Raw genomic sequence first — 117,396 nt, 5'->3', positions numbered from 1 at the left:
TGTTTTATTTATTTATTCATCCTTAAAAATCAAGTCAAAATTTAAAAATAAAAAAATAGATATTTTTAAACGTAGTAAAATAAACTAAAATATTTACGATATACAATAAAATTTTGAATTATATCAATAGAATTCTATTATTATGTGATAGAAACATATCAATGTCTATCATTGATAGAATCTGAAATTTTATTATAATTTATCAAATTTGTCATTTTATACAATTGTCTTAAAAAAATATTAAAAATATAACATTTGACAAAATATTTACACTTTATAAAAAAATCAGGTGTAATGAATTTCGTCTTTTAGTGATATTGTTTTATGAGATGTAAATAATTTATCAATTTCTTTTTTTAAAAAAACTTATTATTCAAATGCTTTACTTAAGAATATTCACATGAGGAGAACAAATTAAGATGTTGAAATTTAAATGAACATTTTTGTAAAAACATTACAAACTTTTAGACTCCACCGACTAAACAAAGACATTGATATACTTCAATCGATAAAATCATAAATTTTATTTTATTTTATTTTATAAATATTTTAAACAGTTTTATCATTTACAATAATTTCTAAATTTAATTTTAAACAATATTATATAATTTCGCACATCTTGAAAAGAAATATTTAAATAATTTAAGTACAAAGTAAAATACTAGAAGGTTTGAAAAAGATTCTACTAGGGATTTGTTGTTTTGCCTTTGCCATTTTTCCTTTGAAATAAAATTGAAAATTATTTACATTTTCTTTTTGTTGATATTCAAAATTCATTTACATTTGGAGGAAGAAAGAAAACATACATATTTTCAATTTCAATGTGCATTATTATTTAGAGAAAAAAAAAATTCAACTTGATCAAATAAAATAAATGAGAAAATTTGCTTAGTTGAGGATGCCAAACAACCAATAAGATTCAACCATGTGGGTATCAAATTTTTTTCAAAAATAAAATATATATCAAAGTTGCATTTATTTATTATCTAAAAAAAGAAAAGAAAAGAAAAAAAAGAACCTATCACCTCCCCCACTACTACTATATTTCATGTTACACCCTTCCATTTAATTAATTTATCACATTTGACATTATTTTGATATTATTGGAAAAAAAATGTATATATATATATATATATATATATATATATATATATATATATTAATATTAAAATTGTGATAATAGCTTAATTAAAATCTTAGTAATATGTTTAGATATACTTAGCAAAGAAAAGGAGTCATACTTTTAGAAGTTTCTAGCTAAATTACAAAATTTTCAACCAAAGTTAGGCAGACATTTTTATTAATTTTGTTTTAAAAAAGTGAAAGTTGGATTTATACAGAAGAAATCAAACCCAAATTATCTAATAAAGAACCAAACTAATGTATTGGTTTTGATTGTTTTCTTGCAATATTTCATATTGGAGAGAGTAAAAGTTTATTAGATTGTGATTAAAATTAATTACTCTTTTTTTTAGGAAAAAAAATTGAAACTTGATATAGCATGAATCAATAAAGTGGGTTGTGTCACTTTGGATTGTACCTAAGAAAAAACAAAAAATTCATCATATTTATGATCCCAACACTAAATTTTACTATAAAATATTAGATATTCGAATCATCATCTTATGGGATCTCTCAAGAGATGAAGAGAAGGAAGAGGAAGAAGAGGAAGAAGAAAGAAAAATATTGGACGAAACCGAAGCAAAAAAATCATTAAATATTTATCACTGACGAACGCCATATGAACGCTTTCCTCATCTTTTTCTTTGGTGGGTAAAAAGAAAAATGGCGGTATCTCTAACAACATAGAGACAGAGACAAACAATTCCTACCCAACAATCCGTTTTTTTTTTCTGCTCTTTTTCATACCAACATTGAAGAACAATCAGCGACAAGACAACCCCTTTTTTCCTCGTACAATCTTGAGCTTTGGTTCTTTTTCCACCATTTTCAGAGGTAAATTTCATTATTGCCTCTGTTTTCTTCTTCCCCAAGCTTTGATTTGACCACACGGCAGACGCCATTGAAGTTCAGTGTTCTCCTATTCTTCTTCTTCTTCTTCTTCTTCTTCTTCTTCTTCCATGGATTTCAATCTTCAGGTCCATTGGGAATTTGGGTTGGATTTACTTTATGCTATAACTTCTTTTCTTTAACTCTATGGATATGTGAAGTAAATTGATGTTGGGGTTTTTTTGCTGCTGTTGTAATATGATATTTTCCATTGAGTGGTCTTGTTTTTGTGCTGTGTTCTTCTTGTTTGATTGATTTCCTCAACTGGGTTGGTGTTTGATTCTGGAAATCTTGTGATGGGCGCTTCAAATTTTGGCGGTTTTATCTGTTTATTGGCTTGGTTGTTGTTTCTATTCTTTTTGATTCAATGTGAAGTATGCTTTGCAAGTATTCGGAGTTTTGGGGAAATCTCTCCAGGCTTTCAAGGCTCTCAAATGAACTGGATTGATAACAATGGGTTGTTTCTTATGTCAAATAATTCTAAATTTGGATTTGGGTTTGTGACTACTCAAGACGTTACAATGTTTTTATTGGCTGTCATCCACACAAGCAGCTTAAGAGTAGTTTGGTCTGCAAATAGAGCATTTCCTGTTGCTAATTCTGATATGTTTACATTTGATGAGAAGGGAAATGCAATGTTGAAGAAAGGTTCTGTTGTGGTTTGGTCTACAAATTCTAGTGATAAAGGGGTTTCCTCCTTGGAGTTGCAAAACTCGGGAAATTTGGTTTTACGAGCGAACAATAGCGACAATGAAATAGTTTGGGAGAGTTTTAGCCATCCAACTGATACTCTTTTATCAGGGCAGGATTTTGTTGAAGGAATGAGACTTGTGAGTGATCTTAGCAATAATAATATGAGTTATTTCCTTGAAATGAAGTCTGGTGATATGACTCTCTCAGCAGGTTTCCAATCACCACAGACTTACTGGTCTATGGCTAAGGAGAATCGTAAAACCGTTAATAAAAATGGCAGGGCAGTCTACTCGGCGACTCTTGATACGAACTCTTGGAAGTTCTATGATCGGAGCAAAGTCCTGCTCTGGCAATTCATCTTCTCGAATGTAGCCAGTGAAAATGCTACTTGGACAGCAGTTTTAGGAGATGATGGTTTTGTGTCTTTTTATAATCTTCAAGATTCTGGTGCGGCTTCAACTACTAGGATACCTGAAGACTCTTGTAGCACACCGGAGCCGTGTGGTTCGTATTTTATATGTTATAGTGGGAACAAATGCCAGTGCCCTTCAGTTCTTAGCACAAATCCGAGTTGCCAACCTGGGATTGTCTCTCCTTGTGATCAATCGAATGGAAGTATAAAGCTTGCATATGCAGGGACTGGGGTCAAATATTTTGCACTCGAATTCCTACCATCCACTTCAACGACCGATTTAAATGGTTGCAAAAACTCTTGCATGAGTAACTGTTCTTGCCGTGCATTGTTCTTTGAAAGTGGAACAGGGAACTGTTTCTTGTTGGACGACGTAGGTAGCTTTCAAAACTCCAATGAGGAGTCTGACTTTGTCTCGTACATCAAGGTCTTGAACGACGGAGGTATTGGTGACAACAACGGTGGGAGTAGAAATGTTGGGATGAACTCTCATATTGTTGCGGTCATCATTGTTTGCACCGTGTTCATTATTTTTGGGCTAGTTTATTTGGCGTTTTGTTATTACAGGAGAAAGAAAAAACTGCCAGGAACTCCTCACGAGACTTCCGAGGATGATAACTTCTTGGATGGTTTAACGGGAGCACCCATTCGTTATAGCTACGACGATCTTCAAACTGCAACCAATAATTTCTCTATGAAACTTGGTCAAGGAGGATTTGGCTCAGTATATCAAGGACTTCTACCTGATGGAACTCGGGTTGCCGTGAAGAAATTGGAAGCAGTCGGTCAGGGAAAGAAGGAGTTTCGAGCTGAAGTGAGCATAATTGGTAGTATCCATCATGTTCACTTGGTCAGGCTCAAGGGCTATTGTGCTGAAGGATCACACAAGCTTCTTGCTTATGAATACATGGGAAATGGGTCTTTAGACAAATGGATATTTAGGAAGAATAAAGAAGATTTTTTGTTAGATTGGAATACAAGATTCAATATTGCATTAGGAACAGCTAAAGGACTAGCTTATCTCCATGAAGATTGTGATGTAAAGATAATTCATTGTGACATCAAACCTGAAAATGTGCTTCTTGACGACAAATTTCTTGCAAAAGTTTCAGATTTTGGCCTTGCAAAGCTAATGACACGTGAGCAGAGTCATGTTTTTACGACACTAAGAGGAACTCGAGGGTATCTTGCTCCAGAGTGGATCACAAACTACGCCATTTCAGAGAAGAGTGATGTGTATAGCTACGGTATGGTGTTGCTCGAGATAATTGGTGGAAGAAAAAACTTCGACTCAACAGAAACTTCAGAAAAATGCCACTTCCCATCTTATGCTTTTAAAATGATGGAAGAAGGAAAACTTGAAAACATCCTTGACTCAAATCTGGTCATAAAAAATGGTGATGAGAGAGTTTTTACAGCCATTAAAGTTGCACTGTGGTGCATACAAGAAGATATGCACCTCAGGCCACCAATGACTAGAGTAGTCCAAATGCTTGAAGGCCTTTGTGACGTTCCTCCGCCTCCAACTTCCTCCCCACTCGGTTCTCGCCTATTTTCTAGTTTCTTCAAATCAATCAGTGAGGGAGGAACCTCTTCAGGGCCATCGGACTGCAACAGTGATGCATATCTTTCGGCCATGAAGCTCTCCGGGCCAAGATGATAGTTAATGTCTCTCGAAAAGATTTTGGCATATGATTCCATTCCATTCCACAGATGAGTTCTCATATACTTCTACTTAGCATCGTATTCTTGTACATTAGTTTGTCCTCGAACACTTTTGAAAACATTAGAAAATAGAATACTTTTGTTCGTTGTTATGTATAGTTAGGTCCCATATAGTAACCATTTTGTTTTTGTTTCCCATCGTTTAAAAAACAATGTTGAAAACTAAAAAGTAACTTTTAAAAACTTGTTTTTATTTTTGAATTTTGGTAAAGAATTCAACCATTGTACTTAAAAGAATTACACAAATCATAATATGAAATGAAATGAAAGAAACTAGGCTTACTTTTTAAAAATCAAATGGTTACCAAACACGACCTTATATTGTTTCTTTCTTATCTTAATAAAAAACAACGATGAAACGTAAATTTCTTCAAAACTACAAGACTCTAAGAGTAACTGCATCTTTGTGATCTTCCTTTATCATTCGTATTGTCGATGTCTTTGTCGTCATCGTCTTTCACATCATGGATGAAATTTGGGTAGAAAATGAAGGGATAGATTGATTGAAACATGAATGTGTGGAGTGAAAAATGCAAAAATATAGAGAAAGAAGGCATTTGGAATAAAGGGTTTTGAACAATGATGTGTGTCCAAAAATGTAAGCTTCATGGGTCAGTCAGTCCTTGAAATCCCCACCTTTTTTTTTTTTTTTTTTTTTTTTTAATCTTTTGATATTTCTTTTTCCTTTTATATCCTCTTTCCTATGTCCTTTTTATCCATTGTAATTCCAATTATCTTATCTCCCACTCCCATTTTTCATTCACAAAAAACATGAAGATTTGTACTATAATATTTCCTTTTTCCTTTTTACTGTTGATTCTTTCCAATCACAATAGTATTTTAACCTGGATTTTTGTTCGCATTGTTTTAGTCGATTTTGATTATTCAAAAATGGGAATAAACAATGATAGACTGAAAATCAAAATCGACCAAATCGAAGGTTCAGAGATAAGGACAAGTTTGACAACGTTTTAAAAAAAATTCAGGTCAATCGATCAACAGCCGGTTTGTATTTCTTCATGATCGAGGTCAATTTCAACGCTACTAAACCAATTGTAACCGGTGTGGTAGTCGTTTTGATGATTCATAAATTTTCGTCTAATTTTGAGTTTTTTTTTAATATTCTATATATATATATATATAGTTAATTATCACTATTGATACCAATTTAGTCTTTGAATTTTAGTTGGTAACACTTTTGTTCTTATACTCTCAAATTTGTAACGGCTTAGTTTAGTCCTAAACTTTAACCGATGATTAGTAATGATTCAAGTTGTACTTTATGCAAATTGGTAACCATTTAGTTTTTATTACAAAAAATTATTATTAAAATTAAATTAAAAAAAAATACCGTTATAGTCCTTGTTAATGCTACAATCTTTGATATCTATTTCCTCGATTTTAACTTGGCCAACCATAATTTCAATACATCATCCACATTAGGATGATAATTAATTAGTAAAACAACACATACTCGACAGTACACTACTCATGAGTTTTTCGAGTTTCCGAGTTTCTAAGCACTTGAACTAAAACGTCGTTTTTAAATAGATAGAGACGATTAAAGATGGGACGAAGACATAAGAAGTGGTAGGGGTCCAACGTGGCAAATAGTTGGACGTGGAAGAAAATGATTGGGCGTAGGGGGATGGGATCAAAAGAAGAAGAAGAAGAAATGGAAAATTGGTTGGAATGTCTTTGAGAGATAGAAGAGTAGAGTGTAAGAAGAGGAAGAGAGAACATGCAATGGTCGGAAATACACGTGCCAGTGGCGCGTGCTGCCACCTAGTACCTAAGGGTTAAGAGCTAAGAGCTAAGACCCCCTCACGTGTTTCTTTCCTCCTCGTCACGTGCCTTGCCGGGTATTATTTGGACATGGAGTTATACTACCCTTATCCTTTTTCTGGATAGGTATAACATTCTCCCGTTTCCCAAACATCATATTCCCCATTTCGGTTCCCTTCCCCCAATATATCAAAATCCTCACTCTTCTTTTAAATTAATTATAGTAATAATAATAACAAATCACTTTTTTAAATCCCTAATTGGAAGACTTCGAGGATTTATTTTATTAAGCTCATGATTTTTTATAAATAATATACTTGAGTTTTTTTTTTAATTATTATTTTTATCTTTCTAGAGTGTTTTTAAAATATATTTTTAAGTGTTTAATTAAAAAAAGTCATCTTGAAAGAATTTGGAGTGTTTAAAAAAAAAACCCAAATTTTTAACATCTTTACTTTTATTTATTTTTAAATTAGTTTATTTGATTTTTTTTTTCTAAAAAGTACATGTGAGTATTATTAAAAGGATACTATTGTACATCAATAAAATAATGAGAATTATAGACATTGATAGACGTTTATGAATATCTGTGATATTAATAGAATCTGAAATTTTGTTATATTTTATAAATATTTTGATTTATTTATTTGTATTTAAAAATGTTCTTTATTAAAATGTGAAATTGTATTTCTACACTGTTTTTTATATGAATATTTTATTTATTATTTAAATGAATTTTGAAAGGTTAAATCTATTGAAATTTATTAAAAATATAAGGATTAAATTTAGTCGATTGAAAATTTAAAAAGTGAATGGAATGAAACTTAAAATACATGAAGAAAAATAATGTTTGATAATTGTTTTGTTTTTTAATTTCTACTTTTTGTAAATTAATTAGGATTTTTTCCTCACAATTTCCATAAAGTTTTCGCATTTCTTAAAACTAGGTTTGAATTCCAATTAAATGAAAATTTAGAAAATAAAAATTATAATTTTCCAATGTTAAAATTTGACTTGTTTTTTTACATTTCTTTGAAGTTGGTGATTGGTCGTAGTTGTCAAAGGGTCTGCAAACTAATCGAGAGGTTTTAGAATTTGTTGTTAGGGATTCAATTCAAAGAGATGGATAGGGTTTGGATATATTATCTTTTGATCGAAGACGAGAGGAGAGAATAAACATTCTCCTTCAATCAAAGTATGAACACTCCACATACAAGTTGATCGATCTTATCTAAATGTTCAAGCATACGATCATAAATCAAGAATTTGTTTAGATGATGATGGTGAATCTTTGTTATCAACACAGGTAAATAATGACATTCTCAATATTCAAAATTTAAAACTATTTTAATACAACTTAATGGTCAGGCTTTAAATAGTCTCCCAATTAAAACCTAATCACATCATTAATTACATCGAAAGGACAAAAATATTCCTATAATATGTCATAGAAATATTAAAATTGAAAAAGTATTAGAATTACATCACATATATTAAATAAAATATAAATAATAATTTGATGTCTTGGGCGGTTCATATCAAGAGGTAGCCATCAATGATGAATATAAAAAATATCCCATTGGTGGTCGTAGTGGCTAGAGTTGGCCACGGTGGTAGTCTTTGTGGTTGATTGTTGATATAGAGGTCATTTGAGACGATTGCCAAAAGTTTTATCGATATAGGTTGTCGAGGACAGTCACCAAAAGTGGTTGCTTGAGGGTGTTGATAGTTACAAAAGCACGGTGAAAGTGAGGTAGATGACTATTGACAACATTTTGGTAATCTTTATAAGATTATACAAATTAAGGAGAGTTTAACTATCAAACACTCAAAAAATCATTTTTATAAAACTTGATTTAAAGTGTTCCTTCTCAACCATCTTATTTCACAAACTCATTTTTTTCGAAAATCGTTTTGAGTGGTTGTCAAATACTCCACTTTTTTTTGTCCGTAGAAAAGAACGATTCTTTTTTTCAAAATCCAACACTTTAAAATGTTATTTAAATTATAACACTTGAAAGGTCGAACCAAACTACAATTTTTAGACTATTCCAATAGAATCATACATTCCTTACTCATTATTGCGGGAAAACTCACATAGTTTATGAGTAAGTTTGCAGATTCTCTTAAACGTTATTAAATGTTTTCGTATGGGAAGATGGTTCCCTTTTAAAATTTTGTAACTTTATCATATTATAACATAACATAAGTCATCCCAATGTCTACCAGTTGGTCAGTCAAAATCGTCTTAGAAGTCAAAATTGTTGTCGATTGACTTAAATCACGTTCTTGTTTCTTGGGATGGACATAACCCCAAATGAAGGTAGAATATAATTTTATTGAAGTCATCAAGTTCTTGAATCGTTGAGATTTTAGACTTTACATTTTTCTCCTTTTGTAAAAATTTATCGCTTTTGTAAAATTATTAGAGATGAGATTGAAGTTACCTATAATCTAGTAGCTTGACTTTTTCACTTGGAATTTCATCATGTTAGGTTGTTTTCTGGTTTCTTTATTAATATCAACGTCAAATTAAAAAAGAAAAATGATATATTATAATTTACATATATTGGTGTTTTACTAAGTTTAGAAGCTTTTAAATTACACGTTATTGTTTTTGTTATTTGATTAAAACCTACAAAATAACAAAACATTTATGTTATCGATAAAGAGTTAGAAAAGCTCGATCCACCAAATAGGTTAAGAGTTTATTTGTACTCCAAACATGAATAATAAATAATAAGTATTTTAATTGATAACACATTTGTTTTAACTAGTTGAGTTACGTAGTTTTTTTTTTTTTTTTTTTTGCCTTTTAATATCTAACTTAATTAAATTAATTGGGTTTCTCAAAAAACGAGAGATTATCGTAAACGATCGTAAAATATTTAAAAATGTTTACAAAATATAGCAAAATTTTAGATTTTATTACTAATAAATACTGATAGACTTTCTATCAATATCTATCTATCACTTATAGACACAAACAGACTTCTATCAATGCACCGATAGAAACCGACATAAGTGTCTATTAGTGTTATCATTTGATAGAATATATAATTTTGATATATTTTTATAAATATTTTGATTAATTAGGATATATTTAAAATTAACCTTAAAAAAAATTAGATCATAAGGGCAAAATTAGAATGGAAGAAAATATAAAAGGTGTTGGAATAAAATTAGAAAAAGTTACATAAGCATTAGGAAGATAAGTTGGCTTAAAAGCATTGAGGAGTTTCTTTCAAAGTAGGTAATTAGTCTTTAATTACATTCTAATCCAATTAATTTAGTCTATTTTAATCATCCTTTATTTCCACTACAACTCCACACAAATTACTTGCAAAAATAAATTAAATCAGAATCGATCGTTTTCGTAATAATTAACTACTTCGCTTTCATATTCTAAAACGAAAAATAATTTAGTCTCTGTGTGAAAAATCTTTTCCTGTTTAACTTTTATAGTTTATAAAAATAATTATGTAAAAATAAAAAATTATTTTTGAATTTATGGAACTACATGTGTATTAAAATTTTAGAATATAGTTTTAAGGACCAAGTTGTTAAATATGGTATAGATTAAATCATTATCAACAAAAAGTATTGTACTATAAACTCTTTCGAATAAAGTTTAAACAATGTAAACTTCTTGGTCAAAAGCATATATATTTTAACGAGTCTGTTGAGCTATCTTTAAAGGTGGCCGAGATCGAGGTGAATTAATTTTGTTTTTAGTATAAAAACATTAAAAAATTTAGTTTTAGAAACTAAAATAAATTTTAAATTAAAAACAATTAGACCTCCTATATGTGTGTTTTTTTTTTTTTTAAATAAGTTTATAGATACAATATTTTATGTTTTCACTATCCTCTTTTTTTATTAATCTTAAAATCAATTCAATAAAAACAAAAACTAAAACAACCATTTAAAAAAAATAAAAAATAGCAAAATTTCAAATTCCACCGGATTAATGGTAGTTTTGGCATTTTCAATAATTTCTCTAAAATTTTGCTATGTTTTTGTAAATATTATAACCTTAAATTTTCTCATTCACAACAATTTCTTTAGAATTTAACGATAGTTGTAAATATAACAATTAAATTTAAAGTATTAGCTCGTATAATAAAATCCGTCAAAGTTTATTAATAATATAAGCTTAATATATTTTTTTTATATTTTCAATTTTTTAAAAAAATTATTATATACTTAATTATTATTCCAAAAATTACTACATAGTATAATTTTCGAGTATTTTTTAAGAAAATTATATAAAAAATAAAATGCTACTAAACACCACCACGAAATTATACGTACTTAGATAAAAATAAAAAATTAAAAAAGAGAGAGAAAAAACAATGGAGGTTTAGGTTTATATTAATTTGATTTTGAATCATTAATATTAATATATTTTGTCTTATATCATAATAATAATAATTAAAGTGTCTTACATCTCTGCTTTGGAAATACTTAGTCCATTAAAATTGAATTTGCATTGACCAATGATTCTGGTGGAATAAAATAATAAGATTTAGAACATAGAACAAAATTATTGAATTAAGAAATAGAAATTAAGGAAATTCAAATTCAAATTCAAAACGGAAAAAAAAATAATAATAATACAAAAATCCAAATTTCCACCGCTCCCTAAACTCCGTAGCTTTTATTTATTATTTATTGTGGAGGTGAACCAAAGTTTTTTTTACCAAATTGACCTCGGTTTACGACCATTGCGGTGGGGGTATTTACGGAAAACATCAAAATGGAGCGTTTTTTTTTTAGTGTTAGCGTTAGTGTTACCGTCACCGTCACCGTCAGGTGCTGCTCCCAATAAATACCGCCCTTCTCTTATTTCCTTATTTTTTATTTTTACATAATTACTTTAAATCATAAAACTATTTTTTTTAAAAGAAAAAATTTTTCATTTTAGTTTCCAGATTTTTGTTATGTAGTTTTCGTAAATTTTGGTATTTTTTTCTTATAACTTTTTAAAGTTAATTATAGGGGTGGAAATTGATTATTTAGTGAAAAAAATATAAATTTGAAACAAAACTCTTTTTTCTGTTTTTTCAATTTCAATAGTTGACTTTCTTCTTTATTTTTTTTTTAGGTTCAAGGGTAATAAAAAGAACCAAATGTGTAATTTAAATTTTATTTCTTTTAATAATTATACAAAAATAATTCTATCTATTATTAATCTATATTATTCAAATGTTTAGTGAACATAGTTTTGCTAGTGAAATTTTTTATTAAATTTCTTTGTCCTAAGAAAAGAAATTCATGTAATTGTTTATACTTTGGGAGTGATAATGTGGGAATGGCATTTTTTATTTTTCATATTTATATGAAAAATAATCTATTTTTCTATTATGTTAAAGAAAAAAGTATGAGATTAATTTGTTATACGGCTTGTCCTCGTCAAATTATTTTTAAGAGTAAGTGTGATTGAATTGATTATACAATTTAATATCGTTATATCACGTTGAAAAAGCGAGGAAATACATGCAATTACGACAAAAACAAAGCTCGCTATGACTTGTCATCTTCAAATTACTTTCGAAAGTTGGTGAACGTACCGATTATACAAATTAAATATAGTTACATCAAAATATCTAAACTGGTTTTTATGGTGTTTTTTTTTTTATTTTGTATTTTCTACAAATTTAAGAAATATATAGTTTTCAAAGAATAGTAGGTTCTTCTTCTCATGGTTTTTCAAGTGGTTTGAAATGAATGGAAAATCAATTTGTCATTAAATGGTTTTGGATGGATATGCACTATAATTTACCACACATAATTAATGTTGTCTTTTTTTTTTTCTTCTTCCTTTTCATTTTGTGATAAATCAAGGGAAAAATTATTTGCTTTTTTAGGGTAAAATAATATTTTGATTATTTAATTTTGTTTTTTTTTTTTAACTTTTAGTTATATAATTTTGTTTTCCTGCCCTACGATATAATAGGTGAACAATGTTTTTAAACATGAAACATTTTAAGGTATAATAAAGTAAATTAAAATGTTTACAAAATATAGTAATATTTCAGATTTTATCAATGATCGATACAATATATATTGATGGATTTCTATCAGTTGTTATCAATGTTACGATAGACATCGACAGAAATCTATCACTATCTATTATATTGATAGAATATGAAATTTTTTCTATATTTTGTAAATATTTTTAATAGTTTTGTCATTTATAATAATTTTTCTTTTGAATATTAGAATCAAAATGCTAATAAATAATTTAAAAAATCAACAATGAATAAATTAATATTGACAAAATTTAATGTTTCTTAAACGTTTTAAAATTGGAAGTTCATACATTTAACTAAAATAGAACATATTTCAAATAATGTAAAATTCTACTTAGCTTATAATTTATTTATTTATTATTAACAAACTACTGAAATATTTATGGCTCAAGTAACGAAACTCATGTTAGTCATTTTATAAATATTTCAGGTTTGTCATTCTATCTTTCTTTCCCTTCTCGCTCCTATTTCTTTCTATGTATTTCTTCTTTTCTTATTATTTTTCCACTAAATATATTACGCTTGTTGTTGACAGCGTGGTTGATGAGACATTTTTTGAATTTCTTATTGTGGGCCTGTAGAATTTTTCCGTTTTCAGAATTGTTGTATACAACGTAAATATTTTGTCGTTATATTTTTGAAAAAAAATCCTTATTATTCTTCTTATTATTATTTAGGGATAATTACTCTTATTCTTTTAAAAAATACCTAAAATACATTTTTAAAAATAACAAAATATTAAAACTATTTACAAAATAGAGTAAAATTCTTCCAATTCTGTATAATTATTTTGTAAATAATTTTGTTTATTTATTTATTTATGTTGCCATTTCATAACGATTTGGGAATTTGTTAAAAACCTATTTGCCTACTAAACTTTATCTTGAAATGTAGCCAATAATTTGTGAACTTTCACTTAATAATTATTTGTTGTTGACTTTACATTTATCATATTAATACTTTTCAAAACCATTCTCAATAAATTGGCTTTAAATTATTATAAATATATAGAAGATTCAAACTTACGACAAAAAAATCATTACACATAATTCAAAAAAAAAAAGAAGAAGAAGAAGAAGAAGAAGAAATCATTTTAATATATTTACATATCATTCCCATAATTTGCACAAATTTAAGAATAAATTGCTAAATTAATATGTTTTAAAAATTGGTCAACTTATTATTATTTTTTATTTATTTTTGGAAAAATATTTTACTCCATGAAAAATTCAAATTCAAATGATGATGTGATATAAATAGGGATTCAAAGAACATTATTGTATTAGATCAATCATTGTTTTGCAGTTGGAAAATTATTGTGTAAACAACCAACAAACAGGAAAGATAAAAGTCTTAGACAATAACATAATTAATTAGTTGTTGTTCACTTTTTTTCTTTTCTTTAAGTGGTTTTTTTGGTATCAAACATTTCTTCTTTGGAATATGTCTATTTCTAATTAATTGCAATAAATTTCAATAATGCGTTTTCTCCCAACGGGTCGGGTGGGTGGAGGGATTCAAACCATAAATTTTCTAGTAATAACGTTCTTGTATATCATTTGAGTTATGCTCGTTTTAGTATTTAAAATTTTTGCATCTAAAACTTGTGTTTGTGTTTAATATCGATCATTAACCTTTAAAATGTAACAATAAGCTAAGTTTGATCGCACCTTTTGATTACGTGGCTAATTTAATAATATTTTCATTGAAATTGAATTTTGTGTGTAATATGTTTATAAATTTTTTATTTGTGTCGAATTAGCGTATGAATAATTATATGGAAAATGCCGTCTATGTTAATGACATATTAGACACAAAAATAAAAATAAATCAAATGGTTTATTAGAAATAAAATGTAACGTCTAAGGAATTATTAGAAGTTCATTGACGTATTTGGTACTTTATAAAGTTTAAAGACCTAATAAGCACAAAATTAAAGTTTATTCAACGTTCTATAAGTCTTTTTATAACAAAGGTATAGGAGAATCGAACTAGCCCTTTTGATCATTGACACATTTATGTCAGGTGAGTTATATTCGTTTTTATACTATTAGGTATAAGCAAAAGAAGATAACGATGACTTTGAATGTCCGACTGATAAAAATTTCATTTACCTTCACCTATAAATTTTATTTTTTGTTAGCTTAATAGTAACTAACGTGCTTTACGTTGAAATCAATTCAAAATTGTGTTTTATATTTTTATATTTTTTAAAAACTAACCAATGACATATAAAAAAATATAATTTTTTTTTATATTTTTTCTTTTGTTATTTATACTTTAAATTATATTTTGTTGGAGATCATCAAACACGTGGTCATATTTTTGTAAAACTACTTTATATATATATATATATATATATATATATATATAATAACAACAATAATAAATAATTGTGTTTTTAACTTTTAAGATTTCAAATATAATTATAATATTCATGCAATGTCTACTTCTCATTTATGTATTCGTACTCTAAAGAATATTCTATTTTCGTCCTACACTTTTAAATTGTTTGTTTTAATACATCATTTTTAACTTCATTTCCTTTTTAGTTAACAAATTTCTATATGACCATTTTAGTCTATACATTTTACCATGAGTTTGATTTATGTACGATAAGTCTTACTTATACATGTAAAAATTATTGAATGTCTACAAGAAATTGGAGCTATCCTGACGTACCAAAACACATTGGAAAAGATTGAAGTTGGGAAACAATACTTATTCCAACATTGTGAAGCATGTGTCGAGATTGGTCCTCTATCTCGACGTGTTTTTGAAGATGTCGACACAATTTAAGGCTTCCCCGATGCCATGCACGTGAACGTCGATGTAACCTTTAATTAAAATAATAATTTTAATTTACTCCAATGATGTGAAACACGTCGACAATTTTTGGGACATCCTCGATGTTACTTTCATGGCGTCGGGAACAATTGAAATTATTACTTTAATTAAAGGTTTCCTCGATGTTACTTTTGTGGCGTCAGGGAAAATTAAAATTATTATTTTAATTAAAGGTTTCCTTGACGTCTACTTGCATGGTGTCGGGATAGTGTCGGCCTATATTGACGTCGGAGTTGACCGCGTTGAAAAAGACTGAAATTTTAAATAATTATTTCAACTTTTTCGCAACGTTGTCAGGGAGACGTCGAGATTGGTTTGTCTTTGACCGACATAAAGTTGACCACGTCGAGAGAACCGTAATGTTTTACTTTTTTTTTTTGAAATTTTTCCCAACACCATAAGGGAAACGTCAGGATTGATCCTAGAAAATCTCGCGTCTTCACTTACGACGTCGAGATTAGAGGGTTCTCGCGACGTTTTCGGGCTGCGTCACAAGATTCACTCTTAATAAGTTCTATGTTCACACACATAAAACAGAACACACAAAGAGAAAAAGAAAAGAGAGAGAGAGAGAGAGAGAGAAGGAGAGAGACGTTGTTGTCGTGATGTCTGCCACTTCCTTGCCCGCCACCGTCGTCATTTGCTGCCCACTGTCCTCCTTTCGTCGTTGTCCTACGCCACCGTCTCTACATTTCGGTAAGCATACATTTTTGTTTTTATTTTTATTTTCTAAATAAATGTATGATCTATATTTAATTTGTTGCATAAATAGAATGCATATTGTTATTGATTATTGTATGTATAGATTGATATTGAATTTGTATAGATTGATATTGAACTTGGTTGGGGCCAAAGTCCCAAAAGATTGTTGTCAATTCTTCATCTTCATCATAAGCAAGAGATGCACGTCAGGGAGGTTACCAAGCTAAAAGCTCGCATTGACAAAGGGACGGAGTTGCATGAGCAAGCAACAATTGAAGAAAGTAAACCGAAAACACGAAGAAAGTGTCCGATATATGGAAGAAATGAGGAAGATGATTGAAGAACTGACTCAGGTACAGAGAGGACGTTGATTCCATTACGATGCGTTTTTTTTTTTTTACTTTTTAAGCTCTTTAATTTTTTGTCGCTGATATATATCTAAATTTAATTTCTTGTCATTGTAGGTTAGGAGACATGGGAAAACTTGCTTTCGCGGCCGTTAGTAGATTTAGTTTTTAGTTTTTAGTTATTCTATAACTCTTGAACCTACTGTACCTTTTAACATTTGAATTAATTTTAATATAAATTCGATTTGACATTTTAATTATTTTTTAATAATTGTACGTTAATCGTTTTCAGAATTTGATCGTATTTAAAATAAATCAGAATCCAATAGAAAAATATTAAATAATAATAAATAAAAATATTTTAAAAAGGTTTTTCCGACGCACAAATGACATCGGTTTTGGACGCCTCTACCGACACGATGTCGGTCCAAGTTCCTTCGACATTGCAGCGGGTTTAATGTTTTTCCCAATGTGTCATGCCAGTCGACGAAGACGGCATCAATTTTTTATTTAAAGACGTGATACGTTGAATCCACCATTTTTTATTTTATATTGTTGTGCAATCTAATAAAAATTGGTAAGTTACACTATCCTACAAGGTTAACCTAACAAATTTATGTTGTTTCGCAATCTCATAAAAAAAAAAGTATACTATATTTTTATTTTGACTTCAAAATTGGATAACCAACGCGACAATTCAATCTATATATTAAACATTTAGCCAATAAAAGCTTGGCTCAACCATCCGAATGTACTAAAAATTACGAGGTTTGTGGTTTGGATTTTTCTATCGTCAATATTGTACTAAAAAAACCTATTAAAACATTATCTACAAAGTTTACAAATCATATTAAAGATCTTAAACCTTATTATTTATTAAGGTTAAACTAAAACACCAAATTTTAAACTTAAAATGTTGTTTATTGGGAAAGTCGAAAGAAGATTAAACTTTCTCAATTTTATTTCTAATAGAAAAATGTATTACACAGATCAACTAAAGTTTTTATTGACTTATCAACCTTTTAAGATTATTGTTAGTAATTTTTTTGACATAGAACAAATTTACGAAGATAATTGTTGTCGTCTTATCCATTAGCCATGTTCAATTTTCTTTTTAAAAGTTAAAAAACTACTATTGTCTCTACTTTCTCGATTCTTCGTGTATTTTCTTGTTATTATGCTTTTAAAATGTTCATTAATTCGGTCTCTCAACTTTAAACTTCCGTTATCAACTATCGAAATTTAGTTTAATGTTTTGCTTTCAACTTTTAAAAAGAAAAGTCCTAAAATTATAAGTTTCTAAAAAGAACGTTTTAAAAACAAACCAAAAATACTACATAAAGCTTTTAAATTAAAAATATTATGTAAAATATATGATATAATATACTATATTCATCTATTACAAATGAATTTTGATATTTTGCTATAACTTGTAAATATTTTAATTACCATTGTTGAACAGGAAATTTTGACCAATTAAATCACGCCACATCATCACAGCAAAATTGAGATAATTATAATTTGATTGGATTTAGGTAGTCAAGTTTTCTCATACCCAACCTAGTTCAAGGTCCTAAAAAAAATTGGGCCAAAGAAATAATGGACCCGAGCTTGCGCAAATAAGTGGGTCGAGTTCGAGCCCACCAAGCAAATGGATCCAAGCCCAAACCGATCGAGCAAATTGGTCCGAGCCTAAGCCTGTCAAGAAAACAGGTCCAAGTTCAAGCCCAACAAGCAGATGGGTCCAAGCCCAAACCCAACAAGCAGATGGGCCCAGGCTTAAGCCCGCCCAACAAGCAAATGGGCCCAGGCCTAAGCCCGCCCAACAAGCAAATGGGCCCAAGCCCACCTAAAGCCCATCGAGATTCTCTATAAATAGAGACCTTCTCATTCATCTTGAGGGGACCTTGGATGGAAGAGAAGAATCGAAGCTCTGAAGAATTGAAGACAAAAACTTCTGAAGACTCTCAAGACGTGCAAGTTATCATCAACCTCAAAATCAACCTTCTGAAAGATCGAAGACTTGGAAGATCAAACTTTCCTTGAATTCCAGAAGATTGAAGCTTGAATTGACTTGTAGTTACAACTTCTTGAAGATTGAAGATCACGAAGTTTTAAATTTTACTTTTTGTATCCGAGAGAAAGAATCAAAGGAGTAAATATTAGAGATTGTATCCGCAATACATAAATCAATACAAAGTTCGATTCCACGAATTAAATTTCTCCTGAAATCTCGTGTGAACAATTTGGCACGCCCGGTGGGACCATCTCTACCTTTCATCTCTTTCTCTTTTTGAAGAACATCCAAAGAAAATCATGACATCTGAAGGCGACACTTCCAAAGCTCCCAGTGACATCGGCAAACGGCCAAACACCCGTAGCCGCTCAAGGGAGATTCAGTCATCTGAAGATATGCCTCCTTTTGAAGTTGCAAAGAATATTTGGGAGCAAATCTCTAAGCCACCAAAAGGTGGAATTGTAATCAAAGAGAATCCTGCGGTTGATGAACACAACTCGTTGTCTGAGTGCTCAAACGAGGAGGTTCCACAGCCAAATATAATGTCAGTTATGGTAACTAACGTGGATACAAGTGAAAATAGAATGGCAGAGCTTGAAAAGAAGGTGAACATGCTCATGAAGGTGGTGGAAGAAAGGGATTATGAGATTGCATTTCTAAAGAATCACATTGAAAGTTGTGATGCTGCTGAATCAAGTCATAAACATACTGTCAAGAATACTGACAAAGGGAAGGCAGTTATGCAAGAAAGTCAACCACAAAATTCGACCTCAATCGCATCGTTGTCTGTCCAACAGCTGCAAGAGATGATTGCAAGCTCCATCAAAACGCAATATGGTGGACCTGCTCAAACTTTCTCCTTGTACTCCAAACCATATACGAAGAGGATCGACAATCTCAGAATGCCGAATGGATACCAACCTCCCAAGTTCCAACAGTTTGATGGAAAAGGCAACCCAAAACAACATGTTGCTCACTTCATCGAAACATGTGAAACTGCTGGTACGCGAGGAGATTTATTGGTCAAACAGTTCGCTCGAACTCTCAAAGGAAATGCCTTCGACTGGTACATCGATCTGGAGCCCGAATCCATCGATAATTGGGAGCAACTTGAGAGGGACTTTCTCAATCGTTTATATAGCACCCGACGTATCGTCAGCATGATGGAGTTGACAAACACAAGACAACAAAAGGGAGAACTAGTCATCGACTACATCAACCGATGGAGAGCTCTGAGTCTTGACTGTAAGGATCGACTCACCGAACTGTCTGCAGTGGAGATGTGCACCCAAGGCATGCATTGGGGACTTCTTTATATTTTACAGGGAATAAAACCTCGCACGTTCGAAGAGTTGGCGACTCGTGCCCATGATATGGAATTGAGTATCGCCAATAGAGGAGCAAAAGATTTCTTGATTCCAAAATCGAGGAGTGACAAGAATGAACTTGATGACACTAAAAAGATTGCAAATAGTGTCATAAAAGAGTCAATGGTTGTTCATGCAACTCCTTTGAAATCTTTCTCTAAAAGAAAAGAAACAAAAATTGAAAGAAAGCATGATGGCGATGAAAAGCGACAGTCAACTCTTAAAGAAAGACAGGAAAAAGTTTATCCATTTCCTGACTCTGATGTTGCAGACATGTTAGAGCAGTTGCTAGAGAACCAACTTATTCAACTGCCAGAATGCAAACGACCAGAACAAGCAGGAAAAGTAGATGATCCTAACTACTGCAAGTATCATCGGGTCATTAGTCACCCTGTTGAAAAGTGTTTCGTGTTGAAAGAGCTAATTCTAAAGTTGGCTCGTGAAAAGAAGATCGAGCTAGATATTGATGAAGTAGCTCAGACGAATCATGTTGCGATCGAGATGACTTCAAATGTTCCGCCATTAACACAACTTGATGATCAAAGAAAAAGCTTGATTTAATTTGGGACTTCTGCACCTATACTTGTTCTATTCCAACAAAGGATCGTGGCGATAAACTCCCAAAATAAAGAAGCGCATGGTAAAGATGATGGCGAAGGATGGATAACAGTCATTCGTCAAAAAAGGAGACAACCAAATTCCATTCAAAAGGAGTCGCGATTCCATCAAAAGTATGCAAAAGGAAGCATCTCCTATAAAAAGAAAGGAAGAAGGAACAAGAAGATGTGGAATCCTAAGCCCATAAAAGGAAAAGATGAGGACTTCCTCCAACTTCGACGATCGATAACTTTGGCAGAATTCCTCCCAAGAAGTTTCCTTGAGGATCATCCAGAAGAAATACTTGAAGTCACTGCATGTCATGCTGCCAGCATAGTAGAAGTCGACAACAATTATGGATCTTCTAAAGAAGTCAACAATTCAAATGAAATTAATCAAAGGACCTCTGTCTTTGATCGTATCAAGCCTTCAACTACTCGATCTTCAGTCTTTCAAAGATTAAGTATGGCCACGAAAGAAGAGGAAAACCAATGTCCAACATTTATTTACACTCGAACTTCAACTTTCAAAAGGCTGAGTATCTCCACATCGAAGAAAGATCGACCTTCAACATCTGCTTTTGATCGTCTAAAGATGACAAATGATCAACAACAAAGAGAGATGAAATCTTCGAAGGCAAAACCATTTCGTAAAGAAAATGATGACGATAAGATTCACAGTTGTGTCCCGTCACGCATGAAGAGGAAGTTGTCTGTTGACATAAATACAGAAGGTTCCTTGACTGTGAAACCAAGATTTATTATCTTCACCAATCCTACAAACGAAGGAGATGAACAAATTCTTGTTGAAAATAAAAGTTGTTAAATATGCACAGCTCCTTATCGCAAGAGCTTAAACTGCATGGTGCTTCTAGCCCACAAGAGCTTAAAAGGTGAATGGCGGAGAAAAAAAAATTGAACTACGTTATGACTTGATCTCTATGTTATAAAAAGGGTACGTAGGCAGCTTAAAATTCACTTTAAGTTCAGTCGCACGTAAAAAAAAAATATTATTCTTCATTGTGATGATGTAAGCGCATAGTAAATGATGCGTAAACAGTATAAAATGAAATTTAGGAGCAGTCACACCAGAATAAGAACATTCTCATCACCATTCAACAAATTCTTGTATTTACAAGAATACAACTAAAGAAAAAAAAAAGAATGGGGGCAAAGGGGGCAAAGTTAAAGCCTCCACTTGAAGTTCTTAAATTCTTCGCGTGTAGCGTTCAGGCTCTTTTGAACCGTAGCTAGCGCCTCTGTGGCCTCTTTTGTGACAACAGAGATATTTAATTGTTTACCTTCGTAAGGTGCGGTTTCGCCTCTTCTCCAAAATGTTGACCAGCGAACTCTACTCCTCTTTGATATGTTGCAAACAAGGATCTTTCCATGTGTTGTGCCCAAGAGGATCTTCATCTTCATCTTCTCCCATGTGTTGCAGCCGAGAGGATCTTCATCTTCATCATCTCAAATATGTTGCAGCCAAAAAGATTTTTGTCTCAAGTATATTGTAGCCGAGAAAGTAGTCATCTCAAATATGTTGCCGTCGAGGAGGTCGTCCCCTCAAATATGTTGCAGCTGAGAAGATTGTCGCTCTTAAATATGTTGCAGCTGAGAAGATCGTCGTCTCAAATATGTTGCAGTCAAAAAGATTTTTGTCTCAAGTATATTGTAGCCGAGAAAGTCGTCGTCTCATATATATTGCAGCCGAGGAGGTCGTCCCCTCAAATATGATGCAGCTGAGAAGATTGTCGTTCTTAAATATGTTGCAGCTGAGAAGATCGTCATCTCAAATATGTTACAATCGAGAAGATCGTCGTCTCAAATATGTTGCAGCCAAAAAGATTTTTGTCTCAAGTATATTGTAGCCGAGAAAGTCGTCGTCTTATATATATTGTAGCCGAGGATGTCGTCGTCTCAAATATGTTGCCGTCGAGAAGGTCGTCCCCTCAAATATGTTGCAGCTGAGAAGATTGTTGTTCTTAAATATGTTGCAGCAGAGAAGATCATCGTCTCAAATATGTTACAACCGAGAAGATCGTCGTCTCAAATATGTTGCAGCCAAAAAGATTTTTATCTCAAGTATATTGTAGCTGAGAATGTCGTTGTCTCGTGTAACCCAGAAAGTCCTCGTCTCATATATATTGCAGCCGAGGATGTCGTTGTCTCAAATATGTTGTCGCCGAGGAGGTTGTCCCCTCAAATATGTTGCAGCTGAGAAGATTGTCGTTCTTAAATATGTTGCAGCTGAGAAGATCGTCGTCTCAAATATGTTACAACCAAGAAGATCATCGTCTCAAATATGTTGCAGCTGAGAAGATTATCGTTCTTAAATATGTTGTAGCAGAGAAGATCATCGTCTCAAATATATTACAACCGAGAAGATCGTCGTCTCAAATACGTTGCAGCCAAAAAGGTCGTCGTCTCATATATGTTGCAGCCGAGGATGTCGTCGTCTCAAATATATTATCGTCGAGAAGGTCGTCCCCTAAAATATGTTGCAGCTCAGAAGATTGCCGTTCTTAAATATGTTGAAGCAGAGAAGATCATCGTCTCAAATATGTTACAACCGAGAAGATCGTCGTCTCAAATATGTTGCAGCCAAAAAGATTTTTGTCTCAAGTATATTGTAGCCGAGAAAGTCGTCGTCTCATATATATTGCAGCCGAGGATGTCGTCGTCTCAAATATGTTGCTGTCGAGAAGGTCGTCCCTTCAAATATGTTGCAGCTGGGAGGATCTTCACCATCATCATCATCTTCAATGTGTTGCAACAGAGAGGATCATCATCTTCATCTTCAATGTGTTGTAGCGGAGGAAATCATCAACTTCATCTTCTCACAAATGTTGCAGCCGAGAAAATCATCATCTTCATCTTCTCACATATGTTGCAGCCGAGAGGATCATCATCTTCATCTTCTCATATATGTTGCAGCCGAGAGGATCATCATCATCATTTTCATCTTCTCACATATGTTGCAGTCGAGAGGATCATTATCTCATTTTCATCTTCTCACATATGTTGTAGCCGAGAGGATCTTCACCATCATTTTCATCTTCTCACATATGTTGCAACTGAGAGGATCTTCATCAGCATGTTCATCTTCTCACATATGTTGCAGCTGAGAGGATCTTCATCATCATCTTCATCTCACATATATTGCAGTCGAGAGGATCTTCATCATCATCTTCATCTCACATATGTTGCAGCCGAGAGGATCTTCATCATCATCTTCATCTCACATATGTTGCAGCCGAGAGGATCTTCATCATCATCTTCATCTCACATATGTTGCAGCCGAGAGGATCTTCATCATCATCTTCATCTCACATATGTTGCAGCCGAGAGGATTTTCATCATCATCTTCATCTCACATATGTTGCAGCCGAGAGGATCTTCATCATCATCTTCATCTCACATATGTTGCAGTCGAGAGAATCTTCATCATCATCTTCATCTCACAAATGTTGCAGTCGAGAGGATCTTCATCATCATCTTCATCTCACAAATGTTGCAGCCGAGAGGATCTTCATCATCATCTTCATCTCACAAATGTTGCAGCCGAGAGGATCTTCATCATCATCTTCATCTCACAAATGTTGCAGCCGAGAGGATCTTCATCATCATCTTCATATCACAAATGTTGCAGCCGAGAGGATCTTCATCATCATCTTCATCTCACATATGTTGCAGCCGAGAGGATCTTCATCATCATCTTCATCTCACATATGTTGCCGAGAGGATCTTCATCATCATCTTCATCTTCAAAGCAGTGCAGCGAAACCATCATCATCTTCATCTTCAAGGCAGCGCAGCGAAATCATCATCAACTCCATCTTCAATGCGGCACACTCGATAAATCATCATCGTCTATAGAACAATCATCGTCGTCTCCATGCGGTGTAGTCGATAGAACAATCGTCGTCGTCTCCATGCGGTGTAGTCGATAGAACAATCGTCGTCGTCTCCATGCGGTGTAGTCGATAGAACAATCGTCGTCGTCTCCATGCGGTGTAGTCGATAGAACAATCGTCGTCGTCTCCATGCGGTGTAGTCGATAGAACAATCGTCGTCGTCTCCATGCGGTGTAGTCGATAGAACAATCGTCGTCGTCTCCATGCGGTGTAGTCGATAGAACAATCGTCGTCGTCTCCATGCGGTGTAGTCGATAGAACAATCGTCGTCGTCTCCATGCGGTGTAGTCGATAGAACAATCCTCGTCGTCTCCATGCGGTGTAGTCGATAGAACAATCATCGTCGTCTCCATGCGGTGTAGTCGATAGAAAAATCATCGTCGTCTCCATGCAGTGTAGTCGATAGAAAAATCATCGTCGTCTCCATGCAGTGTAGTCGATAGAACAATCATCATCGTCTCCATGCGGTGTAGTCGATAGAACAATCATCCTCAAATTTGTTCAAGCGGCAATCCATCCTCAAATTTGTTCAAGCGGCATCTCGATCCTCAAATTTGTTCAAGCACATCATCTACACACTTCACTCGTATGAAAAAAGAATTTGTGGAAAAAAAAAGGTTTAGCTTCACTCCTATGAAAAAGAAGGGTAAGTAAGTAAAAAAAAAAATTGTTAAAAAACATTGGGGTAAAAAAAAAATTGCAAAAGAAAAAGTTTGGAAAAATGGGGACAAAATGGTTGACTTTTCTTTTTAACAAAATTGTAGAAAAAAAAAAAGAAAGAAAGAAAAAGATAATAAAAAAAAATTGAAAAAATTGAAAAAAAAATGAAAAAAAAAGAACAAGAAAAAGATAATAAAAAAAAAAGGGAAAGAAAAATGGAAAAAGATAAACGGTAATAAAAGAAAAGGAAAACGATAAAAAAAGAAAAAAAAAAAAAAGAACTACATCTGCCGCATAAAAAAAAAAAGAGAGAGAAAAAAAAAAACAAGAAAAGAAAAAAAAAGTTTTAAAAAGAAAGTAACTAAAAAAAACTTGAAAAAAAAATGTTAGAACAAAACGATTTAAAAAAAAAGAGAAAAGAAAACTTTTTCTAAAAAAAAACAAAAACAAAAAAAAAACAAAAAAAAGTTAAAAAAAAAAAGGACAGGAAGAAAAAAAAATGAATATGAAATAAAAGTAAACAAAGAAAAACAAAACTAAACTAAAAGGAGTAAAAATGTAAAAAAAAAAAAAAACATATATGTATATTGAAAAAAAAAAAAAGATGAAAACGTGAAAAAAAAAAAGGGGAAAAAGTAATTGAAAAAAAAAAGAAGTAAGAAAAAAAAAACAAAAAATGAAAAAGAAAAAAAAATATATATATATATATAGAAAAGGAAAGAAAAGAAATAGAAGGAAAAAAAAAGAAATAAGAAAAGAAAAAAAAAAGAAAAGGAAAAGAAAAGAAATCTCTCCAAAATTAAAAAAAAAAAGGGTGTTTTTTCTCTCTTCTCTGTCTCCTTTTTCTTCTTCATCTGTGCTCTTTCTTACCAATTGAATGAAAAAAAAAATCTGTTTTTTTTTTCATCTATCACCTCTTCTTCCAAATCATGAAAAAAAAAAAAAGAAGCACATCGGATTTTTTTTTCTCTCCCAAATAAAGAAAAAGAATTGGAGGATCAAACACATATGCGATGAAAAAAGTTAGAGAAGATGAATTGGTGTGAATTTTGTTTGCAAGCTTCTTCCCTATTTATAAAGGATGGAAGGTAGCAAATCAAATCTTTTCTCAGCAAACTAAATAAAAATCTTCTTAACAAATAGTTAGATTAGGTGAGATTATAGGAGAGAATTCCTAACCTCCTCTATTCTTTTCCTTTATTAAATAAAAAAAAAAAAAAAAACTCCTCTATTGTTTTTTTTAAAGATTAATTAAGAAAAAAAAATGACATTATGTTTTTTTTAAAAGCGTTAAAAAAATTAAAAAAATTTCAAGTCTTATCCCTCCCATATCCTCTTCATAATTAAACCTTAAAAAAAAAAAAAAAAAAAAAACCTCAAATCTTGGAAAAAAAAAATCCCCCGATTTTCTTTTCTCATCTATTAAAAAAAAATGTTTAAATTTTATCCCAAATCATAAATGGATTTGAAATGAAGTAAAAAAAAATGGCAAACTTTTCAAATTTTATCCCAATTCGCTAAAAATTCAAATTAAGAGAATATGCAAAAAAAAAAAAAAAAAAAAAAAAAACTTTGACTTAAATTCATATTTTGATGAATTGGCAATATTCCAATTTTATAAATGTTAAGTCTCAATTCTTCCATTAAATTCATTGGTAAAAAAGAAAAAGTTCAATTTCATTCAAGTTTTGGCTATATTCCAAAATAAATAAATAAATTGTGAATTAAAATCAAAATTCACTACAAACTTGATATTGGGCTGTATCAAAACTTCATTTTTAATCAAACTTATGTCCAAACGCATAGTTTGATTAATTCGACATATTAACTGGAGCAAAAGTCAAGAACAAGATCACTTGTATTTTTTGTTTCAGCTTATCATTTTCGAGATTCATCCACCCATACACGTGTACAAATCTCGAAAAGGGGGCATTTGTTGAACAGGAAATTTTGACCAATTAAATCACGCCACATCATCACAGCAAAATTGAGATAATTATAATTTGATTGGATTTAGGTAGTCAAGTTTTCTCATACCCAACCTAGTTCAAGGTCCTAAAAAAAATTGGGCCAAAGAAATAATGGACCCGAGCTTGCGCAAATAAGTGGGTCGAGTTCGAGCCCACCAAGCAAATGGATCCAAGCCCAAACCGATCGAGCAAATTGGTCCGAGCCTAAGCCTGTCAAGAAAACAGGTCCAAGTTCAAGCCCAACAAGCAGATGGGTCCAAGCCCAAACCCAACAAGCAGATGGGCCCAGGCTTAAGCCCGCCCAACAAGCAAATGGGCCCAGGCCTAAGCCCGCCCAACAAGCAAATGGGCCCAAGCCCACCTAAAGCCCATCGAGATTCTCTATAAATAGAGACCTTCTCATTCATCTTGAGGGGACCTTGGATGGAAGAGAAGAATCGAAGCTCTGAAGAATTGAAGACAAAAACTTCTGAAGACTCTCAAGACGTGCAAGTTATCATCAACCTCAAAATCAACCTTCTGAAAGATCGAAGACTTGGAAGATCAAACTTTCCTTGAATTCCAGAAGATTGAAGCTTGAATTGACTTGTAGTTACAACTTCTTGAAGATTGAAGATCACGAAGTTTTAAATTTTACTTTTTGTATCCGAGAGAAAGAATCAAAGGAGTAAATATTAGAGATTGTATCCGCAATACATAAATCAATACAAAGTTCGATTCCACGAATTAAATTTCTCCTGAAATCTCGTGTGAACAACCATGTTTGAAAATAAAATTATCGAAAAAGTCAACTACTAAACTTTGAAAAATTTAACATCTTAGTTTAGAAATAAATTATCCAAAAAAAAAAAAGAAAGAAAGAAAGAGAGAGAGAGAGAGAGAGAGAGAGAGACATAAATTCAGTTTTGGGATGATTGGATGAGGGAGAAGGAGTGGGCTGGGCCCGTCAGTTAATTAACCGTGTCAACATTTTTTTTTTACCTCCCCGGTAAAATCGTCCAACCGTAAATATCTTCTTTCCTCTTCTTTTAACCGTAAATATATATATATATATATATATATATAAATATAATATAATAAATTAAGAAATAAGAAAAATAAAATAAATAAATTTTGTGTTTTTATATTTTTTCCATTAAAATTCTGTGTCTTCTTCATCTTCTCTTTTCTCTTTCTTCTTTGATAGAAAGCGGACTTGACCTGGAAATGGATTTGAATGCTACTGTTCTCTCCACTCCCCGCTTCTAAGATTTCCATTTCCCTCTCATTTTTCTCTTTCAATTCCTTCTCCAATTCCTTCTCCCATTCTTCAAATCTCTAGATCTTGTTTCGGATCCTTGGATCTCTCTTCCCCCATTATCTCCTTTCTCTTTTCCTCCAGATCTCTTCTATCTCACCAACTCCATTCCAACCCTACGCGCTTCTGTCTTTCATGAGGTTCTGATCGTTTTGCGCGGTTCTCGAGGTCAGTGAATGAAGTGTGTGTTGGTGTTATCGGTGTTTTTTTCTTCTTCTTCTTCTTCTTCTTCTTCTTTGTTTTATAGCTTGTTGTGGTGGAGGAAGAGTAGGAAGAGATGAAATGGGTGATGTTAGTGATGAATCTAATCGTTTTTCTGTTATTGTGTTTGTGAGAGGAAAGATAAGTGTATGTTTCTTCTGGTTTTGTTTCTTTTTACTTCAGTTGAGTGGAAAGGTAGATGTCTTTTTGTGTGTATGTGCGTGTGGGTTTAGTTTGAGAGACGCATGCTTATTGTGCGAATAGATCGAGTTGGAATAATGTTTTTTTCGTTTGATATATGTGTTTGAATCTGGATAATGAAAATGAGAATGGTGGAATTTTGATTTTGGTAATTTTTGCTGCCTCAATCTGCAAATCGGAGGTGTGTGTGGTAATGATATATGATATGATGCTTGGATTTCTTGATTTCGGTTGGTTGTTTGGTGATGGAATTTCTGTAATGTGATTGATTGATGAGTGAGTGTGGCTAATTAATATATGTATTTATATTTATTTATATATTTTCGGTTTATGGTTGAATGACGGAGTCGTCGGGAGGTTGTTTAAATCATTGCCTTGCCTATGCCTTTGTTCTCGGTTTCTTTGGGAAGAAATGGTTGACGGTTTTCAAACCATCCTCTACCACGTGTCCTAGTTCTAGAAATGTGGTTTTCTTTAAATTATTTTGGAACTAACTTGCTGTTTAAAATCTTTTTATTCGGACTTGCTTTTCGGTTGTCTATGAATCGTGAAGGTCTGTGAAATGGATGAATGATTCTCTCTGTTCGTCTTTCAATTGATAATATCTGTAAGTTTAATGTAAATGTATGGCATCGACCTGAGGACTGGTAAAAATTTTGCTATTAAGAATTCTCGTATGTGTCGTAAGACTGTTAATTACGACGTAATGCTAATTTATTGTATGTTGAATGTATTAGAAAAATGATTTCCTGGGTCGTAATAGTTTTGGTTGAAATCTTTTGCAATTCTACTTGATTAAATTTGATGTCTTGTAATGCTTGTTTCTTTTTTGATTTGTTGTAGTTTACACCAAATGATGGAATCGGAAATCCTTGTACCTGCTGATGGGCTCAAACTGACCCTTCAAAATGGGTTTCATGAGCATGTTTCTGCCGCAGAGGAAATTGTTCCTAAAGCGATTGTGAGTGAGGACATAGACAAAGACACAGGGTCTCCAATGCAGCAAGAAAATATCGAAGATGATATCAGTGGCAGTACAACTAATGAATCGACCACAAGGGAACTCACAGAGGGATTGAATTTTCCAGAAGAAAGCGATATATCAATCCTTCCTAAGGCATGTTACCTTGTTTAATCTGTTTCTTTAGAGGAAGTAGTTTATCTTTTTTTACTCTAACAGGTACAATTTCTTCTTCGATTGCATTCTTTTCAGGAAGGAGAGGAAAAGAGTGTCGATCCTCCCAAGAAAGTGAAACCAGAGAAGGCCCAAATCAAGAGCAAGAATGAAAAGTCATCAAGCCTTAAACACGTTTCTTCGACTGGGGTGAAGAAGAATAAAGATGGAAAAGAGGCAGAACATCTTTTAAATGGTTCAGGTACAGGTGTATCGCATTCACACCCAAAACAGCCTAGTAAGAGTAGATCATTCAATGAGAGGCAAGCTCAAGTGCCAAAGGTAATGGTTTCTGGACATTGCCATTTGTATACAACTTCTTCATGACCTCAAATCGTTGACTCGTCTATGGCTTCGAATTCTCACCCATGCAGTTTACTATTTCTTATTCTGTTTGATGATCCCCTTCTCATATTCTTTTTATCTGTTTCAAGCAGCAAACTGAGAAGTCTGATGGGGAAGGCTCCAAGTATGTTCTCCCTGCTTTTATGATTTAATCGACTCTTCTTGGTTGATTTAAATGTTTATTTAGTTTTATATCTAATTTAATATCTATTTTTGCGTAAACAATGAATGGAGAGAACTTTAACTTTCCACCAAGCCATTGAAAGTGTAAAGATCAATTAATGCTCCATGGATCACTAAGTTGTGACTCATTTTTTGCAGGGAGAATACGAGCCTGAAACCTTTGAAGAAAGGTCAACCTAGTAAATCAGAAGGAGAGTCGGAATCTTCTATGTATCCTACGTTTCTTACCCTACCCTACTATAACATTGATTTTCCTGAAAATAAATTAAAAAATATAGCGCTATTTATACATTGCTTCACGTTATTTTGTTTCTTGTTGTTTGTTGGATACAAGAGTTTATCCTTGAACTGTTAATAGAAGTCCCAGAGCAGGAGATGAAAAACCAAATAGGGTTGGGAGACTTCCTAACTATGGTTTTAGTTTTAGATGCAATGAGCGTGCTGAGAAAAGAAAAGAGGTTTGTTTTTTGATACATTTGCGTGCACTTTCTTTTGTAATTTTTTAGTGCTACTCTTCTTCAACGATTTCTGTGTTAAATTTTTATCATCATCATTAATTCTATGTATAATGTGGGGCAGTTCTATTCGAAACTTGAGGAAAAGATACAAGCTAAGGAAGTAGAAAAGAACACTTTACAGGCAAAGTCCAAGGTATCACGGTCTCTATTTTCACTTTAATTTGTTCAACATTTGATTCATATTATGAGAAAGTCGCTTTGTTACAGGAAACTCAAGAGGCTGAGATTAAAATGCTTAGAAAGAGTTTGAACTTTAAAGCTACTCCCATGCCGAGCTTTTATCAGGAACCACCACCTCCCAAAGTAGAATTGAAAAAGGTAACAACATTTGAAAAGGAGATTTAAGTTTGGAATTCATTAATAATCGGTTTCAAAATTTGATTGGTTCTCTCACGAACTTGTGGAGACAATTTCTTGTATTTTTGCTGCTCAGTCTGGATTATAATTATGATGGCTCAAGAAGACACTCTGGGTAAATTTACCGCTGTCCTTTTATAAAATATCCACTATGATGTGTGGACCCTGTTCGTCTTTTGCATTCTAGCTGTCAATCATCTGCATATCATGTGAATAGGGCTCTTAGCTTGACAGTTTTTCTTTAATATATATATACACATGTGAGGGTTCAAACCAGCTTCCGTACTCTTTGATTTATCTTACGTGACAACTCTTCTGACCCTACAACATTTAGGTGTTAAAAAAAAACCGTAGGTAGGTAGGTAGGTGGCTACTATATATTAAACTCATGACCTCATAATCTTTTATCAAGGTTATGTCTTCCTATTTACCACTAGACCATGTTGGTTTAGATTGAAAGTTTTAGATTACGTCATTTTAGTTAGTTTTGTCGCATGCGAGGATTTTGATCCAAAGTAGATCTAAAGTTGGCTAATGGAAACAACTAATTGTTGATGTAGATACCACCTACAAGAGCCAAGTCTCCCAAGCTTGGCCGAAAGAAGAGCTCAACCCCAGCAGACTCTTCAAGTAATGATGGCGGTGATGTGCGATCAGCTCGCTTAAGTCTCGACGAGAATGTGGCTCTGAATAACAATTCTAAGGGGGTTTATCCTGTCCGTTCAGACAAGCCAAAACGAAGGTCTCTTCCTAATCTGCCTTCTGAGAAAATTACAATACCTGGGGTCATAACAAACGCGGGTGGGAAAACTTCAGCAACCAAGGTGAAAAATGTGGAGAAGGAGAAGGAGAAGGAAAAGCCTACTTCAGCAGCATCAACCACTACAAATGGAAAGAAAGAAGAAAAACGAACATCATCTGAGGCGGCGGCAGCAACAACAACATCAACAAAGAAGTCTGCCAGTTTAAGATCGACAAACGAAGAGAAAACTGCTCCATCGATCGCATCAAACGAAGTCGTGAATATCAGCCGGGAAGAGGAGAATGGAGTTGAACCTAGCAAAACAGAGAACCAGAACCATACAGACGACGAACTGGAGAACGAAGAACAAGATCAGCAACAGAACTCAGAGGAAGAAGGCACAGTCCAATCATCCAACATCATCATCGTTTGAAGCACTGTCGTGCGAGATTGGATGATGCCATTTTGGGAAAAAGAAAAACAGAAGAAAATGGTATGAAATGATGAGATATGATATGATGATGAGACGTGAGTTATTTTGACATTTTAAGAAGTGAAGTGAAGTGAAGTGAAGTGGAGTGATGAAGTGAAGAGATGATGATATATTTTGTGATTGTTATGTATTATTATTATCATTAAAATTAATATTATTATGTGTTTTTGTGTTCATAAAGCATCAAATTTGATTAGTTATTTGTGACTCTGACTTTGTGTGCCTTCCAACTTTCACAGTTGCTGGTTGTGCGTCACTGAAGAAGGGATTTGCCATTTTGTTGTATGTATAACTCTCTCGTCACTCTTTCCTCCTTCCTTTTCTTTTTTGATGATCATCTAATTTATGTTCCCTCCCCCTTTTTCCTTTATAATATTACTTCCCATTTCTCAGAGCTCTTTTACCAAATATATATATATATATATATATATATATATATCTGTGATATCCTCCTTTTTCTTTACAACTTTGTACTTCCTTCTAATGGGAATTTCTCTACATGGGCTTTCCTATTTCTCTCAACCTTTTTTATTCTCATGTTTGCATGATGGAATTCTAGTCATTCCAATAAATTAATTTTTGCTTATATTTCAATTTACTTCATAATTCCTTTTTTTTTTCTTTGGAGTTATGTAACTTCTTTGGTCACTATAATATAGGGGTTGTTATGAAATGGATCTTTTTTAATGTAAAGATTACAAGAAAAGAATTTAAATCAAACATCTTTTTTTTTTTTTTTTTTTTCTTCAGAGAACAATTTTAATGAAAGAAATAGCTAATCTAAAAATTATTTAAAAATTCAAATAAAAACAAAAAGAACTGAAGATGATTTCAAAGATGACTTTTAAAGTACGTAATATGTTGACCCGAAAATTCTTAATACATAACCGACACAAACTTATGCGCATGGCTATGGTTCTTCAATTCAGATAGGGGCAAACAGTATGTTTCCTTCTAGTCAACTTAAAAGGTCAGTTTTTCAAAATTTGTAGCAAAATAGTACCCCTGTGCTCAAATGGCATAGTTTGTCGTAAATTAAAAAAGTTCAAAGAATTCAGTGTTATTGAGAGAGTTTTTGGTTCATCTTCAAGTTTCTTAAGATATTATTGTAAAAATAATTGTAGATGATCTCATCGTACGGTGTGAGATGTAGGATTCTAAGGAATACGATATTGTTGCGTTTGGATGATTGTCATATCATGAGGTGTGAGAAGTCATTGAAAGATGTTATAAGTATGTAGACAAAATGAAAGGGCAAAATGGAAAAGTGGAAAAGCATTTAATATAGTAGAGATAAAATTATTTCTCTTGTAAATTGGTTCAAGTTTGGTTTATTCCCATACAAAGTATGTAATTTCCAATTCAGTTATAATCTTACTCTCTTCGATCACGATCATTTCTTTTTCAAATGAAATGAAAAGCTCAAATATTTAAGTACATGGTGCGGATGATTCTTAAATTCTTATCTCCACCTTCTTATAATACTCATCTATACTTCCATTTCCATTTCCCTTCTGAATCTCCATATCCATCATCGGACCAATTCTCCACAACCCCCTTTCTTCTCCATCACTAATTTTTCGGATCAAATTCAGGCGATGATCGATGAATACAATACAATTTCTTCCATATTCGGTAGAATCATAACTGCGGTTGACGACAAGTCATTGAAGAAAGAAGAAAATGTTCATCTCTGTGGTTAGTGAGTGAGGTTTTGGGTTAAATGTTGTGTGTGTTTACGATCGGTTTTGTGCTTTTTGGTTGAGAGGATTAAACAGGTGATAGATACTATTCAATAGGATGCTCACTTGTGTGGTTGTTTTAGTTGGCTTTATACTATTAAGTATTAAGATCAACCCAATCTTATTATTATATACAAAATTTTAATTTTGCGTTAATCATTCACTTTCAAATTTGTGATCAATATTCGACACAACAATTATAACTAGAGAGTTTATTAAGAGGAGAATAAACACAAAGAAGGTTTGTAGCCTAGTTTAGTGTAAGACCTCTATATCTGGGGGTAGGACACTGATAAGTAATTACAATACAGCACTTGTCTGTAATGATAAATACGATTATAGTAACTCTCGAACAACTTTATCACTCAACCAATCAACTAGGCTTCTCTCAAGATTATAATATTTATATGTAATGCTCGATGGAAACACAAAGTGCAATCCTATTTTCATATAGCAATCATCTACTGAATAAGGAAGGATATCGATAGACTAAGACAGTAAAGGAAATTAAAAACATAAAGGGTATGTTTGGGGTGGGGTTTTAGGGGGAAAAGGATTAGGAAATTAGACCAAACACGTATGATAAATGGGGATTAGGATAAACCCTAATCCCTAAATAACCCTATCTTATCCTCTCTTAGCTACATTACTCTATCCAAATAACATAATCCAAATTGGATTATTATTTTTTAAATTACTACAATCATAACCCTTCCCCCAAACACATATTGTTATAAGATTACTATCATAATCCCTCCCCCAAACACATACTATCATAAGATTACCTTTCATATTCTTTCTCTCAAACACATATTACCATAATACTACCAATAATAACTTTTTCTCCAAACACATGTTATCATAACGCTAGGATTATCATAATTTTAATTGATTATAATTTTATCTTTAAAGGTGTTATATTCGTGTCTAAAATATTGTTTAATTTTTCAAAATGGTTCAAAATTGTTAGATAATATTATGTATTATAGTATTTTTCTATATATTCTGTTATTTAGACGTTTGTAAAAATAGCATAAAACAATTATGATAGTAAAGCCTATATCACTACATTTTCTAAATTGCAAAAGTAGCAAATTTAAAAGTAGATAACCCCTTAATAGTCTTTTGATAACCGTCTAATATATCTAACTAGTTATCATATTTACAATATGCTAAAAAGAACTGTTGTGGACTATTTTTATTTTTTTTTGTTATATGACATAATTTCTCTTAATTTTTTCTATTATCGAGTTTGATATTATTAAAAAAATACAAATTTATTGCCTATAAATGTTAGTACAACAAAACTCAACTTTGTTTGAAGTTAGAAGATCTATAATTTAACAAATGAAAGTAAAAATTGAACCAACTTTTTAGTGATTACCAAAGTACTATTTTAGCCTATTTTTATTCTTTTAAATTTGTAGTTAGTAGTTAGGACTTAGGCTTTATTTTTTAAAAAATGTTGGAAATATGTTTTCAATTAAATATTTCTTGATTTCTTTCTTCTTTTAGATAAAATATCTACTACTTGATTTGCCTTTTTATTGATATTTTCTGCAAATTTCTCTAACAACCATTACAACTATAACAAAGTATTTACATCAACTAAAAATATTGCAATTTTTAGGATATTTCAATTTAGCAATATCCTATTAATTTTTAGGATATTGCTAACAGAATTTATATATATATTTAAGTGTCTGAACAAGCTTATGCTTATGCACACCTCGACTAATCTCAAAGGATAACATGTCCGATCCTACAATATTTGGATATTAATGGTAGAAGTTTATCATTAATAGGATATCTTACATTTTTCGAACGATGATAGGAAAATTTGAACTAAAAAATTGAGTCACACCAAGTAATAAAGGTTGGGCTTAGCAGATTTCTCCATGTGTATAAACCAAAATAAAAAACAATGGACGCCTTCACTTGAACTTTGTTACATTTGCACTTCTTTAAAAATATTATTATACACTTAGTTATTATCGTTAAAATTACTACAATTAAATTGAATACCATTACTCCAAAAAGTTGTATCATTCATCTGAAGATTAAGTTTGAGAAAGACCCTTTTACTTTATGTATTAAAATCTCCAAAAAGAAGTAGATTAAATTAAGAGAAAGGCCCAATTATTGGGTCAAATCCAATGTTGGGTCCTTTGCAATAAAGGAGGTAGATGTTATGTCAATTAATTAATCTTTTCTTTTTTAAAAAAATAATAAATCACAATCTCAATTATTAATAAATAAGAAAATGGGGTTTGTCCCACCTCTATGTTAAGCTTTCAATAATTGAAAATAGGAAAATGTAGATAGACACAAACCCATTATTCAAAGTCCCATTAATGTAAAACCAACTTATAACTTCATATTATGTTTTTGTTGACAAAATCAAACACCTAATCTTTAAAATTAGCAAATCTAATATTTTATTCCCTTTAAAATCGTGTGTTGTTTCTTTGTTTGTTTACTAAGACAATGTTTACTAATCATCATTTAAACCAGTTTTCATAAACTTACATTTCTTTTTACTACCCATGGGTTTAAAACAAACTTACATTTCTTTTTGCTTTTTATTTATTTTCTGCAACTTTAATTATTATGAACACAAAAAGAAGGATGAAAAGATACAACAAAAGGGGGAAAGAGGAAGGGCAGGGTGTGAAAGTTATTATTACATGTAAAATGAGGAGGTTGCATGTACAGTTCTCCAAAGAAGGAAAAAAAAAGAAGCACCTCAAAACACTAGGGCTTGACAATAACATCAAAAACAAAAAAAATCAACCCAAAAGGGTTGTGATGGCCAAAGCCCATGTAAACCACAAGGCACCATAGTTCTTGAACTGTCCAAAGCAACCACAACAGTTACCCATTCACATTTTAAGCCGTACCCACCCCTAATAAACCAAAATCCTACACACCCCAAACCATGACAACATTCAACATTACTATTTTCTAGAACTTGACTCCTATAAAGAAACCAAAGAAGCAAACTGGAAAAAAGCTTGGACCTACAATAACGTGGCATCTTTTGGGGGTGGGGCGAATCCAGGCATCGATGCCCAGCCATGTAGATTCTGGTACTGTTGTTCTTGGGGAAAATTGGCCATCGAAAGAGGTACATCCCTCTACTATGCAACAGATCGCTATGATCTGCAAAAAAATGAGAGGGAGATGGCCATATACCCTAAAAAAAAGTACCATAATGCTGCATGGACTGGGATGATCCTTTGTAAATATATATATATATATATATATATATATATATATATATATATATATACCCCCAGAAGTTTATGAAGTGGCCCCTGCTCGGAACAGCTGGCTGAAGCTATGAACATTCGCGGTCAACTAGCTTTGGTATGGTATGTTATCCGTTTATGAAAGAATGTCACATCTCCAGAGCTGCTCCACAAGCAGATCAACAGTGCTACTGCTGATAGCATTACAATGCTGGATGTTGAGACCCACAAGAGTCTCACCCAATTTTATCAAGTCTGCCAAGCTTTTGTCCGACACAAATGAGCAACCAGAAATCGAAAAGATCTGCAGATTCGGTTGCTTGGCACAAGCTAGAGTTGCAATTCCTGAATCCGTGATCGAGCATTTCGAGACATCGAGATCACTGAGTAACGGGCAGTTGTTTGCGATGGAAGTCATGCTAGCATCAGTGATCTTCTTACAACTGTCGAGATTAAGCATTTTAAGGGTCCAACCATGGTGCTCCATTATGGATGAAATGACCTCGTCGGTCAGGTTGACACAACCATTAAGATTGATCTTCACTAAACCCGACTGACAGTTTTGGAGCCAAGCTAGAAATCCACAATCATCAATTCCAACAAGTCCACTAAAATCAACATTTTGCAACTGGGGGCATAGCTTGCCCAGTAAAGCAAGGTTTCTGTTGCCAAAACCATGGCAGTTGCGAATGGTCAACGACCGCAAGGATCCACTAGAGGCTGGGATAGGCAATTCAGAGTTAATGTCCTTAATTCCCAAGCAGCTTATGAGAGAAAGAGCCTTCAAACTTGCACTGCAGTTCAAAACGACACCAAAGAATCCAAACTGAGTGATCCTGTGGCACTCTTCCAATTGCAAGCATTCTAGCGACCTTGCAGCTTTTGCAAAAGAGACCAGGCCATTATCAGATAAAAACGAACACTTCCTAAGACAGAAATGCTTTAAATTTGGACTACCCTTTCCAACAGATTCAAGGCCCATGTCTGTCACTCCATTGCAGGAGGAAATTGTGAATGACTTCAATTTTTGTAGTCCATGACCATTACCCATGACCCAGAACCCTTTTTCACTAACATTTTTAAGATCGGTAAGGACAAGGTCCGTCACTGCCTTGCCATAGTGCCCAATAACAGCAAGGGACACATCGGAAACATTCAGCGCCTGAAGCTTTACCTTATTCAAGGCACAAGTGTTCAAAGACAACAAACTAGCAATTCCCTGATCTCCAACGAGTGGGCAATCTTTAATCACAATAGACTTCAGCTTGGTGCAGAACTGCCCAATAGCCCGCAGACTTTCATTTCCAATTTGCGCACAAGATTCAATTGTAATATCAGTCAACTTCGGGCAGTTCCTTGCTATTTCAACCACAGCCTTGTCAGATACAGCAGGACATCGACAGAGATCAAGCTTCTCCAACTGGTGAGACGCCTTGGCAATCTCACAAAGACCTCCATCTCTAATAGAAGAAAGATTCCACAAAGAAAGAGCCCTCAGCGATTGACACCCACGAGCAATTGCCTTAAGTCCGAGGTCTGTAACCTTACTGACATGATTATTTCCACGAATCACAAGCTTGCCTAAACCCCCTCGACTTGCAGTTCCAACTGAAATGGCAGCAAGTCTGAGATCTGTCGCCTTCTTGCCTTCCAAACTCCTAGACAGATATCCATCACTCTCAATTTCAATGTCTTCAACCTCCTTTGAAGCCACCACATCCTCAGATTTCAACTCGTGGGAAGATATATTGCTCAAAAGCATTAGCCATCGTTTAGAAACGGTTGCGCAGGCACTCCTTTCTTTGCCACCAGACAACCGTCTGAAAATCTCAAACAGGCACTCATCCGGAAGAATCTCGATAGAAACATTTGCTTTTGATTCAACTTCTTCTCCACCAAACACAAATGGAGCAGTGATGCGAGACCTCTTTCGAGGAGGAAAATAGACATCAACGTGGTGAGGAAGGGACAAGAATAAACTGGAGTCCTTGGGATTTGGGTATATTGACCCTCCAGTGCAAAAATCTTCACTACCTGAAATTTCAACAACAAGAACTACAAGTTAGATACATCATCCAACATCACAAATAAATCCTCAGACCAAAATACCCCTCAACTTCTAGATCAAAAGATCGAAAATTTATCAACAGAGAAAAACAAGAAGCAATCTCTGCAAAACTATATTTGACCCTTTAATATTTACTATTGATGTGCTCTCTTATTCTAAACCTCAAATCTAAATCTGTACGGGAACGACAGATCAACAACACATACACATCACTTAAAAGGTAAACCCATCTTCAAACTACGATATCTCTTTTCAAGAAACTTACATCTGGCATGGACTGTTCAAGACAATAAAATAGCCAATCAATCAACACAATAAAACAATCCTAATAGAAAGAAACCCAAATCCATATTCCCTCACAATTCATACCAAGCCATGATCCGCCACCTGGCGAATCAAGAAACCCCCAAAAACTAAAACCAATAATTCCAAATCTTTTCCTACGATCCAAATAACAATCCAAACACCCATACAAAACACGACGCTTAACCCTACCAGCTACCCAATCTAAGTCAAATCCAAAGAAAGGCAAAACGAACAAAAAAAAAAAGAAAGAAAGAAAATCAGTAAAAACCCATAAACTTACCGGAAAAGGCGAAGAGCTTCGACATGAGTATAGGTGAAAAAACCACGGGAGGTGGTGGAATCTGGACGGAAATGAACCGAAAAACCCTCGAAAGAGAGCAAAAAATAAGGAGGAAATGAAGATGAAGAAGATCAAGAGGAATTCAGAATGAGATTGTGAATGACAATGCATGAGAGAATGGAAGAAGAAGAAGGTGGATGGAAACCCTATGAGATAGGGAAAAAAAGGGGGGGGGGGGGGAAACGGAGGAAGAGAGAGAAGGGAAAAAAAGTGAAGAAAAATTGGGAAGTCGAAGCGGTCTAGAAGAAGGATTTATGGTGAGTTCAAGAAAGGTTTGGGTAGATGCATGTACACTTGATTACAACCCAAATGCAATGTATTTGTTCACAAAGTGGGGTTTCATTGTAATATTCTCCCACCAAATTAATCAATTAAATTTTTCTTTCTTTTTTTTTATTTCATTTATTAATAAAATCCCACAAACCCAATACCAAACCTTTTCTCTTTTTTCTTTTTTTTCTTCTTTTTCTTTTTTTTTTCTTTCTTATTGATTGTCAAATAGTGTTCCATTAAATGCATCAATTTCTGTATTTTTATATATTTGTGTTTTTATTTCTAAAATACCCTATTTTATAATTCTATCACTAAATAAAATACCTTCAACTTCCTTTTACTTTTCTTTCTCCTCTTTTTCTAAATTATTTGATTGATTATCTAAAATAAAATAATGTGATGATTCAAATTTAAAATTTTTGTATGAGGATTTATTCGAATTTTATGTATATGAAAACTCCTATTTTGTTTAATTTATTTTAAGAATGTGCGAATATTTTATACAATATTGAAACCTTTTTGGAATGGTTGTATTTACAAGTAATTTTTTAGTGAATAAAGTGTAATTCTAAAAGTTTTATATTGAAATAAATGAAGTTGTAACTTAAACGTATAAATTAAATTTAGTTTTTTGATATTAACTAAAATAAATAAATATTAGAAAGGATAAAGATCAAGATGAACGTTTTGAAAGTAAAATAACACAACGAACAAAAAGTTAATAATATTTACTACCGCTTAAATTAAATAACTAAGTCACTCCCTAATTTATTAATACTATGTTTGGCTTTATATTTTGTGTCAAATAAATCATTAAATTTTCAAATGTTTCGATCTTTTTTTTTTTCTTTTTTCTTGTTTAAAAGGTTTTTTATTCAATTTTTGTGTAACAAATTTTTTTGGATTTACTTGTGAAAAAATAATATATTAAACATTTTAATTTTTTCTAAAAAAGGATTTGTTTTTAATTTCAAAATTTGAAAATATATTCCAAATATACTTCTGGTCTCTAATTTAATTAAAAAATTCTATTTTGAATCAGTGTTTAAATTGAAATTTATAATAATTTAAAATAAAAAATTTTAATTATCTTTAAAGTATAAAAGAAGTCCTATATCAATCGATATTATATTAAATAAAACTATGAGGCGTTTACAAAAATAGCAAAAAAAATTTACAATAATAAGTCTCTGTGTCACTATATTTTTTAAATTGTAAAAATATAAATTTAAAATAGATAATTTTCTGATAGTCCTTTAATAATCATCTGACATATTTAATTACTTGTCATATTTGTAATATAAAAAAAAAATGTGTTATGAGCGGATTTGTTTTAACAAAAATTTTGTCATAATTTTTCTAAAACTAATTTATGTATTTCTATATATATATATATCTATATATTTATTTATTTATTACAATGCAATTTAAATTGAAGCATGAGTTGGAAATTAAATAAATTTTAACAGCATACTTCCATTAGAGAATACACTTAAAAGTACTAATTACCAATAAAACAATACTTAGGTCTAATCTTAGACTGAATCCTTTATTTTTTGTTTATTTTAATTTTTGGTGACATAATATTTTTATTTTAAAATTGTAAATTTTTTTTGTTTCATTTTAAATTTATTTACTTATTATAAAAACAATTAAATTAAATTAAATATTGTGATTAATAATACATTAAACTCTTATTCAAAAAAATTATAAAAAAAAGGTTATAAAATATTATAATGTATTTTAAAATTTTAATAAATTAGAAGATGGAATAAGCATTAACTAACTTTTATAGTAATAATAATTAATTTATCTTATTGTTCTAATTTAGTTACCATTTCTTCTACAATATTCCTAAATAGGAATTGACCTTTGGAATCAATTTGGGTCCATTCAACTTATGAAGATGAGGATGAAACTATTCAATGAACATACTTTATTGTATGAATGATATATGTTTCTAATGTATTCGTTATTAATTTTACTTCTAAGTATAATAAATTTAAAAATTAAAATACATATATATATATATATATTTTTTTTAAGTCGAACTCAATTATATATATATATATATATATATATATATATATATATATATATATATATATATATATATATATATTAGTTCTTTATAATGTGTCGCATTTAACTCAATTTCTGTTTGTTTTCTATGTCATCTTCCATTCTAAAGTTTTTGGTCGGTTCAATACAACACTTTATATCTCCTTTTAACGTTTATATTCTACTTTTGTTCATTCATTGTATGCTTTGCATAGTACAAACACATTTTTCATCCATGTTTTCGTATATTTACGTGAAGTGGATCGATATTTTTGATATATGTAAATTAATTTGATTAACTAGTTAATTCAAAGTCATTTTTAGTTTTTAGTTTTTTTTTTTTCGATATTTTGTGTTTAGATCTTATTTGTTTTGGGCTTTGTTGGGGATGTCTGGTGGCGTTATGTCACTATAATCTAGTCTTGAAATGCTCTTACATGATTTGTGTAAGAGGTTCTCGCACTATTGTTGTGTCGAACTCATATTACATTGAATTGATGCTTAAGTTAGTACGAGAAGTGGGTAATTCAGGTAAACATAAACACGAGTAAGGTCAAGTATATTGTGATGTCTTTACCCAAAACGTGTCCCTTCTTCCCTTCGCCCAAAATGCCCCATGCTTAAATTTAGCTTTTACTGAAACTTAAATATCATTTAAAGAGCAGGCCAAAACACCTATTCCTAAGAACTTAAAGCTTATAAGAAATTTGTTTCGCAGAACACAACATTTAACAACTTTATTCATTCCTTGACAAACTTATTAGAATTACAAGGTAAAATACTTAAAAAACTAAAGTTTTTAAACTTAAACTCCAATGCCTTGCCCATCTCCTAATGTCTGACACAACGCGGCGTCTCGTGTTCTCTACACGGCCTCCTCACTTCACTTACCTAGGGAAGGGGAAACTTAAAACGTAAGCCTAACCCTTAGTGAGTGACATTATTTTAGGAAAACTTTTAGGAAATACAAATACATGTAAAAGTTCATTTTGTAAGAATAAATTTACAACGCCTCATCCTGCGCTAAAAACATTAAACACTACGTTAGCCTCTCTACTTATTCCTTTCATCAAGACATTAAACCATCCTCACACAGGGACTACTGTGAAGACTCATTTCATCAACAACATCCCTAGAGATTTAGATGTTCAATTCCAGTTGCTTAGGCAGACAGGTCGAATGTAGACTGGTTTTCTCGCATATAAACAATTCATTCAAGCAACATAAAATGAAATACCTTAACTTGAAAACATTTCAACTTGGAAAGATACTTTCAAAAATTGTCATGCTTCTCTTATAAAACATAAACAAGTTTGTACATGCATTATACATATCATAACATGACTTGAAAGAAAAGCTTTAGAAATCTTGGTTCTTTTCGACTTTTCTTCATAATGGTTAGTCACAAAAACTATATGTTTTCTCCTAACCCGTTTCTTAACACCATTTGTGCTTCTCCTCGATGTTTTTTTAGCAGAGCTTCAACACTTGTAACTCCATAATAACTTCCTTTGAACTCTCAAGGCCTGTTTATACTAATCATAGATTGAATTAGTCATCATTAAACTCATCTTAATTAGCATCTCAGCTTAACTTTAACTCACCACATATAAACAGATGTTAACATTCTCTCGATGGAAAATACATTTTAAACCTTGATTGCAAGTTATATATTCTTCAAGTTCTTTTAGTACAACAAATAGAGTACACGTTTAATATCATTTAACTTTTACGTATTTTCAGTAACACGTTAAAGAGATATTTAATTGGTGGTTTTTTTCTTTTTAATCTTTTGAGCTACATACAGATCAATCAATGTGTCTCATAGATTCTTTAACTTTTTTATATAAAAAAAAATTCTAACAAATTTATAAACTTTCAATTTTGTATTTAATATATTCATGTTATATTCAACCTATCTTTCGTACCAAAAGAAAACTATCGAGACATAAAATCGAACTTTCACTATCACAATAGTCTCTAGTAACCTCATAAATTCTAAGAAAAAAATATCAAACATATACTATTAAAAGTTGAAAATTTTATTAACTTATAAATTAATCTGCAATTAGTAAAACAAAACTTAATTAGTTGGAAAAGTTTAATTAAAGATGAGATGGAAATCACATGAAATCTGTTGTTAAAAGAAAAGATTATAACACACACACACACACACATATATATATATTAATTATTCCATGCATGAAGGCATGGGAAAATCTTGCAAGTTGATTATGAATTAAACCTTTACAGCTAATGAAGCTTAGAAGCCAGCACAGTACTTCTTCAATATTATTATTATTATTATTATTGTATATATTTGATCTTCCAAATCAATTTAAATCCATTATTCCAAATCTACAAAAAAAAAAAAAAAAAGGATTATAAAATTAATTTTTCTTTTCATTGTATTTTTGTATTGTTTATTAATTGATAATCAAATCCAAACAGGTCCCAAGTTGAGATTACTGTATTTGAAGGTTTTGAAAGATTTAAAATAACAAGAAGCACTTGTGTGTGCATGTGTGTGTGGGATCCAAGCAACCCACAGCCTCAATTTGTTGGAATTTTCACTGTGTGCTTTGTTCTTCCATCCCCAAAAATCTTTCAACAAATTTAAAAGTGCTTTTGTCTTCTTTCATTCATTGTGTTTCCATTCCTTTTTCTTGGATGGTGGTAAATAATAATAATAATAATAATAATCAAATATCACGTTGGTTTATGTACTCTTTAAAATCAATCTCGACAACATAACAAAAACTCATTCCATAAAGTTGATAAATAATCTATTTATTCAAACTTAGTTGAGAGTTAATTAATTAATCACCCGATTGATTAAAGTACACGCTACATGACAATGTGAACAACTTAATTAAGTGACTAAAATTAACTAGCATTATTCATAAGTATCGGTTAATGTAGAAAATTATGATAAAATAGTATTTAAATTAGTAAATAAACAATTTTATGATTTTTAAACAAATTAAGAATAACAATATTATTGATATTTTATCAATTGCTTTTACGTTTTTGTAGATATTTTCCTACAATATAATGAACGTTCTTTTTGTCTTTTTTTATGTTGATACTCTATGAAAATATAGAAATATTAATATAAATATCGAGATAATGTGACCATCGAAATATGATTTATACATTTAAAGTATTTATGTCCCTTTTCATAATTTGATCCGTAATAAATATTGTTGGCAAGTTGAGGTGGAAATTTAAACGTAAAGCTTGTCGATTAGAATGAAATAAAATGTATGAGTTGTTTTATTCCATTTTTATACCATATAGGGCGATGTGCTCACCAAGTTGGCAATGGTACATTGTACGTAACTATGAAAGAAATATCAAATACTCAACTTGACGTATTTTTCAATCCTTTTATGTTTTTCTTTTCCCTTTTTTGCTTTTCTTATTTATTATTTTTTCTTTATTTATATTTTTATAAGAAAAAATCTTTTTTTTTTTTACATTCATTCGTCAAAATTCAATTTTTTCATTCGATCGGTTTGGAAAATGTTTAAACCGATCCTAATTATGAAGAACTTACAAATCAACCATCGATCGGTCAATTTAAGTATTTGAAATTTTTAAAAAGTGTTGTTTAGTCTGATTTTTTTTAAATCGATGTCGATCATGTATTTGATTTTCTTAAAAAAAAAATGATTAACTATTTTCTTTTATAAAGTAATGATTTAGGTATATATATATATATCCATTAAACCCACTCAATAAAGAACATGTCAAGTTAAAAGCTACCATCTTTCTCCACTAACCTTTGTTTCTTCTCATTATTAGAGATATTTTCCCCATACCATATGGTATATATTTATGCTTCAAATTAAATCTCCATTTTTGCTACCTATTTTTTTTCTTCTAAAATATCATTTTCAACCAAATAATTTTAGTTTATTAAATGTAAAATAAAAAATTTGAAAGTTCAATTCCATACTTATAAAACTGTTAGCTATTCTTTTTCTAAAAGATCTTTTAAATACGACTTTAATGGAGAAAAAAATGAACTCAAGACCTCGTAATGTTAGTTAGGCTAAAATTCATGTTGGCTTATCTTAACTATTATTAAACCTATATTTTAATTAAAACGATTATTAAGACATTAAGTTTAAAATGATTATAGATTAGTCTTGTATTTTATTATATATTTTTACACTAAATATTTAAAAATAGAATATATTTTAATTTAGTTATACGTGAATATTTTGGTTCAAATTTTAAACCATATTTTAAATTTAAATAATAAAATTGGATAAAGTCGAACCTTCAAATTTACAAAATTGTATAAATTGTAACATTTGTATAAGACCAATAGTTCAATTTTAGCATACGTGGGTCTAATTAATTTATATTATTATTATAAGTTTGATGAACAAATTTAAACATTTGTACAATTTTAAAGGTCTAATTTTTACAATAAAAAATTGGATAGATAATTAGACTAACAACATATTTCAAAATTGATTTTTGCAAACTCGTCGAAGCATAATCATTTATATTTAGATACGACTACAATAACAATTCACTAGACATATATAATCGTTTTCAAACATAGAAAAACAAATAAAAAAAAATATTTACAAATATAAAAGAAGAAAAAAATCACAAATTTTTTAGTTACATTTTTAAAGTAATTTATGGGATTGGGTATTGTTTTATTATTAAGAAATAGAAGAAAGAAAGAAGAAGAAGAAGAATGGTTAAATTAAAATGTAGCCCTAGTTTTTCGTTAATTGTGATTTGACCCCAAACGCGGGATTCAGATTCATTCATCTGCCCCTCCCCCCCGGTTTTTCAAAAACACCGAATCAAAGAAACGGCCCCCCGTTCGTTCGTTCGTTCTTCGGTTTTTCCTCCCAACGGCTTGGAAATTTCTTGTTTGCATTTTATAATATATAATATACATAAACTTTTTTAATTAATAAATATAACTAAAGGAAATTATATACGATACATCCGATAATTCTGAGTATCCGATGTAAGTATATAATTTTGTTGTTTTCACATATCAATATATTTATAAATATAATAAAATATCATCTATTACTGATAGATTAGAATACTATTATCTAAAACTCAAGAAAATGTTTGGAGCAAATCGTGAGTTATTATAATTTGATTAAAATAGTTTGTGTTTAAAATATAGATTATTTTAGTTTAGGTTATAAATAGTATGAGTTTGGTGTATAGACTGTTTTAATTTGATAAGTAAATAGTAAACACAACTAATAAAATAACGATGAATATCACGTAATAAAAATTATAGCAAATTGAAAGTTTTAAAATAGTGTTGAACGTAGCTAATTGGAGATTTTTTTAATTACTATTTACAGTAGCAATAGGTGGTTATTATAATCCTAAATAATATTTGTCACAAATAGCTCCCAAGTGTTTATTACCGATAGACTGTAACTAGAGATAGGTATATGATTGATCGAAAAATTGAAATCGTCTGGTTTTCGTGTGTGTATTGAAAATTCTAAACCGAAAATTTTCAAAAATATTTTTAAGAAGTTAAACTAACTGATCGATTTTTATTGCTTGATGATCAGAATCGATTTGACATATTTACTAAACCAACTGTAATTGGTGTAAAAGTATATAAATAACCAAATTGTGATAGGAAGCTTCTAATTACCATTATCATTATATATATATATATATATATATATATATATATATATATATATAATTGGTTTGGTCATGAATTTACTTTAATACCCTTTAACCACTACATCCATATATGTTAACAACAACTAGTTAGGTTTGAAATTCATAATTTGGCAACCAAAGGCATTGATTGGAGGTTTGAAATATAATTAAGAAAAAAATAAAATAGTAATTTCTAGATTTTTTTCATGATAATAAAATTCCAGCCTTTAATTAAATATCATCTTATGTTTATTTTACTTATAATTCTAATACTTTTTTTTTTTATGCCCATTTCAACTTTTAAAAATTAAAAATTAAAAAAAAAAAAAAAAAAAAAAAAACTTGATGTGTTTCCCAAACTTTATTTAAATACTTATCATATCCTTTTAATCTAAGTTTTCTCCAACTTGAAAATTAATTTGTTTCGTAACCTACTTATTGCAGATCTCACCAAATGAATAAATAAATACATAAAAAGATTGCATAATAATTTGAATGTTAAGAGGAAAACTTCAAACTTTATTGTAAATATATCTCAATTGATATTTATATCTGTACTATTAATCTCGTTTCAAAAGATTTGATTATCTCTCACGCATTGTAAATAAAAATAATAAATAAACAAACAATAGAATTTACGAATAAAAACAATGATAAATTGCAAAAGTCACTTCGAAGTATACCTAAAATATAATAGTAGTTGTAGTTACACCTTTAAAATCGTCAATGGTAAAAATTGGACCCTCAAACACATAATTATAATGGATATTGAATCTATTATTATAAAATTTAACCTTTAATTTATACAAAATATCATAATTTATACAATTATATAAGTTTGAAAGTCTAATTTGACCAAATTTAAACACTCACTTACATGAACTTCGATGACTCAATTTTTAAAATTAGAAATTTAAGGATATGATAGCAACTACCACACTACTTTTAAAGATAAATAGTTTAATCTTTTTCTATTTATAATTATTAACCTTTATAATAATTAAATTAAAAAAAAAAAGTAGGTTTTGACTCTAACCTTTTTTTTTTTTAATTCTCGAATGTTTACTTTTTAAATTCATGATTTACTAAATACAAAATAAAAAATTTATTGTTCAAACATAAATCATTATATCTATTAAATCAATTAACCTTTTAAAAAATTTCAAAATTTTCACAAATTCATTAATTCATTAGTCATAAAATAAAAAAAAATTAAAAACATTACGCTACGTCACAAACTCAAAGTTTAATAAATTAAAATTAATTTTAACGTATTTTTAAAAGTAATAAAATATTAAAATTATTTATAAAATATAACAGAAATTCATCGAACTCTTTTTAGACTAATCAAGTTTTTTTTTTAATTATCTATATAAATTCTTCATAAATATACCTAATTTGAATAAAAAATACGGAAATATTTTTTTAAAAAAAAGAATTATTATCTTATCAAACCGAGCTCATCTAAAAAATAATTAACATGTCATTTCGTGAATTTCAACCATCGATCTATCTAACCTTTTTAGATTCCGCCTCCCACGTTTTGTTTCTTTTTTTTCTTTATCATTATAACTATTATTATTCAATAGACATATTTTCCCACGTTTTGATTTTTTTTTTTGTTATTTTCTATTTTTTTTAAAGCACGTGCATTTAAACTATCTCCCACGTTTTTTATTGTACCATCCACTAAGTAAAGTATATGATTCTAATTAAAAATTCATATCATATCATATTCATAATTTCTTTATTTCATTTACTTTATAAATTTTATATATTCATCTTATCTTTTTTTAAAAAAAAAAATCATACCCATAATTTGTTATTAAATTCTTTATCCATGTCAATTGAGTCAAGTTCAAGTAAGTCAACCCTATAAAGAGTTCAATGAATAAAACATCGATTACTGTTTCAAAAGTTGATGTTTTATTAGTCAATTGATCAGTTAAAATGTATGTAATTATTACATCTTAATTATATGTGAGATATATAAGGATGGAGCTTAGGTTTATTTTGCAAGCGATTACTACATCACGACAAATATTTAAACGTTACCAAGTCATTTTTCTTTTCGTAATAATGATTTAGGATAATATTGATTAAAATATTATCTTAATCTCTGTATTTTTCACTATATGCTACGATTTTAGTGTATATTATATCATTCAACTAATTTCGATAAAATTTAATCTTTCGAGAGATTAAATTGAATATTCGTCGAAACAATATAAGTAAAATGAAATAGACTTCAAGCTATAATTAGGATCAAAATAATATTTTACTTAATTTTTTCTAAAAAAACATATATTTAAAAATATTAACTATCGTCGGTTTGAAAATCTATAATTTAATCGACTAAGTTATGGTTCGATATCTTACGTTGTAACGAATAATGAATTAAAATAAATAAATAGTTAAAGCAGTAGCCACCCCAAAATTTTCATATTTCTTCTAACCTTATGATATCCCATCGTGAATAGTCATAATATTAAATTCTTATCTATATGTTCAATTTTTTTTCAAATCAAATGGTCTCTTTAGAGTTTGGCTTAAAATTTATTCATTTAACCAAAATGTGATGAATAGATCAACAGAAGGGTTGGTATCAAACTATATTACTGAAGTTGTTTCGATTAAAATCCCGAACTAACTTTTGTAAGTATATTAATTTACTTCCTTTTGTAAAATTCATAATCTAATCAATTTAGACCCTTTAGTACGAGCGTACCATTGAAAATATTCCTTGCATTAACTCTCGAGTATGTGTAGACTTTTTCAAATGTTAGTTTTTAAAAAATGAACTATTAGAGTAAATACATAGACAATTTTTGGTGAAATTATGACTAAAAGACTAAACTGATATATTATGCAAGTTTTTAGGATTTGATCGATACAATTGTGAGTTTCAAACGAGGTTTTGGATCAATGTCATAAATGATGTAAAATTAATACACTTACAAAAATTTAATGTTTAAATTGAAATATTTTTAAATTTTGGTCTATCTAAAAAAATATAGCAAAATATCACATTCTATCTTATTCTATCGCTGTCTATTACAAATAGATTATGATATTTTGCAATATATTTGTAAATGTCTTTCGAAATTATTTTCATCATTTAAAATAAAATTTTTTAAAGCTTATTATATAAACTAGTATTTTTTTTCTTAAAATAATAAATATCAAGATAAGATATATATTAAAAAAAAGAAGAAGAAGAAAAAACCCCTAATCGAGTGGGTCCCATGTAATTTTTTGAAATAATGACAAATATAGTGATTAGATTTAAAATATTAGCATATACAGTAACATTGAAAAAAAAACTACAAGTATAGCAAAATCTATCAAAGTCTATGACTGATATATCATGTTAATAGTTTAAACCTTAAATCTAATAGACCATAAGAATTTATCAACAACATTAATCTATACATTTTATTATATTTATAAACTTTAAAAAATGTTATTATATATTTACTTATTACTCATAAAATTGCTACAAATCCTCCCACATATTTTGTTTATATATTTTCATCCTCTAGTTACTATTAGAGATAGGTAAATGGGAGTTGAATGTGTGGGCTAATATGAGTCTGGTTAACAATGGGCCTTGTTGGGCTGGACCAAAAGATTATGATTCTTTATAAAAAGCCCACTTTCTATACATTTGTTTGTGAATCTTAGAAACTCAATTCCAACTAAAGTGGACATCAATGACAAAACCAATGACTTGATTTTTAACATTTTTCTTTCAATTTTTCACTTTTATACTTCAAATTTTGTTTTGAATGATTCTTTTTTTTTTTCTTCTTTCAAACTAAAATTGGTCCTAAATCCCACCGTATTTCTTTTGCATTACGTCATTTAAGATTTTGAGGTATAAATCTTTATACCTTCATTTGAAAGTCGATGAACATAATTCAACCGACATAAACGTGTAACATCATTTTATCCTGGACATGTCTCCAACCCCATATAGTGGTCTAAAAATAAAATAATCCAATCTAGGTTCTACCTTGGCCAACCAAAAGTCCATCAATGATACGACGGTTTACTTTCAAATTTTGTTATATAATTTTATCAATTTTTATCATAAACTTTCAATCTCATCAAACTAAATCCGTAGGTATGTCAATGTAAAAATGTTTGACAAAGTCAACCATTTAACAATATTGGATTTTGTACAAATTATAAGTTTAATCAACGAACAATACAGATGAGAATGTTCTTTTAAATAAACTTTCAAACGAAAACATTAATAAATACCAAAATATGAAAAACACTAATAGATAGACTGCTATCATATATCATTAATAAATACCGATAGACAATGGAATATTATTATACTTATAAATATTTTTTTTATCAAGAATTTTTATTTAAAATAAAAAAAAATAAACCGAAAATAGTATTTGAAAAGAAAAGAAATAATATTTAGAATAAGAGGAAAATGAATAATGAAATTTTGTTTGATAATGAGTAATTAGCGAAACAGGATGTTATTCAATTCAAACACTCCATCTTCCTCACTACAATCATAAATGGCGATTTATGATCTAAACCTCCAAATTTCTTCTTCCCTTTTTCCCCATTCACACAAACCTCTCTTTTCTATTATTTAATCAGATTTTTTACTTTTTGGGTAGCACCCAAATTTGAAGTTCCTTTCCATTTCAATCCGCCATTACTTACACTGAGAAGAAGAAGAAGAAGAAGAAGAAATTAAATACTTGCAGAATGGAGAGAGAAATTGTAATTTGGAGAACTGTCATTTAATTTTGGTTGTTAAGAAGCTGTGTCTTTGTGTTGATCTTTCATGGTTGAGCAGGTGAAAGTTTTTAATGGCCAACCCCATTAAAAAAGTACTCTTCTTCTTCTTCTTCTTCTTCTACTAATACTCCTCCTCCTTATTCTTCTTACTCTTCAGTGACTTTCCAATTTCCCACCGACAATTCTATATAAATGGTTGAAATTATTACTCTTTGTACGTTTTTCCTACTCTCTCACCTGTTTTTTTTCCTCTATTTCTCTCTCTCTCTCTCTTGTTGAAGGTTCTGAATCTCTCTCTAGAGTTATGGTTTATTCAAGGAAGTTCAGAGGAGTCAGGCAGCGGCAGTGGGGCTCTTGGGTGTCAGAAATTCGCCATCCATTGCTGTAAAATTCCCTCTTTTATTATCTTCTTTGTTCTTCTGCTATAAATATAAGTGCCATTGGTTGCAAATTGGTTTGTTACTCTCATTTTCTGTCTCCTGCCCATAACGTGTTTGTTGATTTGCCTGAAAGAAACTTGGCGACTGTGGCGGCGGATATTTTTGCAGATTTGTACGACCCAATTGTTGTATGTATGTGGGTTGTTTGGCTTGTGTTTGTTGGTTCAAATATGCTCTGAAACCCCATATTTTGCCTGAAAGGAGTTGTAGATTTGTGAACTGAATTATTTGTTGTTTATTTCTCTGCTGTAAACGTATGCTTGCTTGTTTTTGTTTGTTTAAATGAAGTTATGAAAAATTGAATTTTCCCATTTTCTTTCTTATGTCTTCAACGACGCTTGATGGCCATTGGACATCTTATTTCTGCTCTACATTGCACATTGAACCCGTATTCTTATATTTTTCATGTGATTATTTCTTTGTAGGAAGAGAAGAGTGTGGCTAGGGACATTCGACTCAGCCGAGGATGCAGCACGAGCGTACGATCAAGCAGCCATTTTAATGAATGGCCAAAACGCCAAGACCAATTTCCCTGCATCAAAAGACCAATCTGAAGAAGCCAGCCATGGCCATGGTTCTTCTCCAATGTCTCCAAAAGCACTTTCGGAGCTACTCAGCACAAAGCTCAGAAAGTGCTGCAAGAACCCATCTCCTTCCTTGACATGCCTACGGCTCGACAGTGACACCGCTCACATCGGTGTATGGCAGAAGCGTGCAGGCACTCGAGCCACTTCCAATTGGGTCATGAGGATTGAGCTAGGGAAGAAAGAGGTACCTTCGTCTGAATCCACAAGCTGCCAAGAAGCCGATGGCGATGACCACCAAAATGAAATTGATGAAGAAGATAGAATTGCAATGCAAATGATTGAAGAGTTACTCAATTGGAACTGCCCTCTTCCTTCAACTTCCAGCTAAGTACAAGATCTCAACACAAAACTCTACTCCAAAAATTTAAAAATAAAAAAATAACACCCATTAGATTAAAACAAAGAGGCTTAATTAATCTGTGTTTGACTGTCTATCTGCGTGTGTATATACATATATATATATATAAATATATACATATATGTCTTTATTCCTATTTTCTGTTACCCTCAACTTATATAAAGCTGTTTATGGGACTTGGGAAGCTCAAATCTGTATAGAGGCGGAGCTTTTGCATACAGATAAGATTGCTGTTTTATGTCATCTTCTGTAATTTATATATATATATATATATTTGAAAAAATTATATATATTTATATATTATGTGGGATTTTTTTACCAACTTTTTTCTGATTTCTTTTAATACAAAATGGTATTTTTTTTTTTTTTTTTATCATTGATATTATTATTTTTTATTCCAATCAAGTCAATGTCGCCTAAGGACGAGGATAATCGTTCTTTTATCTATAGCTCGTATTTTATAAGTTATTTTTGGTAGATACATATATAATATACACACACCGTGTACATGATGGAGTTTAAACTACAAACTTCTTAATCGTTAATACGTTTATACGTAAGTTGATTTGACAAATACATTCACTTATGTGAAACTATAAAAATGATTTTTTTTCTTTTTTTGGAATAAAATGCAACCTAATTTGGTGAACATTCACAATCATATTATTTCAAGCATAATTGAAGTTTATAAGCTTACTCCAAAAATAGATACAATGAGAACGACTTTATGGTTCTAATGAGTATAAACGTTGATCCCACAAAAAGAGTCTTAATTGACTCAAATATCCTAAACAAAGATTGTCTTTATGATGAGCTAACTTTGATAACGATCGAGTCGAAGAATTGTATTGCAACGCCAATAATTTAGACCACGTTTAGTAAAAATTTGATTTTTGAAAATTTTTAAACATATATATACTGCCCCCATCTCTAAACTTCTTTATTTGCTATCAATCTTTTTTACCCATCATTTAAAATGTCAAACTCAAATTTGAAAACTAAAAAGAAAAAGCTTTTAAATTCTTTTTTAATATGACTAAAAATTCATTTAATTTTATCCAACAGTGTTGAATTGAACATTTTTATATTTATTATTTTAATTAATAATATATAATATTATTATGTAGGCAAATAATTGGAAAATGGAAACCTTTGCAATTTAGTTGGGAATTTTTTTTAAATGATTTGTCTCTTATAATTTATGCTTGTCACATGACATGCAATCAATTCTTGCCAAAGCTATTGGCTAAATATCAATTTCAACTGTTTTTTTTTTCAGAAAATAAATAACAACATTTATAATAACACGTTTTTCTTATAAATATAATAATTAGATTCAAAATATTATCGAATATAATAAAATTTTAAAAAATTATAAATATAACCAATTATAAAATTATAAAAGTTTATTATGTTTAAAATTTATTACATTTATAACTTTTTAAACATGCTGTTATATAATTTAATTACTTTTTTTAAATTTCTACCAACTATTATTACCAAAAAGAAAAAATCGTAAAAATATTTGATAAAATATGATTTTAACTTTAAATTTATGTCCAACATATCAATTTAGATTATTAATTAATTTCAATAAAATAAAGTTGAACCCATGCACCCAATTATTAACCATGGAATAATATAACTAAACTTTATAAATTCAATTAAAAATTGAGCTCTACCCCCACTTTTATCTAAGATTTATCAATCTTATATCCTATATATCTTCGGGGGCAGATTTATTAAAGGATTAGCGAGGGCACGTGTCCCTTTGTATTTTAATACTAATTTTAAAATTTCAAATTACAATAACAACCAAAAGGGTGATGGATTCTTGAAAAGATTCTCATACACTCGTAAGTTGGGCCAAACCAAATCTACAACTATTCTATTGGGATTTTGGTCGAGTCTAGTAAGATTGCAACCATTCCTATAGATTGATGCATGCCGAAGTTGGTCCAAATTATCCTATAACATAGAGTAATAATTTATATAATCAACGATCTAAAACATAAATAAACATATATTCTAGATTAAAAAGATAGAAATATTTGAATCTCCAAATTAAAAATGGAGTTGAACTTAAAAAAAAAAAACTTTTTGATGCTCAAAATGCAATTAGAACCACATAATTGGATGAGAAAATGGATGGCTGAAGTTAGTTTCTTTGGAGTTGGGGTTTGACCGGAGCACTTTATTGATACGATCTATGATTATCAGTGATAGAATATAATATTTTGCTATATTTAAAAATATTCTTTGAAAAATTCGCTTGACAATTTTATATTGGGTGCAACGTCTAGGCACAAGACAAGTCCGACACATTTGCACTAAATTATTTTTCAATAACAAATATGTATGATTGAAATGATTATAGCGATATCTTTCTATGAATTAATTGAGAATAGTAATATTTGATAGTCATAATAATTGTTTTGTATCTTTCACCGAACAATTTCTAAGTTATTTATTTTCCTAAAACATAATTATAAATACTTAAAGATAAAATGAAACTTTTAAAAGTTTAGAAGCATAATTGAAGTTTTGATTCAAAATTTTGTAGGTATCTTGTAAAGTTGATCGTTTTTAAAATTGTCTAATAAATTTCTATAACCAATTCAATATATCTTTTTATTTTTATAGAGTATACATACTTCTATTGAATATAGCATTGATTTTTGTATCTAGGTTCTTGACCATAGTTTTTTTTGGTTAATAGTGATCTTTAATTTATAATAATAATAGTAATTTTGTTCTTTAAACATAAGGTTGGTATGTAGACAACATGTATTTTTTTCTTCTCTTTGACAATATTGTGGTCGGAAGAATTGAACTCTTGTGTTTAACTAAGTTGATAGTACAAGTTTTATTATCAGTTGAATTGTTTTCATTAACAAATTAAAACAAATTACTTATTCAACGTGAGACTTCCTTTTAATTTACTTACGTATAATACGTACTATATATATATGTGTGTGTGTGAAATTTATAGTTTTAAAGGAATACATATACAAAAAAGAAAAAAAGATGGTTTAGAAATAATATTAATTGATAAAATAGATTTTCTTCTTCACTTCGATTTAAATAGTTGTAACTAGTCGAAGAGAAAGATAAAACAAAAGTTTTGAGGACAAATGATGCAATGTTCCATTCAAGAAATACGGCTTCATCGTGTAACTACTTTAACTAAAATTTTGTAATAACAAAATGAAAATGTAAGAACAAAAACGCAATGACATGCACTCCTAATAATTGGTGGTACTTGGGTACACATTAGGGAAATATTGTCGTTTTATTTTTCTCATATATCCAACAAAGATATACCACTCGTATATACTATGATCATCGTCCATACACGATGAATTTTAGAGGAGAAAGTGTTGCTTTTACATTCAATCTTGAAAAAACCATCGTGGTTAACTTGCACTTTTTTAATCAGTAATCTATTCTTAAATCATTATTTGAAAAAGAAAAAAAGACACCATATCTCAAATAGTTAAGATACATACTATCGATCAATACATCGAAGATTCAAATCCACACTCTCGGATTTGAACCAAATATAAATATGAAAATTTTATAAAATTGTCATCGAAATCTTAAAAAAAGAAAAAGAAGAGCGAAACTATAAGTCGGCAGAATTATGGAATAAGTGGTTGAGATGTGGTCAATGTACCTTATAGAACTAAGTAGAGTTGACAAAATAATAACATCTTTGTTTTGTGTGGGGTTGGAAAATTGATTGTAGTTCATCATATTTCAATGATAACGTTGATATCATATTATAATACACTCCATATGGAGTTTCTAGACATGTACTTATGTTCCTTTCTACCAATTAATTTTGCTATCCCAATTTCCCTTATAAAGTCTTTGCTACTCTTTCAATATATAAATATATCACTTTCAAAGATAATATAATATATGTTACTAATTAAAGAGAGAGACCTTGCGTTCAAGTGAACTTAGTTCAATGGTAATTGACATAATTTTTTATTTCATGAATCCCTAATTAGGATATGTCCGAAAGTGATTTTGAAATAGTTATAGACATACGAATATGTCGTTGAAAGTGATTTTAAAAATGACAAAAAGTAAGGTAAATATTTTACGTTACAAAGATGGAGTAGTTGTTGTGAAATGTTTTAATGATCAAGTAGTTGACGAAAAGCCATTAATACAAAGAATGAATAGTTTGGGAAGACCTTAAAAACGGAGGGTTCATGGAAAAAAGAAATACTTTTTTCAAAAAATTATAATATTATTAACTTTTATTCTTTTTTAGACATAACGATATTGTTGGAATGTATTAATTTTAATTTTGAGTTGGATTTGGTCTAAATTTTATGTTTTTTTTTTGTTGATTATAGTTATGTTTTTTAAATTTAGGGTTGACAAAACTCAGACATGAATTCCTAATATATATTCTTACCATGTTTGTAATAACTACGTTAAAGGTTGATATTTAATATTTAAGTTTTATGAAATTTTAGTTATTAATATAAGTCGTAAATAAATTTAATTATTGTAAATTAATAAAAAATATATTTAGGAAAAAGATAAATAAGTCATAGACAACCGTTGGGTTGGTAAAAAAAAATCTTTAGAGTGCATTTGGAGGAGGAAAAAAGTTACGGGTAAAATGATGTTTGGGGGAAATGTTATGATAATATGTGTTTGGGAGAAGAAATATAAAAGATAGTGTTATGATAGTATGTATTTGGGGATGGATTATGATAGTAGGATTATAATAATATGCGTTTGAGGGAAGAATTATAATGATAGTAATTTAAAAAACAATAACAGTATTTGAATTGAGTTACTTAGACAAATTAACGTACGATTGCACAGTTTGACCCAATTTTCTAAATGAAACTCCACGCCAAATATATCCTTCTAATCGAAACCAATCCAACTCAAGTCATACACAAAATTTATATTGACTCGATGATATACGTATTTCTCAAATATGGTTTACGTTATCTCTGTTTCCAAACAATCCCTAATCGGTGCCTTAGAAGGAAAAAGAGAGTACAAAAAGAAAATGTAAGGTTCAATTCGAAGCTTCGAATTTCACATCCGAAATTCCGATCGGAGAGTTGAAATCTGACTGCGAAAGATCAGGCATGTTGCTCGCTGTGCTCATCGCCAACTCCGTCGGCAACATTCTCGTTGAACGGTACCAATTTCTTTTCCCTGTTTGGCTGGAACGGTGCTTTTCATCTTTCTGATCTGCGTTAGCGATAAAATGGTTTTTTTTTTTTTTTTGTTATTGATCGCTTTGTTGTAGTTTTCTGTGGTAATTGCTTTGAATGATTGTGTGAAATGTGCGACTGGTTTCAGATGTACTCTGATTAGAATTTAAATTAGATTGAGAAGAGGCGTTTAGGAGTGAAATAATGATGGATAAGGAGGATAAGGAGTACGAAAGTGTCTTGCGTACTTTAATTTTTTGCAATCGAACGGTTGATCATGATTTTTGTTTATTTATTAGGTTTCATGGAGTTCCTGCAGAGGAGCGATTGCATTGGCGATCATTTTTAGTGAAGCTGGGAGCTGATAATCTCAAAGGTGCGAAAAATGAAGAGCTATATGTTGCTTCACACAAGTGAGTGAATCTTCTAATTAGTTCTTTTGAAGCAATTGTAAGTTATTCACAGTGATGCATTATACTTGAAAACTAATTTTTGCTACATTTGAGTAGAGTTTTAAACACTTAGGAAATCAATCCAAACACACTCTTAATCTTCTCCAGCCTCAGTGTGAAAAGAGAGCCAAAATGAAATCAAGTTGGAAATCAAAGGAGTGTTGGGAAATGTGAGTAATTGAAGACGGAACAAACAAGATCACGAAGTATGAAAACAATGAAAAAGAGGTTTAGATTGGAATTGTCAAATTGGAATAAGTTTTAGATTACAAATCGAGCCTAGGATGTTCAACCCAAACATGAGTTTGTTATTACATTACAATACAACTGCATCTCGTTACAATCTACCAAATACTACTACCAAACACTCCCTTAGTGTTTTGATTCCATCTAAAATATTTGCCATTAACATTTTCATATGCTCAAGGGAAATAGATGAGGTTTTATTTGCGTGATTATGTCATCGTGTGTTACTATTGTGCTTCTGAAGTTCATTGTATGCAATTATATATAAAATTTAATGTTTCAAAGAAACCAACCAAAAATCACACTGAGAAACTGTTTCCCAGAACCAAAATTTCCTTATATTTTAAACAGTTGAGAGACCGCAAGAAACTGTAAGGGAGTACAAGCTGATACAATTAAGTCTTTGGTATTCAAGTGGCAATACTTATATAAATCAAATGTACTATGGATTTGGCGTTGAAAATGATATGGTGCCCTTGATTGTGCATAATATAATTAATTGAGACAATCAACGTGGGTTGACCTATTGGTAAATAAAAGGTTTGGGTTTGATAAAGGACTAAGAGAGAATGAGTTTAATCTTCGATGACCATCTACTTAGAATTTTAATATCCCCGAGTTTGTGTAAGCTGAGGATCACTCACAAACATAAAACATCAATCAATTGGCACATGAGCCAACTTCCTTGCTCTAATGTATAAAATCAATGGTGTCAACCATTGGTGGGCTTTTAATTTCATTTATCAATGAAATCTCTGATTTTCTATCTGAAAAAAAGTGTATCCTCCCTGCCAACCAATGGCTTCTCAAATAACTGACTGTTTGCGGTATGTTTTATTTCTAAAGCCTCTTGGTTTACGCAGGAATTGCCTCCACTCCAACCTACAAAGTGAGGTCTTGAAAATAAACTAAAACCTTTGAAAATGGATTGGAAAAAATTTAATAACCAACAACCCCGCACCACCACCCGGGCCTGTAGGGGCTTCTTGAACTACCATTAGAATGCTTGGAATGAAATTATGCCACAATGAATTTTTAAAATAATAGCAATAATTATAGTATTTTATGTATACATTTGATAACCCAAGTTTTCATTGTGAAGAATGAATTGATGACAATGAATTAGCTTCTTCTGCTATGACTAGTACAAAAGGAACGAGGGTTGTGTTCTTAGCTCAAACCTCGCAATGTTCTGAAATAAACTGTTCTCCTGCTAAATAAAATACTTCCCTATTCAAGTATGGACATTCACTTCGATAGCCCCTTTCTACTTTGTAGCACTGCTCGTGTGTGTTTGTTCTTGTTTTTTGTTTTTCCCTTTTGTAAACTGTAGCTGGTTTTACCTGTCAAATCTATCTAAGCTAACTTTCTGTAACAGGTCTGTATATATTGTTTACACTGTGCTTGGCGATGTAGCAGTTTATGTTGTCGGGAAGGACGAATATGATGAATTGGCTTGTAAGTAAATGCTAATTCTTCCATTTTCTTTGCTACTATTATTTATTTATTATTCTTTTTTGCTATGTATCCTCTGCATTAATTTCATTCTCACCTCTTCAAGTGGCAGAAGTGATCTTTGTAATAACATCAGCGATAAAGGATGCCTGTGGGAAAGCTCCAACTGAGCGCTTGTTTCTTGACAAATATGGAAAGATTTGTTTGTGTCTTGATGAAATTGTCTGGACGGTATGCCCCTTCTTTTCTCCCTCACTCAAAATCTTTCTTCTAGGTCTAATCCAGCCAGATATAGCGATAGGCATACTAAAAACATAGAAAGAACTTCAATTCAAGAAATTTCTTTGCCAATTGCCTTTGAGAGAGCAGACTGCCTGCAGGAGAAAAAGGAATGGCACTTTTCATCTGTCACAATTCGATCCTTGGATTTCGTTTCGATCTAAGTTTATTTTGACTGCACTAGTGCTCTTACTGATCATCTGATATGATGTTTATGAAGGGCATCTTGGAGAACACGGAGAAAGACAGGATCAAGAGGCTGATAAGGTTAAAACCTCCCAATGAGTTTTGATCAATGAAACGGATGCACACTATCTTGTTGGTTGCTGCTTTCAACTATTTTACTCAAACTTATGCCAAAGAATTGTTTCAAGCTCTGTGGAATTTTCATCGTGATCGATAAGTTTACTTTACTACCTATTCTATTTGGCTCTCATACTCGGTCTTCATCGGACCCATTTGGCTTGTAAGTTAGAACTTGAAGCCATGTAAAGAATTGAAGATATTGCTTTGATCCAGATTTTCACGGTGGGAACAGTCTAATCCGAGGGAGTGATTTTGAAATAGTTAAAATCACTTTTGTTATATTCAAATACATATGAATACGTCTTTAATCACTCAAAATTAGTTTGAGGTTTGATTACACACACATGCCCTACATTCGTATGTTACAGTAGATTGCAGTGGAAACGTGGAGTAAATTAAATTCGTAGTATTCTATAAATTTTCTTCACATTGGTTGACGTATGAGCTCATCCGACCTAGTAATATTTAATCAAATATTCAGTGGTTTCGAAGTTAGATGTTTGATTATTCATCTCACATGCACCTGGTATTATTGTATCATTTTGGAATGAAATTTGAGAAATTTTTTTAGTGCTAATATAATTCGTATGTTTGAACAAAATTTCATATTATTGTAATACTAAAATATTTTTGGTAATAGGAAAAAATACGAATTGAATTGATCAAGTTTAGTTGATATTCCTTTTTCCCGACTTGAACGTCTAATTACCATTTCTATTTTTGTAATGTTAAAAGAAAGTCCATGTTAATCATTGTTAATTAGCTATGTTCATGTTGTCCCTAATTAATATTTTGAAGTTTTATTACCTCCACCATAACATGTCGTTATACACAAATAAAAGAGCTAAAATAAGTCTAATTAACTTATACTCTTTCTCTTCATGCTATATGTTACAACAATTATGAACATGTAGAATAATGTAGAATCAAATTTTCGATCATTAGAAAAAAATATAATGTCAATATTTACCATGAGTCTTTGTACTATTACGGGAGAAAAATACAAGACACTACAAGACACACCAGCCACAGAAAGAAATGTTGAGATGATGGTGGTGGTGATTAGGTTTCTATTGGCAGTTTCTTCACAAAACTCCGACTCGAACTTTAAAGGATGAAACCCATCGGAGGAACTTCGAATCATCAATGGTATAATTTCTTTTCATTTTCACCTCTTTTGTGTTCATCTCTTTGTTTCTTTCTTCCCTTTTATATATATATGTATACATTCTTGTCTTTACTCTTGAAATCAACATGTTGTTTTCTTATTTTTACCCAAAAAAAAAAGAAAAAGTCATCCTTCAAGATTCGGCAACCTCAATATGCTCTTGTTAATTCCCCTTATCCCTCTCATTTTCAACATAAACAGCATATTCTTGGAATCCCCCATTTTTCTCTATGCAATCGAACTTAGGGTTTTTTTTTTTTTTTTTTTTATAAATCTGTTTGATTTTGACTCAATTGATATTATGTAAAAAATTGAAAGTTTTTGAGTGAGTTAATTAGTAGAAGAAGAAAGGATGAAGTTTTGGAAAATACTGTGTAATTTGATTGAATCAACGTTGCCAGAATGGAGAGATGAATACATATCATATAAGAAATTGAAGAAGCAATTGAAAAATATGTATCCTCCAAATAAAAACGATGGAACAAACCCTATTAAGCGCTTAAAGTTAGATGGAGAAGCTAATTCGTCGATGGAAAGTTTTTTGAATCTGCTTCAGGAAGAATTGGATAAGTTTAACCAATTTTTTGAAGCCAAGGAAGAGTTTTATGTTATTAAGTGGAGGGTAATTCACTAAACTCTCTCTCTCTCTCTCTAAAATGTTGACCAAACTAGAATGGAATTGGCCTTGAATTATTTGAAGTTACTTGAATAGTTGGTCTCCTATGCATCTCTTTTGTTTTTGCACCATTTCAAAAATTGATGTTTGAAATTAAGCAGCTACTACTTCCCCTTTTAACTCTTAAGAGATACACAACATGTTTACGTTCTGTCTGCCTTACGACGTTGTTGTTCGGGGTGTACTTGCAGTTATTGCAGGAGAAGGTTGCGAATGTCGGAGATTCAAACGAGATGCTGATGAAAGTAGGGAGAGACATTGTGGACTTCCATGGAGAGATGGTTTTGTTAGAGAATTATAGTGCTTTGAACTATACAGGTTGGTGTGTTATGCTGTTGTTTTTTATTTCTCTTTTTATAGCTTTGCTTATTGGCCTTTTGTTGTTGTTTATAAATTGCATTTCTTGTCCAAATATGCTCCAGAAAATGGATGTTATTGTTGGTCATATTCTGATGTTAAACATCATTGATTACCATTTGGTTTATCGTTGTTTCTTTACCATAGTTTTCATATTTTCTAAGGAAAAGTTTGAATTTATAGTCAAATTACATAAACAAAAAACTCATAGTTCATTGTCCCAAACACCCATAAGTTTTCTACCCCAAGACTTGTGGCAAAGAACATTTCAAACTCCCCATCGAGCTCAACCCTTCTAGCAGTCCATTAGGATTTTGCACAAAAGGTGACGATACGACGACATGCTTCATGTCAAATCTTCCTAATAGTTGTTTTACATCCATATCAACTTATTACATAACCCATCATTTCTGCTATCTTCAAAACTTAATTTTCACTTATGATTCAATATTTATTCATTCTAAAACTCTTCAATCTTCTAAAAGTTCGTTCATTCATTCATTCAATACATGCCAAGCACAGGATTGGTCAAGATTCTAAAGAAGTACGACAGGCGGAGCGGCGAGCTGATCCGTGTGCCATTCATCAAGAAGGTGTTGCACCAACCGTTCTACTCAACCGATGTGCTCGACAAGCTATTGAAGGAATGTGAGGTTATGCTTGATCTTCTCTTCTTCAAGAAAGACATGTCAACTGCTGCTGCTGCTATCAATGAGGAAGAAAGTGCGACTAAGGGTAAAGAAAAGGTGTTGAACATTCCCGAAGATCTTGCAGAGATCGAGTATATGGAGAGTATGTACATGAAGCTAACGTTATCAGCATTGAATGCTCTGAATGAGATTAGGGGTGGAAGTTCAACGATTGATGTGTTCTCATGGCTTTGAACATCACTCATTTATGGTTCAAAAGTGTGTGGTTTGTGATATATATATATAGGGAACTACATGTCGTGTGTTATACTTTTAATCAAGTTTTAATTATTGCTTGCTTGTTCTTTATATAGTTTCTATTTCTTTTTTTACCCTTCTAAAGATTATGAGATTGAGATGTTAATTTGAGCATGCAGTTAGTGAATAAGGTATCAAAACTATCATTTCGATTCTAATGATTTGATTCTAGGTTTTGTTGAACTTTAGTGACAATTACAATTCGGACTAATTATAATTGAACTATGAGCTCTATGAAATGTTCAAAATTAATTGAATTCAAGACATATTTATGTTTATAAAATTCTAAAATACGCCAACCCATGTACAATGTATATGATATCGCTTGATGAATTCGAGCATAATTTAGTAAATATTATCACAAATGTTGATCACGTGTTACTCCATTGACATAATTGCTAAACTCACAAAAAGAAAAAATAAAATGTTGCGTTGCGTTTTGGGGAAGGAAGGTATCCAAAGGGCATTTGGAACACCACTCTAACATCAACTACATACGATTATTTATAATCTACAACTAAATATAGTAAATACTATTTGAATATTCCTTTTTTCTTTACTAAAGTATTTACTATTTACCACCTAAACAAAAATAGTTTAAACCCAAAGAGAAATATAACCCTAAACTATTATACCAATTGGGCACTTGGTGGTTGGATGCTTTTTTTTCTTTTTTTTTTTCAAGAGAAAGTTGGTTGAGTGTTAGTTGACTTTGTCCTATAATATATTTTCTCTTCTAAATTAAATTGTTATTTCTTTTTTTTTTTAGAGAGAGATCGTATAAATTGGTGACGTGATAATACCTTTTTGTGTTTTTAAAAAATGAAAGAATAAAGTAAATCACAATCGTTAAAATAGTTTTGGACGGTGTAGATGTTTTTTGTATTTTTTTAATCTATTGTAAACTTAATAATTCACATTTCAATATCAAAAAACAGCGCCTGTAGCTCAGTGGATAGAGCGTCTGTTTCCTAAGCAGAAAGTCGTAGGTTCGACCCCTACCTGGCGCGATTTTTTTTTCTCCTTTTCTTTCAGTTCTAACTTTGTTTTTTGGAATTCTTTTTTATAACCTAAAGACAACAAACCAATTTCCAAATCTATATTGAAAAAAAAAAGGAAAAAACAATGACTTTTTTTTCTAAAAAAAAATAACGGTTTTTAAATTTAATTGTATTTTGAAACGGAAGTTATTTAGTTGAAGGGCGTTTTTTATACTTTAGCTTAAAATCTAAAATAAAAACAAAATTTTAAAATCTATATGGAAAAAAAGGATAAAAGAAAATGATTTTTTGGGATCGAAAGTGACCGAGTAAACATATATATATATATAGATTATAACTCATTTAGTAATAATTTGACTTTCAAAAAGTAAGTTTATTTTTTCTCAATTTGTACGATATTTTGCAGTTTCCTTAAAGCAAGTACAAGAGTTAGAACTCTTAATCAATTTTTTTACAAAAATAAAGACTACCTTTTTGTAATTTTTAAATTTTACCTTAAAAAAATTAGAGTTAGAAGGAGTGTTTACAAAGATTAATTGAAGTCGATCGATGTCCAAAACAAAATTTGCAAAAACTTGGATACGATAACAGTATCATATATGAATAAATTTAGTAAATATAAATTCAATGCCACCATTGTTCTCGATATGAAAAGGTTATACATGAACAAAATATAGATTAAATTCTAAATTTGTTTCTTAGAATTATTTGATTATGTTGGTTGCTAAATTCCGTTAACTTTTTATTTTGCAATAAATAATTTCTTGAATTTTACCGTGTAACCTTCAAATATGTTTCTAATAAATTCTTGTTAAGTTCAATATTTTATATTTTCAAACTTGAATTTTGTGTCTAACACATTTTCAAACTTTCAATTTTGTTTCTAATACATTCGTTCATGGTGTCGAACGTTAAAGATATGAAATCGAAAGTTCAAAATTGATTATACACGTAAGGATAAGTTGAGAAATTTATTAAAAAGATTTAAAAGTTTAAGTACTTAATTATTATATTTGATTTGAGAGAAAATAAAAAGTGGAATGACAAAGTATATACAATTCTATTGATCATAAGTGCTAAGGAAACCTCCAACGAAGCCAGCCCCATTGCAATTCCCACACAACATTTCTATTCTCCCACTGCATAACAAACCCATTATATTGATCAGCAAACATTCAAAATTGGAAAATCAAATAAAATTTTACATTTGAGTCTTCCAAATTTAGTGTTGAAATAATGTTGTTTGACTATAAGGATGTATAATCTCTTTTTCTTGCATTACTCTTTTGCACTTACACTACTACTCCTCCTCGTTGATGCTCACTTGGCTAATTCGTTATTATTGTGCTCTCATACATTATGGCTCTTCTAGCTAGAGGTGTTCAAAAAAACGGATAACTTGACAAATATGGATTATCCAACCCAAATCGTAAGGGTTGGATTAGATTGAGTTGGGTTATAGGCATGTAGCCTGGGTCGTGCAAGTAAGAGGCGGGTTGACCCGACCCAACCCAATTATGTGTGTATATATATGTGTGTGTGTCACTTTACATATTTAAAAACAAAATAAAAATTTGTTCAAATTATGGAGAGATGAAAAGAAAAAACCAATATGCCAACTCAACTAGACCAATTCGGATTTTTTGGATTGGGTTGGGTAGATCAACCAGTAGATTTGGGTTGGTCCATAATTTTCTTCCAACTCTAGCTTATAGATTCTCTCACTTGTTAAAAAAACATTTGAGAGTTGTTTGTGATATGAACAAGATATTGTTTTTCATTGTTTAAAAACTTGGATCAATTGACATTTTGAGCATGAAATGTAATATCAACAAGGTATAAAACTACAGTAAAATCATTGAACCGAAGAACCAAATTTTTGTATGGATGATCCATTTTTCTAAGCATTAATGCAGAATACTATTCACAAGCTAAGATGATATTAATTTCAATCAACATTCTTTAAAACCATAGTTCGTCATGTATTTGTAACAAAACTTACCCACACAGCCAACAAGATTTACCGGCTTTGAACTGTCCATTGAAGAAATCGACGGCATTAACTCCATTTCCTTTACATTGTGAGCAAAGAACAGCACCTATTTTCATTCAATTTTACAAAACAATCAGCCTTCATATCATTCCCAAAACCTAAACCGTTTAAACTAAACTCACAAATCGACTCACCATTTCCATCGCAATCGCCACAAATCACACTATTAGGTTTGGTATTCCGATCATTCTTAGCTGCCTAATCGATCAGAAAAACACAAACAAACATTTTCAATTTTGTCCATCAAATTTAACATTCCAAGTTCATTTTCCACACATTTCAAACAAAAAAAGAAAAAAAGAAAAAAGAAAGCAGAACCTTGAGAATTAGATGAGGAAATCGAGCAGGGGAAGAATAATCATGGAAGCCGTTGTGAATTAGGTTGAGCTTTTGATTACTACAATCTCTAAGTGCTGTGAATTAAATAGATCATTGATCAGAAATTGGAAGTGAGTTATACAATCTTAAGAGGAGCTTATGAAAATATTTAGAAGAATGAAAAGGATTTTGAGTTACCTGATAGTGTAGTTGTGGAACTGAAGCAATTTGCGGAGAGTGAGAAAGACGAAGACGCCATTGAAATGTCGAACGGTTGGCTGTGTAATGGATTATACTTCCAAAAATATCTCATAATAAATATATTTATATTTTTTCCCCTTTTCTATCGTTTTTTAATAGTGAATATTATAAAAATAAATAAAATAAAATTATATCATTCCAATCCTTTGATTTCACGAATTAATTTTTTTTAAAAAAAATTATTTTAGAAAAATAATATATATATATATATATATATATATATATATATAATTAAATTAGGAAAGAATTTTCATAAATTATAGGGTCAAATTTTCTTAAACTATTTTTATTTAATTATATATATTTGATGGGTCTTTTAAAAATTATAACAAAATGGTAAAATATTGACCATATATAGAACAATTTCGAAAACGAAAAAAGTCTACAGGTCCACCATGGAAAATATAAAAAATGTCCTGTCAACAATACACACATAATATATTTGGTATACGATCGTTTAGATTTGACTATTGTTTAGTACATGATCGTTTAGATTTTGCTACAATTTATCTTTTCATCTCTATCGTTTAATTTTGTTACACGATTGCTTAATTTGGTTATGTTACGTTTAAATTTGGTTACATGATCGTTTACATACGACTTACTTTATGTGGGTCAAACTGGTCAAAGTATGAATGATGGCGTGTATTAGTGGAAGTGTACGCGACTTACCTCGAAAAACCCAAAACTATCCTATTTTTTTTAACAATAGTTTGGGGTTTTACCCTATTTCTAAAATTTCTTTTCATACGATCCTATTTTTGTCATTATTGTAAAAAAAAACCATTATTTTTAAAAATACTCATGGATTGAGTATAAGATGAAACATTCTTACCATTTTTCTCTTTTGTATATATTTTATTGTATAATATTCAATCACATCGTAGCGATCTCATTGAATAATTGATTGATCGTCCAACGATTAATCTAACAAATAAAATAATCATCTCAAGTTGATTTTATATTCAATGACTCAACAAATAAAAGAAACTATCATTTTTTTCGTTGAATATCACTAGTTAAAACATCCGATCCTTTTTTCATTCTTTAGCTTTCAAGACAGATCGCTTAGTCCCATTCACCTTCGATGCAAGAGCGTTCGATTAGTGAACTATTACACTCTTTTCTCTTTATCGTGTATGGTTTTGATCTTTTGTTTCGTCTGATGTGATTGTTTAATTGGTTGTTGTTCTTGGTCTCCTAACAAAAATTCTAATACTTGACGCAGTGTTGGAAAGTTTAATCTCTTAGGGTGCGTTTGGGGGAAGGGTTGATTTAAGGAAGGGTTAGTGTTATGATAAAACTAGTGTTATGATAAAACTAGTGTTATCATAACCCTTGTTTGGGGGAAAGGTTTAGAAATGTAGTTTTATGATAATATATGTTTGGGGGAAGGGTTAGGTGGGAAGAGTTGATGAGGATTTTATGATAAGATGTGTTTGGGGGAAGGGTTAGGTAAGAAGGGTTAATGAGGATTTTATGATAATATGTGTTTGGGGGAAGGGTTAGGTAAGAAGAGTTAATGAGGATTTTATGATAATATGTGTTTGGGGGAAGGGTTAGTTGGGTAGTTTTATGGAGATTTTATGATAAAATTTATTTGGGGAAAGTGTTATGTGAGTTGGGTTATTATTATTATTATTATTATTATTATTATTTTGTTTTATGTAGTATAATTTTTTTTAAATGACATTGTAAATATGAGAAAAAATTATTATTACATATTTTTTTACGAAAGCGTCAAACCCCTCTTATTGTAAATAATTTGTTAACAAATTGTACATGATTATATGGAAACTAATGATGTATATTTCTTTTCTTTTTTAGATAAGATAATAATATATATCTTTTCGAGATAGGTAACATCTTCATTTAAACATTGGAGGAAAGTTTCTTAGACTTCCATATAATGATTATATCTTTCTTGGCAATATTTCTTTTTTTTTTTTTGGACAAAAATTTAGAGGATGTTTGGACATTGTAACGAGATTGGAATGCATTGCAATTCGAAATTCATGTTTGAATCAACCGTTTTGAGTCCAATATTACACCAATTTTGTTAATGCAATTTTAATTAAACTCAATTTTGCATCATTTTCATTTTTTTTATGATATCATTTACTCATTTTTGTTCTATTCAATTTTCACATATGTTTTAATACTTCTTTGATTTTTAACAATCCTAATTACATTATAATTCGTCAAATATTGACCATTTTCATTGATTTTCTTATGTGTATTCATTTTGATTATTAGTCCTCCCTAAATCTTTTTTTCTTTTTGTAAATATATAATGAAAACATTATTAATTAACTAAAAAGAAAAATATACTTCAGGCTGGTCAAAAATAAGAATAAACGGACTTCAATGAGTCTAATTAGGCGTACCAATTCAATTTTTTTCTCTTAATTAATTAAGATTTGCAGCAGCAATTCCCTATTTCAAGATCAACTACCATTCAAACTTTAAACAATCGATAATAAGCAGAATAGAATCAACCAAAATATGAAAAATAAATTATGTAAATTACAGAACTTCAATGTACTTCACATAGAGCTACAAGAAAGGTGATGAGTTCCACAGAATTTAAGTTCAAGACACACAACCACCAATCAGAATTTCATCAAATCCCCAAACCCAGAAAATCAAACCAAGTGATATTACACTATTTAGTAAATTGGAATGTCATTAAAAAGGATATCTCATAACCTAGTTAAAAATCATACAACTTTTTCTCTAACCGTCAGCTTTTTGGCTTTACTAACTGCACTAACTTCATTCTATAAACTTCATTCTTCCAACATTCTCAACCATGTTGTACAAACCATCAAAAAAACCACTTCCTATACACGATACCACTACTTAATAATACAATTACCTCCTAAAAAAACCATATCAGGCCAATTGTTAAGGACTTGATGATGATGCAACTTGTCTTGGTTATCTTATATACCTAGAAGTGTTTCTGCCTGCAAAAATTAACAATTTTTCATCAAGGTGTTCATTTCATAGAATCAGCTAGCCAAATCGTGTAATAATTAACGACTAATCAGTTTCTGGTAATCACCTTATGCTTTGCTTGAACGCTTCCAGTCTGAGAAAGTGCAACTAAATGGGGAATTCCACCTTCACTCACGAGCAACCCTCAATTTCTCACCTCTCAACACACAATTGCAAGAGTGTCAACATTGCAAATTCTTTCCCTTTCACCGACCCATCTTCAATTGCTTCTACAAGCGCAACAATTCCACCCTCTTCCACAATCGCATTCTTTCCCTCTTGAATCCTAGCCAGGCTACTCAGAACCACCATCGCCTTCTCTGCTAAACCAGTACCTTCCGGTTCCTTTTCAAATTATCCAACACTCCACCTTTGTAGGATTCTCAATCAAAGCACAACTTTTCAGGTCTATTATCCCACAAACCACAATGATTCGAAAAACTTGAAACATTCGCCGGTTTTTCCCACTGAGTCGGTGCCTTGTACGTGAAATTACACTCATCTGCCGGTTTGCAACACCCAAACTACAGAAAAATTCACACACAAACTCTCGTTACTTATGAAATTATTTATGGGGTGGTTTATTTAAAATTTAAATTGGAATTAAATCGTACCTGAATTGAAGATAAGTGTTCTTGGTAGAATTGCGCAATGGTTTCAGAAGCGATTTTCTAGTTGAATTCGACACACACCTTGTCGTCGACAGTTTTTTATTCTGTTCCAATCTTTGTTGTTCCTGACGCGATTCTGTAGCCAGTTGGAGTAATCACCGAGTCTGTACTCTTTATATCCTTTGTTTGAGAGAACTTTTCCGGCGGCTTTGTTGGTGACGGTGAACGCAGAGATGGTGAAGACGAAGAGAAGAAGGATGAGAATGAACATAACGAAAAAGGTAAATCCAGAGAAGCCATCTCACGCGACAACACGCGCCGATGAAACTCGCGAATGAGACAAGTAGAAGAAAAACACCGAATTCAACCAGAAAAGAAGGAGGCCTGAATCGAAAGAAATACACATAATAATGTTTGTTCAGCGGAAGTGAAGGAAGAAGATTGACGAACCTTGGGGTAAACAAAGGAAGAAGATTAACGAACGTTGGGGTAAACACGGCGGAAACACGGGTTCAACGAGGAGGCAACACGGGTTCATTGGAGGGACAACGCGGATTGAAAACGAAATGCGGCGGATAGGGTTTCATTTTGAAGATGGCATTAAACCCGGTTTATGAAAACCCTAAAACTAGGGTTTCCATAAACCGTGGGCCAAACGGGGGTTAGGGTTGGGCTAACCCAAGCCCACAGTAATAACCCTAACCCCAAACAGCCCCTTATGTTTTGAAGTCAGCAATTAAATAAAAAAAAAATGAAATTATTCTACGGACTTAATATGACATTCATGTGCGACTTTTATGTATGCACACAATTAACCAAAAACAAACTTTGTTCATATCAATTTTCACCGATATTTCCAAATTTGTATTTATTTAAAACACTGGCCAGTTATTTTCATTAAAAAAAATTAACCAAAAATTGAAAACATTTATATAACAATAAACTTTTCTGTATTAATAAATAAACAAATTTTGTTTATTGGAGTTTTTTTCTCTAATTTGTTAGTACATGAGGTATATATATAGTTGAACTATGTTTGATTTGAATATTAAACCCTAAGTTTCAAAGATCAAATTAAAATGAAAATTAAATGAGGAATGTTAAAGATGTAATTCAACTAAATATATATAGTATGGGCTAAGTTTTTAATTTCAACTAAAATATTAATGAATCTTAGGTATGATCAAACTATGTGAGAGTGGGAAGACAAGTTCATAAAAACCTTCTCAATGCCTTAAAATTTTAGCAAAAGGGCAATATTTGGTCTAACAATAAGATGGACAATTTCAAAAACTATATAGCATTTGTAAAGTCTATATATATTAAAAAATATTTAAAAAAAAAAACAATTACAACAATAATTAATAGGACATTTTCAAATATAACAAATTGAACCAAAATTTTTAAAAAAGATTTACAGTTTTACCTTTTACGATTATTATTCACACAAGATTTCTGAAGAAATGTAACTCATGGAATTAAACTTTATATATTGATTGATATAGTTGATACAATAATCTCTAATATTTACTCATTCTGTGCTTTCTCTCGAATACAAAATAAAACTTAGACTTTGTTGTATTCGATTTTCAGGAAGTTGTGGTTACAAGTCAATTCTAGTTTCAATTTTCTAGGATCCAAGGAAAATTTAATCGTCAAAATCTTCGATCTTTCCGAAGATGATGATCTCGAGGTTGATAAGAACTTGCACGTGTTGATAGCTTTTAGAAGTTTGAGTCTTCAATTCTTGAGAGCTTTAGTTGTTCCCTCAATCCAAAGATCCCCAAATGAATTACAAAAGTCTCTATTTACGAAGAAATTTCATGGTTTTAGTGAGTTTTGACCCATTTTCCTTGCAGCTTGGGCTTGGGCCCATTTTTCTATTGGGCTCGGACCCTCTTGTTTGGCAGCTTTGGATCCATTATTTCTTTAGTCCAATTTTTCATCCGGATTTAAACTGGATTGGATGTGAGAAAACTTGAATACCCAAATCCAATGAAATTATAATAATCACAATTTTGCTAGAATCATATGACATCATTTAATTGACCAAAATTTATTCTTCAACTAGATAATTTATTATTTAAATTAAAAAAAAGTTAAAATTTTGAATCTTTTGCTTTTAAGTTTTAACTAAACAGAACTTTAAGAAGAAGAAGATTATATCACAGATTTTGGTGAGAGAGTTTTAATTTATAATATGAAGCAATCTGTATAATTATATATTTCTAAAAACCAAATAACATTAAAAACACATATATTTAGGACCAATAAACCGGATAATATATAAATGCGTTTGCCGGGAGTCGAACCCGGGTCTATTGCTTGGAAGGCAATTATCCTAACCGTTGGACTACAAACGCTACATGTTTATTAAGCTTCACATTACCTAATACCAAACTCTAATAGTTGATTTTTAGCTGAATTTAACAAATTATATTAACTCTTTCTATGTATACATTTTTAATAGGTTTTTTATTTATTTACTTTTTTTTTTTTTTTTAAGAATTAGAGTTTGTGGTTTAGGAATATATATATATATATATAATTATAATTATATTTAGTGAAAAAATTTTACTTCAAAATTTTGTCACAAAGAGTAAATATTTTGTCAAACTTTACTCGGATACCTATCTTTGTTGTGTTGCTAAAAACAAATTGTGTAATTCACTGCTTGAATAATATTTGTAATAAAAAGAAATTACATAAATAACTATTAAAAGTATTTCACATCAATAAAAAGTATTTTCAGAATAATAATATATTATTGAATTTGCTCCCTTTAAACTAAGGTTTAAATCCGTTATTTTTACTGTCTTGTAAAGCTAAGATACGACAACAAAATTTCAATGCGCGAGTACTAAATATACAGGATTTAAAAATCAAATTAAAATGTAAAATGTAAAATTTTGAATTTTGAATTTTTTGTGTAAAGAAAACATTATTTGTCCCCTTGGAAGATGGAGTAGTAACTTAAAATAAGGATAAACAGAAGTTCAACAACATGTGGTGGTGCTTCAAAATGTATTTTCATACCCCATTCATTATTCTTTGCTTATTTTTCACTAAAAGGACATTATAATTTCTAATTACTTAACCTTATAATTACACCCAACTCCCAACTTTAATAATGTCTAGGGGAAAAAAATATGTTGTAAAATTTATTTATGAATTTTTAGTTTAATTTTGATTCTATACTTTAATATTTCGAAATATTACGTTTCTCGTCCTTTAGTTAAAAGCCCTTTAGTTTTGAATTGAATTTTCATTTAGTTTAAAAATTCGATGTTTTCCATTTTTTATTCGTATGTTTCATACTATTTAGTATTTTGGTATTTAGAGTTAACTTTAGTTAATTAATTTAAAAAATAATTTTGATGTGAAATTGTTTAAGATCGGAGTGAGTTATAAATAGGAAAAAAATTGAAAACATTTTTCACAGATAGAAAAAGACTTAAATGAACTACAAATAATTTGATAAATTTTGTAAATAATTTCAATTTTTACTATATTTTGAAAATGATCGTTTTTAAATTTATTTTAAAAACGATTGAAATTAATAAAACTAATTTAGTTGAGTGGAAAGTCAATGTCGTATCGAGCATAAAAATCCACAACATTAAAAGTAATCACAAAACTCAAGAATAAAAAATTGAAACCTTTTAAAATTTATTAATTAACTTTAGAGATTAAAAAAAATACGTTGAGATACTTATAATTTTAAAAGAAAGAACAATAAAATGTCATAGTAATTGATTTAGGTTATGTCTTTTTGTTTGGTAAAATTCTTATAAAATAGCAAAAAATATATATATTTATTTATTAAATATAACAAAATTTAAAATCTATCGAAGATAGATGTTTATAAACACCGATAGATTTCTATCAATTTCATCGATAGATATGGATAGAAATCAGTATTTTGTAATTATCTTGCGTCTTTTTTTTTTTTTTTATAACAAAGAATTCGATCTGAGTTTAATTACAATAAATTAATATATGACATTTGCAAATATTGCAACATATTACTTGAGGTAACAATAAATCATTTGGCGTGATGTGTGACATGAAAAGAGTTAAGGTTTTTTTTTTTCAAGAATATAATTGACTTTTTTGAACTTAGAGATTAAATAGAGGTGAATTGTTATGGAAAGCAAAATATTGAAATTACTTGTACCTTATAACAAAATAATAATAATAATAATAAACTTAATTATTCTATAGAGAGTTTGATAAATTTTATTATATTTTGTAAATAATTTTAATATTTTGTTATTTTTTTAAAAACGTCTCTTAAATAAACGTAGCCTCCAATAGAAATCGTAGTTGTACCATTTTATTATTATAATTTAGCACAAATTTCTTTGCATTTTTAAGGAATTCCTTCGGACATTTAATTTTTTGATATAAACATATGTTTGTCTTTGACTCTCGCATCAAGTCCACGTCGGATTTCGTTGCGGGTCTTCAACAACATTGATCTTCGACTCACTTTTTATCGAGATACTCCAAACTTACTTGAGTAAAAGATTCTTGTACCCTGTAACAATTATAGTGTCAAGACCTACTATACTCTGATACTTAAGTTAGTATAAGTAGCGACTACTTCAACTAATTGGTACACTAGAAGCAAGGTAGAGACTTTTCTTCAGATATTTCTTACTCTAGAAACTGTTGAATGTAGTTATTTATAAGTTTGCTCTCAGACACATCCCTCTAGTTATATATGAAGGATAGTGTCAAAAATGTTTATGGTACTCGAGTTTGCAGGGTGTCAGTTCGAGTGCAACTCGATTATTTCCTGATTGGTATATATTCATAGGTTCAGTTAGTCGTCCCAAACTCACAATGCGTTAACATTTCTTTTTAGAGACTTATACTCTCTCAATGGCTCTTTTCGATATCCTTTGAATTTAGGTCCGTCCATGAACTTATGAACTTTAAGTGAATATTTTTTTTTTGTTATATTACTAATTAAATAATATAATAATTTAAGATATGACTAATTATCATATTTAATAACAAGAAGGATAATAATATAATAATCAGCTCTTGACTTTGTTTCCTTTTCATTGGCAAACACATCAAGCAAAGCCACCACTTTGGCCTTTGCTTATGGAAACCCAAATGATTGCTTACAAAAGGTGAAAAGCTTTTGTTTTATTTTTTAAATATATATTTTTTGTTTGAAGTCTACGAAAATTAAACTTTTTTATTTGTTAAAAAGGAGTTCTAACTTTAATATTAAAAAAATTAATTACAATTTTAACATTATATATATATATATATATATATATATATATATATATATATTGCTAGTAAACATGGTAATTAATTGAAAATTCCCCAATATAATAATTAATTAGGATAGTTTTAGGAAAGGTAAATTGTTGAAAGGTTAAATTTGACAAAATATTTACAAAATATAATCAAATTTCATATTATATCAATGATAGATATTGATAGACATCGATATGCTTCTATCAGTGATAATGATAGATACTTTATAAGTTTTTATGATCAATAGAATCCAAAACTTTCCTATATTTTGTAAATATTTTAGTTTATTTTACTATATTTAAAAATGTTCATTTAGAAAATTGAATCGCAAAAGTGCTTTGGAGTATTAGAACGTGTTTTTGGTTAGAAATTGAATTAGGTAGCAATATAATCACAATCATGTGTGTTTTTATACACATTTATAATATGATTTTTTAGTGGACGTTGAGTTTTTTTCTTCTTACAAGTATAAACATTAATTTTTTTTTAGTAATATTAAATTATTATTGTTACGAGTGATTTTGGAAAAGAAGAAAAAAGAACCGATCGATAAGGACAAAAGAAAATTGAATAGAAACAATACATAGCCACGAAGAACCAAAGGAGGAAAGTTGAATCTTTTAGGCTCTAAACTTTTCCTCAAGGAACTCTACTTGGACATTGGGTTCGAGTTGGGCAATTGATCCAACATTCCTTTGTTCCTGACCTCGAACTAAGACCAATGAGCTCGATTCTTTAATAGGCACGACTCCTAGCCTAGAAATCATACATGGATTCGATTAAGTTATCAGATAACCTTATTCCAAACAAGAACCTCTAAGAATACTTACGTTAACATCTCTATAAATACATAATTAAAACCTGATCTTCTATCTAATCAAACTCCTAATTATATAACCTCCACATTATTTTATTCTTTTACTTGAAGCATCACATTAGTTTGCAAGTTTTCTTTTTTACGTGTCACATGTTTTTTTTCCCTTCAAACAAATTCACTATTTATCACACAAAGTTTAGACACCTTTTATCTGTTCTTAACTTTGCCAATAACTATTGTTGTGACAGAAGAAGCATAAATGTTAGATTTAAATATAGTGCAGTGATTTTTTAAAATTAAACTTAACTTTGTCTCGTTTTTTAAATATTTTTTTTCAAGCAAAAAGAGTTAATTTTCTAAAATCAAATTCTAATAAAAAAATAAAAAATTTAAGAGACATTTTCAATAATAGCAAAATATTTAAATTATTAATAACAACTCTCTAACTTCTAAATTCTTTTTCAAAACTTGATTTAATTTTTTTAAAATATCGAGAAAAGGTAGATTGAAAAAAGATTTACCGTTACAAAATATTTAAAAGTAGGTTTTTAAATATTTAACAAACCTGATTTTAAAAAATCAAATAGTTATTGCTAAAAAAGAATCATAATATAGTTTTCAAATTCAATCTTGGTAAAAAATAATAATAATTCAATTTAAAATATGGTATGATTAGATATATTTTTAATTATTATTGTTATTCTAATTATCATCCTCACGACTTATTTAAAATATCGTCTTATTTTTTGTATTGTAATAGGATGTGTTTTTAGTCTTTTTTTTTATATATATATATAAAAAATAATTCTAACTTTAATTGTTTTGATTTCGAGTGGTCAATTTAAATTTTTTAAAATTATTGTTGTTATTTCCCTTTTTCTAAATAGATGGTCCAATTTTGCAATTAAGTATAATTAAAACAACCTACGTACACCTCTTAAATGCTATTTATGTCTTCCTTCAATACTCTTCTTTCAACTTACATTCTTTTAATTCCTCAACCTCATTAATTAAACACATTTAATATGTATACGTTAATTTATACTCTTAAAATTTCAATTGCATTAACTAAACTCCGAAACATAAACCAAAAAAAAAAAAAAAAAAAAAAGAAAAATCATTGTATCAATGAAAATGTATCAACTTACTTTGACTTTTAGCTGAAAAATTTATGTTTGAGTCTAGTAAATTCTTATTTCAATTAATTTAAATCTTTTGTTAAAGTATTTTCAATATTAATTAAAATAAATAAATAAAGAGATTTTTTTTTTTATTTTTTTTTTTTTTATTTCCTTTTCTTTTCAATAAAGTTTGAATTGATTTTTTTTAATATAAATATATTCACTAAATCACATGTAATGTGTAATGTTTTAAAAATAAAATATAGTAAAAGGAAAACCCAATTTAAAGGTATCTCCAACCCATCAAGGGAAGTCCTTTGACTTCACTTCAAGATCGGCAACATGTTCCCATTTTTGGTTTATTAACCCTTTTTTTCCCTTCTTTTTAATCATAGTTTATGGAACAAGCCAATATCTCTTTAATTCAACTCTATTAAAGTTTTTATCTTTTAATATATCTCAAATTGCTAAAATTACTCTTTAAGTTATATGAAAAATAAATAATTTTTTTGATTTTTATTTGGTCATAAATACTGCGAATTAAAAAAAATTGAGTTATAGAATTTAGTAACCGATTTTGTTATTTATTATTAGAGATACTTTTAAGAATTTCTTAAACTAATTACATCTATCCTTATATTTATTTACTAATGTTTTTTTGAAAATATATGTATTCTTAATAAGATTTTGAAACATTTATATTTATCTTATTTGTTTTTACCATTTTAACGTTGTATTAAACTAGTTTTAAACAAATATGTTAATTATATACTATGTAATACAACATTTTAGAAAGTTGGGTATGTTGTACAACTGAGAATAGTAGAACCGTAACAAATAAGTTTTTGTTATGGCGTTTACAATGCTATTTTTATGGTAGATGATTGAAACTTCCAAATATTACGATTATCATGTATGTTCCATTTGTATCTTCTTTCAACTTTTTATTGAATGTATTTAAGGTAAATTTTTTTCGTCCTCAATCTATGTGTCTTGTTTGACAGTTACTGGGATGATTGCAACAATTTGAATCTCATTTGTTACAATTACTTGAATCATTATATCGGCTAATGCTGCTGGAAATTACAATATGGCTTGTCTACACCCTAATTAGATTTAAGTTTTGATTTTGACCTCAATTTAGTCTCTTAGTATTAAAATGGTACAATCTTACATTCAAGGTCGGTTTCAATTTGATCCCTAATTTTAAGATTTTATATTTTTATCTTCAATTTTTTCTTTTTTGTTAAATATTCAATTTTTTAGGTCAACTTTGAATATTGACTTTTCAACATTGACGTCAATGTTTATTAATTAGTTTAAAAGAATTACGACGTAAAACTTTTAAATTTAATTTTAGAAGTGATAAAAAAAATAAAATTTAATTATTTTAAATTTATTAACATAAATCAACGTCAACGAAAAATTACTATTAAAAATATAAATACTAAAATTTAGGGACTAATTTGAAATAAAAGCTAAAATGTCGATAGGAAAGAAGTAAAATAGTAACATTTTGAAATCCATACCTAAATTGAAATCTAAACGCTAAACTTATAAACCAAATATAATGTTTGGAAATCTAAGAACTAAATAGAAACCGATCCAACACAAAAAAAGCATAAAGATATTTTTTCCTAAATTATAATTATAGCAGCAGTTAAAATTGGATTATTAATCCTACAATAATAACAAAAATTAGATCTAAAATTTCCAATAAAAAATTACAACTTAACTGAATTTTGCAATATCAGTTATTTGTTAATATAGCTTTAAAATTATCTAAAAAAATATATAAAAATCTAGTTTTTGAGAAAGTTAATTTGTTGTTAATTTGTTTCTGAAATAAATATCTGGTTCCCAATTATCCCTACTTTTTTTTTAAAAAAGGGAAATTATCCATGGTCTTAAAAAAATAATTATTATCATTCCATATATGAATATATAATATACACACATGCAAAGGATATACATAAAATCAATATAATAAAACGTATTCATTTTTTTTGTAAAAAAATATTCATTTTCTTAACATAAAAATCTTTGATTATCAATTACAAATAGGAATTTTCCCTATAAAATATAAAAATATGTTTAAGTTTGAGAGACTAAATTTATATAAAAGTGATATTTCATTCTAATTGTATAAAAAAATTATATTTGAAAATAAGAAAGAAAATACGTGGAGGATTATGATTGGAGGTTAAGAAAAATAAATATGAGTAGATAGACTCAAATATTTTGGTTTGAATTTGAAATTCAAACATGGCAGTCCCTCAATGATTCAAGAATTTGGACACAAGACAACAAAATAAGACAATTCTTTCCATTTTTGACCCCACAATTTATTTATTATTTCATTTTTTTTTCACCAAAACCCAATAACAAAATAAACAAATAAAATGAAAATAAAAACAAATAAAACCACAATTGGATCTATAAAAATTAATATTTTTTTCCACAATTAATTGTGAATTTATTTATTCTCCCACATTACTCTCCCTTTCCCTCTCTGTCTCTTTCTTCTTCTTCTTCTTCTTCTTCTTCTTCTTCTTCTTCTTCTTCTTTCTTTCTACCCTGATCCGTACTCAAATCAAGTTCAGTCCTTTTCTCTGAACCCGCCATTGTTGATTCTTCATCACCTTCTGGTTCGTCTCCATTTTCTGTCAAATGGGTAAAGGCGGTTCTCTCAGTGACAGTGTTCTAAAGAAGATTATTCTCTCGTACACTTATGTCGCAATATGGATCTTCCTCAGCTTCACCGTCATCGTCTACAACAAGTTTATCCTCGACAAGAAGATGTACGATTGGCCTTTTCCGATTTCCCTAACCATGATCCATATGGGTTTTTGTGCTTCTCTCGCTTTTCTCCTCATTCGCGTCTTCAAGCTTGTGGAACCAGTTTCAATGTCGAGAGATCTCTATCTATCTTCTGTTGTCCCAATCGGAGCTCTCTATTCTCTCTCTTTATGGCTTTCTAATTCCGCTTACATTTACCTCTCTGTCTCCTTCATTCAGATGCTCAAAGCTCTGATGCCGGTCGCTGTTTATTCGATCGGTGTTCTTCTTAAGAAAGAAGGTTTCAAGACGGAAACCATGGTGAATATGCTTTCGATTTCGTTTGGTGTTGGGATCGCTGCTTATGGTGAAGCCAAATTTGATGCCTGGGGTGTAGCTTTGCAACTTGGTGCCGTTGCATTCGAGGCGACTCGACTTGTTCTGATCCAGATTTTGCTTACATCTAAAGGAATTTCGTTGAATCCCATCACTTCTTTGTATTACGTTGCGCCTTGTTGTTTTGTTTTCTTATTAGTGCCGTGGATCTTCGTTGAGTTCCCAATTTTGAAGGCTACATCTAGTTTTCATTTTGATTTTGTGATTTTTGGCACTAATTCCTTCTGCGCATTTGCCCTAAATCTTGCTGTGTTCTTACTCGTCGGAAAAACCTCTGCCCTAACGATGAATGTTGCCGGCGTGGTTAAGGATTGGCTCTTAATCGCTTTCTCATGGTCGGTGATTAAGGATACTGTGACTCCAATCAACTTGTTTGGCTATGGATTGGCTTTCATCGGAGTTGCATATTACAATCACTCGAAACTGCAGGCGTTGAAAGCGAAAGAGGCGCAAAAGAAAGCCGCTCAGGCCGATGAAGAGTCCGGAAAATTGCTGGAGGAAAGGGAGAATGATGGATTGGGGAAGAAGAACGAATCTGAAGATTGAAGGTCAAATCAGAAAGGGACACAGATTATAGCAATAAATTAAGAAGAAGAACAAGAACAACAAAGAGATGAATCAATATGAACAATTGGGTCAGGTCAGCAGAGGGATTTGGGATTTCTTCTTCATCAGCTCAAATTCAGGTTGTTTTTTTCTGAATTTCATCATCCTCCATTACTGTTGGTAATATTATTAGGTGTTTGAGATTTACTTCTGTTGCTTGGTTACAATGCTGACAGCCATTGATGGATCTTCTAATGTGTTTTTGTAGAACTAGAGAATCTCAAATGCCATTTTTTTTTTTTCCTTCCTTTTTTTGCTTTCTTCACAGTGTCATCATCTTCACCTTTTTCCCAATTTCAAATTTTCTTTAGAAACTTTTCTTTTTATTCAATGAATGTTCAGTTCAGTGGTTATTTAGGAGTTGTATTTCATTGTTCTTTTGTTAATGTCTTATGATACTTATGGATTATATTATTTGGGTTTATGGATATTGTGGAGATGTGATAGCAATAAAGTTATATGTGTAGTCTAATAGTTCTGTTTAACACCATTGCTGATCTGACTATTGATTGCCTAACAAGGCTAGAATTGGATTTTCTTTTGTTTATGTAACTCTTCATTCCGTTCATAGATGTGGATCTCGGACTCACGACCGAGAATAATTTTTCAAAATCATGCAAAGAAGGTTTTTTTTTTTAAATACAAAGTTAACCTGGGGAACTACCTCTATAAAAAATCTTGGTTTAGTAAAGTCTCAACTCGATGAAGAGTCAAGGTCGATTGGTTTTGGTCGGATTGGTTTAGCACTTTAAAATACTTTTTGATTTGAAATCGACTCTATTTTTTCTACTATGTTCCTCTAATTTTTAGTGAATTGAACTCTTACTGAACTAAAATATTTATAAAATATCATAATCCGTTGCTATATGTTATTACATGTGTCTATTTCTGTCATTATAATAGTTTTGGTTTATTGTGACTATAATATTTTGCTATATTTATACATATTTTTAAGAGATTTTAAATAGAAAAAAAATCACAAAATATTTACTTCCATAAAACAAAATTAGTTAAACTTGAATTTTCTATATAAATATTTTGTTAAAGTATCTATTTTTTTTTTTTTACAATTTTTCTATTTTTCCTTTTAAGTTTTGTAATTTAATAATTTGTCATATATGCATACATTATTTCTGAATATATATACACGACTTCAAAATCTATCATATTATGGTTGATCTTTAACATAACAAACGTTGAAAACGAGTGGAATAGCAGTGGCCTCCATTTTCATTTTTCATCCAACATTATACGCTAATAAATTTCTATTCAAAGGTAGTTTCGATGCATTTGTAAAAAACCAACGCTAATATTTAAGAAACTCTTAAAATAAGTAGTAAGGTTTCGAACGTAGTTTGAAGGAACCAAATTTGCAATATGACAATCAAATCAAATTTACGAAGTTGGGTTTGTTATTTCTCTTCTTCCACCAAATGAATTCGTAACTTTTAAACGAGTAAACAACCCCCTAACCTAATCTTAGTAACTTGTGACACGAATCTTGCTAAGTTTATATAGTTTTATCTAGTCATAGTTGTTAAATGTTGGCTAAAGGTTTTTAAATTTATATGTACATTATTTGTTACTTGTATAGACTTGGTAAATGCCCAAAAAAATCAAGTTGTCCCATTCACAATGTTAAAAAAAAGAATGCCTCAATTGGTATATTGGACAAACTTTATTTTGTTATTTTGCTATTTTGTAAAAGCATGTAAATTGGAATATTCTTTATTGCTAAAACCTAATTATGTACATATATAAAATAAATTGCCATTTTACCTTTTTTTTCCCCTTCTTGTTTGTACATTCTTTTGACTCAAAAATTGATTCTCCTCCCTCTTACGCTTCTCGTGACACGGAGAGAATCGATAACTCTAAAATAGTTAAAATCACTTCTGATTAAAAGCATTTTTTATTAATCTACGAACTTGCAGATCAGTTTTATCCTCTAATTTTAACAAATTAGGGACGTAGTTTTGTGCGTTGGTATGTTTTTGTTGGTACATTAAGTATAGTTTTTTTTTTCTTTCTTAGTTCAACGATATGCAAATATGAGATGAAGAAGTTTTGACATGTTAGTCAAAGCTTGGCAGGTAAGGAAAACAAATTAATTTTTTAAAAAGTCAAAGTCAAAGTTAAGTTATTTTTTAAGAGAATTTATTTTAAATGGTAAAACTATAGAAAATATTTATAAGGGATAGTTACAAATATGCTAATTAGATTCAAAATAATTAAAGATATAACAACATCCGTCAAAGTTTATCGATGATAGAAGTCTATAACCGATAAATTGTACTATATTTGTAATTTTTTAAAATATTGTTATATACTTAATTATTATTCCTAAAATTGCCACCAATTATAATTATCCTATTTAATAGTTATAACAATATTTTATTTTTATTTATCTGAGATAAATCCCAATAGACTTACATATACATCATGTTCTTCTAGATTGTTTCATATCTTTATATGAGTTTACCGAAGTTTATCACGAAAAGTAAAATTTTACTATATTTATAAATAGATTAACTCATTTTTGTAATATTCGAAAAAAATTCATTGTCAAATTAAAAAAAAATATTGGTATATACCTTTCCATATATACACAATATTTCAAAATAATCTTTTATGTACATTTGTCAAATATTAAACCAAATTAAGAATTAATTAATGTTGATATATTTATCATGTATTTACAACTACAAATATCATTTAAATCCAACAATCCAAGAAAAATTAAGAACTACTTACAAAAGAAACCAAACAAAGAAATTAGACACAATACTAGGTAAAAATAAAAAAAATATCTTGCTTACAACAATTCATGAAACGACGTCTATCGAGAGTGTTGAACGCTAGAGAAATTCTTTAAGTTAAAGTGTGAACTTCAAATTCCTTCCGATAAAGTTAAAAATAACTGCATTAAAAGAAGAAGTTAATAGTCGAATCTTCTTATTCACTGATATGTTCTCCTCAACATGTGAATTACCTGATCTAAGCACGTGTTGAAAAATGAAATATATGTGTTACATTTATATTGGTCTAATTTGAAATAAATAAGTTTCATGGGGCAATATTTAAGAGAAGAAAAGAAAATATATGAAAAGTTGTATATTAATTTCAATTTCAACATGATTAATGTGTACTATTTCTTTTAAATTGGGATTTAAAATGTCTATACTTCTATTTGTTGTACTTGAATATTTTTATTGTTAATTTCGCCAATATTATTAATTATTAGAGCTACAAGCTTATAACTTAATTAGTAGTTAATGTTACTCCATCTAGAATGAGAAGAATAACGATACTTAGCTATATATAATGGTTGCAAATATATTTGTGCGGAAAAAAATATATTTTTAAAAAAGAGTAAAAAGGATTTTCATGCAACCAACCCTGATTGAAAAATTAATGATTGTTAAAGATAGATATAGTTTTAGAAAACACCTAAATAGTCTTTTAATCTAAAAGTATAGGTCTTATGAGCGAACCTAGTAAAGGTCTACGATTTATTTCTTTGTAGTTTATAATGAAAAAGTATAGGTGTACATAAGTCGGATTGGTCGGGTTGGATGCAAATTATGGACCAATTCAATGTCTTCAGTTGATAAAAATCAAACCTATTAGTTTAATGTGCAAGGGTCAACCCTCCATAATTCTGAGTTTGATCATTGAATTGGGAGAGAGTTGAAGATGAGGCTATAGAATAGAGATAAGTGAAAGAAAGTTTCGAAGACGAGGAGAGGGGGGCGTTGGAGAGAGATGAGAGAAAGGAAGAGGGAGTTTCGAAGATGAGGGAGGAGGTTGCCAGACACTAGATAAAGATGAGAGAAAGTGCAAGGGAGTTTCGAAGATGGGAAGAGGGCAGATACATAAGACAAGGGCGATTACGACTGAACTAAACATCTAATTATATATATACATACTCGAGTTAGGTTAGGTTGAATCAACTCGACCCCTAAATTCTACAACTTGACAACCCGTCCAAATCTATATTTTTGCAAATTTAATTCAACCTTGCAGTTTGGTTGGGTAATGGTCAGGTTACAAGATTTTTTTAACAAACTTAGGAAAGAAAGGTGAATGGTTTGAACCTGATAAGCCTACATTGGCCTTGAGAACCAAGACCACCTCTCGCCCTTCGTGGAGGCCCACCTCTTATGGGCAACCATATTGTAAGCTATTTGATCAATCCAAAACAAACGTTTTATGTCCCACTTAGAAATGGAATCCAATCACTTGTTCCTTTGTTAATAAGTGGTCACAACTCTATGGAAAAGTATATCGGATAGCTTTACTCTTCATTAAATGCTAACTTAAGCATGAGACTTACACAACATCAGAGTTCCATTCTCTCTGTTTGAATGTCCTCTTTCTTCCTCAAAGTACAAATTTATTATTGCAGAAAAGTAAAGGTCATAGAAGACTTTCTGTACAAAATTTGTTACCTACATCTATTGGTTGACATAATAGAAAAAAAAAGAAGAAGAATTGCATGGACACATATATTACAGAAATATATGATAAAGTGTTTGGAACAACTAGTAGAGTTGTGAACTTCGATGAGGGGTTGCAAAATGAAGAATTGTTTGATGCTCACGTTATAAAGAGTACTTAAAAGAATGACATAAAATTCATATATGTTTTAGGCGTGACCTACAAATTTCTTGACTTCACAACTCTACAAACAATGGATTTTACGAATTCCACAACGCTATTATACATAATATCTTACTCTTTAACCCAAACACAATCACCAGTAAAACTATTCAAGATGTTTGATAATTCCGATCCAAAACTCATATTTTAATTAAACGATATAAACCAAATTATAATATAAAACTTATTCGAACAATTTTCAATCCAACTGTGATTGTTTTCAGAAATCTCACTTTCCATCTATCATCGACTAGTCACGCTTTTCAACATCGTCCCACTTTTTTGGTTATCCAACGGTATGATTTCTATCCACGTCATCTGCGCGCGGTGAGTGACCTTTTTGCCGGTATTATGTGGCTGGTTAGCGGGAAGAACACGTCGTCACTTTCCATTTTCCTTCTTCTTTTCGATTTGGAGCTCTCGATTTCGGGGAATTCCTACATTCTCTTCTTCCAGAAAGACTACACGCCATACTTCGCATCGAAGAAGGAGAAGAAATTGCGATTCGAAGATGAAAAGAGGACTTTCGACTTCGTCAATTTCTTCCCTACTGTCGCTGAGGTTCACTCGTCAACAATTTTCATCTTCAAAGTTCGGCGTTGATCCACTTCGTCTTCGATTCCTCTCTTCATTTACGAAGCCTCCAGGTCTCTCTCACATTGGCATTCGCTTTAGATATTTGAAGTATGAAATTAGCATGTGATGGAGTGTATGCGTGTGGAAGTTCATTCTCTTGTTTATGCATAGTGCTGTATTCTTGTGGTGGTTGGTGGTTAATGATTTATGGAAGATTGGATTTCTGGCATGATGTGTTGTATTTCTTTGATCGTTGATACCCCTTTAGTTTGATTTCTTTTCGTTATGGTACGGTTATTTGACGTTTAAGCATTGCATTGATTGTTCTCATTTTCTCGAATTTTAACTTGCTGGTTGTTTTGTTTAGTTTTCCGATGGAAGGAAGCCAAGGTAGGAAGTGGATGGTGTTCTAATTAGTTATTTTCCCCGAGTTCTTGTATGATTCATATTGATTTTGCGTAGGTGCTGGATTTCTCGTAAATTGCAGTTGTATTTCGGACTTGTAATTTGAAATCCATTCTTTCAGGGCTATTAGATAAGTACAGGGTTCTAGTTGAGCGAGGGGAGCTACAACACGATCCTTTTCAAGAGAGAGTGGCTTCCGAATTGGAGAGTTTGCTTGGAAGGTTGGAGCAATATGAAAAGGATATGGAAGACTATCATGTACTAATTGGAATTGATAATACTATGATGCTTGAATGTCAGATGTGCTTTTGCTCTTACAAATAGGTTGAAACCTACTGCTAAGGATTTTTTTTCCTGAATTTCTTACTTTTAAGGTAAAACTAGCTGAGTGGGAGCAGAATAGGGAGAAGGAGAGGCGCAGACTTTTAATGGAGGAAGCTGAATCTAAACAACAGGGTGATGCAGTAAACAAGCGCAGAAGCAAACTTTTTGAAACATTGATGTTTCGGTTAGACACACTTCTTTCCTCAGTCACGTTACTGAGCCTAAAATATTCAGCCGCTCCATTGTGGCATCTGATTATCAACTTTGTAAATTTTGATCTTTTGCAAATATTCATTTATTTTTCCTTAGGAAAAAGGCTGAAAATATTGAACCCGGAGTTGGAAAATGGGTTTCTTACCTTAACCGGGAGAAGAAGTTGGATTCACTTATAGGTCGCTGTCCTGCTGCTCCACATGCTCCTAGAGGACTGTACATATATGGCAATGTTGGAAGTGGTAAGTTCTGACTGTGATAAAATTTTATGTGGCAATCTTGGATATTTGTTATCACTTCATAGGGATTTAAGCTTATAATCTGACTATTGCTCTGATTTATGCTTATAATCTTATAATAAATTTAATTCTGATTTACTGAATTAATTTCTAATAATCTAGGGAAGACAATGCTCATGGACATGTTTTTCAATGCTACTCAAGGAATTGTTAAACATAGACAAAGGTACCATTTCCACGAGGTGAGGAGTTATTCTAGTTTGGAAAATTGGAAACGTTGGACATACAGGACCAATTTCTTTCCAACCATTGTATTGAGCTTTAACATTTCAGAGAGCCATGCCTCCTTTTTCAGGATTGGTCTTGGTCATCAATTTTACTCCATTGTATGTATGGCAGGCTATGCTTAAAATTAACGAAGATATGCACAAGATATGGAAAAATCAAGTGAGGGAGAAATCTTCACAATCAAGCTTTTCGAGTTGGATTATGAATCTTCCATTTGATACAAAAGTGAAGGAGTGGTTGGCTGGAGAAGAAAAATACAAGCAAGAGGTACAGATGAAACACATTCTTCCTGCTGTTGCTGATAAATTTCTTATTGATCAGCAAGCGGGCCATGTAGGAGCTAGCATTCTTTGCTTCGATGAGATACAGGTAAACGAAAATAAACAAAGGGAAAATTCTGGCTGATATGTTTGCTTCATGATTGTACTATTCCTTGACATGTCAAAATAACATATGAAAATTGGAGGACTATTGTGTAAAAGTAGGAGAACTATAGTTTTGAAACTACGGTGGCTAATTTAAGAAAACTAGAGTTTTGAAAATTTGGAGTGAATTATGAGGTGTTTGTTATGGAAAAAGGTTGTTTTTTTATCGCTGATATCTGAAACAAGTTTTGTTCACACACGTTTTGTACAAACAAACATTCTGAGATTAACTACCAATAATTCAATTCATCCATGATGTTTTATTTGTTGGCTTACCTTGTTCTCTCTTTCAGACAGTTGATGTATTTGCTATTGTGGCCTTGTCTGGAATTATAAGCAGATTGTTGAGTACTGGAACAGTTCTTGTAGCCACAAGCAATCGAGCTCCAAATGACTTGAATCAGGTACTATTCTAACTAATATGTTGAACAAGAAGATATAAACTAGCTGGTCATTAGAATTTTAATTTTCCAGGTTATTTATTTTCAAATCTTATGGGGAGGTAAATTATGGTATTTAAATTTATTATGTAATTAGATTTGAATACATTTTTATATTATTAAAATTGGCTCTTTGATTGAGCCAAGTCTTGTAAAATATGAATAGTAGATTAAGGGAATGGAAAGATAAACCAGTCAATGTTTCTCGTCCACATAATCAGTCAACTTTCTCTGTCGTATAGGAAATTGATAATCCTCATTGAAACTAATTAGTAAATGTAAAACTATAGAGAAGGAACATAACTAAACTTTTGAAAGTAATTGAAAAATCAACTTGGCAAAGGAGCATTAGTACAACTAAATGATAGTCAAAACAAAAACACAGGCCCTGCCGATTAGGAGGGGCCACGGCCGTCAATCTTCCCTTTCCTTTGGAGCTGATTACTTAATAACTTCTTTTAGTTTAAACCATTATATTTCAAAGACGAAAAATCATACAGGATAAGGCATTAACCTTTCTTTGATATAATTTCACCTTCTTCCTTAGAATTTTTTTTCCTTTAATGGGAAACAGAAAGATATCCATCCTCGTGTGAAAAGAAAACCCATCCCTTCTAAGCAACTGGTGGAAACGTGAAGATCTTCCTTCAGTTCTCTATTTTTCTCTCAATATCTGCAACAGTTATCTTTTCTTTTATTCTTTGGTGCTACATGCGAGGTTTTCCATTTCCTAAACCTTGCTGAAGAGATCCTGACATGACCAACATCCCCCAAATGTGGCTGTTAATCTTTAATCGTCCAGATGGGAAAGAATCGATCATCTACTCTAAGATGATAGAATCAATTGTGACTATAGATTTTAGCCTTTTGTCCTCACCTCAAGTATTCACGTCTCTTTCTGTAATGTGTTATAATCAATCATCTCAGAATCTGGGACAGCAATTCAATCTGGGTTTGACTACGAATTTCATTGGTTTCTCTGTATTTTGCTTGCCATTTTGAGTTCCTTGATATTCTGACTGGTTGTGTCACTTAAATAATCTGATCTCAAAGTCAGACTTGGAAGCTAAAAAATTGTTAAATCAACAGGAAGTAACTCTCTTAACAGGATTGGTCTCAAACATATATTTTTCAATCAATTTATTCTCCTGCAATTAGTACCTTCTTTAAGTGGCCATTTCTTACCTCCATCAGAGCTACTAATAGAACTATGGGATCTAATCAGTAGTAAACCATAATTATAAAAATGGGCGCACTGTAAGCAGAACATTAGGCGAATGTTGAGGAAATAATTCCAAATAAACCACTTAACCAGTCAAAATGCAGGTACGCAGTGAACTTGTTATTAAAATTCATATCATTTTGATTGTGTCAGACGGATTTTGTTAATACAGGATGGGATGCAGAAGGATATCTTCCAAAAGTTTGTTATCAAACTGGAGGAGCATTGTGAATTTGTTCTTATTGGCAGTGAGATTGACTACCGGCGCTTTATAGCACAAAGGTCTTTTGACCAGGTGAGACTATTAACAGTTTAACTAGGTATTCAAGGATAAGCTGTACATACAATTTTGAAGTATACTTTGTTGAAGGTATATCTTATCCAAATGAATATTTCCACCTGAAGCTTTTAGATCAATTGAAGTTGTGAAAACTTGATTGCCTGTCCTACCCAATTTATCTTTAGTTGCTTGTTTAATATCATTTACACAAAGCACAAGTACTTTAGTTTCAATGATGTGTATGTGACGCATCAGAGTTGAATTTATCAATACTTCTTGGATACTTAAATTAGACTGTTGGATCTTTTATTATTTTTTAAATCCACTTTGGCACCTAGACATTATATGTAGAAGAGTAATGAAATTTGAATGTTTTTAAACTCCGAATCTTCGTTCTCACATAGGAAGGAAAAAGAAACCTTTTTAACCTTATAATTAACCTTCATGGTTTGGCCTAGTGGTAAAAAGTGAGACGTAGTCTCAATAACTAACTAAGAGGCCGTGGGTTCAATTCATGGTGGCCACCTACCTAGGAATGAATTTCTTACGAGTTTCCTTGACACCTAGATGGCGGGTTGTCTCGTGAGATTAGTCGAGGTGCACGTAAGCTGGCCCAGACACTTACGGATATAAGAAAACCTTATAATTAAATGAATATATTTGACTTTGAATTTTCTTTTCCTATATGATATTGAATCGTTTGTCTTTCAATGTTCTTAATATGTGTTTTTGTTAATCATGTTGTACAATTTTCTAATCTTTTATTTTTAATGTGAATGTTTAAATTGCCTTTGTTTTCCATGGAAATCATTGGCATACGTAGTTATTGTCTTCCTTTCCTAGTTTATGGGAAACTGTTGGGTTGGTGGGTTCATGGCGTACAATGGTTGTGTTATATATTGACTTATGCGAGACTGGTTAATGCTTCGTATTGGCTACTGACTAGGAACTGGTGCTTTCTCATCCACTCGTGTTATTTTGATCCATTCCATTATATAGTGGTTTTTTTTATCATTATTTTTCATTCATTTGGATGACTTTTCACTCGTTGAATTTCTTGAGCAATCTTTATTGACATTGGTGCATTGTATCAATGGGTTTAACACCAGGCAGTGGCAGCGTGAGATGCTGATATTCATTTACTGGTTTTAGTTTTTTTCCTACAGTGTTTCAAATTTTTATTAATTTATCATTGGATGCACATGTAGGTGCACTATTTCTGGCCTTTAGATTGCACATCAGTGAGGAAATTTGAAAATATGTGGGTAGAAGTCACCAGCCAATTGGGAGGACAAATCACCTCTGAAACTGTTCCTGTGATGTTCGGAAGGTACTTACTAAACATAACTCAAATTTGTTCCATGAGGTTGCTTTACCAATTGTATCTATATCGATCAGAAAATTGGAGGTGCCAGAAAGCTGCAATGGAGTGGCACGATTTGCATTTGATTTTCTCTGTGGTCAACCGGTATTATGCTTATCTTTGTATTACTGACACAATGGTATACAATTACGTTCAACTTGCTTTCTATGCATTTGTTATGGTGTACAATTGATAATTAGGATTGTTGTACAGAATGGTGGACATTCCTACAATTGTTAGTATAGTTATTTCTGTGAGTTATGATTAATATATTACGCAGGAAGTCCATCTGATATTAATTCAAACTTCCTGCCCTTTGTTGACCACACGATCTTATAGCCTGAGGGGTTAAGAAGTACCAATTACAAAATCTTAAAGATAAGATCTTGGTGAATGGTTTCCTTGTAGATCAATGTAAAAGGGGAAAGGTTAGATACCTTTAGATAATCCTAAACGAGACCGCTTTGTTGATCTGCAACGATTTATCTGATAAAACATAGGCTATTCCAACCTTTTAGAAAATATGCTCTGATTTGGAGGATTCTTGGTCCATGGTAATTAGTTGTTGGCTTATCAATTTTGCCACAGCTCTTTGTGACTGAAAATTTTGACTTTACAAGGTTTTCTTTATCTCTTGAACCAATGCATTCTATCTAGAGAGAAGACGTATTGACTTGGATATTACACTCTGAGAGGTATTTGTAGTTGTTAAATATTTCATTATGTCGTTATTATATCGTTTTAACTGATCTCTATAGGTAGGTGCTGCAGACTATATTGCCTTGGCCAAAAACTACCACACTGTCTTCATATCCAACATCCCAATAATGAGTATGCGCATTCGTGACAAGGTATGAGCATGCAGTTTTTCAAGCTTCAAATTTCAATCTGGCAAATGTTACCAGCCTCAGTGGCTAAATGCAATTTTAAGTGAGCATATTGTACTGGCAGCATCCCTTGGTAATTTGCATGCATATTTAATTGAAGGCTCTCTCTGCCCTTTGACACCTTTGAAGCATAATATTGAATATCTTTCGTGCTGCCACCATTTATACTCATTTTAAGCTTAATGAGTTGCCTTTTCTCAGGCCCGGCGGTTCATCACTCTCATTGATGAGCTATACAATCACCATTGCTGCCTATTTTGCTTGGCAGCTACGTCAATTGAGGAATTATTTCAAGGGACTGAAGAGGGTGCGCTTTTTGATTTGGAGAGGTGATTGTTCCTCCTGTGTTTGGGATGAACATTGCTTTTTTTTTTTTTTTTTTTTTTGGGGAGAAACTCTGTATGTGAAGGCTGCCATGAAGTACCATCTTCATTTTTAGATGTTTCCACTTTTAAGTGAACTTTCTAACTTCAGCTCGAGTAAATTGATCAAGTACGCTCATTTACTTGCATTTTTTAAATGACTAACAGCTAGAAGAGTTTGGCAAACGTGTTAGTAGATGATGGCATCTGCACGCATTCAGAGTTTAGTAATTAGTGTTATTTCCTGATTTTAGTTGATATGTCGGTACTTTATGAGCATATATGTACATTGTTGGATCATTGCGATTCCCTTTCTTATAAGTAATAGACCCTCATCGTTCACTTTAAAGACTACCAACTTTGAAATGGGTTCTATCTTTTGAGCATCAATTTAAGCTTTGCAATTGCAACTGTGCTATAAACTTAGTATCTCTCGTTGCAGTTTTCAGTTTGAAACAGAGGCAGAAGGGGGAAAGCTTCGTCGAAACGTCCTAGTGGAAGGAAATGTAGGATCAGTGGGTGCTCCAACTGCAATTGTGTCAATGCTATCTGGTCAAGAAGAGATGTTTGCATTCCGTCGAGCTGTAAGTTTCCTTTGTCTCCTTGGCTTCTATAATGGTTTTTGTATGATATGCAAAAAGTGTCTGTACTTGTGTCACTACACTAAGAATACTAGTACGAAGCAGGTGTATTCCATGGAACCAACAGGTTATGTTCGTGTTTGGTTTTTTCTCTTAGTATTAAATTTATGCGTGGGACAAATTTTTAAGTATGTTACTAATTTTCTGTGCTCTATATTTGGTTGCTTTTGTTATTGAAACTACATATTGATAATATTCTTGTGGTGATTCTTACGGTTGATATTATCTATTCTTGTGGTGATTTTTAGGGTTGATATTATGAGTAATTGCATCCATTTTTAAGGTTGATTTTGGGAGGCTTGTGAGGTAGAATGCTAATTTACATTTAGAACTGTGGACGGAGAGTCATTTTAACTCTTTAGTAATGCTAGTTAAGATTAGAAACTTCAGCTACGTAATTCTGGTCATAAAAGGTGCATTTCTAATTCGGTTGAATTAGAAGTTTAATCCCCGAACTATGAAGTGGCAAGTGATTGTCTATTCAAGTTTCTTATAGGCCCTTAAATTTTAATTTTTTATTTAATAGATCCTTAATCTTTGACATACTAAAATTTTAAAAATCAATTAATTTACTAAGTGTAAACTTGAATCTTGTCTAATCAAACCCATAACTTTCAATTTTGTATCAAGTAGATTCGTGATTTTAAAAAATATTGAATGGACCAAGGACTTATTAGCACAATTGAAACTTTAGGACCTATTGGCCACAAAACTAAAAGTTTAAGGATCTATCAAACACTTTCTAAGTTTAGAGACCTAATAGATACAAAACAAAGACTAAACTTATAATTCTACCTTCTAATTTTTAATGAAACCGCAATATTTTATTTATTTTCTTCCTTTTACAATGAACGGAAAACAAATGCACTGTCCTATTGTTTCTTTTTTTCTTTTCTTTTTTCAAGCAACAATGAGAAAAAATGCACTGTCCTCTTATGTTTTTTTTAGACAATTTGTTTTTAGCTTTTATGGTAACAGTGGTCTTCTCCATCCTAATCCTTTGACTTAGAAATCCTCAAGGAAGTTTACTCTGTGTACCTTCTGTTTATTACCATTGTCTTCTCCACATTAATCAGTTGATTTATTTGTGATGTAACATCTATCGTTTTCAACTCTATGAGCTTTCCAAAATTATATATATAATAAGATCAAGGGTCAAGAGTCAAAGACAAAAACTTTTAAAAGCTTAGAGGTATTACTGAAACCACTAACATAGTTCACATAGTTCACAGATGTTTTGGTAGTTTTGAACTTTACACATATAAGAAAAAAAGAGAAGGGAAGTATTTTGTTGGATATATTGTTGTGTTATTTAGAGTTATCGCTGTGTGTAGGTTTCTCGATTGATCGAGATGCAGACACCTTTATACTTGGAGGGAGTGCGGAACATTCATCCATATTTCCAAAGACGAGAACAAGAATCATCAGTTGATCCTCCAGCCCCCAGGTTTCAGTTCCATCAATTATCTTGATTTTATAAGGTACTCTCCTCCATCGTTCAAATTCTCTCTAATCTCTCATGTGGGGATAAAATAAGGGGAATAGATAGAGATAGAGAACTCTCCATCCAGATTACAAAATAGGATATATATATTTAATTTTTATTCTATTGCTTCTGAGGCCTGTTATAAAAATCACATTAACTAATATAATTGAATAAAGCTTTAATAATCCTCATTGCCTTTATTCCCTTCTCGTCCTACCCATTAATAATGTTATATCTTGTTTGATAGTCTATAATGTCACTCCCACATGCACATTGTAATACACTGTGATTGCTCAAAGATTTGTTTAGAATACATGAAACATATTATTAGGAGGGACGCGACAAACATGAGGAACATAGTTCAATTTACGTGGTGTTTATATTTTTTGGAAAAGATAGTAAATAGCACAATTCAAGAAATAAACTAAAAATATATTATAAGGATAAAATATTTGAAAAGAGCAAATGTTGACCAGTCAACTACTAAATTTTTTAAAATATCAAATCCGTCGTTAAGTGACAATCATTGATAGAAACTATCACTATAGCTACTATCAACGATAACATTTGATAGCACATCTCTCAAATTGAAAATTATCAATGATGACAGTTATTGACGAGGATGATCAATTTTGAGAAACTGTAAAGGAATCTTTGGAATGATAGTTGGACTTGGGATATTTAGTCTTTTACCAAATTTTTGTGTTATACGTGCAATTATATTATCCATGTGCAAGACATCCTATTATTTTCTTTTGCTTGAATATCATTTATGCAACCTGGCCTTTATGTTATCAAACTTAAAAGGTATTTTCTTTTGCTTAAATATCATTTATGCAACCTGGCCATTGATTTTCATATTAGCTTCTGAACATATCTCACAAGATTCCATGATTGGTAGTTTTGGTATAACTATCAAGACTGCATTTTTCAATTATATTAGTTGTGAATTACTTTTACAAAAGAATTTTAAGTGGACAAGTCCTCCAAATGCTATTAGTTTATTAGAGAACTCTTCAGAAGGTATTTCAGTTTTGTATTGTGACAGTTGGTACTTTTGGTATTTATTATATGGACTATTATTTCCGTGTCAAACACAATAAATAATTCTAAATTTTTTGTTAAGTTTCAAACAAGAAGTGAGTTATTTTAATTATAGGTTGATAGCTTGTATTAGGAGTATAGGTTATTTTAATTTGAGTTATATTATTATATATTTGGTGCATAAACTATTTTAGTTTAATAAGAAAATAGTAAATACCACACCAAGATGAAGATAAAATAGTAAAACTGTATTAAATTAAGGGTTTTGAAATAGTGTTTATTGTAGATAATTAAATATTTTAAAATAATATTTACTGTGACAAGATGTGATTATTATAATCTTAGATAATATTTCTCTAAAATGAGTTTTATGTTTATATCATTGAATACTCAAATTAGTTGGCATGGTCTTCTCCTTCAAAGATGGGAAGTTAGATCAAATGGGAAGTTAGAATCTTTGATCAGGAATACTATGTTCCTAGAAATTTTTGTAACGCATCATAAGGATGCTTTGGAAACGAGAAACGATTCTTGAAACATAATAATGTAGACTATTCTTGAAACATAATAAGGTAGACGAGAGAAAGTATATATGATAGTAGTAGATACTCTTTTATTTGAAATTGTATGTTAAAATTTGCTCTCCAAACTCCATCCCTTGAATCAAATGATTAAAGCATATGAAATGTACAAGAATGGAGTTGGCATCTTATACCCACACACCTCATTGTGACTTGTCCACGTGCCTTACAGTTAGGGGTCAGATTAATTATTTTTTATTATTAGTTTAATTTCAATTTTTAGGGAGAACTTTGTTTCAAAAGAAAAAAAAAATGTGAGACTTATTGAATAGAAAGAGAAGATGAGGTAAAATACAAGAGAAATTGTTGAAAAGACATTTCGTAAGAAAAAAAAAATAATGTGTAATGATCTTTTGTGTTTTAGTAGTCTTTTTTACGGTGTGAATAGTTTTTTCTTTTTGAGAACATCAAAATATAATCCATCATTTTTTCCTTACATTTAGATTCTTTTTGCTCATGTCTTAATAAAAATACCATTTTGTCCTATACTTTGAATTCATTCTATTTTAGTCTGTTAAAAATTAAATTGTAATCATCGGATATTGTTGGGTCGTAGGAATGGTGTTTTAGTTGTTGAATTAGGCATGTGTTAGCCACTATATTTATATATGCACGAAACCCTTTTATTCAACACAGAAAATTAAAAAGAAAGAAAGGAAGGTTTCCCCCTTTTTTCTTTTAGGGATAACTTAATCTACATTGTGCTTTCTACCGTTTCCTTTATCTCTCCCTCCCTCTCATTGCCTTATTCCCTCCCTTTCTTGCTTGCACTTGTGGTTCTTGTCTGATTGCTCCTAACCAATGTGACCACGTTTGTGCATTAGACCCATTGATCCTACATCACTTGATTTTAGTAACTTTTTAACCATTTATCATGAATGTGTGAAGTCTAAGAGCAAAGCAACGACGATTTTCTTTGCTTCTAGTGTCTAGAAAGGAAAAGGAAAAATTGAGTGCAAGTATTTGAGGGAAGAAAACAAGCAAGAGAGAAATTGAAAGTAGCCTTCGAAACTTAGTTGGTATGTGATCGAAGCAAACAAGAATTTATATTCTTGTAGTAACAATTGTAGGGGAAGGGGGGGTCGAACCTCCCTTCTTGTAGGATGAAAGGTCATGTTAATTATCATTAAACTAGATGTTAGCACAACCTAAATTGAATTATCATTTTATGAAGATTGGCATGGGCTATAGTGCGCACACACTCTCAAGAAAAAATTAGAAAATTTGTATGGATAATATGATTTTTTTTTACATTGACAAATAAAGTTACAAATTTGTCTATTCTTTTTCTCTTTTCTTTTTCTTCAACATGATTTCCTTCTTCTTCTCTAGTGAATTTGTCTACCCTACAACCGAGCATGGCCTCTGTTTCGTGGTTATGACAACCATCGTTCATTCCATTCCTTAGCGAAATCTAATTGAAATTGACAACCCTCCTTTGTTGCAACCGACAACAAGAGCAAAAGAAAGGAAAATATTATGTTTGATGGTGTTTGCTACTACATCATCATCAAGAGCGAGATAGGTTTTTCCACTGAAACAAGTTTATTTTGATATTTTCACTTCTTGATGTTCGCAAAGGGAAAATTGACTATTTTTTTAAAAATAATCGAATAGTTTGGCAATTTTAAGCTCAATTTTTAGGGACAATTATGTACCTACATCTACATCTTCCAAAATAATAATAATAATAATAATAAGAGGTTTTTTTTCTTGTTTTTTCAAATATAGAAAAAATGATAAGCTATTCACAACATTTATTACACTTTCATATAAATATTTTGTGAAATGATATATATTTTTGAGGATTTTTTTATTAAGAAAATAATAATAACAATATTTTTTTATTAGAAAAAAAAACACGAAGGATCGGAATCGGAATCTTTCCAGAAAAAAAAAGAGAGAAAGAACAGAAAGAGAAAAGAAAGCAGGAAAGGGTTCCCAGGGGATCGGAGGCAAAGGGTGGGAGATTCGTCTCTCTCACTCTCTCTCTCTCTCTCTCTTCTCGCTGTTCATCCTTCCCCCATAAACCCACATTCCCTCTCTCTTTTCAACTCAAATTTGCTGGCTGCATTAACTCCTCTCATTCCCGTTCCCCTACTGTTTGATCGTCCATAATCTTCCCACCACTATGGTTTTGTTCATCAATTAGGATCTCTCCTTCCTTCTTCTTCTTTGATTCTGAATCCCGACCGAGATGGGTCAGAAAGGAACTCAAGTTTTAGCCTATAAACGAGATGGGTTCTTCTCAGTCTTCGATTTGGGCTCCCAATGGAGTATCCAGGAAGGCCACTTCCATCCCGGAGGCTTATTCGCCAGTGTCGGTCAGATGGGCATCGGGTTCGGCATCTCACCCAATTCTTCAAATTCGGATGACGCCAATTTTCTTTACTCCAATTTGTGTATGAAATATGTACCTTCTGCTGAGGCTGTTAATTTTGAGGAAACTGTTATCAATAAGAAGAAGAAGAATAAGGGTGGTTTTCAATTGAGAATTAAGGTGGAAAATCCCTCACTGCGGAGGTTGATAAGTGGTGCAATTGCTGGGACAGTGTCAAACACTTGTGTGGCGCCATTGGAGACCATTAGAACTCATTTGATGGTGGGTAACGGTGGCCACTCTGTCACTGAGGTGTTCAATGATATTATGAAGAATGATGGGTGGAAGGGATTGTTTAGGGGGAATTTGGTCAATGTTATTCGGGTTGCACCCAGCAAAGCGATTGAGGTATTTGAAACTCCATTTCTTGTTGTTTCAATGTATTGGTCTTGAATATGCTTTGTTTTTTTCTTTTTTTCTTTTTTTGGTTGATACTGTATTGTACTTGATAACCTGGATAGAAATATAATATCTCTGCTTGCTTTTGATGGCTTTCCTGTTGGGTAATTGCTTGTTAGAATGGTTCTATGGAGTTTGTTAAATTTAATCCTTTTATATATTCTTGATATTCTCCTCCATAAGTCGGTTGAATATTTGTGATTCGCAAGACCTGGATTATAACTATTGATATGAATTGGAGGAGGAAGTTGTTGAAGGAATTCAAACTTAGGACTTTCTGTTTAATTTTATATAAACTGTGGATCCAAAGCCTATGGCGTTGAGATGTGATAAATTTATAATTTTATGTATTCTCTACAATTCCCTTCTTTGTGTTCTTTAACTAATCGACCCGATTGTAATTAACCAGTTATGGTTCTGCTTTGAGTTGATCAAGGTTCGTCTTAATTATCATTCTTGTACTTTGCTAGAATCCATTAGCTGATATAATTTCTAGAATATTGAGCCCATGGATTTCCTTCTTGAACATTTGTTATGGTTCAAAGCCTGTTTTGTCTTTGAAACCCATCAATGAAAATTTTTCCATTTTCCGTAATAGTTTTATGAGTGAGAATATAATCTATGTAGCTTTCTCGTTGTCATCAACTTAGAGGTGTTTGGGTCACTATGTTGAGTTATGAAGTCTGTAGTTAGAAAGTTTATGTTTGGGGTTATAATGTTGTTTAGTCTGGAGTTGGGAAACATTAGTGAATGTACTAACTTTTACCTAGCAAATCCGTTTCCAGATTGTAAGAGGAAGGACTTTACTCCATCTTCAATGAAACTACTTTTCATATTTATTTCAATGCTTACAGATTCACCTGCTGTTCTTTCTGCAGCTTTTTGCTTTCGATACAGTCAACAAGAACCTATCGCCTGGACCAGGCGAAGAACCAAAAATTCCAATCCCTCCTTCATTAGTTGCCGGAGCCTGTGCTGGAGTCAGTGCAACCCTCTGTACATACCCGCTAGAGTTACTGAAAACCCGATTAACCATACAGGTAGCTGGAAAATTTTAGTGAACAGAAACAACATTATTTGTTCTTCAAACACACTGAATCTCAAACTCTTGCTAACTCTTGCAGAGAGGGGTTTACAATGGTCTATTAGACGCTTTCATTAAGATACTTCAAGAGAAGGGGCCTGCAGAATTCTACAGAGGTCTTGCTCCCAGTTTGATTGGAATTATTCCATATTCTGCCACCAATTACTTTGCTTACGATACGTTGCGAAAAGCCTACCGGAAGATCTTCAAACAAGAAAAAATAGGCAACATTCAAACCCTTTTAATAGGATCAGCTGCTGGTGCCATTTCGAGTTGCGCAACATTCCCACTGGAGGTAGCTCGCAAGCAGATGCAAGTCGGGGCTCTCAGTGGAAGACAAGTTTACAAGAACGTTATTCATGCGCTTATAAGTATACTTGAAAGGGAAGGCATTCAAGGCTTATATAGAGGGCTTGGCCCCAGCTGCATCAAGCTAGTGCCTAATGCAGGCATTTCATTCATGTGTTATGAAGCTTGCAAGAGGATACTTGTAGACAAAGATGATGAAAATTAGAAGGTAACTTTTACATCAAACTGTTTGCAATTGAGAAGAATACCAAATCCCATCTTGGATTTTAGTGGTAAGGTAATGTTCGGTTGGTTATGTTTGGACTGCATGACTCTTGAACGTTATAACTAAGGAGCAGATTTCAGCTTGGTATGTCGTGTATCGTCCTAATGCTGAGAAAGAGAAGAATTTGTTTAATGATCTAAGAGAAGTTTTAGAATGATTTGCATCGATTTCTTTTTATAAACAAAATGTAAAAGATATGGTAAAAGTATATATTACTAAATGTGTACTGTCATTTATTCTTATGATTAAAGTTGCTTCTAAGATCACCCTTCATAACAATGATCTTAATCTTCAAGTAGTAAAAACAAAAATCTGACATGTTAATGCTTATGCATAATTACAATGCTCTAAATGGATTAAAGCATACATTCTTAATTACAAAAAAAAAAAAAAAAAAAAAAGTCCTGTAATTTCAAGAAAATCGAGATTTTATCTTTAGTTATTTTCATCCTTTAGACTTGATAAATTTAATAATAGTCCATGTGGTTGGATAAAATATTCATAAATAGTCCCAAGAATTCTATTATCAAACCATTTGAACGAATTCTAACTTTAAATCTAATAACCAAATTTGGAAATTATCCATATATGTACAGAGATATTAGAAAGAATACGGTTGAACATGAACGGTTATTAAATTATAATTTCACTGTCATAACAATTCTGAAACATCAAAAAATTCAGTGTCTGTTCTTACAAATTCTCCTGATATATAAATAATTCCTTTATCTATTTTCATTAAACAAATGGAACTTCACAATACTGCACAATATAATATTATAACGTACCAATACAACTTCAAGACACCTACAAATTTTGGTGTAAAGACCTGTGAGAGAATCTGGAAAACCTCATCATTTCTTATTTTCTTCAAATTTGGTTCCTTCCTGAGGACTTTTTTCAATGCCTTGATTTCTTTCTTGTCATATTCACAGGAAAATCACCATTTTGCGAGAACAAAACTATTAATCCAACCGTCTAGCAGTTGATACCACATTGACCGTTGGCAGCCTTTGTCGAGGCCGAGGTAAATGGATCGATTCGCACCCAAAGCAATGAGAAAATGGAAGCAAGGAGAATGGACCAGACAATGACGATGGTTGGTGTACGATTTTGCCTTCCCAGTAAACCCTTTAGGAAAGGATATAAATGGACAATAACCCACAATGCGAAGAACAGCTTACCAAAAAGAGGACCCCAAGATTGGTAACCACTGTTAATGGCATACGACACACCAGCCACTATACCGACCATATTCATAATAAGGACAGTGGTGGGAGGGATGAGGAGAGAAGTCCATTTGAACACATAAAGCTCTGCAAAATCCCCATCGTCATCACTGGCCTTTGACGTGACAGTGAAGTTGGTATCGATTCCAGCAAGAACCTTTAAGAGACCCTGGAAGACGGCAAACAGATGAGCTGAAGTACCACCAATGACCCAAAATTGTTCATTCCTCCACCAGTCTTCAATGCTAACCCCACTCCATCTGAGTTCAAGAATACCCGTAGCAAAGATGGAAACGAAAAGAAGAATGAACCACATACTGGCAAAGTTGCTTATCTGCAAATTAAGTCATGAAAACGTGTTATTTACAAACGGAAAGGAACATTTAGTGTATTATATACTGATTGAATATATTATGTCTTCAGATTAGAAAATGGAATGGTTATTTCATCATAAGTTATTAACGTTAATGTTAACAAATAATATCAAAATATGAGGAGGAATCCCACGTTTAGATAAAAAAGAAAAATAATTTATCATGGAAACATAATTAATCAGGCTTCAATTTTCACAAGGAAAAAACTATCAAATTACCTCGGGAATGATGAACTTTCCAGTCAAAAGACAGAACGCCGGAAGCATACAGTAAGCAATAAGAGGAATGGAGGTGATAGGGTAGACGATGGTATTGATGTACGCTATTCTCTCCAAAAGCTTTAACCTTCCATTGTAGCCATACCAGATAGGACAATGCCTGCTAAGCAAGATTTCAATGGAACCCAAAGCCCATCGAAGCACCTGATTTAAACGATCAGAAAGATTGATGGGAGCAGATCCCTTGAATGCTGGCCGCGGAGGCATGCAGTAAATTGATATCCACCCACGAGCATGCATCTTAAATCCAGTTAAAATATCTTCTGTCACAGAACCATAGATCCACCCAATCTAGAAGTAAAAAAACTAGGAGTTAGATCTGAGTTTATCAAGCTCATCTTTGTAGCTCTCTCTTAAGAAGGGGTAGAAAAGAAGAAAAAATGTGAGAGGAAGGAGGATAAGGGATGTTGTATAATGGCAGTGGCAACTAACCTCTTTGCCCCATTCTGTCTTATCTTCATATCCACAACTGATGACATGAATTGCTTCCTTTAGAAGAGTTGCAGGATTGGTTGAAGGTGGAATACCTCCCATTTCCATGAAAGTGGCTGCAATAAAAACTGGAGATTGGCCAAAGCGCTTCTCTAAACTCTTCTGAGACATCAGGAGTGACCTCTCATCATCATATCCTGTAAGACACAGAAATTAAGGTAAACATTCAGTTTGCAACTTCCATCACCTTATCTCATGAAAACTATGACAGTTTCAGATGTCGCAATGTCGCAATATTAACATCGTTAAAAAATAATTTTCCCTCTCTCGTAGGTCCAACAGTTATAGAAGTGGCAGCTGGACCTCCACCAAGTCTCTTAAAGAAAAGTTTTATTTATTAAAGAAATGTTTAAAGTGGAGAATAGAGAATTGAGGATTTTGAGGGCAAACCAACCTTCAACACCTTCCTCGATATCTTCCATATTAAAGATGGGAATGGTAGACTCAGTCCTCTTTGCAGCCCTCTTTTTGTCAATGTACTTCTTGTTCCTTCCCTTCTTTCTTGAACCACAGCAACTCTTAATGATAATATTTGGTTCCAAATCTGCCTCGGTCAGAACAGGATCATAACCATATAGAGCTTGCCGATTGAAACAACAACCAGTACCCACATAGACTGGACCCTGGAGGCCATCCAACCCCTTCAAGTTTATCTGAGAAGCACAAGAAGAACACGTTGTCAATCACAAGTAACAACCCAAAGCCCAAAAGCGTCCATGTTGAAATACATGATTGAAATGCTCGATGACAGGTCAAATAACCTACATCGAAAAAGACTATGTTGCGATTGGCATATCGATCGTGCAAATCAATGCCATCAAAACGTTGTGGGAATTGTACATAACATGTTTTCTTCCCATAAGCAGGGTCCATCATGAAACACATGGCTTCCTTGAGAGCTTTGCTGTTGTTGAAGTAGTGATCACAATCGACATTCAAAAGATATGCTCCATTTGTAAGCACAGCAGAAACTCGGATCTGTAGATAAGATGAAATCAAGTCGATAAATAATTACAGAAAATCACAAAAAAATGCAATCTCATGTTTTTACTATTACTGTTGTATATATCTTTTTTCTGGCAATTATAAGTCAAATTCTGCCTTTTCTTTCAAATTATGTATCATTTATGCACGATTGTATCAAATAAAATGACAAACCAATGCATTCATTGCTCCGGCTTTCTTGTGGTGCTGGAAACCTGGTCGCTTCTCACGAGAAACATAAACAAGTCGCGGCAGTTCATTTCCATCAGTATCAAGACCTCCACTGTGACCTAAGAAAACCTGCACTCGAACATACAAAATATCAATATTGCCACCCAAAAAAGGATAAAATAAAGTGCCAAAACAAAACTATTTAAAAGCTAAGAGACCTGTATCATTCCAGGATGATCCCTGGGATTGTTTCCAGGCCATGGCGTTCCATCCTGCATGGTCCATCCTTCCTCAGGCATCTTTTGTGCTTTGGCAACAAGTGCATTAATTCGAATCTTGAATTCTTCATACTCTCTCTGTGAAATGGCACCTTAACTTTTAATGTTTCAAGAGAATAAAAAATATGTATCCATCTATTTAGCCTTTTAAAATTAGATGAATAAATGTTATTCCAAAGCTAAATAAATTTGGGGGATCTATAGAGCATGCTTAAAGTTCCCAGACCACGTTCTCAATATTGAAACACAGACACAAAGTTCTAAGAATTTCCATCTCCAAAATGCTCCAACTGTTGGGAAACCATTGCTTCATGCTATTTCTTTTTTCCTTTTTTCTTTATAGGATAGCTTCATGCTATTTTATATTAGCATGAATAACTCACACCACGAAAGAAAGTGCAAATCAAACAATGGGCACAACTATATGAATATCAAACCATCATAGCTTTCTTACCTTCATTGCTCGCCGCTCTTTGACAAAAGAAGGCTTAATCTTGTCCTTCAAGTAGTCTATTTTTTGAGCAAAATAAAATTCAGGGGCCCTTGGCTCAATGTTGTGCTTCTTGCAAAAGGGAACCCACTTCCTTGCAAATTCTGCAGTTTCAGAGAGCGCTTCAAAAGTAAGCATTGCTGAACCATCGTCTGATACATAGCACGAGACTTTGTCCACTGGGTAGTCCACGGCAAGTATGGAAAGCACAGTGTTTGCCGTGACTAGTGGAGGCTCTTTGAGTGGATCCACAGTACTGACAAAGACATCAACAGGAGCTAACTGTGATGGCTCTCCTTCGCGATCATATCTGCATGGTGAAAACAACAATTGACTTAATAGTAGAACTAATTGCCGCTGCCCACTGGTCTTCCAAACTAAACCCATTAGATCAGACAAAATGCAGAAAAACTAAACCGACCTTAGCGCAAGTCTCTCAAGGAAGGTCTCACGATTGACAGGAGACCATTTCGGAAACTGATCCAGAAGCCAGGAAAGGGCAAACCAAACTTCACAAATAACTGATGTTAACCACAAGGGGTATGCATCTTTCACAGGGTGTGTTAAACGGTACTGTAAGAAGAAGCCCAGAATAATAAGACGAAGTATGATCACAACACGATACGGGGTCAAGTGAGAGGATGGAATAGGAACGACACGGCTCAGAGGTTGCCTAGCATCATCAGCCCTGTGAAACAAATAAATGAAGTCAATGAAATTAGCATCATTGACGTTTAAGTAAATAAAAAGTAGATTAGCGGCATATAGAATGATTTTCAAAAACAAATAATATGTTTCATTTTTTATCAGCTTTCATAGCTTCACTTTATATATAACAACTTGCTAGATTTGGATAAAGTACTTACATTTGAAGTTCTTCTCCATTTGACCCAGTGCCCTCCATGTCCCCCTTCCCTTCAGTGTACCTACTCGTCATCTGCATCATGTTTTTCTCTTGTTTCAGTTTCCAACCTTCAACTCTTTCCTTCCAGTCAACATTCCCAAGCCCATAAGAATTCAAATCCTTTGATGGATCCACAATTCTCACGGGAACTGTGATATGAAAAAATGCAATTAGTTTAAATCTAAAACAACAAAAAAGCTTCCTCAAAGATCATGAAAAACTCAAGCTTCTTTATACCTGGCTGCCTTGGGTCAACATATGGATGGGACTGCATATGCTTTTCTGGAGGACCCAAAGGACCAGATGTGGTTCGCACTGATTGATTATCAGGGGTAGCACAAGGAATTTCTCCAGACACCTAAACAACCCAAATGTTAAACAATTGGAGGCAATAGAAATATGTAAAATCGGAAACATATTCATAAAATATTGAGGAAGCAAAATATAACTATGAATGTACAAATCAACATAATGCATTCTGAAATTGACAAGTTCATACTGATTGGCCATTTGTAAGGAGTGGTATAGGTTGAGACTCGTGTCTCGCAGAAGTAGATAGTTCAGCATCTTCCCCATGCCACTGTCGTTTAGTCTTGCTACTTCCTTGTACGTAATTAAACTCATTCTCAATGTCATCCACATCATCCTCGTCGTCATCACCATCAACGCGAGGACTCCCTGAAACGAAATAGCTTTTCATTGAGTGTTTTTTACTCGGATCAAGTCAGCAACCATCAGAAAGGACACATGAAATCTCAATCAAACCTTTGTGCCTCTTGTATCTAGTCTTGCACTGAGGACAAGACTGGTTCCCATCTTTCCTCTCATACTCATAACACGGACGACAAACGGGAAATGCACATTCATTGCAAGCAACAAAGACATCACCAGAGGCTGTAAGACCAACTGTGTCGCCACATATTTGACATGTTTGGCTGTTTATATTCTTCAGTGGTTTAGGCTGCATCATTCAAACAAAAATGGGATATGGATAAGTCACAATATCAGCAACCATAACACAGAAAGAAGGTTAAGTAAAAATAGAAAATAATGTACAGATCTCAACTAAGAGATACAAACACAGATCTTTGGCATTTTCACAAGAAGCACTATCAAAGCAAGTCGAGCTCTACAACAGTACTGAAACATGAAGTGAAGAATGGCAAAGACTGATACACCATTTCAAAAACAAAAACAAATAAATGAAGGGAGAAAGTGCCAAATAAGAACCAATCTACAACAAGCATAAATCGAAGCCCCAAAAGCCAAAATCCAAATAATCCACGAAACAAAGAAACCAAAAGTCCATCATCAGCTAAGACATTAGAGTTGAAGCTCAATCATCAATAAGTATCAAAATCAACACTCGGATCCACATATCATAGTACAAATAATAATAATAATAGTAATAATAATAATGGATCTAGTTTCATATGATTAGATAAGTCGCAATCAATTCCAAATTCCCTAAGATCGCAAACGAGAAGAGGAGGGGGGAAAAAAAGAAAACCCCCACATCTAAAACTTCACTGCACAGATCAACACACTACACAAGTGACTAAGATGATAAAATAAAGAATGAAAAACCAAATAGAGTGTTAGAAGATGGGATTGAATGTGGATGAAGAAGACTAACCCCACTGTCGGAATCGTGGCGAATCCGAACAAGCTCATTTCTCTTGTAAGATCCAGCCACCAATCCCGCATTTGCTTCCATATCGTCGGAATTTCTTCAGATTCCGAACAAGAAGCAGATCGGAAGTGAAATGGAAGAGACCCCAAATAAGAAAAAGAACAGATTTGATTTCCTTTCTCCTTAAATCTTCTCCCACTCAGTACGCCATCTCCATCTTCCAACTTTACTCTAAACCAGCTGCTATCTCTCTCGTCTTTTAAATATTTTTATATTTCCCTTTTTTATTTTATTATTATTATTTCTCCGTCTCTTTGTCTTTTACTTACTACCGGATCGACTGGTTTCCAAACGGCTCGACTCGGCTCAGTAAGCCACGGGAGTTTCGGGGGCATTGGTAGTTGATGACGTGGGGAGAGATGATTGGGTAAGGAGCGGTAAATTTGAGGTCGTTAGTTACTTTTGGAAGAATAGCCAGTGAGAGGTCTACACGTGGAGGGTTTGGTTGAAGTGTTGCTGTCGAGATGGAAAGTTAAAAAAAAGGGAAAATATATTGATTTTGCTGTGTACAGGCTGTAATGAGAGACACCGGAAGTTGTCGGTAGCGTTTGAAGCTGATGGTTGTGGTTGTCGGTGGACTCGATTATTGCAAGTTGTGAGCTCCAAATGGCTTCTCTCTATATTTACGGCTCCATACGTGTATTTCTTTCTCTCTTTTTTTTCCTTTTTTTTTTCATTTCCTTTTTAAAAAAAAACTCATATATAGAAATGGAAATAAAAACAGATTTTAAATAGAGTTTATTTTCGAATGTAGAAAGTCAATTGAAATATAGCATAATTTTATAATCTTTTAATAATAGACATTGGTAGACTATTAATTTTCTTGAAAAAGTTCTATTCTGAGAATAAATACTCAAATTTTATTTTATTTGTAAATATTTTTATCAATTCTGTCGTTTACAATATTTTTCTTTTTAAATGTAGCAAAAGAAATTAAAATATTAATAAATATAGTATATTGTCATTGTTTATCAATAATTGACGAAAATAGTCATTAATTGATTACTATCCTCTATTATTATATTAGTGTTTATTATGAATGGATAGTAAAATATTGTTAGTAATTTTGCATTAGAAACTCAATTTTTTACGATAATGATTGATATATTATCTTGTTTACATTATTTTTATGTATTGATTTTATTATAAATAAACTTTTTTTCAGTTTAGGTCCAATTTTGTAAGGAAAGAAAATATATTTGGTTAAACTTTAGAAACTAAAATATGAAAGATGGGAGGAAATATAAGTTTTTATCCTCTTAGGTTTATCGGTTTCATCTAAATTCATTTGAGATGAGTAAGATCATTTAAAATTATTATGAAACATGTTTAAATCTTAAAAAAGAAAAATTAATTCTAATGATATGAATATTATATTTAAAAATATAAGATTTAATGTTAAATTAAGTTTGAGGAATTAAAAACGTATTTTAATGTTATTTTGAAAATGATAAAAATGATTTTGACGATTTTAGAAGCACTCAAATTTTCTTAGGTGAGCTCCTATGTTAGAGACCTATAATTTTTGGTGAATAATATAATAGATTGGAAATTATTAAACTTGAGACCTTTTTAATAACTAATTCTCATCATGATACTATGTGTGATATTTTGCAAATATGATAATTTCAAATCCGGATATCTAATTATTTAGAATCAATTGATTGTTAGACTTGGGGGTGGGGGTCGATGGTAGATGCTTTGGAGCAATGCTAACGGTACAAAGAAAGAGAGAGGAATTGGTGGTATGCGATCAATTGTGTGACGAGGCTTAAGTGTTTGACAAAAGGTAAGCGATAGGAGAGGCAGAGCGATGATTTTTCGATAAGTAACAATGGTTAGTGAAAGAGAGAGGTTGAAGGGGAGTGTTAAGTGCCAAGAAGAAGAAGAAGAAGAATTTACATAAGTGTATCATTATCAATATATCAACAATATAAATCAACATGGAACCATTATCAAGTATATCAACAATATAAATAAATCTAGTAGATTTAATTATATACTGAGTGTTTCATATGTATACAAAATTGCATAATTATCAAGCTTGTCAAATGCTTTAGCAATATAAACAAGTGCGTGATTATCGAGTTTGTAAATAGTATATAAGTGAAGTGCATCAGTAATATAAACAATTGCATCGTTTATGAAGTTTATTAGTAGTATATCACTATTAAAGAATAAATAACTAAAGAGCGCATCATTATCAAGTTTATCAATAATATATCAGTCAAAAGTCTCTATAAGTATATTAGTTAAGTATATCAAAATTATCGACAATATAAACAATCGAATGATTGACAAATTTATCAGCAGTTTAATAGGCAGTCAAGTGCATTAATATCAAATATATTAGGTGTATCAACCAAATGAATAAAATGTGTATCAGTGGTGAATAATTAAATGTATATCAATTATGGAGGCATTTGTGACATTTTATATCTTTTATAAGTGTATTGTATTTCATTTTTTGCCAATTTTACAAACGACAAACATGTGAGTTACCAACCTAATTAATATATATTTGGTTTTTTCATTTTTGTAAGTAAAATTACTATAGGGTCTAAATAGGTTCAATCTAAATTTTAGAGATCGGATTAATACAATTATTAATTAAAATTTTAGTTGTTGTTATTCTCAAATTCTAAAATTTAATAAGATTCTTGTGTTTTATAACTGTTGATAAAATTATAATTATTTATAAATGTAAAAAAAATATTTTAATTGACGATATTTTGAAAAATATTTATAAATGTAGCAAAATATTACAAACTATCTTAGTCTATCACGTTCCATCGTAGATAGGCTAACATATTTTGCTATATTTTTTTATTTAAAATTAGTCGTAAATGTGTGTATATATATATATATATCCATAACCTAGATCAAATGATATGAAATCATCAACTTTGGTTTATAATAAAATTTAGACACCAATATCATTTTTCTAGAAAAAGAAAAAGAAAGGAAAAATTATTGTCCATGCAATTATCATTTATAACGAGCTAACACAAGCATAGTTAAATTGACACAAAACCTATACTATGGATTTCGAGATCTAAGAACCAAAATTTTCAACTAGATTATCGAACAAATATATATGTACCATTAGTCACTCATAGTCGTGTAGTCTACTTTATGTTTGCGGGCCATTCTTCATTTAATACAATATTAATTATGTCCTTTCAAGCAATTAAATTAGTGTTGAATTAATCTTAGATCGAACCAATTGCATAAATTATAAACTTGAATAATTGCCGTTTGGTTCGTTTTGGATTATTTATTTTGTTAAACTTGATTACTTCAATTTATTTAAAAAAAAAAAAAGATATAGTCCCAATTGTACCAAATTAAAAATTACCTCATGAAAATATATTTCTACTTTTATTTTGTTGCGTAGAGGAAGAAAGAACATGAAATCTAGACCGCATCTAAGTATTGTTAATTTATTTCGATCAATTTAATGATTGATTTTATCATAATCAAATCGGTCTATGACTAAATTGATTTTCTAAATATTTATATAGTGTTTATAAATGGAAAAAAATTATTTATAAATACTTTGAAAGCCAATCTTTTTTATTTTTTTTTTATTTTTTTATTTTTTTATTTTTTTTTGCCCTACTTGATTTTTAAACCTTAACTTTTCCCATTCTTTGCACAAGTTCATTTCTCTTCAATCCTTTTGTTACAACACATAATAGATTTTTCTTTAGAGGGGATTCTTTTAGGACCGACAATTTAGACAATGATAGAAGAAAGAGAAATTGAAAATGACAACATAACAAAGAAATAACACATGGCGACGCCATATCTCATTCCATCAATCAAAGACAAACTTATTGTTGAATTTTAAATAAAAAATCATGTGCAATGATTACGAAAAGTTACATTAAATATAGGTTAAAATATAATTGGTTTATACGATTACGATCTTTCATAATTTCAACTAGGAGTGATAATGTCGAAGTCAGTTTTTTCGATCAAACTGTCATTAAATCGACTATGGTCGATTTAATAAATGATCAAATCGATCTTGATCATAGATGAGTAAATATTGATCGAGTTGGTCGTTTTAACATTAAACAACATTTTTTTTAATTTCTCAATTTGAAACTTTTCCAAACCAACACCGGCCGGCTGACTTCGATTTTATCAGTCGACTTAAATTTTTGATCTATCATGCTCATCCATTCTTTTGAAGAAGTGTTCAATTTTAATTATTTTTATTATAAAGTTTGAAAACACATTCACTTGCTTTTATTATAAAGTTTGAAACCACATTCACTTGCTTTTATTATAAAGTTTGAAAACATATTCACTTATTTTACTTACTTTCATGAAAAGTAATACTATTATTTAACCATTTTGGTAAAATTAAGGAAGTGAATTTAAAAATTACGCTCAACCACTACAATCTTCTTTGATTAGTACAATTTTATATCTTTACATTCATGTTGGCATAACTCGATAAGTTAAGACATTATAACATTGACTAAAAAGTTTGATATTTTATTTTGGTCTCTAAGCTTTGGGCTTAATTTCTATTTGATCCATATGTCTCAATTTCTAAAATTTCAAATGATACTTGATTATAGTTGTTGAGATAGCAAGACCTCTACTTAATGAAAAGTTGATTAAGCTAATTTTAAACTTAAATAGATCGATGGAATAGCTATTTGAATTAGCAAAAAGTTATTTTGAAAAAGATGAAGAGTCGCTTCAGCCAACTTTTCCTCCAATTGCTGCAAGTTTTTAACCTCCATTCCTATAAATCACAATTTGCCACTTCTTCAAAATTGAAGCCAAAACCCTCAAAATCAAGAGACCCAAACAGAATTGAAGCCCAACGAAAGAGACTGCGTATTGAAATAGGCCAATGAAATTGGGTACTGTTGTTAGCGTTAGTATTCCTAGACAAAAAAAACATACTATGAGAGGAGTGGCAGAGCACCTCCAACGAAGGAGAAGAAGTCGGTGAAAATCGCTAACTATTTTGTTATCTCATGGACTAAAATTGAGCATTACTGAAATCCCCAAGTGTTAGCTATTTTTCTTTATATTATTTCTTGCCCCAACTTGGCAGATCAAATGCACATAAAATATGGAAAAACTACAAATCAATGCAAGTTCTTGAAACACAAAAGAAAAAAAAAAAGCATACCTCTCTTCCTTCCATAATCAACTTTGTTAATATTCTACAATACACAAACGAATCAGCTACCTGTCAAGCCGCAACACAAAGGAAACTCTCTCCAAATTGATATCAGAACAAAACAAATACAACTAAATGTGTTTTCTTCTCTTTTAAGCTAGGATGGTCATGTGGTAAAAACGGCTCAGCTTCTTGTAGGACTCAGAGGGATCTAATTCTCACCCTATTTTTGCAATTACATGTAATCTATGGCAAGTTTTGTGGCTAAAACAACCATTAAAAATCTGAAAATCTGAACCTTTTTTTGTTTTTTTGAGAACCAAGAAAATGCCAGCTCTCAAACTCAAGACTGAAGTTTGCCACAGTTTTCAATGTCTGTGAGAGTGCTTTCGACCGCCGAAATGTGGCTCTAGCTTCTCCCTGATCCTCTTCTGTAAAATCCTCGAGGTTAGTGAAAAGGCTCCTATGGTGGCCATGGCGTAAAAGACTTTATATGGAGACAAGGCCAGGCTACACATGTAGCTATAGTATCCAGCAACTAAATAGATGAAGTCCAGTCTGATTTCGGTCCGTGATAGGCCAAAGAAGGAAAATAAATAGGAATTGAACTCAGGTTTTGAATTGCAGACGCCGTGGAGGATAACTCCAATGCAAAGAAACGAATCCAGCAACCATGGAAAGCTCTGATTTGTCCCTATTCTCTGCAATCCCAAAAAATAGGCAATGTGAAAATCCACAAGATGCTTAAATGCAAGGTGAAAAAAGTCAGAGCCGTTGTTATTTAGAGAGGAACATGAAGGATAACTCCAAAAACTCAAGAACTTGACTGTGCAATTAGAAAAACATGCTGTGTTATTGTTCTATTTCCAAAGGATGCCAAATAGAAACTTGATAAAACCCAAATATATTGAAAGATAAACGATAATGAAATTACAAGATAAACCCAGGTATTTGAGGTACTTGGACCCTCCCAATTTTGAGATGATTCTCAAGCCTTCTCACTCTCCAAAACATTACCTGTCTTCTACACTCCCCTCTCTTCTCTATTGCTAACCAACTTCCCGAACAAGCTACTTAACTAATTACTAATATACCCTTAATATGCCTCCAATGTCATTCCTATCATTTTATGCTACACATTTTAGACGAAAAGAATATTTCATGAAGCAGATTCAGGCAACCATTTGTTTCGTAATCATACCTGCAACCAAGCAACAAGTGAGGGTGCAAACATAATTGCTGCCACAAGATGCAAGATCAATAAGCCATGACAATGATGAAATATCTCCAATTGTGTTTCCCCATAACTTTTTGCAGAGCCAGGACTTGTGGAAAGGTTATCTTCAATAGACTCCTTCAAGTTCAATTTATCGGTCAATGGAAATGTGGATTGTTGAGAACCATTTCCACCTTGTAATTTTTTGCTTCGTACGTGGCTGCAAAAGGAAGCTGTCAAAAACTGACACAATACATGTACAACACTTGGAGCAGCGGCATAGGAAAAAGTGATGAATCTTAACTCAGGCAAGTAGAAGAGAATAATAGTGTGTCTTCTCTAGTATTGTAAAGATGGATTCTATTTGAACCAGCTGCCAAAACTATTGATTTCATACACTCAGAGCAGAGAGCCTAAATTTCAAACCCACTTTGTTTTTATTGTTTGCCACCACATCCGTTTTGAGTGTTTCCG

At 31.3% G+C, this 117,396-nt stretch overlaps 12 protein-coding genes, 1 long non-coding RNA gene and 2 other non-coding genes across 22 annotated transcripts in view; 9 read left to right on the top strand and 6 right to left on the bottom strand.

Moving 5' to 3' along the window:
* Positions 1-1,606: 1,606 nt before the first annotated feature.
* Positions 1,607-4,932, top strand: LOC103503828 (G-type lectin S-receptor-like serine/threonine-protein kinase SD2-5). Its single transcript, XM_008468191.3, has one exon. It carries the CDS (start codon positions 2,307-2,309, stop codon positions 4,773-4,775), a length of 2,469 nt encoding a protein of 822 aa, XP_008466413.2. The 5' UTR covers positions 1,607-2,306; the 3' UTR covers positions 4,776-4,932.
* A 23,242-nt stretch (positions 4,933-28,174) lies between these two features.
* LOC103503819 (protein WVD2-like 5) lies at positions 28,175-32,985 on the top strand. Of its 2 annotated transcripts, XR_540888.3 has the most exons (10): positions 28,175-28,545; positions 29,623-29,896; positions 29,993-30,235; positions 30,391-30,422; positions 30,620-30,691; positions 30,840-30,939; positions 31,061-31,132; positions 31,207-31,317; positions 31,917-32,591; positions 32,831-32,985. XR_540888.3 is itself a non-coding variant. In XM_008468182.3 (9 exons), exons 2-9 carry the CDS (start codon positions 29,633-29,635, stop codon positions 32,529-32,531), a joined length of 1,509 nt encoding a protein of 502 aa, XP_008466404.2. In that variant the 5' UTR covers positions 28,180-28,545; positions 29,623-29,632; the 3' UTR covers positions 32,532-32,779. The 2 variants fall into 2 exon arrangements, 1 of the variants encoding a protein (XP_008466404.2); XM_008468182.3 differs by lacking the exon at positions 32,831-32,985 and having other exon boundaries at positions 28,180-28,545; positions 31,917-32,779.
* Positions 32,986-36,984: 3,999 nt separating this feature from the next.
* On the bottom strand, positions 36,985-40,518 carry LOC103503821 (EIN3-binding F-box protein 1). Its single transcript, XM_017048053.2, has 2 exons — positions 40,239-40,518; positions 36,985-39,618 (listed from the first exon to the last, which is right to left on the bottom strand). Exons 1-2 carry the CDS (start codon positions 40,261-40,263, stop codon positions 37,721-37,723), a joined length of 1,923 nt encoding a protein of 640 aa, XP_016903542.2. The 5' UTR covers positions 40,264-40,518; the 3' UTR covers positions 36,985-37,720.
* Positions 40,519-52,804: 12,286 nt separating this feature from the next.
* LOC103503822 (ethylene-responsive transcription factor SHINE 2-like) lies at positions 52,805-54,758 on the top strand. 2 transcript variants are annotated; one of them, XM_008468188.3, is made up of 3 exons: positions 52,805-53,136; positions 53,360-53,462; positions 53,944-54,758. In XM_008468188.3, exons 2-3 carry the CDS (start codon positions 53,383-53,385, stop codon positions 54,431-54,433), a joined length of 570 nt encoding a protein of 189 aa, XP_008466410.1. In that variant the 5' UTR covers positions 52,805-53,136; positions 53,360-53,382; the 3' UTR covers positions 54,434-54,758. The 2 variants fall into 2 exon arrangements, with proteins under 2 accessions (XP_008466410.1, XP_008466408.1); XM_008468186.3 differs by having other exon boundaries at positions 52,806-53,170.
* Positions 54,759-59,433: 4,675 nt separating this feature from the next.
* Positions 59,434-62,814, top strand: LOC103503824 (uncharacterized). 2 transcript variants are annotated; one of them, XM_008468189.3, is made up of 5 exons: positions 59,434-59,642; positions 59,958-60,071; positions 61,735-61,814; positions 61,918-62,042; positions 62,311-62,814. In XM_008468189.3, exons 1-5 carry the CDS (start codon positions 59,590-59,592, stop codon positions 62,380-62,382), a joined length of 444 nt encoding a protein of 147 aa, XP_008466411.1. In that variant the 5' UTR covers positions 59,434-59,589; the 3' UTR covers positions 62,383-62,814. The 2 variants fall into 2 exon arrangements, with proteins under 2 accessions (XP_008466411.1, XP_050939623.1); XM_051083666.1 differs by having other exon boundaries at positions 59,436-59,642; positions 61,918-62,814.
* Positions 62,815-63,549: 735 nt separating this feature from the next.
* Positions 63,550-65,595, top strand: LOC103503826 (SPX domain-containing protein 2-like). Its single transcript, XM_051083665.1, has 3 exons — positions 63,550-64,186; positions 64,432-64,558; positions 65,120-65,595. Exons 1-3 carry the CDS (start codon positions 63,917-63,919, stop codon positions 65,479-65,481), a joined length of 759 nt encoding a protein of 252 aa, XP_050939622.1. The 5' UTR covers positions 63,550-63,916; the 3' UTR covers positions 65,482-65,595.
* Positions 65,596-66,481: 886 nt separating this feature from the next.
* Positions 66,482-66,554, top strand: TRNAR-CCU (transfer RNA arginine (anticodon CCU)). Its single transcript has one exon. It is a non-coding gene; the product is annotated as a tRNA-Arg (tRNA).
* A 934-nt stretch (positions 66,555-67,488) lies between these two features.
* Positions 67,489-69,236, bottom strand: LOC103503827 (protein BUNDLE SHEATH DEFECTIVE 2, chloroplastic-like). Its single transcript, XM_008468190.3, has 5 exons — positions 69,115-69,236; positions 68,917-69,011; positions 68,733-68,796; positions 68,548-68,644; positions 67,489-67,684 (listed from the first exon to the last, which is right to left on the bottom strand). Exons 1-5 carry the CDS (start codon positions 69,227-69,229, stop codon positions 67,606-67,608), a joined length of 450 nt encoding a protein of 149 aa, XP_008466412.2. The 5' UTR covers positions 69,230-69,236; the 3' UTR covers positions 67,489-67,605.
* Positions 69,237-71,683: 2,447 nt separating this feature from the next.
* LOC103504236 (uncharacterized) lies at positions 71,684-73,329 on the bottom strand. Its single transcript, XR_007820219.1, has 3 exons — positions 72,792-73,329; positions 72,245-72,701; positions 71,684-72,146 (listed from the first exon to the last, which is right to left on the bottom strand). It is a non-coding gene; the product is annotated as an uncharacterized LOC103504236 (long non-coding RNA).
* Positions 73,330-75,079: 1,750 nt separating this feature from the next.
* On the bottom strand, positions 75,080-75,151 carry TRNAG-UCC (transfer RNA glycine (anticodon UCC)). The gene has a single exon. It is a non-coding gene; the product is annotated as a tRNA-Gly (tRNA).
* Positions 75,152-82,466: 7,315 nt separating this feature from the next.
* Positions 82,467-84,271, top strand: LOC103503818 (probable sugar phosphate/phosphate translocator At5g25400). Its single transcript, XM_008468180.3, has one exon. The coding sequence runs from the start codon at positions 82,677-82,679 to the stop codon at positions 83,724-83,726; it is 1,050 nt and encodes a 349-aa protein (XP_008466402.1). The 5' UTR covers positions 82,467-82,676; the 3' UTR covers positions 83,727-84,271.
* Positions 84,272-88,758: 4,487 nt separating this feature from the next.
* LOC103503816 (uncharacterized) lies at positions 88,759-97,799 on the top strand. 3 transcript variants are annotated; one of them, XR_007820218.1, is made up of 14 exons: positions 88,759-89,095; positions 89,551-89,687; positions 89,804-89,937; positions 90,063-90,208; positions 90,368-90,447; positions 90,605-90,862; positions 91,212-91,322; positions 92,753-92,875; positions 94,069-94,190; positions 94,259-94,328; positions 94,982-95,074; positions 95,312-95,439; positions 95,922-96,056; positions 97,448-97,596. XR_007820218.1 is itself a non-coding variant. In XM_008468177.3 (14 exons), the coding sequence occupies exons 1-14, from the start codon at positions 88,960-88,962 to the stop codon at positions 97,583-97,585; spliced, it is 1,818 nt and encodes a 605-aa protein (XP_008466399.1). In that variant the 5' UTR covers positions 88,780-88,959; the 3' UTR covers positions 97,586-97,799. The 3 variants fall into 3 exon arrangements, 2 of the variants coding, with proteins under 2 accessions (XP_008466399.1, XP_008466401.1); XM_008468177.3 differs by having other exon boundaries at positions 88,780-89,095; positions 95,915-96,056; positions 97,448-97,799; XM_008468179.2 differs by having other exon boundaries at positions 89,078-89,095; positions 89,551-89,650; positions 95,915-96,056; positions 97,448-97,799.
* A 3,234-nt stretch (positions 97,800-101,033) lies between these two features.
* Positions 101,034-103,903, top strand: LOC103503815 (adenine nucleotide transporter BT1, chloroplastic/mitochondrial-like). The gene is made up of 3 exons (XM_008468176.3): positions 101,034-101,952; positions 102,882-103,043; positions 103,128-103,903. The coding sequence occupies exons 1-3, from the start codon at positions 101,422-101,424 to the stop codon at positions 103,599-103,601; spliced, it is 1,167 nt and encodes a 388-aa protein (XP_008466398.1). The 5' UTR covers positions 101,034-101,421; the 3' UTR covers positions 103,602-103,903.
* A 374-nt stretch (positions 103,904-104,277) lies between these two features.
* LOC103503814 (cellulose synthase A catalytic subunit 1 [UDP-forming]) lies at positions 104,278-110,745 on the bottom strand. The gene is made up of 14 exons (XM_008468175.3): positions 110,498-110,745; positions 109,627-109,822; positions 109,361-109,539; positions 109,099-109,219; positions 108,824-109,010; positions 108,379-108,645; positions 107,922-108,267; positions 107,408-107,545; positions 107,193-107,318; positions 106,800-107,012; positions 106,429-106,687; positions 105,975-106,171; positions 105,483-105,833; positions 104,278-105,224 (listed from the first exon to the last, which is right to left on the bottom strand). Exons 1-14 carry the CDS (start codon positions 110,576-110,578, stop codon positions 104,640-104,642), a joined length of 3,246 nt encoding a protein of 1,081 aa, XP_008466397.1. The 5' UTR covers positions 110,579-110,745; the 3' UTR covers positions 104,278-104,639.
* A 4,953-nt stretch (positions 110,746-115,698) lies between these two features.
* The window catches only part of LOC103503813 (uncharacterized), an 11,255-nt gene continuing 9,557 nt past the window's right edge, over positions 115,699-117,396 (bottom strand). For all 3 annotated transcript variants that reach the window (XM_008468171.3, XM_008468172.3, XM_008468173.3), the window contains 2 exons: positions 116,908-117,142; positions 115,699-116,407 (listed from right to left, as the gene is read on the bottom strand). In XM_008468171.3, the coding sequence (XP_008466393.1) occupies positions 116,075-116,407; positions 116,908-117,142 (568 nt within the window). In that variant the 3' untranslated portion in view covers positions 115,699-116,074. The remainder of the gene's footprint in view (positions 116,408-116,907; positions 117,143-117,396) is intronic.

The sequence above is a fragment of the Cucumis melo genome, chromosome 4 (assembly GCF_025177605.1).
Source record: "Cucumis melo cultivar AY chromosome 4, USDA_Cmelo_AY_1.0, whole genome shotgun sequence".
Classification (NCBI taxonomy): Eukaryota; Viridiplantae; Streptophyta; class Magnoliopsida; order Cucurbitales; family Cucurbitaceae; genus Cucumis; species Cucumis melo.
Note: the sequence above shows the minus strand (reverse complement) of the source record. Positions and strands in the feature narration are given on the sequence as shown.

Bases quoted from the DNA above. Each gene is read 5' to 3' on its own strand.
- LOC103503828 (XM_008468191.3), top strand. From the start codon at position 2,307: ATGGGCGCTTCAAATTTTGGCGGTTTTATCTGTTTATTGGCTTGGTTG.
- LOC103503819 (XM_008468182.3), top strand. From the start codon at position 29,633: ATGATGGAATCGGAAATCCTTGTACCTGCTGATGGGCTCAAACTGACC. The intron at 30,692-30,839 runs GTATCCTACGTT...AACTGTTAATAG, and splicing joins GGAGAGTCGGAATCTTCTAT to AAGTCCCAGAGCAGGAGATG. The intron at 31,318-31,916 runs GTAACAACATTT...TTGTTGATGTAG, and splicing joins CCAAAGTAGAATTGAAAAAG to ATACCACCTACAAGAGCCAA.
- LOC103503821 (XM_017048053.2), bottom strand. From the start codon at position 40,263: ATGTCGAAGCTCTTCGCCTTTTCCG. The intron at 39,619-40,238 runs GTAAGTTTATGG...TTGAAATTTCAG, and splicing joins GAAGCTCTTCGCCTTTTCCG to GTAGTGAAGATTTTTGCACT.
- LOC103503822 (XM_008468188.3), top strand. From the start codon at position 53,383: ATGGTTTATTCAAGGAAGTTCAGAGGAGTCAGGCAGCGGCAGTGGGGC. The intron at 53,463-53,943 runs GTAAAATTCCCT...ATTTCTTTGTAG, and splicing joins GAAATTCGCCATCCATTGCT to GAAGAGAAGAGTGTGGCTAG.
- LOC103503824 (XM_051083666.1), top strand. From the start codon at position 59,590: ATGTTGCTCGCTGTGCTCATCGCCAACTCCGTCGGCAACATTCTCGTT. The intron at 59,643-59,957 runs GTACCAATTTCT...TTTATTTATTAG, and splicing joins GGCAACATTCTCGTTGAACG to GTTTCATGGAGTTCCTGCAG. The intron at 61,815-61,917 runs GTAAGTAAATGC...CACCTCTTCAAG, and splicing joins CGAATATGATGAATTGGCTT to TGGCAGAAGTGATCTTTGTA.
- LOC103503826 (XM_051083665.1), top strand. From the start codon at position 63,917: ATGAAGTTTTGGAAAATACTGTGTAATTTGATTGAATCAACGTTGCCA. The intron at 64,187-64,431 runs GTAATTCACTAA...GTGTACTTGCAG, and splicing joins TTTATGTTATTAAGTGGAGG to TTATTGCAGGAGAAGGTTGC. The intron at 64,559-65,119 runs GTTGGTGTGTTA...TGCCAAGCACAG, and splicing joins TAGTGCTTTGAACTATACAG to GATTGGTCAAGATTCTAAAG.
- LOC103503827 (XM_008468190.3), bottom strand. From the start codon at position 69,229: ATGAGATATTTTTGGAAGTATAATCCATTACACAGCCAACCGTTCGAC. The intron at 69,012-69,114 runs GTAACTCAAAAT...TTTAATTCACAG, and splicing joins TTCCACAACTACACTATCAG to CACTTAGAGATTGTAGTAAT. The intron at 67,685-68,547 runs GTAAGTTTTGTT...TTTGTTATGCAG, and splicing joins AAATCTTGTTGGCTGTGTGG to TGGGAGAATAGAAATGTTGT.
- LOC103503818 (XM_008468180.3), top strand. From the start codon at position 82,677: ATGGGTAAAGGCGGTTCTCTCAGTGACAGTGTTCTAAAGAAGATTATT.
- LOC103503816 (XM_008468177.3), top strand. From the start codon at position 88,960: ATGAAAAGAGGACTTTCGACTTCGTCAATTTCTTCCCTACTGTCGCTG. The intron at 90,209-90,367 runs GTAAGTTCTGAC...CTAATAATCTAG, and splicing joins ATATGGCAATGTTGGAAGTG to GGAAGACAATGCTCATGGAC. The intron at 90,863-91,211 runs GTAAACGAAAAT...TCTCTCTTTCAG, and splicing joins TTTGCTTCGATGAGATACAG to ACAGTTGATGTATTTGCTAT.
- LOC103503815 (XM_008468176.3), top strand. From the start codon at position 101,422: ATGGGTCAGAAAGGAACTCAAGTTTTAGCCTATAAACGAGATGGGTTC. The intron at 101,953-102,881 runs GTATTTGAAACT...TTCTTTCTGCAG, and splicing joins CACCCAGCAAAGCGATTGAG to CTTTTTGCTTTCGATACAGT. The intron at 103,044-103,127 runs GTAGCTGGAAAA...TAACTCTTGCAG, and splicing joins AAACCCGATTAACCATACAG to AGAGGGGTTTACAATGGTCT.
- LOC103503814 (XM_008468175.3), bottom strand. From the start codon at position 110,578: ATGGAAGCAAATGCGGGATTGGTGGCTGGATCTTACAAGAGAAATGAG. The intron at 107,319-107,407 runs GTCTCTTAGCTT...GTTCGAGTGCAG, and splicing joins ATCATCCTGGAATGATACAG to GTTTTCTTAGGTCACAGTGG. The intron at 106,172-106,428 runs GTTGGTTTGCCC...TGTGTCTTACAG, and splicing joins TATCGAGGAAGGTGTTGAAG to GATATGATGATGAGAGGTCA.